Source organism: Syzygium oleosum, unplaced genomic scaffold (genome assembly GCF_021117445.2).
Source record: "Syzygium oleosum isolate NSW1041296 unplaced genomic scaffold, Sole_v2.1 Sole_v2.09, whole genome shotgun sequence".
Classification (NCBI taxonomy): domain Eukaryota; kingdom Viridiplantae; phylum Streptophyta; class Magnoliopsida; order Myrtales; family Myrtaceae; genus Syzygium; species Syzygium oleosum.
In genome coordinates, this window is record NW_026607493.1 from 5,566,969 (window position 1) to 5,679,569 (window position 112,601).

Consider the following 112,601-nt stretch of genomic DNA (forward strand, 5'->3'; position numbering starts at 1 on the left):
ATGCAGATTAATAATTTTTTTTAAAAGTCGGGTCGATCCCTAATTATTTTATTTAATAAATGATTAAATGAGTCATCAAAATTTAAGTGTCAACGGTTGCCGGTAGAGAGGTTGCTAAAGTGTGATTGGCTCTCCTTCGGGTTCCTCAGCACCTTCGTGCACGAGGATTTCACCACCAAAATGCGACCAAAGGATATGTTTGGTCGCTCGGATAAAACACCAAATAGGATTAAAAAAAAATTATCTTATTCGGTTTAGAGACACAATCAATTTTGAAGAAGCCTGGATAAGTTTGAATGAACCTCGGACAACTTATCCCGACACCAAAGGTAAGATAATTTGATGTCACACGAATAGAAATAAAAATAGAAAAATCAAATATAAAGAAGAGGGCGAGAGAGATGCATAATCGAAGAAGGCCTTCTGCCTTAGGCGAAGCCAACAGCGGTGGCGCCACCTGTAGTTGCACCCCTTGGGCGACTCCGTCGCCATCGTCTCAAGCCCAAACGTATGAACTTAAACAATAACACTCAACAAATCTCTGTAATATAATAACCATTGGCCTACATTTAAATTGAGCAATACCAGCGGCTAATGTCAACATGCCTCCTTGGCCCGGGAAAAAGTACCAAAAAAATCTTAAACATATTGCATTAGTACCAATTCGTCATAAACCTTTCAATTGGACCAATTTAGTCATAAACCTTTTCATATTGGTATCAATTCAGTCCATCTAGCCAATTTAGGTGGAAATCGCTCACGTGGATGTTTGCCGTCCTACATGGCATGGCCGGTGCTAACATGTACAATTTTGAATATTTTTTCGTAATTTTTCGAATTTTTTGAATTTTTAATGTTTTGTTTCCTTTTTTTTCCAGGATTTTAGTACGTATTAGATTTAATTATAGCAATACAACGTGTAAGAACAAGTTACGATATATTGCAAAAGCGATGTTCTCGAATAAACAAAATTAAGTACTTCGTGTTAGAATAAAAGTATTTCAAAAAACTGGTTTCCCACGCCTTTCCGACCTTGTTTGGAAAGCTCCCTTTTGTTTTACTCTATTAAATAGTTTATTTTCCTAGTTTGGTAAAATAAAGACAATGCTGTGTGGTTGTAAACTTATTTGTTTGGCACTTTACAATTCTCTTTTCACAATTCAGCACTTTGAGCTAACGAATGGACAGACTAGGATGCAATTTACGTGGACCCTATGAAAAAATTAATAATTTTTGTTTATAGATTCCACAGTCGATCCCTAATTTTTTTACTTAATAAATGACTACATGCGTCGCCAAAATTTACGTAATAAATTGGGTGAATGGATTGAATTGATACCAATGTGAAAAGGTTTAGGACTAAATTGATCCAATTGAAAGGTTTATGACTGATTTAGTACCAATGCAATAGGTTGATGACTTTTTTGGTACTTTTCCCTCTTGGCCTCACTCTCATCTGTCTCTCTCTCTATTAATAAAATATAAGATGAAATATAAGATACAAATAGATATCGTTATTTTCTCTAGAATTTTATGAATTTTGATATTAATATAATAGAATATAAAAATGATGTTATTATTAGTTTACTTTAATTGTATCATAAATGAAAAACTTGCCTTTAAAAATAAAACTATTTTAAGTACAATATCTTAAAAACGTTATATCCAATAATAGAATTTGGCTAGTTTTCCATACTGTCCAACAATAAATCAAGATAATGTTTTAGTCACTTGTGATTCGATATAATCATATCTTCAATGTAATGGTTGACTAATGGAAAAATATAAAGTACACTGAAAATCGATGTTGTTTTAGACGAGTATAATATGACGCATGTTTTATACGAGTGTAACTAGTTTTACACCAAAAGAATGAGTAATTTATTGTAAGTTCAGCAAATATATGGAAGATGGGTGATTTTATTGAAGATCATATTCGTACGTGTATTTCATGCAAAAATACGAGTATTTTACGAATAGATGTGTGTTTGTTCAACAGTCACTCTGAGCTCCGTCTATCTTTTGCGGGATGGGAGGGAGGATGGTGGATGGCGGTGGTGGTGGCGGCGGCAATGGCAACGGCAACGGCGGCACGGTTGCAACCACAACAAGGAGAGAGAAATCGGCAAAATTACGTCTATGGCACGATATTGCACTGTGGCTGCAAAAAAGTGCTTCTTGAAAAGTTTTCACATTCTTTATCTATGTGCAAATGAGTTACATTACAATTATTTGGAAATCATGAATCCCAAATTGCTGGGAAAAAAAAATAAACGCAATCCATACATTCATTTCTCTACCAGACCAAGACACCATCTTTCTCTACCAGCTTCTGATGAACTCCTTTGAATTTATACGGCATCCAACGATGGCATACCGATGGATATGACTTCATGACTGAACCACTTGTTTCATATCGGTCGCCACGCCAAACCGAGGCAAGCCGTTTGGGAACGCATTCGGAGGAGCCACCCCCACAGCGCGGCGGGCAGCAAAGTTCCGCGTGGCTGTGCAGGGTGCCCCGCCACCCCCCGTGTAGGAGCAGCCGTTTCCAGGGGGACGGACGGGGCCCTTCTGCAGAGCCTGCAGAAGGAGGAGGCCTTGCCGGGCCCACGATTCTTCGCCGAGCAGCCGGCAAGCCTCGTTTTGTTGCACCATCATCGACCCCATGAGGAGGAGCATGATCACAGCCATGGAACTTGACCTTGAGAACCTCATCTCTCTCTCTCTCTCTCTCTCTCTCTCTCTCTCTCTCTCTCTCTCTCTCTCTCTCTCTTCTTGTCGGTGGTGGACAACGTTAATGAGCACAAAAATGATGATGAGAAGATATATGAGACTGTCTTCTGGGGTTGTCGTGCTATTTATAAATCAAAAGACAGGGAGTGTTTGAATGATATCGAATATGTTAGACTGGGTTTTGGTTTTTGACTGGACGGTAGTAAGAGATTACATGTTGAATTGTTGATTGACTTTGAATAAAGATAAAAAGGCGAAAATAAAAGTATTATAAGAACGCAGAATGTGAATGGGTCAAACACGTATGAAGCTAAAGTTTAGGCTCTGAAAGCGAACACCAAATGTGTGCCATGCACGAAGGAGCATGTCATTGGGGCTGGCGAAAAGAGTGTTCACGTTGTCAATTTGATGTGATATATTGTCTCTGGTCATATACGTTATACGATCAGATTTTCTTTGAGTAAAATAAATTTTATCTAAGTAGTAATCTGAATTTATCTCTGAGCAATCCAAATCAGAGTACACTTTTATGAGTTTTACGTACATGATCACCGATTTACTTATTGATTATCAAGATGGGTGAGGCTTATCGTTCTTCCAATTTTTTCGGTGCTGGCTGAAAGCATAAAAGTGAAGCGGTATTATGAATAAAAGAGAAAATAAAGCTGAATAATTACCAATCTAATTGAAGAAATTAAGTACTATCACCTAAAACTATGGGGAAAACTATGCTTAGTATTAATTCAGAGTTCAGGTACTTATTAATCATAGTTTGTGCCTGATCCAATTTAGTACGTCCGGTCTCGAGTCGAGTTTAGCCACCCGTCAAGTTAGAGCATTCCTTTTGAGGTAATATATATGTTACGCTATCGACTATTAGCTCTCGGACTCATGAGAATGTCCCTATGCATATGTTACTATTCCTTAATACGAGCTTCTCAACGTGTACAAGGATTAGAGTACCTGCATGAAGAGGGCGCCATAGTTTCTTTAAGCCCAAGAAGCTGTCTAAAGACACGGTTTAGCTCATCAGGCTCTTTGACCGCAAAGATTTCTCTTAATTTTTTATTTCTTTTTGTCGTCCCCAATTCAGCACAAGATGGTCCGCGTATTGATTATTATAATTATCATCATCAATTGGGACCGTTTCAATCCCAAATATGAACCCCCGACAAGACTTTTCTACTTTTCTCCTTTCCTAGGTTATTGTAATGTCTGCCAGAGAAGAACGAGGAACAACGGAGGCCACGTTGGTTGAAAGTGTCGCTTTGAAACGAAACAAAGCTTGCCCGCTGAAAATACATTCTACAGGGGACGGTTGCAGACAACGTACAAATTGTTCCGTTGTTGTTCTTGCTGAGGTTGATTTGACTCTCCTGCGTGCTGAAAGCATGCCAATGGTAGAGAGAGAGAGAGAGATCGCCAAGAGTTTACCATGAGCATACAGCACCAATTTTCTACAGAAATACTTCATTGATTACGGCAAACAACTTCGACCGTTCCTTGGTTATGTTGAATAGGCTTCTGGGTCAAAGTGGACCTCTACAGAGAGATTGAATAGGGAAGTCACGAACTTGCAAGACAAGCAACACGAGAGAATTCTCTTCCAACATATAAAACTTGGGAAGTCACGATCACAACTCATCACTAGCCCCATCTTTCTGAATGGTTATAGACCGTCTTTATCATAAGGCTACACGAATATAATGGAATATATCGAATCGGAACCAAACACGGAAGTACAAAGTTAGTCGGGTCACATACGGAAAACTCTCTTTCTCATACTTGAAAATGATCAAAGTATAAGAAAAGCTACAAAAACATTGCGCTCTCTTAAGTTTTTTAATAATACAATTATCCTTGGGTTTATCAAGTTCCTTGAGAGCATGAGTTACATACACAAAAATGAAAAAGTAAGTTCTTTCCATTGATATGTGGAACTCAGCTCCTTCGTTCTTAAGAATAGAGTGCTTTAGTACTCAGTTACCTCCAGTAATTTCCACAGATCCTCGCCGAATGCATGATCCCAACTTGACTCAAGTAAGCTTAAAGCGGAACAATCTTCCTGTGCTCTTCCTCAAGGATGGTGTTCTCATGTGTATGCATGTGGAAAATGTTAAGATAACTGATGTCTTTCTGCAGAAAACTCACTCATATACTATAAGAGGCCAAGTGGTCGACAAATCATGGCTTCATTTCGTCCAACTCTTTCTTGACTTCATCAAATGAAGACAGCATAGATAATCGCATGTTTGCTATCTGTACAAGTGTCTCCAATGCTGCAACAAATTATAAATTTTAGAAACATGCAGTCTATAAATTAGAGTCATACACACACATATTTGCAGTATAAAATGTTGATATCTGCAGTTTTTCATAGCTGGGGAAAAAAAGAAACTGTGATCTAATGAAGCAGGGCCAGTACTTCTTCTTCTTTTTTGTTCTTTTTGCTAAGTGAAGCTGAACTGGAACAAGTAAGAAGGGTGAATGAGCAGTAATGTAGAGAGCAAGAGAGATTCAGCACCTGTTTCAAATGAAAATTGAGCAGCTCGAAGCTTCGGGGATACTAGAGTTCCAAACACAGAGAGTGATTTGGCTCGCTCCTTCTGGACCTACAGTGTGTAACCAAATTTAAAACTTCTTCCAAAACAATTATGTGAGAATGTAATGTTAGGTTCCAATGGAGCCTTCCATTCACTGACAAGAAGTCATATTGCAGCTATCAGAGCTTTTTTTAATCAAGGGTACAGCCAAACCTCATCGATAGGATACCAAGGGGGTACCGCCCATGTAGAAATCTAGATATAAGACACAGTACATCACATCTAACAAAGAAAAGGTGTGGATCAATGATTTTGTGTGAACCAAGAAGTCAATGACGATATCCATTATCATTTACTCAATAGTAGACTCTCCCAGTTCTCAAAGCCCTGACATTTCTCCCTCCATCCACAAATAGCCGTAAAGGATAGCTAATCTAAGAGCATTTACAAGACTACATGCATTAACAAATATATAAAAGAGGAACCCTGGGAAGCCAAGTGTACCGAAAAAACAAGTATCTGCCTGCATCTCAAGTGCAGTGAGTGGAATGCCGTAAGACAAGCAATAGGGCAGAAGAAAAATGCGAATAACCTCAGTAAACTCACATTGAGTCAGCCCATTAGTTTTCCGAAATGAATAAGTCTTGTACTTACCATGTTGTTAACTACCGGTTGAGAAACCCCATCTTTCGACACTTTTTCCTGCAATTCTTCACATAGTAGGAAGGTAAATAACAATACAACACCATCAGTACCATCCTTGATGTTTAACCAGCACAAGCTTCCTATGCTAACATATTCTGATTGCTAAGTTCAACATATATTTCATAGACAAAAATCATATCACTACCAGAAGATGCAGTAGTGCCACGTCGTCGTATCTGTGTACCATCAGATTTCTCCTGCATTTTTTCCTTGCCAATTTTATCTTCACTAGAGCAACATTCTTGGGTATCAACAGATGAGGCCCACTTACACAAGTGAAAGAGAGGCTCTTTCGGAGTGGATTCAACTGCAGAAATCCATTCAAGAAACTTCAGTTGTATACAAAAACCAGTACACATAGTACTGACCAATCACTAGTTAAAAACGTGTGTTCTAAAATGCCCCAAAAGCTATACAATTATCTAACGATTCCCTAGATTTGATATTGAACCTATCTCCCAACAAGTAGCTCACTAGATTTCTGTTAAAGGCCATTACCATTCACACTTAAATTGCAACTCTTATGGAGAAGATATGTGAAGAAAAGCAAGTATAAACACACACGTTATGAATATGACAGAGAGAGAGAGATAGCTTACAGTCATGATGGTTCACTTGCAAGTGCGTAGCAGCAGAATGGTTCTTCAGGTCCAATAAAGCACTATTGATCCGTGATGCACCCATTGAATGTCGAGCACCAGCCAATTCAAACCACCCCTAGATATGCACAAACACAAAGGGTCAGAAACTGAAGAATGCATAATGACAAACATAAAGATTACGGATAGAGATACTTGTAGATGGAAAGAAATTCCACATCCAGAAATCTGTAAAATCAAACTTCAATATATTTGCAAATCTTTGCATGAAAAGCCAAAAGCTACATAAAAGTCAATATTACAAATGTAAACTTTGAGAATACTGTACATACCAAGTAGGAAGTCTAGGATATACATATACAGATACGGGTATCAATATATACGTAGATGCATGTGGTTGATGAGAGAGAGAGAAATAATAGTTTACCTGGCGAAGTGTCGTGGATAAAGAATCCATAAGGATCAGGTAGCTGTCCAGTGAATCCAGGAATTCCAAAATGTTAAGGTTCTGATCCTTTGCTGCAGATCCAACTTCTCCTCCTTCATCCTTATGCTGATTCTGACCAGCAATTTCAACGCTTAATGTTGCCTCCCCTTCTCCCATGGAGCTTCTGAGACTGTGAGTCGAAGCCTGTTGCTGGGACTTAGATAAAAATGACAAATATTTAGGCAAGGGTCACTAACAGCACCTTCTGCGAGCCAACTTTTAGTATGTAATAGCCTGCTTTAGCTTTACCAACGGGAAATTAGGTTGATAGCTAATAGGTAGGTATGTTAGCTGGAGTGTTGCTATCAAGTGAACGGGAAGCAGCACATTCCAGCAGAGAATAGATGAAAAATTTTCCTCTTTTTTCAATCAAGCTGAACACAACAATCTTAAGGACTCATCATCCTATTATATGGTTTCCATTCACTTCTTCCCCGATGAGCCACGAACCCCATCCCATAGGTATCGTACGTATGAATATGCGATGACCTTGTGATAATTCAAAAGGATCCATTTGGAGGATGGAGGACTAACAAAATCGAAACTTTTGTTACAAATACTCTGCTTTCTGGAGCCATTCGAGACGGGAGGCAACTAAAAAGAACCGGAATAATACGACATACTCCGAGCAACCCTTTTCTAAACAGACTTTTGAGCATTGTAGCTTCTATTCAAGACAGGCACAGGTACAAAATACAATGAATATGCTGCTCCGGCATTCGGATCCCCCACACTGTAACAATTCAATTGATCCCCATGTCGTAACAATCAGCAATCTTTCAGGAAAACAAGACTAATCATCGAGCAAACTGCAATGAAAATCCTAAAAATCCGGCCAAATTCAACTCGGTTCAAGTTCTCCGGTACCTGAGTTCCTGGCAAGAGCCATCACGGACGTATTTTCAATATCCTTCCATCAATCCCCCTAGAAACTCAACACTATCGAAATTGAAGATGCATTGACCAAGAGAAACCGACGACATCGAGCGCGTCGGATGCGAGCGAGTCCCGCGAGCTAACCGGTCACTTGGCCGCTGCGACTGAGCCGCCGTGTGATCGCTAGTCGGAGAGAGAGAGAGAGAGAGTACCTGATACACGAGTTGAAAGACGGATCGGGGCGGACCAGCGGGAGGACGACGGTGGAAGCGCCGGCGAACGGCGGTGTTCGGCGGAGGAGGGAGCGATGGCGGACGCGATGGGAGGTGGCGCTCCGATTTGAGGATTCCAGAGGAATCTCTTTCTCAGCTCAGTCGAAACGGGGCCGTCCGCATCGAAATTACGAAATTCGTGAAAATTAATTTTCCGCGACTTTTTTTTGTATAAACAAAATGACCACGAAAATGAAAAATTACTGCTTCATAAGGTAAAAATACTACTTTCTTTACATAGTCAAGAATAATTGTTATCTTTCGACCAAAAAAATAATTTTATTTTGAAAGAAAATTGCTCCACTCAAGAAAATTTACTATACTCATGTTTATTCGTCATGCATTGCAATGATAATTGGACATTTGAATTTGCTCGTGGCAAAAAAATTATGCAGATCGATACGGAGTATTTATGATGGTATTAATAGAATTACGAGCTATTTAAGAAAATTCACAACAAACATCAAGAATCGTGACCACACGATTATCATTGTGAAAGAAATTAATATGATTTTCGTAATACATAACATCATTGTATATCATGCGATCATATAATCACATCAAAAAATTTACTTCTTACTTGTAGTGTTGTTTTTTTATATATATATTTTGGACTATGGTGATCGATTTTAGAGTGGAACGTCGATTCTAGGGTGAGTTGATTCTCACCTTAGAACCGAAAACCAAACGAGAAAAGTTGATTCCTAATTTGTGAAATCGAGAACCGGCTCACCTGGTCCTGGAACCGGTTTGGTTTGGTTCCCGAATGAGTTTAGGAATCGGTAGTAATATATTCTTCTTTTTCATTCCCTGCAAGACTGCAAATATTGTTGCATAATCTAAACTATCATTCTTTATTATTTTGGATATTTAACCAATAAAAATCTCAGTGAAAAGAAGTTAAGAGTGTGATCAAATACGATCAAGCATCATTAACTTGCTATAAAAAAAAAGCATCAACCTCCTTGCAACTGGGAACCGGACCCACAATCACTGGTTCCAAACTTAGAATCTGGGAATCGCCCAAAATCGACTGATTTAATCTGGTTTTGGTGCTCACCTCTACTTGCATCTCCTACTAAAATAAGGGAAAATTCTAATTAAGGACCCCAAGTGGGGTTCTTTTCTCAAAAGAGGACCCAAAGTGAACATTGTGTCAAATAAGGACCTGAAGTGCCCAATCAGTCTCAAATAGGGGTCCGAAGTACTCAATTTGTCTCAGGTAAGGGCCTGGGTTCGCCAGCCGGTCAAATCTCGCCAGCCGCCGACAACCGGAACAGTACATTTCATCTCTGTTTTTTTTTTTCTTCCTCCGCCGGCCATAGTCGGAGGGCCGGGCCTGTGGAAGATCGCCGGCCGTCAGCGAGGGTCGCCCGACTGGGCCAGAGTTTGCGGAGCGGCGCTCGCGAGGGCGACCTCGCCGGCGGAGGGCGAGGGCTCGAGCTCGCCGGCCATCTGGGCGAGCTCAGCCGGCGAGCTCTACCCAGATCTGGGCGAGCTCGAGCTCGCCGTCCATCCGGGCGCCGGCGAGCTCGCCGAGATCCGGGCGAGCTCGAGCTCATGCCGACCCCGCCATGGGCGTGCGGGCTGGCGAGGGCGGAGCTCGCCCAGATGGCCGGCGAGCTCGAGCTCCCGCCGGTCTTAGCGAGCTCGAGCTCGCCGGCCATGGCACCCTCCCCCTCTCCTTCCCGCTGCAAGTTCTCCCCACGGAAGCCCCCGCCGGAGTCCCCGGGCTCCGCCGCCAGCCCCGCCCCGCCCGATACGGCCCTCGACAACCCGGATCTCGGGCCCTTCCTCCTCAAGCTCGCGCGCCACACCATCACCTCCGGCGACGGCCCCGCCAAGGCCCTCGACTACGCGATCCGGGCGAGGCCGACCTCCTCCAACTCGCCCGGATACGGGCGGAGCTCGCGCATGGCCGGCGAGCTCGAGGCTCGCCCAGATGCGGGGCGGCTCGCAAGGCCGAGCCTCGCCCGGATGAGGCCGCGAGCTCGAGCTCTCGCCGGCCTCAGCTCTGGCCCGGTCGCCGGTTGCCGGACCGGCGACCGGGGAAGAAGAAAAGAAAAGAAAAAAAAATTGGACAAAATTGCCCCTATTCCGGTGCCGGAAATGTCGGCCGGTCGCCGGCCGGAGAACATTTGGCCGGCTGGCGAGCTCAAGTCCTTAATTTGACACTAGTTTAGCACTTTGGGTCCTTAATTGATACCTTATCTACTTGAGGTCCTCTTTTGAAAAAAAAGCACCCATTTTGGGTCCTTATTTGATAATTTCCCACTAAAATAATGCGAAGGGAGAAAAAGAGTAATTTACCGCAGGGAGACACAAGAAATGGAAAAGGGGGAAAAAGCAGGTACTCTGAAGTGGATGACCAACCGCGTGATGACACTTGGCACCAGTTCAAGAAAGAGGCACGAAAAAGGAGGAAGCACAGTCCAACCACTATATGACACGTGGAAAAGGTGAAAAGCCTTTAACCATCCCTGTTCCCGACACTTGGCATCATTGGTCTGACACGTGGCACAAGGTGAAAGAGTTTGACCAGCCCTGCTTCAATTCATGCCCATAACTAATAAGATAAGACACAAAGAAACTTGCGTTGTGCATGAATGCGTAGGGAAATGGTGACATAGCGCCGCTTAAGTTCTTCCCATACGCGCTCTCCATCTTTCTTTCACCTAAACGTGCAATTTGGTCATGGTACTTTCACCTGCCTGCCACCCCTCTCTCTTATTCCTTGGAAAATTCTTGCACCGAACCGGGCTAGTACAGGTACAGTCATTGATCGTATGGATTCCACACGCTAGGGGATCATACGAGACCCATAGAGAACTCGCCTGATCGACGATCGAGATGAGCCCGATCCAGTATTTCTTATCATCCATCCGTCATTGCGTCTAGAATCTCTTTTTCTCCGAGACAAAGGCATTGTCGGTCCCAGTTGCAATTTCTGAAATGTCGCACCTGAACTTCCTTTTAATTCAATCTGGTCACTAGATTATGTTCTTTCTTATTCGTCTTGCTCCTTCGGTTAAAGATTTAAACGAGAATGATGGCATGGCTTCCATGTCAACAACTCCTCAGCACCATACTTACACCTTCGCCACGTAAGGGCCACGGTGGAAAGAAGCAAGGCGAAGAGAAAACACACAAACCCTAGGAGAGAGGGAGACGGCACTCAGCTGGTTGAAAGGGGTTGAGCTAGTTGGCGGAACGGCCGCATCGTGCAAACACCGGCATCGACGAGGCCTAGCGACCCTCACCCGCCTCAAGAATACCTATCGATCCATGCACTCTTCACGAACACGAAGGCTTAATCGCACCGTCTGCTTCAAACAATTTTGTGTAGTGGAGAAATTCTTGGGAAAACGTGAAAAGCAAAACCCATCTTCATGTGCAAATAAGCACAGACTCGAGAATTTGGTATTCTTGGACGATATAGTTCTGAGATCTTTGCTTCTGTTCTGGAGGGCATTGATGGGGTAATAAATTTTCAAGAATAAACCCTAGTTTTTTCACTGTCACACCGGATATACCGTGTACTTCGATTAAGCGTACCACATGCTCATCGAAGCGAGGAAGGGGAAGGATCATCCAGCGTGAGCTCTCCATCAAGGTCATAATCCGCGACGGCGACCGTCTCGACCCTCACCCAGATCTAGGTCAAACGATCAATGACCTAATCTCATGCAAGGTCGAGGAGCAGCGGCAAGGGTCATAATCAGTCATGACCCTCGCCGTTACTTATAGCGAGGGTTGCCCTCGCAAGTGGCCACAGTTGCCACCCTCTTCGGCGAGGTTGGTGTCCTCACCGGAGATAAGGATACACCACTACGCTGACCAGATCTTTGCTTCTTCTTGCTTTTTTCCTTTTCTCCGGCACAAAATCGGGGTCAATCCACTGCTCATACGGGGGAATGTACACCGGTTCTTCTTCTGGCTCAGCAGGCTCCTCCTCGGGTTCCGCCTCGGGTTCCTCCTCTTCTGGTCCCTCCTCTGGGATCGGCTCGAGATCCACATCCATCGGATCGTATCCCGCTTGCGATCCTTCGGGCTCTGGTTCCTGCTCGGCCGTCGAAGACTCCGGCGCTGCTGACGCAGGATGAAGTCCTGACTGCGCTAGACTAGTTTCCAAGCTAGTCAACTCGCCATCCGGAGGAGGTATAGCAGACGGGTCCCAATCCCCAACTCAATCAAAGGGGACATCAAAACCGCGGACGGGTCCAAACTCGTCTATCCCGTCCCTAAAGAACCAGGCGGTATATGTATGGGCCTCCCATAGGGGTAATCCTACATCTACAAATACTACGGTGGTGTGCTTAATCCAGGTCATATGGTCATCTATAGGAAACTCTACCACATTGTGTTCGGTGTGCATCGGTACTCCAAAACGCTCGGGTGGCGGTGGCGGCGGAGGATTCATTGATCAGGCCGGGGTTCTGAAAAATATTGGTTGAAACAACCATGAGATTACATCTTAGTAAGTACACACCTAAACCCCACCTAGGCTATCACGTACCTCCAGACCATCACAAAACACAATCACACACCCAACCATTACATAGCAGGCACATCATTTATTCTTACCTGGGCTTATCCTGCGTGCAACCTGCACATTAGTAACAACCACACCAAATCCAATCACATGCACGTTCAAATCTCATTTTACGCATTCGTTCCGATTTCATCACATCTTTTCCACACCACTCGCCAGTGACCTGCGTAATGAAACCGCCTCAGGTACACTGCGACCATCTCACACTTATCTCGCCAGTGGCCCGCGTAGTGGTACCGCCTCAGGCTCACTGCGACCATCTCATCAAAACACTTCAGGGCCCGCGTAATGGTACCGCCTCAGGCCATGTATCTTGCCCGCGTAGTGGTACCGCCTCAAGCTCAACACCTACCACCTAACATCACAACACTCCAGAGCCCGCGTAATGGTACTGCCTCCGGCCATGTATGTTGCCTGCGTAGTGGTACCGCCTCAGGCTTAACACCTACCACCTACGACATAACCCGCGTAATAGTACCGCCTCAGGTTGGCCGTCCTCCGGTAATACCGGGCATCGTCCCGCGTAGTCGTACCGCCTCAGGACGGATCAATTCCCCGCTCTTGCACATGCTCAATACCCACTTGCCAATAAATTGGCCAATCACACGTGGCCCGTGCACGCACCAATTCACACACATTCTCATGCTCATTAAGCATTCAACGCGGCCGATTGACAATTAATTCAATTCAGCCCGGCGTGCACATAATCAAGCATATTTCAATCAAATCAATTGCACACCAATGCACCCAATTTCATCACCACAATTCAGTCACATCACAAACACATCATCGACATACAAATTCTCATTTTTCCACCTCCAAACCACAGCGAATCAATTCTGGCCCTTCACGACATTTTCTCACAATTAATCGGTGGATCTAAATATCCAATTTGTGTACCGAACAAGACATCACAACACTCGTATCAGCCACCCACAGCCCGCCTTTGGCCTATAATTTTTCACCAAAATCTCCCAAATTCATTCCTAAGGCCCGCTAATCAATTCCGCCCCCAAAACCGTGCTAATCCGTGTCTATTAAAACCCGAATCCACCCTAATTTATCCGTCGATACCCGACGTCCTAAATAAGGTTTAGGACGCGACTTACCAAACTCTAGACTAACGCGGCTAGAGTGGAAAGCCGCGGTGATCGGCGGGGACGGCGGCGAGCGTCCGCCCCGTTAGCGACACCTATACTAAAGATATTACAAAACACCAAATCGGATTTTTGGCATGCCACGTCAGCAAATTTGGCCGTTGGAAGCACCCGATCACAAACATTTAGGACGTGACGGCACAAATTCAAACATTTAGAATTTGATTGCATGTGCAGCCAAATCGTTTGGGACAAAATTCTCGTCGTGTTCTAACTTAGATGGGCAGAGACTTGGTGTTCTGAGACCAAACGTGAAAACCTATCCCCCCTCTCTCTCTCTCTCTCTCTTTCTCTCTCGCCGTCTGCCGCGGCCAATGAGAGGAGGACACGCCATGGCCAGCTCTCTTTTCCCTTGGGTTTGCGGCTGACCCAAGCTCCGTGATCTTTCTCGATGAGGAAAGAGCATCATGCAAAAGAGCCTGACATGACAACCACACGCATGTGGGGAACATGCGGGGGAGGATCAGACGTGGGGAATTGATTCATCATCTCCTCCACAGATCCAGTTCCTCTGCTGCAAAATTTCATTATCAATGGCCACTGTCTGGGGATAGGAATTGTCTGGTGCAAGACAATGATACGAAGAGGGTCGAGTTGAATATCCCTCCCGACAAGATGGAAAGGACCTCGTGTATTTTCAAAGTTCGCACCTTTTCAGAAGTGAACTTGGCAGATCCAGTGCCGCAAAATTTCATTATCAATGGCCATTGGGGATAGGAATTGCAGTGCAAGACAATGATACAAGAGAGGGTCGAGTTGAATATCCTCCGACAAGATGGAAAGGCAGACCTCGTGTATTTTCAAAGTTCGCACCTTTCGAAGTGAACTTGCACTGGATCCAGTTCACGCAAAATTTCATTATCAATGGCCACTGTCGGGATAGGAATTGTCGGGTGCAAGACAATGATACAGTAGAGGGTCGAGTTGAATATCCCTCCTGACAAGATGGAAAGGCAGACCTCGTGTATTTTCAAAGTTCGCACCTTTTCAGTAAGTGAACTTGGCACTGGAGAGAGAGAGAGAGAACAGAAGGCTCAACGTGATCTTGCCTCTTGGTATCTTGATTAGCTTCATTTTCTTGCTTCTGCCTTGTTTTCGCGGATAAATGCTTCTTCAGTTGGAAGTCAAGAAACTCGAACTTTATCCCCCTGTAAACCTCAACATTTCGATGCATTCCAAATTCTTAGATATCGAGTTTCTCTGAGGTATGTTGGTTGTTTGTTTGTAAAACAAACAAAATAGTGCATTTTCCTTTGTCCCACATAGGAAAGTTTTGAGAAAGTGGGTCACTTTATAACTGTGAATATCTTCTTGCTCTTTAGAGTGAAGACAATGGGGTATGTGCTAGTCCACACAATACCCGCGTGCGGGTGCGCGCGCGATTTTGGCGCGATTATTAGGCGCACTTAGCACTTCCCTTTATATTTTTATTTTATTTCGTAAGGTTATCTTATTAATTTTTATTATTTGAAAGGTTGTTTTTTTGTTTATTAAGTAATTTTCGAAATTATGAAAATTCGGAATTATATATTTATTTATTTATTTATTTTATTCCGAATTTTACATGTGTCTTTCCAAGACAACTTTTGGAGATTATACTTGTTCAGTTTTCAATCTTTTCCGAAGGGTTGCATCTATTCAGTTTGCAACTTCTTCCGAAGGAATATCTTTGTTAGCTTTGCAACCGTTCGTGAAGAGTTGCCAATGTTCTTTAAGACCGATTTCTATATATGTCAGTTTTTGGCAAGAAAGAAAAGAGAGATCAATTTCTTCAAGTCTTCTTTCCAAAACTACAGTCATCATTTCTTTTGTTTCCTAGAGAGACCCTAGAGAAATACTAGAATTGCTATCTAGTATTCTCATTTTGAGACTTTGTTGTATCCTGAAGGATTTTTGCCGGTGACCATTAGCAACAATTGTGGGGCAAATAAATCCTTAAGGAAAGTGATATCACGCCTCAAAGTCCGACTTGATTGCTCTTTGATTTGAAGCCATTCAAATTTACAACAATCTTAAGGATTTATCTTGTTCAACAATGGAGTCGGAGACAATCAAAATCATGAACCAAGACATGGTCAAACTGGATCGGTTCGATGGGAACAACTATACTCACTGGAGGGACAAGATGATGTTCCTACTCACTACCCTGAAGATATCCTATATTCTGGATCCAAAATTGGCGCCTATTGAAGATCCGAAGCCTACTGTTGAGGGAGAACAACCAAGTGCGGAAGCCGTTGAAAGGGTTAACAAGGATAAGAGGAAACGTGAGGAGGACGAATTGCTGTGTCGTGGACACATTCTGAATACACTGTCTGCTAGATTGTATGACTTATTCACTGAGATGAAGTCGGCCAGAGAAATTTTGAACGCACTGGAATTCAAGTACAAAGCGGAGGAGCAAGGTACCAATAAGTATTTAATCGCAAAGTATTTCGATTTCAAGTTTATTGATACTAAGCCCTTGTTGGAACAAGTCCACGAATTACAAGTGCTCGTCAACAAAATTTGTGCCCTCAAAATTGAAATTCCAGAAACCTTTCAAGTTTGAGCAATTATTGCAAAATTGCCTTCAACTTGGAAAGACTACGGAAAAAGACTGATGCATAAGTCGGAGGACTTCACCTTGGAGCAAATACAGAAACATCTTCGTATTGAGGAAGAGTCACGTACACGTGATAATTCTGTTTTGCATAATTCCAAGGTAAATGCTGTGGAGAGAAAAAGAAAATTCGGCCAGAACTTTAAAGTAAAGAATGGGCATACATTTAAGAAGACACACAAGAAGAAGAAGGGTTGTTGTTTTGTTTGTGGCAAACAGGGACACTATGCCAAGGACTGCATTCATCGCAAGAGCATATCAAAGGACAAGAACATTCCAACGGTGAAGGCAGATGCAAATTTGGTTGAAGAGAACTATGTGGCCATGATTTCAACCAAGTTTTCAAATATGAACATTGCTGAAATCAATGGTTCGATGGCTATGATTTCTGAGATCAATTCTGCCACTGTCCAATCCGGTTGATGGTTAGATTCTGGAGCGACAGTTCATGTGTGCAAGGACAAATATTTGTTCAAGCAATTTAAAGAGACTGTCGACACAAATGCTCAAGAGGTCCTGATGGCGAATAATGCTCTTGCAAAGGTTGATAGCAAAGGCACGGTGGAGATAGATTTCACTTCTGGAAAGAAGATAACTCTTCTTAATGTGTTGTTTGTACCTGAAATTAGGAAAAACCTAGTTTCTATTGATTTACTTTGTAAAAGGGGGTTTCGGGTTTTGTTTGAATCCGACAAGGTTATCCTGTCAAAGAATGAGCTATTTGTTGGAAAGGGCTATGCCAATGATGGCATGTATCAATTGAGCATCAATAATAATATCGCTACTTCTATTTATATCTTTGAGTCTCTATCTTTATGGCATAGTAGGTTGGCACATATCAATATTTGTTATTTAAAGAATACGAAAAGGTTAGGCTTGATAAATTTCAATGGCGAATTTGATAAATGTGAAATATGTGCTAAGTCTAAATTAATTAAGAAACCATTTCCAAGTGTGAAAAGAAATTCGAGTTTATTGGATTTAGTACATACTGATATATGTGAATTCAATGGAATGATAACTCGTGGCGGTAGAAGGTATGTCATTACCTTTGTGGATGATTGCAGTAAGTATTTATATGTTTATCTCATGAGATCGAAGGATGAACCATTCACCATGTTCAAGAAATATAAAGCTGAAGTAGAAAATCAATTGGAAAGGAAAATCAAAGTTCTACGTTCAGACAGAGGTGGAGAATATTTCTTAAATGAATTTTCTTCATTTTGTGAAGAACATGGTATTATTCATCAAGTTTCTGCACCATACACTCCACAACAAAATGGTATGGCTGAAAGGAAAAATCGATCTCTCAGAGAAATGGTTAATTGTATGCTTTCGAATTCAAAGCTACCAATTAATATTTGGGGAGAAGCATTGCTTATTGCATGTTATATTCATAATAGAATACCATCTAAGAGAAATAACGTGAGCTTTTATGAATTATGGAAAGGTAGAAAACCAAACATGTCATAACTTAAAGTGTGAGGGTGTTTGGCATACTATCGAGTACCGGACCCTAAAAGAACTAAACTTGGTCCTAGAGCTATCAAAAGTGTCTTTATTGGATATGCTGAAAACAGTAAAGCTTATAGGCTTCTTGACTTAGAATCCAATGTCATTGTAGAATCGAGAGATGTTGAATTCTTTAAGAACAAATGTTCTACAGGTTCTGAAATTATTGAAAATAATTCGAGACCTATAGAAACTCATGTAGATTCTCAAGAGAAAGGAACAAATGATTCTAGAGACATGACTGAATTGAGGAGAAGCTCTAGAGCAAGAAAATCTAAGGATTTAGGTCCAGATTATATTACTCACGTTTTCCTTGTTGAAGGAGACAGAGATAATAACGTGGTAAATAAATACCCTTTAGTATTAAATTTAGAAGACGATCCTAAAAGCTTTGTTGATGCTATGTCTTCTAAAGATGCTTCTTTTTGGAAAGAAGCTGTAAATGATGAAATGGACTCAATTATGTCCAATAATACTTGGGTATTAGTAGATTTACCTAAAGGATCCAAGCCTATTGGTTGCAAATGGGTTTTTAGAAGAAAATATCATTCTGATGGTTCTATCCAAGCTTTTAAGGCTAGACTAGTGGCAAAGGGATATAGACAAAAGGAAGGAATATATTATTTTGATACGTATGCTCCTGTTGCACGTATAACTTCTATTCGAATTCTTTTTGCTATAGCTTCCATTTATGATCTTTGTGTTCATCAAATGGATGTGAAGACTGCTTTCTTGAATGGAGACTTAAATGAGGAAATTTACATGGAATAACCAGAAGGTTTCGTTCTTCCTGGAAATGAAAGGAAAGTATGTAAATTGACGAAGTCTCTTTATGGGCTTAAGCAAGCTCCTAAGCAGTGGCATGAAAAATTTGATTCGGTCATATTGTCTAATGGTTTCATCCACAATAGTGTTGATAAGTGTATATACTCTAAATTCACTAAAGACTATGGTGTCTTAGTATGCTTGTATGTTGATGATATGCTTATCTTTGGAAAAAATATGACTGGAATAGTTGAGACTAAGAAGTATCTAACCTCAATGTTTAAAATGAAGGATTTAGGTGAAGTAGATACTATCTTAGGTATTAAAGTTAAAAAGTATGGTGGGGGTTATTCTTTGAGCCAATGTGATTATGTTGAAAAAATGCTAAATAAATTTCAGCATCTTGGTTTCAAGGAAATAAGTACTCCATTTGATTCCAGTATTAAGTTAAATTATAATACTGGTAGAGCGGTAGCACAACTTGAATATGCGAGTGCTATAGGGTCTTTAATGTATGCGATGCATTGTACTAGACCTGATATTGCTCATTCTGTGTGCAAGTTGAGTAGGTATACTAGTAATCCAAGTATAAAACATTGGAGGGCTATTACCAGAATTTTTGGTTATCTTAAGAGAACTAAAAATTTAGGTCTGTTCTTTAATAATTATCCAGCTGTATTAGAAGGATACACCGATGCTAGTTGGATTACAAGTGTGGGTGATAAACATTCCACTTCTGGATGGATTTTCACACTTGGCGGAGGTGCTGTTTCTTGGGCGAGCAAGAAACAAACATGTATAACTCACTCAACGATGGAATCCGAATTCGTTGCGTTAGCGGCAACTGGGAAAGAGGCTGAATGGATTAGGAATTTATTGTTGGATATCAAATTATGACCTAGTCCTATGCCTCCTATCTCTATTCATTGTGATAGTCAAGCTACTTTGGCAAGAGCTTATAATAGCACCTATAATGGGAAGTCTAGACATATTAGCCTAAGGCATGAGTTTGTGAGACAATTGATTAAAGATGGTACCATAACAATTGTCTACGTGAGGTCAAGTAATAATTTGGCTGATCCTTTGACAAAGGCATTACCAAAAGATATGGTAAAAATGACCTCATAAGAAATGGGGCTGAAACCCTTTAATTAAAATCATCAGTAATGGTAATCCGACCTTTTTCTAGAACATCACTAGTTATAAGGTTTAATGGGTAAAAACAAGTTACTGAAAAGTGATTGTTTGATACCGACGCTAGCCCTGATATGAGAAGTCGGTATCGTCTGTTACGGTTTCAAGGGTGAATTGAATTCTTAATGAAGTATTGTACAAATATGTAATGTGTTAATAGTAACAGAAACACATGGTAGATACTTCACCTATATGAGCTTAGAAGTGGTGCCGCTTCTTACGAAAGTTAGGGTTGCTTTCTAGAGAGCTCATGAAACAGGATCAAGCACAAGGCCATAATAGTGCCGAGTAATATAGAACTTCTCGCTGAAACAAGAGGTTAGTATATGTGCGGTATGTGCGATTCTATTATTTAAAAGTACGAGTTTAAAGCCGAACTACTTGTCACTTTGATAGAGTCTTGAGGTACTTGTACTAAGTAAAGGTTTAACTCGAAAGAGACCTTTATGTATGTATATTAATCTCATGAAAATTATGGCTGTATTTTTTTATTTTTTTTTAATCTTAGTTGGTATTTTGTTTTACAAACAAAGTGGGGGATTGTTGGTTGTTTGTTTGTAAAACAAACAAAATAGTGCATTTTCCTTTGTCCCACATAGGAAAGTTTTGAGAAAGTGGGCCACTTTATAACTGTGAATATCTTCTTGCTATTTAGAGTGAAGACAATGGGGTGTGTGCTAGTCCACACAATACCCGCGTGCGGGTGCGCGAATAATTGCGCGATTTTGGCGCGATTATTAGGCGCACTTAGCACTTCCCTTTATATTTTTATTTTATTTCGTAAGGTTATCTTATTAATTTTTATTATTTGAAAGGTTGTTTTTTTGTTTATTAAGTAATTTTCGAAATTATGAAAATTCGGAATTATATATTTATTTATTTATTTATTTTATTCCGAATTTTACATGTGTCTTTCCAAGACAACTTTTGGAGATTATACTTATTCAGTTTTCAATCTTTTCCGAAGGGTTGCATCTATTCAGTTTGCAACTTCTTCCGAAGGAATATCTTTGTTAGCTTTGCAACCTTTCGTGAAGAGTTGCCAATGTTCTTTAAGACTGATTTCTATATATGTCAGTTTTTGGCAAGAAAGAAAAGAGAGATCAATTTCTTCAAGTCTTCTTTCCAAAACTACAGTAATCATTTCTTTTGTTTCCTAGAGAGACCCTGGAGAAATACTAGAATTGCTATCTAGTATTCTCATTTTGAGACTTTGTTGTATCCTGGAGGATTTTTGCTGGTGACCATTAGCAACAATTGTGGGGCAAATAAATCTTTAAGGAAAGTGATATCACGCCTCAAAGTCCGACTTGATTGCTCTTTGATTCGAAGCCATTCAAATTTACAACAAGGTATATTAGTCATCTCTCTTCATTGCAAAACCAAAGCTATGCGCTCAAAATTATAGTGAAGACCTCATCGGCCCATGCCATCCGAACACTCGAATGCATTTATTTTTCAGGCGCGCTTGGAGAAAATACGAATGTTACTATACGCCACCCACGCAGGTAGCTTAAACTAGCCAAGCTCCCAGTTCACTGAAACTTCCAAACGAAATAAATAATTGCATTCCTATTTATTGTAACTTCCAAATGTCAATGGGACATTGTTCCTAATTGGTTGAACCACATGAATATGTTGTATTCCCATTTACTGTTTCCTGATTGTTCAGTCATCTAACATTTCTTTTCTTCTTATTACAATCCCTAATCTTTCGACCCGATTAATCCTCGTGGATGCACGCAAACCGCTCCTCCCACGTGCATCGTGAGGGCCTCCACCTAAGCAGTGACAGGTGTAAGCACAAAGTTACTGTGAATAGAAGACATTGTGATCTAAACATGTTACTGATCCCTTCGCAGCTCCCATGGCTGCATGTATCATTGCTGAATAACTGCAATTACGATAGAAGTAGCAATGTGATTGTGATGCATCTTAGTCGCAATTCGTGAGCATGCGGCATGTATTGACAAGACACAAATAGTATGATGAGAAAAGAAGGTTTTTTAGGAAAATTCTTGTCTTGTTTCTCTAGCTGCATTGGAAACCTTCTTCTTAGGTGTTGCGGGTGGTGTATATCATTTGGAAATTTGAATTCAATTCTGCATAATCTGTCTAAGCAGTACTTCTTATGGTAGTAATTCGGAGTATGCTGCTATCTACATGTCATAATAAATTTATTTGACAAATGAAATAGTTCTACGTTGAACCTCTCTTTGAGGAAGAAGATCAGGCAAAACGAATAAAATGGTTCGACTAAACTTCAAACTAAATCCTTCAATATTTCACGATAGTACAAGCAATTGGATCATCACTTATTCACCAAATATCACGATGGCTATCAAAAGAAACACTTGTCTGAGAATTTTTTTGACGAGTTAGAAAACAAGATTATATATATTTTTTTGTCCCAGTTGCAATCTTTCATCATAGCACAAATATACCAGAAAATCAAAATAAGTGGCGCTCGGTTTGAATCGATGTTCTCTTCAAGATCATAATCATATAGTGAAAGAAGAGGGTCACCCAATGCATCAAGATATAATACATACATACATACATATATATATATATATATATATGTATATGTATATATAAGTCAATAAACTCACATCCTGTTGACTCCATGAAAATGGATAGTTCTAAGGACTCTACCTGGCATTTGCTAATCACCACTCAACTTTTAGACAGAAAGGAGACACCAAAAATCTTGTAATTATCAAATTTGTTAAAAAGATGCATATACATGAAAATATACAGGGGATCATATGGAAGTATGGGAGACATTACATTAAATCAAATTGCGATTTTGAGGAATTTGCGAATAATAATCGTCGTTGTTGTTGCCAAAAGGATTTGGGAGATTACAGCACTAAGATCCCGAGTCGGAGCTCCAAATCGAGACTGCAGCTAGGATCCTTGATCAGCCCGATCTCCAGCTTCAATCTGCTAAGATCTCCATGCACTTCTACGAGCTTATCCTTCTCTAGTTGTCCCTTTGCTTCTTCTTCCACTCCAGCGACACCTGCTGATCTCCTGCTTCGCTTCTTCCCCTCATCATCACTTGCTCGTCTCGGAAAACCACTAGGAGGGCCATCATCGGCTGCGATGACAACCAACTTCTTGCGCTCCCCATGATCAAGATCTGAGGACAACGAAGGAGGGCAAGCACATAAGAAGGGCTTGTTCACCGAAGGAGATGATGGTGGTAAAGGTGGCAAGAGGGTAGGGTTGAGCTGAGACTGCGAGTGAGAGCTCTGAGAAGAGCTAGTCACGACAATGTTAGGGTTCGGGTTAGGAGGAGGAGGATGACACTCAACGACCCATGAGGACAACTGCTTCAGCCTGGCTCGCTCCCTTCTGTGGACGATCATGTGACCGCCAAGAGCTTGAGCAGATCTAAATCTCCTCTTGCAGAAGCTGCATGTTTAGCTCTTGGGAGGCCATGAGAGGCCATTTGACGGCTCCTCACAAACCAAGCCCTCTCTCTTGATCTTCTTTCCCTCTTCATCAAGGCTCGCATGGGTCCTATCCATTCGGCACTCTCTCTCGATGCAAGCTTCACCTGAGGAAATATTAATTATGAAATTGTTAGAAAACAGTAAATTACATCCAATGCAAGAGAATGTGCATTAAGACCAGGCCACGTTAGGTCAAAGTTTAGTTCAGACGAAACGAGAGGGTATAGAGAAGAGCGGGTTAATAAAGAGGATGGGGTTGGATCTGCACTGAAGACCTAATAAAGAGGAAATTCCAACCTTTGTACTGAGCTGTGTGTGTCTGCTTCTATATTTGGGGTGTTGCTTAGCAAAGGCATCATGGCACCAAAGTGATCGCGTACACAAGTTATGGCTATTGTGATGTACCTTTGCCCATCATAGAGACTTAAAGTTCCAAAATTTCCTCTTTCCCGTATTTTGGGACAAAAACATTCGTAATTAATTGCAAAACACACAAAAAATAGAGGGTAAAGAAATGAAATTTGAAGGGAGTAAAACAAATCTTTACATGCGAGTAGATGTTCTGCATTTTCATTAGGAAAAATATGAAAAATCATATCAGAAGTGACAAATTTCATCCATTTATATGTAATTTATGTGTATTATAGGGTCTTTTTGTAATTATGTTTCTATCTGTACCCTAACTGTAATTAATCATTTTTATAAATACGTATCATACAACCCTAATTATGGTTAAGGCAACCATGAACACTTTGTCGTTATACTTTTTCTAACTCTAAAAATTTATATAGTATAAGAGTAGGAAACAAATCAAATTCTTCAATATCTCTATCTCGAATCAATACTTCATTTGCTCATATTTCTATCTTAACAATGTCTTAAGCCTGTCTAGTTTTTTTTTCCTCTCTACCATCTATTTACCCATCATCTTCTATTTCCGTTAATCACAATTTCTCGTCACCTCTCAACAACATTGCGCACACTTTCGCCTCTTCTGCTTCTCCGATTTTTGCTGCTGCTCAAATTTCAAACGTACACTCAACCTTGCCATCTCTTGTTCTTCTCATCACAAGTCTAGTCTCCATCAAGCTTGATGCAGACAATTATCAAGTTTCAATCCGTCTTGACCCAGATGGAATAAGAGGGATTGACCACTAACCATGTCACTTTGATTAGTGACAAACTTCCGCGGACATAGAAAAGACCCATCTACAAAAGAAAAAACTTGACCAATCCATGTTTGATCAATGGCAAACTTTCTCATCGCAATCAATTGCTTCGTCGTCAACAAGGATTTGTAATTCGAGCCCTCAATGGGCTCTAATTTAAGTAAGATCCCTTTGCTACTATAGTCACCAACGGCCTTACAATTCTTTCCTTTAATGATTTGCGATCACGCAGATCACACCTCCTCATTCAAGAAGAACGTTTTCTTCGAAAATCGAATGCCTCATTTTCATCCAGTATTCATCATGCTTTAATCTGCCATGCCACTTCACTCGCTCCCCCATTCCGATGGTCTCGGGGTGGACATAATTTTAGAGGCTAAAAATCTAGTCATTAACATGGTAGACAGATCTCGAGTGATCATCCAGTCTTGCAATCCTCCTATGATCGGCTCAGTTCATAGTCATTATCGGCCACGTATGCTGATCATCTCCACCTCCTCTAGTCGTCCACATGGTGGTTCGAGGACCTATGTACTCCTATTCACCTAGGGAGTCATTCTCCAACTTCGGCCTCATTATTTTGTCAAATTCGTAACGAGGTAGGACACACCGCGTTTCAATGCGACAACGATTCAACCATGTCTTCACCACCAACGATCTCCCAGATTCCTTCTTAGCTCTCTCCATTGGTAAGACTTCTTCTAATCCAACGCGGTATCTTGACAAAAAAGCATCAGCACACATGACTAGTGACATTGGTAAAATCTTAAACCCTCGACCTTTCTACAATTTGACAAAAGTCTCAATTGGTTTGGTCATTTATTACCTTTTAAGCAAATTGGTAAAGACTTTTTACATACTAGTTCTTGATCTTTATTATTATCTCTCATTTATCATGTCCTTAATCTTGCTTGCAATCTCTTCTCAGTTACTCAACTTTGCCATAAAAATTCTTGTGCTATTAATTTTAGTAATTCATCCGTTTTCATTAGAGGACTAGTGAATAGGGAAATTTTTCCTTCAAGCTAACTCCTCTCATGGTCTTTATTTGATTTCCAACTCATTGGTATCATCTCACGTGCATTTTATCATGGCGTCCGCTACTTCACTCACTCGCTGGCATGCTCGTCTTGGCCATCCTAATAACAAGTTTTTTGTCATGTTGTGATTATATTTCTAAGTGAGAATCTTACGAGTCTTGTCTTGTGGGCAAATCTCATTGATTGCCTTTTGAGCCTGTTAGTCCCCATGCATATTTTCATTTAATTGTAATTCATTTTGATGTCTAGATGAGACCAATTTTATCTATTTCTGGTTTTCAAATATTTTGTGTTATTTATTAATGACTACTCTCGGTTCACTAGGATATTTCTCATGAAAAATAAATCTAAAGTGCTTACACGCTTTTGTTGCTTCCATTGTTTTATTGAAAATATGTGCAATGCCAAAATTAATTTTTTATAGACCGATGACGAAGGTGAATATTCCAACAATTCGTCCCAAACATACTTATGTGAAAATGGTATTATTCATCATTTTTCTTGTCCAGATCATATCCTCATCTCAAAATAGCTTGTCGAAACGAAAAATTAGACACTTAGTCGAATTGTCTTTAACCTTATTAATACATGCTCATTTGCCTTCTTCATATTGGGTTGATACTCTTTTAAAAAAAGTTCTCCTTTCCACTTTTTATTTGGGTTTCCATTTAACTAGTTTTTTTTTTCTTTTGGTTTTTAGGTGTGCTTGTTATCCTTTATTTTATTTTTTTCCATCTCATGTCTCCAATAAGTTGGCACCTCATTTCATACCCTGTGTATTTCTCAGGCACGTGTCGAATCACAAAAGCTATCAATGTTTTTGATCGATCAAGTGATTGTACTTTTATTAGTCGTAATGTTCGGTTTAGCGAAGAGAACTTTTCCATTTCACAAAGTCCTTCAACCTTTAGTCCCGTCCTCCACTGTTCCATATCAGCTCCTTCGCTTTTTGTTTTCTCTAATCAACCCATTCTTCCTTCTTCCTCCTCATGCCATCTCTCCTCCTATCTAACTCAAACTCCTCATTCGCCTCTCACCTCTTCTCTAGCCCCACCTCCTAACCTACCACTCTCATCCTCTCAGCCCACCTACCATGCTCCCATTTCTTTTTCCCCTTCATCGCGCCTCCCTTCGACGCGACTCATCGTGTGTCAACCTGACTCCTCTCTCTATTAAATTCACTCTAAGGCCATTCTTGACTCACGTTGGAAAGCAGCCATGATAGATGAATTCAATGACTTGGTCACCAATCACAAGTGGAATCTTGTACACCTGATTTTTCTAAGAACTTAATCGCTTTTAAACAGGTTTTTAAGGTCAAGGAAAAATCCGATGGAACTATTGGACACTTCATAGCTCGCTTCGTTACACAGGGATTTAAGCAGCAGCCGAATTGGACTATGACGAGACCATTAACAGAGATTTTGCTTGCTCTATAGATAGATTTCTTACATTTATATGAGCAGAGATTTCGACATTTTGCTCTCATGAGGTTACGATTCTAATGTGTTCAGTGAGATAAGTCTCGTGCTGTATGTTTAATTGCGACATATCTCGTGTGGAGAGACTTTTTAACTGTTAGCATATAGATGGGCTCCAGTGATCGGGCTTGCCAATCTTGGACTTCCGGGTTATGGGCAAGTGGTGCAAAGGAGTCGTATAGTGGGTAGGACTCTTATGATAACATCGAATGGTGCCGCTACCCTCGATCGCCCCTCCTTAATTTCCACATTTTTACTTAACAGGTAAAAAGCCCAAATACATCCGAATCCGATCCTACGCGTGCCTTCGTGGGGTTAACGTCTCTCCGTGTCTTTGCTCGCTCGCGGAAGAGCAAAGCGGAAGATTTCTCATGGGTGAGTTCGGCGACGGCAGGGGCTTCACGGCATCGCCGGACGTGGAGAGATTCCTCTGCGACCGCTTGCTCGACTCGAGCCAGCCGATCTCGGAGCGATTCAGGGCCCTCTTCTCTCTCCGCAACCTCAAAGGCCCTGCCCCTCGCACTGCCCTCATCCAAGGTTCCCCCCCTTCTTCTTTTTTTTTTTTTTAAACTTCGACGCACGTTAAGATGGTTACCTGCTTTGGGAATTTATGAAGGGGAACGCCCAATTCGCGATGCCCCATTCGTTGATTAGGGCAGTCTTGCTCGTAGGCTGTCTGCTGCTGAATGGCTTTGGACAACCGTTTGTCTTTCTGGTGCTGAATTACGAGTCTCGGCGTCTTGTAGAAATCAGGGTTTGTTGTGGTTGACTTTGGAGGTGTCTGGGAAATGATCATGTCCCTGTGATAGCGTTTCGAGCATATGGTGCTGTTCGCTTTGACGGGCGAAGCTCGTATCGCGAAGTGGTGTGGGTGGAAAATGGTTTAATGAGATCATAGGTGGCGACGCGATGGGTTTGGCAGTGGCCGGGTTGCTGGCTTTTTCTTCTTTTATTGCAGTGTCCTCGGGCCTTCCCTAGAACTTATGCTTCTATCTGTACGGTTGCAGAGTAGTCATACAACTATCTGTAGTATGAAATTCTCAGATTGGATTAGTCATGAGGATTTGATATTAACATTGAGTGGTTCTGGTCCCTTTGGTTCATAAAAAGGTGGGGGAAATTACACGAGTTTGGATGAATATGTAATGAAAGGTGCAGTAGGTAATTTCTGTGATTGGTGAGGTGCTGCCTAATCTCGAGGGAAACCTGATAAGTTCTAATGAGGTCAAGTGTGTGGGAGTGAAGGTTTTTGGGCAATTAAACATCAACTCATGCATAAAGCAAGTGAACTTGGGAGATGAGGTATTAGATGGTAGAAACTAGTTATGGTGTGTTAAACACTTGAAACGATGTCTCAAAGATGCTTCCATTTTGGAAGGTGTTTTTAAACATAGGCAACCTGTATATTTATAATGAATTTGAAAATTTGAACAGTTTCTTTTAGTGAAATTCTTGTTGTTACTAAATAAATGTAAGTGGACAATGTGTTTTTATAACAAACATTCATGTGAAAAGTAGTGAATAAGACTTACAAGTATGAGAAATTATGTGCAAAGATTATGCACCTTACTGAAATATTATGATTCTATTGGAACTTGGAAGATGTGGTATCAAATATACGTGTAGTTAGCTCCACTCTTCAAAGGAAGAGGAGGCGTGTTAATGTGTTGAGGCCATTTATCATCCGAAGGAATGACATTGATATACTATCAGAGTTCTCATGAGATTTTCCCTCTCGTGCTATTAACAGCAACTAGGGATCCGTCAAATTTGTTGGCACATGAAGCTGCATTTGCATTGGGACAGATGCAAGATGTGGATGCAATCCCTGCTTTAGAGGCTGTTCTCAATGATCTTTCTTTGCATCCTATCGTCCGCCACGAGGTTGGGTTTGTTGTATATTTTCAATGAAACGCGTTGTCTTATAGGGTTTTTAAACCTCTTTGGAATTAAGAAGATTACTCATGTTTCCACACACTCTTTTAATGGTGCAGGCAGCAGAAGCTCTTGGTGCAATCGGCTTGGAGAGTAATGTTCCTATCCTGGAACATAGTTTGGCTCATGATCCAGCTCAAGAGGTTCGAGAAACATGTGAATTGGCTCTTAGCCGAATCAAACAACTGAAAGCTGCCAATGATTCTTCTTCTATGACTGAGAGATCACCATTTATGTCGGTTGACCCTGCTCCACCTGCTTCATCTTGTTCATCTGTTGGTCATCTCAGGTTCATACAGTTACTATCATCAAGATGGGCATCTTTCCATTTTTATTCATTTGTTTGCTGGTTGACTATGCTGCTTTCTTTTTATAGGGAAGTTCTTCTGGATGAAGAAAGAGGCATGTATGACCGTTATGCAGCCCTTTTTGCTCTTAGGAATCATGGTGGAGATGAAGCCATTAAGGCTATAATTGATTCTTTGGGTGCAAATAGTGCTCTTCTCCGTCACGAGGTTAGTAAATAGTCCGATTGTGTCACTTGCCATGAAAACCTTTTGAGGAGGTTTAATTATCTCACTTTGCTTTCTCTTGTACTCTTCTTTCGCTATTAAAAACCGTGTATTGTGGGGTTTCTTTAAATTCACCATGAACATCCTTCACTTGCTTAAATTAAAATTTTTATTTCCAATTGATTGCTATTGTCCTTGTAAAGTTATCGCTAACTTTGGATTCTTTGTTGTTGATGGTAATCTTTAAATAGGTAATTATTTAAGGTGAAGATGAGGGGCGCATAAGTTTTTTGATGAGGCTTTGCTTCGTCACCTCGTTCAACATTTTCTAAATTTGGGTAACTTGTTTTGTCATATACAGGTTGCTTACGTTTTGGGCCAGTTGCAAGATAAAGCTGCATCAGCTGAACTCTCAAACATTCTTAGAAAAACAAATGAGCATCCGATGGTTAGACATGAAGCTGCTGAGGCCCTTGGATCAATTGCAGGTCTGATTTACTTTCCTGACTTTCTAGTAAGGTTTTTTGATAATAGGAACAGGAAGGAAAATTTTCTATTTGGTTTCACCCAATTCACTATCTGGTAGTGGAGTCTCGAGAGGATCCCGCAGTTGTGAAGAACCTTATTTTGCTAGTAAAATGTATTTGTGATCATGTTCCTTGTGCTTTTGTAGGATGAGTTAAATGGGGTTAAGTTGGTGAGGGTTTTCAGGATGACTGTGTCTTGGCTTCCTCTCTCTGTTGGACGTATCACGTTGCCATAGCTCTTGTTTAGGGATTTTTACTTAATTCTCATAATAAATGAAGCTCCAATCTTACTTCTAGTTTTTCTAGTATCCCTTGTGAGCCCCTAGATAAATCTTACAGCCTGGCAGATCTTTTTTTCCACTATTGATATTACAGCATGTTATCTTTCCTGACATATCTAATGAAGTTTGTCTTGATAGATGACCAAAGCATGGCACTCCTTGAGGAATTTTCCGAGGACCCCGAGCCTATAGTTTCTCAAAGTTGTGAAGTTGCTCTCAGCATGCTTGAATATGAAAGATCAGGAAAATCCTTTGAGGTATTATATTTACAAACCCAACACAGACCTCTCCTTCTTAGTTGGAAGGGTGCTAAACTATCGTGCGTTCTGCAGTATCTGTATATGCAAGCTCCTCAGGTGCAGTGAAGCATGCGCTGGGCTGAATTATCATCGGTGTGGACTCCATAATCTCATAGTTAGTATGATACCTGGGTGAAGGTAATTTATTCAATATGACCAAGCATAGAGTTGAGGGAGGATTGCACGGTATAGTACATCTGAGAATTTTGAGTTTTGAACTGAATCTGACGGATTTATAAAATACGTAACCATGTCATAACTGTTTGAGGAAAATATTAAAGCAAATTTACTTGAGCAGATGTATTGAGTTGCAGCAATTGTAATCAATTGACACTCACAATGAGATTGTGGTGACTTGGAATTGGTGTTTCTCTTGTTTATACAGGTGCTCTGTAATAGATCTTGAGTATGTACAGAATTATAAATCTTCTGTATCTGTAGGGTTTGCTCTGGTATTTTTTCAAGCGACATAGCTCAGTTCTGTTCATTAGAGTTTGAATGAGCTTTGCTCATGTGAGCTGCAATGGGTTGGATGTTGGATGATTGCAAAACATGGTCTCAGTCTAGAATACTGGAAGAAGGTAGATATTAGCCTCTGAGTATTATGACTCAAGGACTAATTGTTGCGGCTGCTGGGCATGCTTCGTGCTCGTTATAGTTAACAGTCGCTTTCTTCTGCATTTTGACGAGGATAAATTCACTTGACGGACTTGCATGAAACATTTACTTAGGAAGCGCGACATATTCCTGTCGGGTCCGAGTCAGGCTCGTCCAAGCCAAAAAACAATACTATAGGTGTCATAACCTTCGCACTTTAGCGACAAAACTCTTCGAGCAACCAACGGTGAAAAAACAATCACGTACGTGCTTCCGGCGACATATTTCGGTGAAAAGTTCTACATGGCCTTTGTAATGAAATTTTCAGTCTGACGTGACTTTTTTTATAAAAAAAAATTAAGTCTGGAGTCGATAATGAATGAAATGACGTGGCAATTCGAGAGTGCGAAATGACGACGCTCGAGGAAATCAATTCTCTCTCTATCTTCACAAAATTTTCTTGCATTTTTTTTTTCTAGTTCTTCTTCTACCTTTTGTTTTCTTCACGGTAGCCACTGCTAAAACTAGGACACCCACGAGCTCCAACAGACGAATTTGGCCACCGACAAAGAAACGGCTTCTTGAGAGAGAGGAGCTCCATAGTCGCCACATCCCCTGGATCGATAACGGTCATTATCTCTGAAAGATGTATTGAACATTTTTGTTCAATCTTTCTTGTCTCACCACGACGATTCAGTGAGTACCCTTGGTATTGTCGCTTCTTCCTCATCTTCCAAATTTTTGCCACAATAGCTCTCGATAGTAGGCAAGAGGGGTGAAGAAGACCGATTCGTGCCATCCAAAACACAGAATAACGAAGGTAATTTTGCCCTAATTCGTTAATTTGGAGCAAACAAATAGCCAAATGCACAGCTTGCGCTCTTGTAAGGGCCTACGTGGTCTGTCCACTTCAACGAGAGGTGGCAGGCTTCATGGATATACATTCTATTTTAACTTGTCGGGATACATCCGCCTCACATCCCAAATTCCTCTTATATCTTCATCTTCCCAGAAAAGAAGGAATACCTTCTACCTTGGGGCACTCTGAGGTTCGAATGAGGTCCAAGATAAAAAAAATTTAAGGTCATGCTTAGGATACCTTCTCTACCGGGGCACTGCAAGGTCCGATCGAGATTTAGGATGAAACTTTTTTAAGGCCATATTTAGGACCGAAAGTCTTGTTAATTAGAATGCTAGCGAAAATTCGAATGCAGGGCCGGATCATTCAACCGGGCCGCGTTGGCATTGGCAGGGGAAGGGAGCGCTCGACCCGGCCATGTCCCGAAGCTTCCATTGCAAGCCTCAGCTGATCCACAGTATCCAGTGGCGAGTGGAGCAGCGACGAGTGGAGCGATCGTGAGCGAAGGGATTAACCCAAAAAGTGCTTGTTCCCTTCGCGAGCTGACGCTGATCACCTTCCTTCCTTCCTTCACACTGTCTTCCCAATCGGGTTCTTGGCGAGGGTTGGAGAGCAATGGCGACCGTACCCACCAAGCCCTGGAGGGTGGAGTACGCGAAGTCGGCGCGATCGTCGTGCAAGTCCTGCAAGAGCACCATCGACAAGGAGAAGCTCCGGCTCGGCAAGATGGTCCAGTCCTCCCAGTTCGACGGCTTCATCCCTGTAATCTCTCTCTCCCCACCCCCCTCTCTTTTTGACTCGTAATGGCCCAGTCTTTAGGTTCTTGTGTTGTTACGGTGAGTTACGGGGGCTTAAAGCTGTCATTTTGATTTTCGCTGTAGATTCTTGATCGTGTTTTCTGCTTGCCCATTTCTTGGTTTTGGATGGAACGTCTTGTTTCGTGTCGGTTTTTCTCTCGCATTAGTTGAGGTGCTCGTGGTTCCTGTTCGCTGTCCTTAGCGGTTCGGCTTGGTTTCGACTCGAGCTTTCGATTATTATGCTAAGGAATGGTGTGGCTCTACGTTAAGTTGTCGGGTTTTTGGACCTTTTGTTGCTTGTAAGGCCCTGTAATGTGTTCACCGAGAGGTAATGTGGGATGCCTGTGTAGCATTTTCATAGAATTAACTCGTTGAGTTTTGTTTCGATGGTCTTCAAATCACCCTGTTTCCCAAATGAGCGAAGTTGTCTGGTACGATCATGTTCATCATCTTGCTTTCAGCAGGACTTTTCTACTGGGATTTGGGATTAAGCTGAGAGGGATGCAGGAGGGACCCATGTCAAAATAAAAACAAATCCTACTTCATGCGATTCACTTGTTGGTAGAGCACACTCCACTTTATTGTCTAGTAGACATCACGTTAGTGGAGATTATGTTGAGAATGAAGGCACATTGTTAAGTTTGCTTACTTATGAATATGCGGCAATCAGCCCTGCGAGCATGTTTGCAATCTATGTTCATTTGGAGGGTTAAGGGGACCTACAAAATGGGTGACATGCATTAAGTAACTTTTACCACAATACAATTTATGTGAGCACCAGCACCCTCATATTTTGCCAAAATAGAGATTGTTTCAAGATCAATTTTTAATCTTCGGTCAATTTCCTTAAAAGAGAGGAATAGAATGCTCTTCGCTCTTGATACAGTGAGGAAATTCAATTTTATACCTATAGCTTGTTGCAAATGACAGCTTTCTCTTGGAAATTATTTATGGTTGGCTTCCCCTCCGAAGTTGTTTTGGATAAGGGTGTATCCCCTTGGTATCTTTCTTGATATGATTTGGTTTATCCTTAGAAAAGTAATAGAGAAAAGCTCAAGCAAGATTTTCTTGGGGTTTGTGGAGCATTTTTATACTGATTACAATCAATATGATATAATTTTAAGGTGCTTACCCCTTTTCAAACTTTGGGATAGGTTTAATTTAAGTCTCATCTATGGAATGATGATAGTTGATGGTTGCTGATGCCTTCAAAGTAAAATATGATGTTAAAAGATCCACTTGTCTCTTTCTTAAGCAAGTTAGTTCTAAGTTTTTAAGTGACTAAAGTTACTTCCCATTTTGCTCAGACTTACCATACCATGAAAAACCAAATAGGTCACTATACGATGAGTTTTAGAGGATGGCAATGAAATTAATTACTGAAAGCCATGTGCTAGATGTGTATATGAATTATGTGACAAGCTGATTTTGGGTCACACAGTGTGAGCCTTGTGTGATATGTAGATACTACTTATATGGTCTACTCGAAAACAACCCTAATAAGCTGTTTTTCTTTATGTTTAATTATGAATAGTTTCACTGTGATTATAAATTTTCCTCTTCGCCGATTATGTTCTTGATGTACAAGCTTCGTTTTGAATCTGATTTGAAGCCTTCTTATGTTATTTCACGATCTGGAGATGTGTTCACTGTGGAGATCTGACTTGTGTTTGTTTTTGGATCAGATGTGGAATCATGCTGATTGCATTATGAGGAAAGCAAATCAAATAAAATTGTAGGTTCTCTAGCAGTTATGCCTATGTAGGATTTCATTTATTAATCAAGAGCTGTTTACTAAGTAATCTTGAGCATTTATTTTCCAATAGGATTGATGATGTTGAAGGCTTAGAGTTGCTTCGATGGGAAGATCAACAAAAGATCAGAAAATATGTGGAGAGTCGTGGTCCTCCAACCAAAAATGATGTACCTTCAACCAAAAATTCCTCCACTGACTCAGAGTGCAGCATTGAAGTATCTGCAACTTCTCGTGCATCCTGCAGGCAGTGTGGTCAAAAGATTATGAAAGGGGAAGTATGACCTCGTTCTTTTTGTTTAGTTCTTTTTACCAAAATTGTATTTATTCATCATGGTTGCATCGTAGCATAACCCATATAAATAAAACTGGAAACAAGTGTTATTGTTGCTTAGAGGAAATCATAAGTCAACTAGCTTTTGTGTACAATACAGTATTTTTGTGGTTACTCTTTTTGTTAAATGCAGTGGAAAAATTTTACTAGGTTGTAGAAGACCTTTTGCTAGGACTTTATCATACCAAATGTCTTGTGGAGGTATAGTGTGTTAGGGGTTTATTTGCAGGAACTATTTTATTATTGGCTTTTGGTGACTTGGATTTATAACCTGGGAACTTTGGGTTGTTTGGTAAATGACTCCTTGTAATGTGAAGTTCAAATAAGTACCTAACCATGAAGTTACCCATTCTCTTCACTTTTTTTAAAAGATATTGACTAGACCGTTATACGTGGGTGCTACCCAGAGCTTAAGCTTAGAAACAAATATACATTGATCACAACTCATTGTTAAGTAGAATCTTCTTGTCGGCAAGAAAGAGTTTTAGACTACAAACGAATGCATCTTTCTAAGTGGAAAGGAATCAAAGGCATCTATCACCAGAACAAAAAACAGAGAACAGAAAGAAAAGAAAAATTTTGCATCCAGTCAGCATAGTTTCTTGTTCTGATGCCAATACAGAGACTACTACAACTTTTCCTGATATTTGCGCTCTTCATTTTCAGACACGGATATCTAAGAAGCCTGATGGTCAAGGAGTCAGGGGCTTGGCATGGCATCATGCGCATTGTTTCATGAACATGTCTCCATCTATCCAACTGGACAAGATAAGTGGATGGGACAGCCTTTCTGTTTCTGATCAGGCACCACTAATAGACTTGGTTAAAATCGTTCCCTTGGCAGCAAAGAATGGTATAAAATCAATTGTTTCTTCTATGTTTGAGAAACCAGAGAGAGCACCTAGTTGTGATTCCCATTACTGTCTTGTGTTGTGGTTGTCTTCTTAGGGAAAAAGCACGAACCACAAAAGAATGAAGAAATTGTGCAAGAGCCAACCTCCAGAGCTGGAATGAAGCGTAAGAAAGATGATACTGGCGAGCAGAAGTCAAAAGCAATCAAAACTGAAGGAGATGTGTGCACAAGTAGGGTCGCCTCTTCAAAGAATGTTGATCATGAAGACATAAAAGTGTCTGAATTAGAAAGTATACTCAAGGCCCAGACCAAAGAGTTATGGGCATTGAAAGATGACCTAAAGAAGTATGTCACAACTTCTGAGATGCGTGAAATGCTCGAAGCAAATGATCAAGATTCAACAGGATCTGAACTTGATTTGCGTGACAAATGGTAAATATTTTTCCACATTCACCTGTGCTGTAGATTTCTGCTTTAGCTTTTATGCCATATTTTGATCTTTTTGATGGGTGCCTCAAGCAGTGATCTGTCATGTTGTTCACAACCAGTATATAAACTGTTTTCAAGACAGGCAATGCGCTTTAGCCAATACTATATTGTAAACTATAGTATGTATTAAAAGTTGCACAGCTCTTATTGGCATCTTTTTTGTTTAGTGCTGATGGGATGTTGTTTGGAGCACTAGCTAGCTGCCCAGTTTGTGCTGGTTCCCTTCGATACTCTGGTGGCATGTATAGATGTCAGGGGTATCTGTCAGCATGGAGCAAGTGTTCTTATTCTACTCGAGAACCAGAACGTGTCCAAGGGAAATGGAAAATCCCAGAAGGAACGGACAATCAATATCTGAAAAAGGTGAATATGCTCATGTATTACATTTGCAAAGTTATCCCTTAGTGAACTCTCTTTTTTCTTGATACAGTGGTTTAAATCACAAAAAGGGAAGAAGCCCATTCGAATTCTTCCACCACCCTCGGCTGCCAGTCCCTTAGGAGGTCAGCTTGCTGGTCAGTCTCAATCAGCAAGAATTGAAAGCTTGGGAGATCTAAAAGTTGCTATTGTTGGATCAATGAAGGAATCTCTTGTATGATTCTTGCTCTCCATGCTTTTCAAAGAACAACTATGGAAATATACACAAGCATTTTGAACCAACTTATAACTGCGTTGGACGTAAAATTTATTGCAGTAGTGTTTGTGCAGACTGAGTGGAAATCAAAAATTGAGGAAGCAGGCGGGCAAGTTCATGCCAAGATTAGGAAAGGTATTATTCTATGAACTGAAGTGTGGATGCTTGCTCCATTCTTGCTTCATCCCTTACGGTAAGTTCAAGGCCGTTGAAGTGATAAATGTACATTGCATTGACAAATGACAGACGCTAATTGCCTAGTTGTTGGTGGAGAGCTGGATGATCAAGAGGCTGAGATGAGAAAGGCTAGGTAGGCTACTGTAATGGCTGGCCTTCAACATGAGATTTCTTGAGCTAATGTGGCAGTTTGTTTTGGCAGGAGGATGAAAATACCAATTGTTAGAGAGGATTATCTGGTTGACTGTTTTAAGAGACAGAAGAAGCTTTCATTTGATCTATATAAAGTTGAAGCCCTTGGCAAAGCTTCAGGTGTAGTTACTGTCAAAGTGAAAGGGCGAAGTGCTGTGCATGAATCGTCTGGGATGCAAGACTCTGGTCACATCCTGGAGGATGGAAAAAGCATCTATAATACTACTTTGAACATGTCTGACTTATCAACCGGTGTAAACAGGTAGCTTCTTGTGTCCATATTGTTCATCTCACCCTCATTTTTGTTTCTCATTGTTGCTTTTGTGTGTGCGCTCGGGCATGTGGCTTAGATGTCCAAGTATTGATTTTCCTTAGGAAGAAAGAGAAGTTTCTGGATTTACTTAAGAGACCTTGTAGGAATAAACTACATTTTGGTGTGATGTTGGTTGTCTGTACCTGGTTTCAGTACGAACTTGTTAATATAGCCTTATTGGTATTTCTATGCTTCTTAGGTAGTCAGTTGATTATTCTTCTTACATGTCCGACAACTCTTCTCTTCAACGGGAGGCTGTAGAAGCTCTGAGGATGAACCTTTGGCGTGTCTTTTTCCTTTATAAAAGCAATAGCGTGATGTTTCCACTGATTTTTTGCAATCTGATTGAAACCTTGTTTGGAATCATGGTGCTACTCTGATCAGTAACTTCCCATTAAGCCAAGATCTATTGATATACCCCAGAAGAGGACCTATTAGCTGGTTTGACCTGGTTGTTTGATCTGCCGATTTTATCTTTTCTCTAGATGTTAAGATGAAACTATTTATCAAATTTAAAAGAAATTACACAAATCCCTTTACTTTGAGTACATATCTGTCTCATTTACAAAGAATACATGGTTGGCCCTGTTAACCGATAAACAAATGGCAAATTTCCTTTACTCTTCAAGTTCTGCTCAAAATAGATGAGGAGAAATCTGCAAAGTACCTTCCGAAGAAATTACATGTTGAATCGACAAACAGTTAGCTTTGGCCATAAATGGGCCTAATTGCAACTGTTTTAAAAGCTTTGAGGGTGTAACAAGCTATAAAAGAGTTTAAACTATGTGACATATAAGGATGGAGTTGATTATTCCAATAAAATCTGACATTAGGTCATTTGTAATGCATTTTGGAACATCAAATGTATTTTAAAAGAAACTGCAAATCAGTGGTTCAAGTTCATAACTGACATTTTAAGGGAAACTGGAAGAAATTGAGGGAAAGAGATGGCAGATTTGTCTTAGTTCACCCCAGATCTCCGTCTTCTTCTACTGGCATATTTATGCTTGTGTACCTATGAATTACTTCTGTTTAATTGACTACCATGGCTTGGATGGGGGTCTAGTTGCAATTTGCTACTGTCAAAATAAGTTTCCTTTCTCCTTTCAATTGTGTCGCCGAGTTGGAGCTTCTTGCACAGAGATTCATACATAGAAGACGATACAAACCTGCTTCTTGAAAATGGTTAGTTCTTAATGGCAGCATCTAAAATGTAACTGTTGCACTGGAACGGGCTTTACAGGTTAGGGAGCAAAAGGACTTTGACTTTGTGGACTTTGGATGTATGTGCATGTGTACATAGACACGTGTATTCAATATACGTGCACATATATCGTCTTGTTTGACAGCGCTATGCTTGTAGTCAACAACGTGGAAACTAAGAATGGAAAATGAAAGTAATCTGCTCGAATACATTGAGTAAAAGGTTACAAAAATCGACAATTTTGTGATAAGATTGTAAATTGCTTGGACCAAATTGCGATTGATCTATCATCCACAAATAATTTTCACAAATCTTTCACTTATACAATCTTCCTAAAGTCTAGGATCAAATTACTGATGATCTCATAGATTGTTTGTATATTATTCGAATATTAAACTACGCCTTAATTTAATAGCTTAAGCCTTGAGAACTGTCGACAGTGGTTCCACAATTTTAAAATTGTCATGAAATGTGTTAATTTAACTATGTATTAAATGGTTGGGGATAATTGGCCAATTTGAAATGTTATGAGCTGATTGTAAGCTTTTTAGTTTGGAGCTACATTGCATAACTGATAAGGAAATTCTTTTTTTTTTCAACTTTTTCAATTTACGTGTGCCTGGCTGATTTTCAGTTTCTGAACTCTGATCAAAGTCTTCGACCGAAAAAAAAAACAAAACTCTGATCAAAGTCTACTACATGACTGCTTGATTTCCATATAATTTTTTTTTTTTGTTAAACCTTACTCTTGCTGATGGATGACTGTCTCTGGTTGCTCTGTGAAGTTACTACATCCTCCAAATAATCCAAGAAGATAGAGGGTCAGACTGTTACGTTTTTCGCAAATGGGGTCGAGTGGGGAATGAAAAAATTGGAGGAAGCAAATTAGAGGAGCTTTCAAAATCAGATGCAATCGATCAATTCAAACGGTTGTTTCTTGAAAAGACGGGGAATCCATGGGAGGCATGGGAGTCAAAAGAGAATTTTCAAAAGCAACCGGGCAGATTCTACCCTCTGGATATAGTACTTCTCATCTATATTGCCTTGTCCAATGAAAATATACTTGATTAAGTGTGAAATTCTATTTCTCTCTAACTTTCCAAATGATTGATTTGTAGGACTACGGAGTCAGCAAACAGGTCACAAAGAAAACTCCAGATGATGCAGATAGCCAACTTGCCCCTCCATTAAAAGAACTGATGAGGATGCTTTTTAACGTGGAGACATATAGGTCATATGATAACCCATATTAGAATTTCATGGCCTATGGTGCTTTGTATTCTATCTAAGTCCAATACTGACTGCAGAGCTGCTATGATGGAATTTGAAATCAATATGTCCGAAATGCCGCTTGGAAAACTGAGCAAAATTAACATAAGGAAAGGTACTGGATTTGAGTATCGATCTTTTGTGATTTGTATAGCCAGCTGAAATGCCATATTTTTCTTTTTGTAATCAGATTATATTCAGGAATGATGGGTTTGGTTATGTTATACTTCTTTGATCTCAGGTTTTGAAGCATTAACAGACATACAGAATCTATTGAATAGTGGAACTCACGATCCATCCGTCAAAGAAAGTTTGCTTATTGATGCTAGCAACCGATTTTTCACAGTGATCCCCTCTATTCATCCGCATGTTATCAAGGATGAAGATGATTTTCAGTCCAAGGTACCGAATGCACTGCAAAATGCATTGCATGTTTCATCACCTAATGTTATGTATTTCTTGTGAAGCCAATGAGATTGTCGTTGATTGATTACTATCTAGACACTCATCCGTGTCCTTACATACTTTTGCATGTGAGGTAAGGCTGAAAGAAGTTTTCTCTCACGACTCAAGAAATGTGCAGAACCCATTCTCGGGTAGAAAATGTCTACTTGTGACTTGCTGGCTCCTTGCATGAGCCCACATAAATTTTCCTTGATGCAGCCAAAATCGATGTGCCGTTTTGTTTTCTGTTTTGGTTGTGCAACATGAACTCAAACTGCAAAAGAATGAGATATTTGGCCAGTATCTGGCAATAGATGCAATATTGGCTATGATGGTGAATACTAGGGAACATTTGGAATGAGAATGAGATTGAAATTCTTGTTTGCTGTGAGTGCCATCGGACTACAGGAAGCAATAGTTGCAGAGCATGTCATATTTTTCATACTTATATTCCCTGGTTTTATCCTATTGCTTTTAGTGTTTTTTAAAATTTTAAAGGCAGAAACATTTACCATATGGAATATTTTAAAGGCAGTCCACAACCAAATGAATTGAGGATTTTATTGGTGAAGTTGTTTCAAGTTTCATCATGTACTTAACTATGTTATTCTTGATACGTGATATTCTGTCCAGGGTTTGACGCATTGATATTTTCAAATTTGTGGATACTAACGAATGAATATATCTTTTCCCTGCATGGCTTATAACCAATTTGATACCTTGGTGAATTAGCTGCTTTCCACAGTGGCTCATTAAAATTATCATGTCAAATATGTTCTTGCCTTTATGGCAGGTGAAAATGTTAGAAGCTCTTCAGGACATTGAAATTGCTTCTAGACTGGTTGGCTTTGATGTTGATAATGACGATTCACTTGATGAGAAGTACAAAAAGCTCAGATGTAACATTGATCCCCTTCCTCATGATGGTGAAGAGTATCAGCTGATTGAGAAGTATCTCCATAAGACCCATGCACCTACTCACACGGTTGGTGTGCTCTGTGATTGTTGATCATAGACTTTAGCTTTGCTGGGTTTTCTCTACTCTCTATCTCTCTCTCACCCATTCTAGTAGAATATTTATTCTGTTTCTTTTATCTTTCAGGATTGGACTCTAGAATTGGAGGACGTCTTCTCACTTGAACGTGAAGGGGAATTTGATAAATTTGCTCCCTTCCGGCAAAACCTAAGGAATAGAATGCTTTTATGGCATGGTTAGTGACAGCTTTAATTCATTAAAGGATTGACATGATCTTTCGTTTGAGTGGCTATTCCAAAGCAAATTGATAAGTAGCGACTAAAAGTTTCCGCTCCACAGGTTCTCGCTTGACAAACTTTGTAGGTATACTCAGTCAAGGACTGAGAATTGCTCCTCCTGAAGCTCCAGCAACTGGCTACATGGTTCTCCTCCTCCTCCTCATCCTCCTCCTCTCTCTCTCTCTCTCTCTCTCTCTCTCTCTCTCTCTCTGATGCATGTGGTTTTTCTTGTTTACGTTGAAACTTTATCTGCAAATGTAATTTCACTTGTTATGCAGTTTGGGAAAGGAGTATATTTTGCTGACATGGTCAGTAAAAGTGCCCAGTATTGCTTCACTGATAAGAAAAATCCTGTTGGACTAATGCTCTTGAGTGAAGTTGCTTTGGGAGAGGTCTATGAGCTTAAGAAGGCAAAGGTATGTGTGCATATTAGGTCTTTTAGGTCTGAAGGGATGACTGATCTCCTTTATTCCTACATGTTGTTGACGAACTGCTTTGTAGGAAAAGTTTCTGATAACTTAGAATCCTGCTTCATTTTTCTAACTCAATATCTATTAAATTTGCATGTTTTACTTTTTATTTGCAAGAGGGGCTTATTACCCTTTCTTTCATTTGTCATTCAGTATATGGATAAACCCCCAGAAGGCAAACACTCTACTAAAGGTCTAGGCAAGAAGATACCCCTGGAGTCGGAGTACTTGAAATGGAAGGATGATGTTATTGTTCCCTGTGGCAAACCAGTATCTTCTAATGTGAAAGCCTCTGAGCTTATGTACAATGAGTACATTGTTTATAATACAGCTCAAGTAAGTTTGCCTATTAAATTTTGATCTTAATTATCATAATACAGCTCGCTAGCGCTTGCATTTTCATAGCACGATGCTTTGTTGTGTCTGGATAGACTTTTAGTTTTTATTTAATCTAAACCTTGCGGCGTACATACGTTGACTTTTTCATAGGCCAAAATACCTGAAACTTATACAAATTTCGACTCGTGATTCACATATAATTTTCTCGTAATTATTTGAAATTTGGAAAGTATTTTAAATTTTGGTGGGAGAGCAAACAGTTGCTTTTTGCCTTTCATAAAGCAAAAAAAAAATTGGCCCTCCAAATCTTTTTCTACTGTATAACAATCTAGAGCTTTGCGTCAAGAGGATTTAGTTATTTAAGTCACAATGGGAGAAAAACAGAATAGCCATATATAGGTGTTTAAGATGAAGAAAGCGAAGGGTTTTCTTGCCCCTATCTGGTAAAAAAGCCATTTATTCTTGCCACAAACGGAGTGATGTAGGCTTTTCAGTGCCAACAGGCATTAGATTTCACTTGCATACACACTATCACTTGTCTGGCCACCTCAAGCATCCTGTCATAATTTATGTTGGGCAGTTGGAGTTTCGAAGTATTTCTTTGTTTTCTTTGAACAATGAAGTGTGATATTGGTATTCTTTCGTTGTTACTATTGCAAGCTGGATCCTGCTTGGTCACTACTACCCTCCAACTGTGTTTCTTCAGAACTCAGCACAGATTATAACTATCTATTACCCTGACTACTGATCTGGTGGTTGGATGTGGTGTCTTTAACAGGTTAAGATGCAATTTTTGTTGAAGGTGAGGTTTCACCACGGGAGGTGAAGAAGCAGCTAAAAGTGTTGGTTGCTTGCTTTTTGAATTTTTATGTAGGGTGGATGTATATAGCACCTAGTGGTCTATGTGGTTGGAGGCTCAGTTTCCGGTTTGTTTGACACTTATACCTGTTAACCACTATTTTCATCACTGTCAAGATCTCATTTTGGGGTTTGGTGGAGATCTTCAACCTTCCTCTCTTAGCTACGAGTATGTCAAGTTTCGGTCTTAGCTCTGTAACTGACATTTGCAAGTGAAAAAGTGTCGTGCCTTTATATTATGAGTTCAGTTTCCAAAAAATTACGAGTTCAGTTGCGTCCTCTATGGTTTGATTGAATTGTCCCAAGGGGTGGCACACGATGCGTAAGACTGCTATGTCATTAGTTCAGGGACCGAGGCATATCGTCTTGCCAAGAAACGCGACTATTCTTGAAAGTTCGCGATGCTGCCTCTTCTAGGTGGTGATAAATTGTTAATTTTGAATGTTTCATAATTTCTTGCGCCTTTCATGGGAGTATGGTGCAAAGTGAGAACAGTAGAGAACTGATACATCCTCTTAACTACTGTGAATTATGTGCGTGGTGACTTGGCACGTCGCTTGCACGTTCGTAGATATTTCCTGCACGGTCCATCAGACATCGGTGTTGGCGAAGGCGGACTCATATAGTGAGATTTTATCAAGTACTGGGTAAGCAAGGCATCATGAAGGCCATCGTCCTCTTAGATATTACCAAGATCCCTCATGTTAGCTGATGATCCTGACTGTTTGTCGTGAGTTAAGATCTTGTTGTTGAGCGCTTTGCAGCTCAATGTGGATCCAAAGAAGATTGCTAGAGTGAAAATCCAGACACTAAGTCGTGTCGGGGCATGTGGAACGGAGAATCTACCCGTAATTCAGTAAGAGGGTCTTGTCGGTTGAAGTAGATGATCTTGAAGCGCAATCCAACTGGACGGCTCGGTGAGAGTGCGGTATGCGGCGAGGAGGATCACCTCATCGTGACGGACGTGATAGGTGGGGGCCCGACGAGAGAAAAAAGGGATCGCGACGGTTCGACCACTTATGTGTTTAGGGGGCCCGACGGTTGGCGGGATGGTTGTGAGTGCAAACAGCCATTTTCCTTAGTCACGGTTACGATATCACTCTGGTGTTGCTGTTGTAACATGGTGCGCAGCTTGGCTTTTTTATATTCACAAGAGAGCGTGCTATCGATGTGTGTACGCGTGATGATTGACTTTGTAGGTTTGAGTTCGAGATCACCCACGTTGTTTCATAGTCCCGAGCACTGTAACCTGATCTTCCTCTTGTCCCAACCGGTCATTGCCTCTCTAAATCCACTCCTCCTTTCGGTCGAAACATACGGGCTTCGGCCTCATCGTCGGTGTCTGTTTGATTAGCTACTCCTTTTTTCCCCCTATATAGTAACAGCATCATTCAATTTTAGACCTAAGCATGCCCTCAAATTATTTCATCTAGGATCTCGTCTAGATTTCGGAATTATCAGGATGTAAAGAATTATAGAGGGTCTATGAGAAGAATTGGGGGTGCAGGGCGTGTGGGCACGGATACGTTAAAATAAGGAACGCATACATGGAGCCCGTCATCCCTGTATATCAAATGGACATGCCGCGGTGTCCTCTGGGAAGCTTCAGTTCCTCTTTTGTAATGAGGTAACTATTAACCGAATAACTAATGATCCACCCTGTATATCAAACGGACATGCCGCGGTGTCCTCTGGGAAGCTTCAGTTCCTCTTTTGTAATGAGGTAACTATTAACCGAATAACTAATGATCCACGGGAGACCCTGATTGGTGTCTGTTTGGTTAGCGACTCCTCCTTTGCCCCAATATTATTATAACGGCGTCATTGTACGAGACACTACAAAGTTCGGGGAAGCAGCCTATGCATTCTTCTTAACCCCTTTTGTCAAAAGTTGATGAAAACCCAAGGCTAAAATCACATGGTGGGGACGTCATTATTTGCATTCTTTTTTCCCTCTCGCTTTTCAAACATGATAAGAAGGGTCGGATTGGACTTTAATCATGCATGAAATGATAGTGGTTACTTGGAATATTCAATGTTTTTTTCTTTTGCAACCAAATGAAAAATTTGATACTTTGGAAAATTACCATACTGATCCTGGACTCATTGTTCGAATGCCGATTTAGTCCTAAAACCTTTCGACTTCGCCAATACAGTCCTAAACGGTTTTAGAAAATCTTCGAATTTTTCATCTTACCCACCAGAATATTTCCGCCGTTGTCGAAGAGTTTATCGAGATCTAATTGGGAATTTTTTTTCTTTTTCGAAAAATTTCATAAATAAACGTCTCTCTTTTTGGTACCCTTCTCCATTTTAGGTAACAGGGGCCTACCTTAGATCCTTGGTGAGAGTTACCTTGTGTACCTACCAAAGTAGGGGAAACCGAGGGAAAAGTGTTGAAAAAGTCTTAAACCTTTGTATTTGTGGTAATTTAGTCATAAACCATTTGTTGGTGCCAATTTAATTCTAAACATTTTGTCTTTGTGCCAATTCAGTCTATTCGGCTAATTTTGGCCGAATTTTGGTGACGTGGACGCCAGCCGGCCTACGTGGCACCGCCGGCACTGACGTGGATAAATTTTAATAATATTTTAATATTTTTTCGATTTTTTAAATATTTTTTTCTGATTTCTTTCTTTTTTTCTTTTTTTCCTTCTTTCCTTTTTTTTTTCTTTTTCTTCTTCTTCTACCTTTGGCCAGTGATTAGTTCGGTCACTGGCCCTAGCCGGCGGCCTGGCTTGGCCTAGCCTGGGCAAGGCCGTGCCCCACCAAGGGCTCCCCTCGCCGGGGCTCGCCCTTGCCCAGGTGAGGGTCGGCCGAGCCTCGCTTGTGGGGGGCGACGGCAGCCTCATCCGGGCAATGGCGGCCTTGCCCTCGCCCAGGCGGCCAGCCAAAGGTAGAAGAAGGAAAAAAAGAAAAAAGAAAGAAATCAGAAAAAAAAAATTAAAAAATCAAAAAATTATTAAAATATTATTAAAAATTGTCCACGTCAACGCCAGCAGCGTCACGTAGGCCGGCTAGCGTCCACGCTACCAAAATCCGGCTAAAATTAGCCGGAAAGACTGAATTGGCACAAAGACAAAAGATTTATGACTGAATTAGTATAAAAAAAAAGGTTTAGGACTAAATTATCATCAATGCAAAAGATTTAGGAAATTTTCAACACTTTTCTCGGAAAACCGAAGTTTCTGATTGGGGCCGCCCCGCCTATCCAGGTATATATACTAGACAGGCTGACAAGACTGCATTCTTTGTTTAACGTGCCGCTGCCTGCACGCCCAATCCCCCTCGTTGATGGATAAGTTTTTCTTCCCTCCCTTCCAGTGTTTTGTCCCAGAGTTCAGACGAAGGAGTTTGACATTCTCAAGTCCGTTTCTTTTCATTTGTGTCCAATGCGATGAATTGAGCATCCTAAACGAGGCATACACGGACTACTCATGCCTGTCAGTTGCTGCCTCGTTGATTAATAAACAAAGAGATCTTTCTGATGAACCATCCCCGTCTCTTCTCGAACCGATTTTCGAGCCAACCTTCCTAGTTTTTCTTCGCCCCTAGGCTTCCAAAAGTCAAGCCCTACATATCGTTTGACAAATTTGGCGCCTCTCGTGTTTAGCAGGAGTCATCGCCCCCCCCACTTTTAACATTGGGTTTTTCAAATATTCGCAAGCAAGTGAAAATCACTGTCTGTTTTCTCCAAAGAACTATTAGATTACACTTTTAACATTGGATTTTTCAAATATTCGTTACCATGCTCTGCGATCGCGATCGTCGCCTCCGTAACGGGTTTTAATCATTCGGCCGCCGGATTTCCAAAACAATTTCGATGGCATCCCGTCGTTTATGCTTCCGATCGATCTGTAGACCGCAACACGACCTATACACACACACACACGAATCGACATGGCAGTCCATCGATGTACGAATTGGTATCGAACATATTGATTCAAGTTATTCATCTACAAACATGGCCAAAACTAGTGAAGAGGTGGTGACCGACAGGTGCCGGTTCCATTTCCATCCCCCTCCCCTTCCTCCCAGTTTTGGTCAGCGTCAAAAAAAGGCGACAAAAGGCAGCAGTCCCCAGGTGCGGCGTTCGGCGGAGAAAAGGACTGAAAAATAATAAACAACGAGCCCCCTCCCCCACCACCACAAGTCGCCAAAAATTACAATTTTGGCCCCAAATTTTTTTTGTTTTTTCTATCAAGGACCAAACCGTCTGACAATAAAGAAGGAGCTCCTTCTCTCCAAATAATGCAAATTTGGGGGGGGGGGCCCTCCCAACCCCCTAAATTAAACTCAAATTGCGGTGAAGCCCATTAATTGATGTGCCCTTTGAACCCAACACGCAGACCTTCCCTGTCCCCCCCTCCCTGCCAATTCAGTCCCATTCCCCCCTTCTCTATTGCAAGCAAAAGTAATCATCTAGATCCACATCTAATTACTAGAAAAGACAACACGTTAACGAACATATTTGGAGGGGCGAGGCGAAGCGATGCGATGCACGGAATCGATCACGATAAAGAGGCGTGTCGTTGATCGGATTTCTTTGCTGTTTTTGGGAGGTTAAATTGGACGAGCGGAGCGAAACAGAATTGGTATTGTACGCATTACACGTTTCGAGCGTCGTTGTCAGAGCTAGACATAATAATCTTCCAATGACGCGAAAATCAACCTTCAATGGGTCAGCTAGGAGCCCATAAAATCTCGCATCTATCTCATGGACCGGATTCGATCTTTTTCCTTAAGTAATTATCACGGGTGACTTTTGATTCACCCCATTGATAATAGAACCTCAAAGAGGCATACCAAAATCAATATTACCACATCAATCACCATTGATTTAGACAATTGGTCAGTACCTTGAGCTATAATCATTCAAAATCGATAGTGATGGAAGTGGGTTGTGTAATAAGTAAACTGCACATGTTTTATGAATAATTGTTTGTGTATCTTATTTAGAAGTAATTTCTTCTTTTTTTCGGAACAGAACGAGTCGAGACAATAATGTTACTTAAAAAATATGTATGTACTTGCTCCTTCTCGTTATATTTATAGACCAACATCTAAGTGCCCCACACGCTCCCTGCCTCTCCCCTCCATCAAAGCAGTTTGGCTTAAAACGTACGTGCAAATCTGCGAGCTCCGCGATCTGTCTTATTCCTTCGCTCATTCCCACTGCACTCGTGCGCATCACCTTCTCTGTCTCACTCCTTGTCTCTCTTCGTCGTCGCTGCCGCCGTCGTCAATGGGATCGAGCGGGGCGGGGAACGGGGTGGGGTCGCCATGCGGGGCGTGCAAGTTCCTGCGGAGGAAGTGCGCGGCGGACTGCATATTCGCGCCCTACTTCAGGACGGAGCAAGGGCCGGCGCGGTTCGCGGCGATCCACAAGGTGTTCGGGGCAAGCAACGTGTCGAAGCTGCTGCTCCATGTCCCCGTTGCCGACCGATGCGAGGCGGTCGTCACCATTGCCTACGAGGCCCAGGCCCGACTCCGCGACCCCGTCTACGGCTGCGTCTCCCAGATCTTCGCCCTCCAGCAGCAGGTCTCTATCCCACTTGCTCACCATGACCGTGATCATTCATTGAATTCATGATTCGATATGTTATGTCCTGATCATCATCTTTTCTCCTTTCTTTCTTTTCTTAATCTAAACTTTTGTTTCCTTTTCCATTGGAAGGGTCGATAAACAAATGAAGTTTGAGCAAGAAACTCGGGAGAAAGATTTGAAACTGAAGTTCTTTAAAATCTTCTCTCAAGGAAAATCAAGATTTTTTTGGTCATGGCATGTGAATTTTCTCACCTTTCTGAGATTTCCGCTTCTTAAGTTTTTCCTTCTCGTTCAAAATTCATTGCTGAAAATGCCTGCTATTCTTTCCCAAATGAAGCTTTCCTCTTGAGGAAATTTAAGGAGAAACTCATGAGTTCTAATCCATCTTGACCTTTCGACCTATTTTTGTAAAGTGTAATGCAAGAAGATCAACCCATAATGCATGAGTGTTTAATTTCTTGATCGATTGCCACTCTCCTTCGCATTGGTACAGTACACAACATTAAATTTCTAACCCTAATTCGCAATCTCTCTCTCTGTTTTCTTCATAGGTCGCGTGTCTACAAGCACAGCTGATGCAAGTGAAGGCCCAAGTGGCCCAGAATCTGATGATGGACTCCAGGAACAACAACGTCGTAACGCAAAACCCTCAGCAACAATGGGGAGGATATAATAGTAATTATAATACAAGTGGAGTCCAAGCTTTCACGACCAATCACATGATGATGATGAGCAACAGTTCGGCCTCTCCCACGAGCTCGCTCGAGTCCATTGATCACAGCAACAACAGCAACAACAGCAATGGAGCGATGATGATGGTTCATCGTGAGACAGGGAGTAATAGAGATGGTTGTTACAATTATCAAGAGCTTTGTTTCATGCAGCCATCTTCATCGTGCACCACCAAGAAGAGACCCCCCAGCTGCGACTTGAGCGAGCTTCACGCACTTGCCCATACAATGATGAGGAACGGATCGTGATGGCAATGATCTTCAATCTTGGTCTGATCCTTCATGCCTTTATCATGATGATCATGGTGATGATGTATGGCCAAACACGGTGTAAATAGTAGAGACCCATCAAAGGGAAAAAAAGGAAAGGAGGAAAGAAAAACTTTAGCCTGAATTGACATAGGCCTGCGGGTGTAGGGGAAGTTTCTGGCAATCAGAGTTTCTATTCAATCTCTCTCTCTCTCTCTCTCTCTCTCTCTCTCTCTCTCTCTCGTATGCTTTTGTTGACCTCAAAATGTGATTGATTTATATTCATTTAAATTCACCTAGAGAGAAAGGAGGCTTTGTGCAGTTCCATCATTTATGCAACTTCATAAATGCCGTCAAAGTTCGTCAACCATCTCATTTTCTTTTCAGAATCGAGAGAGCCCAGAGACCTGATTACTTGAAAATCTATAAATTACTTCACAAATTTTCATGAATAGGTTAAGTGCAAACTTTCGACTTGCACAGATAATCGTGATCTAAAGCAATTTGCATGTAATCGCCTTATTTGTTCCTACTTAGGTAACTTAATGCACTATGAGAACTTCAAATTAACTAGATGTTGGAGAGATGGCCAACCTGGTGTTTCTGTTTTCTTTCTTTTAAATAAAATTAGGTATTCTCTACTTTCATGTTGGGTCATATTATTTTACCCTTTGTCAAGGTTATACACAAACTTGCTCAACAGAAAATCTCATGGTCATACAAATGGGGCATGAGCTGATTTTGGTTTTATAGTTATGATTTTGCTATGTAAGTAATCATGTGACTGTGACTAAAGTAAAATGACTTGTTGTAAAGAAGAAAACTTAGGGCGCATTGGACTACTCGGATTTGAGGCTGGATATGATATAAATTAGTCTATTCGGCGTTTGGTAACGTCATTTGAGAGGAAAAAACTCAGATAAATTATTAGAAAAAGCTTGATAGGTTGTTCAGACCTGAGGATGAGATAGACCAAAATTTGATAAGAAAAAAGTTTTCAAATTAGACAAAAGAAGGAACTAATTCGTCCTTTTGTGTCACCACTGACGTCGCTGGAAATCCTCGCAAGACGCTATTTTTGACGTTTCCATACTTGCACCAAATGCAGCTTTACTGTGAGACTTAACTAAAAAAAAACTAGTTGCGGCCATACATAAGCTCGAAACCCTAATCAACTTCACGAATCGTCATGTAACACGCTAGTCAAAAATCGAGTACACAGCTTGTTTGGCGCTTGTGGGATCAATAGTCATCCTCAATTATAATATATGATGACCCACTGTCATCATATAAGAAACTATAGAATGGAGTCGCGCACGTACGCCCCCCTATATTATCATTTGAGTTGGGGATTAGAGCACACTAGTAGTAGGTCATATGATTGTAGATGATTATTAAGGCTACCCCAAATCCTTCAGGTGAAGTACTAGAGGGGGGCCATCCTTTGCCCTGGACCTCATGCCCTAATGAGCAGGTTCACCTAACGTTAGTCCCAATTTTTTCAATTTAAATCCACTACTCTATGCCCCCTTTGTATTCATATTAAAAGACCAAATGTCCCCTTGATTGAATGCATGTGGATACATCATAAGCATGTGTTTGGGCTTGGCAAAGACTTTGTCAAACCAATAAGCGCCCCAAAACCCTAAACAAATGTTAAACATGTGGGAAGACAACCTTATACTTACGGTCGAGAACTTAATTATCTCATGGTTTAAGTTAAAAACGCACGTAAGGTTGGAGCCCGAATACTATAATGCTTTCCCACTAGAAGACATATCAACAAGTCTTAATCCGAGTCAATAATTCAACACATTTTATCATCATCTTCCAATTTTATCGAGCCCCTGGCACACTGGCGTATATTATAGGAATAATCTGACCTTCAATTCCAGTCACGCCGCAAGCGACCCACTTTCGGACTCATTAGGCATTTAAAAAGGTAAGATAATATGCAGAAAGGAGTACAATTAATGGCTCAAACATATTCCTTATACGTGTCATTTGTTAGACTTGGAAAGCAACCGTGTCTAAACAATGCTTAATTATAGTTTAATGGGCTGATTACTGTAAGTTAATTCAGCGTGAGTTCCAGAGACAAAAGACTGTCAGGAAAAAGTTGGCATGAGGACAGAGAAAAGGAAGAGAAAGACGAAGAGATTTAAAACTTAGTAGGCGACACGATTAGATAATTAAATAGAAAGCAAAAGGGTTCACGAGTAGTGAAAGCACCGTTGCGACGACGGATTGTAGAAAAAAATTTCTCATTAATAATGGCTTTGATTTGATTAGATTAATCATGTCGAGCGGTTGCTCTTTCGACGCGTGTCACCGGGCCTTTGTCTACTCCGTTGCTCTCCAAGGGCACACATTAGTGTTCATACAAGCACGAGTCGAAGAAACGAAGGCGGGTTCCGAAGGAGAGGAGAAAGGAAAGATTCAATCGTATGTGGATGGGTACATGGAACGATTTCATTGAATTTTTAGTCCTAGGCAATCGTCAATCAGCAAATTAAAGCACGAAAACGATAACGAAAAGGTCCGACCATACGCATAATGATAAGCAGAAAGTAGAAAATTGATTTGAAACCCATGAATATGCAAGAACTTTGGTGCTAAGTATACTACTTCGAATGAGTTTTCTGTAGCCAATACGCAATTTGGCTCTGTTGGCAGGGTGGGGAGGGTTTGGGAATGAGAGCACAAGCGCAAAAAAGAAAGAAAAAGAATGACCATTTTGTATTAGTTTACATTATGAGCCCCTTAGCTGCTCATAGAGTTGAAAAGTTACAGCTTATTACAAAATGTTTTGCGAACCCATCTATTGGCTTTGTATTTATGAAGCTCTACAAAGCTTTCCAGCAGTTGCTCCCGCATCGGGCTACTGATAATAATGATCCACATAAAAGAGCTGCACCATTCCTCGGCTTGAGCTTAAATTTTAGGGTGTTTTCAGAGCAGAAGAAAGAAAGCAAAGCGAGTCCTCTCTTGAGGCAATTGCTTTACTTGAGAATCGCTTATTTCCATTTCCGTTCAATTAAGTTCTCACGCCAAACATACTATAAGATTGCTGTAAAGCAGAGCTGGCGGACCTCGCCTTTGTGTGGAGGCAACATTCAATTTAGAATCGAGAGAACATCATGCACGACGTTATCACTTGATATAGATTGTCATACATACCTGTAATAGGTTCGATAGTCAAAATCACGAAAAAAAAAAAACAGAAAAAGTGGGGTTTGCCGTTACATTTATATGAATGACAACTGTGATTAGCTAGTTTTCCATATTTCGTAAATTGATGAATTGGTAGATGGCACTCGTGCAATATAATCTCTATCTAAGCAACAAATCTTGATCTATTGCGGATGCATCAAATTAATTTGGCGGGTGTTAGGTCAACTTTGTCCCACATTGGCCTTTAATCTTCGTAGTCCTCGAAAAGCAGGCCCGTTTTCCCGGGTCTTTCATGGACCCACGGTCAACACTCTCGGGTCGTCATTTTGGAACATGCTAATTCTTTTTTAATTAGCTTTGAGTTTGTGCATTACCCTACTTTTGTCTAATTTGATGCCAATTACAATACAAAAAAAAACCCCATGTGCCTCTACATATCTTTTACATATTTTATAGAAAATGGGAATTCGAGGTTTGCCTCTCTTTCCTTTCTTCCAAATTTGCCCTCGTATTAAATAAAACGACTTTCTTCCAAATTTGCCCTCGTATTAAATAAAACGAATGTGGGTTCACCGCCCCACTAGAAATTTTCCCCGGCCCTGCCGTACTCTAACTTGATTGTTTAGTCACCGACAGGTAGGGTCTCTCGCTTTTTAAAAGAAACTTCTTCGTTTACTTTTCGGAAACTGGCTTTTTGCACCACCTGAATAACTCAATTCTTCGATTCACCATATAACTACTGGTTTCGTCCCGTAAATGATCGAAAGTATGGATCTCTTTGCCGGTAAACCATTAGGCACATGTTATGCCATACTAAATATGCTTTGGAAGTTTAAAGTTTATTATTTGAAGGAAGCGAGTTTATAAATATGTGTAGTGCTTCCACATTTAAAGTGTCTTGAAAAACGTTATATCTACTTTTAGTTAAATTGTTTTCCGCGGACGAAATGACATGGGCGCGCACGTAGGTGTTTGAATAAGGAAAGAAGCTGCAAGTTTTTGCGTTTTGTCTCTTAAAAGTTAGCCTCAAAAGGGAAAATGACAGCGACAATGGTTGCTTTAAAGAAACCACGTCAAGCAGCCGACCAGATCACACATGGGGCTCTATTCGAACGTGTCACCATGATCACCGATTCACCATCGACCAAAACCTCAAAAGCTTTCTTTTGTGTCTGTTCTTCCCAATCTAGAAGAAACCCTCGTCTGCCATATTCTTGTGTCTGTTCAACATTTATTCTTGGAAGAAGGTGTGAAACAGACCGGCTTAAGCTAATTATATGGTCATTAGAATTTGATACTTTGTTTTCTTTATTAACGTTAGGCATTCGCATTCCAATGCTGCCAGCCGACTATTGTTGAAAGTCATACCGCGCTTTTAGAATTGGCCTGTTGGCCTCGTGAGCTTGTTGTCCCGCTTGATCGAACTCGTCCCGGTTCCTCCTCGTAAACTCAGCAAAAGAGAGAATAATACTATCAACCTCATTCGGTGTTCATGCGCCAACCAACTAGCTGAAGAATTAATGATTTACTGACATTTTTGTTTTGGATACTCCAGAACGTTAAGTTGGTTTTGAAGCTTTAGTTCATTGACAATCAAATGCTTCTTACAAGGGTCACTCTCTCTTCACAGATTTTCTTCTACCACAGCAAAAACTAGTGCTGTAAAGGCAAATTTTGCTCGAGGGCACTTAGGTTTTCCTTCCTTGGTTGTCCAGTTATTGTAACAAGGACACTCCTCCTTGTGGCCATAAGTTCCTGATGGAACACACAAACACTTTGTACAGCACTTGTGGCAAAAGAACAGGCATGGCTTCTGGTGAGACGTCCCCGAGCACCAGTAGTCGCAAGCTTTTGAGCATTCTACGGAAAAAGAAAGCGCAGAGTTAATCAGAAAACCATAGAATTTAAAGGGTTGATTTCTATTTTTGGTGGAATTTCAATTGGTAAACTTGAACTAAAGTAGAATGATGGAATGGCCAAACCACATACCTTCTGGACGAAGAGACCCTTCCCCACCAGCCTAAAACTGGTATTGTCACAGGTTAATATGCATGTGAGAAAATCTTTACCGCAGGTGAGTAAATAAAAAAGGGAAGCCCTTTGCAATTTTCCTGAAATGGGGAAAATGTTGACATGTTCTTACCATTGAGACTGCAAAAAAGCACATTGAGGCAATGAGCAAGAAGAGGAAAGAAGATTGAAGCCTTGAAAAGCAAGCCATATTATTATTTTTCTGGTTTTTTGGAAATTATTTAAGGGAGAAATACACACATTCGGGCTTTTGGAATATGGGGCTTCACTTAAATAGAGGGGAAATTACCAAAAAATGTGTTAAACCTATTGTATACGTGTCAATTCGGTCAAAAACCTTTCAATTTGGCTAATTTAATCCTAAATCTTTTGACGATTTGCCAATTTATTCTTAAATCTTTCAATTATGTCAATTTAGTCCTAAATTTTTTGATGATTTGCTAATTTAGTCCTAAACCTTTTAATGATTTAGGGCCAATTTGGTTTGGTTTTGGGGGAATGTTTTTAACAAAATGCAAAGGCCTTTAAGCTAAAGGAGTTTTTCGAAATGCAAGTAAAGTTTGATAAAGTGTATTTTAAAATCACGTTTGAAAGCAACTTTGACCTAAAAAAAACTATATTTTGTAAATGACTGTTACTAATATTTTTTTTAGAAAAAGCTTGAGGTGGAGCTCAGCCATCGGCGGGCCAAAATAGCCGCCAGCCAGCCTCGCCTGGGGTCGAGCGACATCACACGATGCCGCTTGTGGTCCTGCGAGCCAATCGATGCTGCTTGAGGTCGAGCCCAAGCAATGGTTGCCTGAGATCACGTGACCTAGGGGACACCTGAGGTCGCGCGGCCTAACGCAGTGGTCGCCGACAGTAGTTTGACTTTTATTTAGCAGTAGCAAATGTGCACAAGCATAATACAGACAGTTTTGCTATTTTAAGTGTTTTTTTGTTATTTTGTTTAAATCGGCCTAATTCCATTAATAACCCCAAACTATGGGTATTATCCCAATTCTACCCCAAACTATTCTTTGTCTCATAAAAAATCACAAACTTCCACTTTCTTCCCAAATCTGCCCTTTGTTATTTTTCGTCCAATTATACCCTTAGAATTTGACTAGTTAGATCCACGTCCATTTAATCTTCCAAATTAAGTTTTTTTTTTCATTTTTTTTTCCTTTCTTCTTATCCCTTCACTTCTACCATAACAAACCACCATCAACCTAGCCATGAGATCAACCGGTTGCCTTCAGGATACTACGTCAGACGGGGATGTTGCGGAGGGCACTGCCGGCGGTCCCGTAGCCACAGCAGCTGTTGCAAAAGTGGGGCGACTAAGGGCGCGCATGGAATCCATTCTGGAGTAGAAATTCTGCTCCAGAATGCATTCCGGAACAGAAATGTGTTTGTTAAAAAATTTCCGGAATGCATTTTGGAGCAATTTTTGCATTCTGGAATAAAAATGTGTTTCTTAAAAATACTTGATTCCAGAATGCATTCTTGATTTCAGAATGCATTTTTGATTCCAGAATGAGTTTTGGGCAAGAAAAAAAGAAGCTACTTTTTGTAGTTTCTCTCTTCCAAAATGCATTCTCCCTATTTTCTCTCTTTTTCTTACTAATTTTTTTTTTTCAGAAAATGCATAAAAATTGAAAAATTCCAGAAAAATTCATAAAAATTCATAAAAATTTCCAGAAAATAAAAAAAAGTCAGATTTCGAGAAAATAGGAAATTTGGTGAATTTTTTTCAAAAAATATAAAAAAATCAAAAATTTCAAAACTTCACAGAATGGCTTAGAATACCTTTGGGCACCCACTTTTGAGTGAAATTTAATTTTTTTGATATGCCCAAAAAAATCAAAAAATCAAAAATTTCAAAACTTCACAAAATAGCTTAGAATACCGTTGGGCATCCACTTTGAGTGAAATTTAATTTTTTTGAGATGCCCAAAAAAATCAAAAATTTCAAAACTTCACAAAATGGCTCAGAATACCTTTGGGCACCCACTTTGAGTGAAATTTAATTTTTTTGAGGTGCCCCAAAAAATCAAAAATTTCAAAACTTCACAAAATGGCTTAGAATACCTTTGGGCATCCACTTTGAATGAAATTTATTTTTTTTGAGGTGCCCAAAAAAATCAAAAAAATAAAAATAGATTTCTGTTCCAGAAATCAATTTCTGGAGCAGAATTAGTCATGTTTTATCAAACAGGTTTCTTCTCCAAAAATCAATTTCTTGCAAGAATTCCGGAAATCAATTTCTGGCAAGAATTTGATTTCTGGAGCAGAATGGTTACCATTCGCGCCCTAAAAGAGGTTGGAGTTGTTGTAGTAGCAAAACTTGGTACATGTGGAATCACAGGGAGGGCATATTAGCTGTTCTTGCTCTGGGAATTGAGGACTCGTTGTGCATTGAAACGGTGATGATGGGTCTTGGTGCATTTTGGTGAGACTTACCAAAAATAAGTTCAAGTTCTTAGAGTTTTAAGGACTGAAAATGGTCGAAATCAGGGGTTTTGAGGCCAAAATGATTCGATTTTGAAGTGAATATGTGAGTTAGAGCTCAAAGGCATGTGCGGAACTAAGTATTGGTTCCGTTTTGTTCAGCTCAAGAGGAGAGATTAACTCAAATGTGAGGTCGTGTGCCTCAATTGCGAGTGGCAACCTCCATTAATGGAGATCGACCATAGAGCATAGAGTGAGAGAGAGAAGAGCTTGGGCTCGTTCTGTCGTCGCCCGAGCACGAAATGGATCTACAAAACTTCAAGGATGACTAAGTGAAGGTAATGGCCAATAAAAATGACTTCTTGAAGCTTGAAAAATTGAAACCAGAAATAGGGGTTTCAATTTTTACTGCGGGAGATGATTCCGACGACTGCCCACAGTCGCGAAGGGGTTGTCAGAAGTCGTGGTGCAACGTCGGAGTTCTGGGTGGCGATTGGTGAGCGCCGGTGAATTGTGGCCGAGCATGTTTGTGCGAAGAAGACGATGAACAGTGTTGTTCACACAGGTTGTCCATGGCGGCAGTAAAAGGAAGAAGGAGAAAGAAAAGAAATTCAACTAAGCTGACGTGTGAAAAAGGACAAATAGATGACACATCAGATTATAAGGGTATAATTGGATGGTAAAATAATAAAGGATAGACTGGGTATAAAATAAAAGTTGATGACTTTTTATGTAATAGAAAAAAGTTTGGGATAAATTTGGGACATAACACAAAGTTTGGGAGTTTTAATGAAATTCGGCGTTTAAATCTTGTGACTTAGTCACTTTAACTTTTATTTAACACTAGCAAATGTGCACACGAGTTTTTTTTTTTTGGGACATAACATAAAGTTTGGGATTTTTAATGAAATTCGGCCATTTAAATCTTGTGACTTAGTCACTTTAACTTTTATTTAACACTAGCAAATGTGCACACGAGTTTTTTTTTTTTGTGACATAAAATTTGGGATTTTTAATGAAATTCGGCCGCTTAAATCTTGTGACTTAGTCACTTTAACTTTTATTTAACACTAGCAAATGTGCACACGAGTTTTGTCTGCGTGTTTGCGAAAAACTGAACTTCGAAATATTTAAGGAAAACTACTTTTTGCGAAATGTTTGAATCATTTACTAATGAACAAAAATTATTCATAAAAATATACAATGCAAGACATTGTATAAATATAATGAACAGATAAATATACTTAAATATTTGAATTTTATGGAAAGTAGTTTAAGAATAAAAAAATTAAAATTAAAATTAAATATATAAATGCTTAAATAAAATTATTTGCTTACAAATTTACTCTTGGATTCAATATGTATAAAATAAGTAATAGAGAAGATTTAAAGAATAAAAAAAATCAAAATTCTCTCTTCGCTTTATATAATAATAGAGATAAAATACCAAAAACCATTGACACAATATCAAATCTTGATATATAAATAAGTTATAAATTGACATACTATTTTTTCATGATTTTTTAGAACTTAAAATAACTTTGTTCTTCGTCCAAAACATGAAAAAGAAAAGTTCGAATTTTCTATAAAATAAGAAAGCAACTCAAAAGGTGCCGGTTCTTTTAGTTATGGCGATGGCCCTGGTTTTTTTATTTTGGCATAGTGAAGAAATTACCCCAAAGTACGTTCTCAACTTTGACTGGATCTGGACATATCCTCTTTTGCAAAGGCAAAAAGTTTAATTACTGCACAAACATATCAATATATTTTGAAAGTAAATTACCTAAATCTCATTGCTCTATCTCCATTCCTTTTTGGGCCAGACTGGTTTCTCTCTCTCTCTCTCTCTCTCTCTTCAATCACTTACTCAAATGTCTGTAATTAAAGGCAATCAGTACATCAAAGAACATACATTCAAAAGAAGAAAAACCCACAGAGAGAGAGAGAGAGAGTACTGTATGACTATACATCAAAGAACTGGCTAAAGGATTGTGGACAAGATGAACAAAAATTCGATTTCACCTACAAGCATACGCGCCAAGAGCATGACTTTTCACGATTAGTTGATAACTTGACAATCAAAAATGTCAAAAAGCTCGAGTAAAGTGTTCATCAGCTGCTCTATTCCCGGAAGACTCGGAGATCAACTTCCACTCGAATAGGACTGATCTGTGTGTAAATATGTTCAGTAGGTCAAATCATTCGGAACCAACATCGACCCCTCTTTGCTTCAAGAAATGCTTGGCCTCAACAACGTCCTGCAAAAGATTCAACTCTCTTGCCTCAACACAAAGTTTAACTATATGTTCCAGTTAAAAAAAAAAACAAACTATAACTGAACTAAAACGTGCGCAAAAAATGGGCAGGTACAGAATACATTGCTAAGTTCCAGCAAATAGTCCAACAATGGTGCAATCATTCCAGCAAATTGTCCAACAATGGAGCAATCATTCTGAAAGACCAAATTCATATGATTCATTGCAGCTGTGTGCCATCCTATTATCACATCATAGATATTTCACTACGGTCTTCCACCACTCCTTCCAGAGACACCAAGCACGAGCTAGCTACTCAGAGAGAACCTCAGAGAGCAAGAAACTGTGCTAGGTGTAAAGTCAGGTTCAGGTTACCGCATACTCCTGTGGTAGACCCACGAGTCAGCGTTAACACAGGCGGGCAGATTAATAAACTAAATTGAGTAACAAGTCCTCTTGCCGTAGAATGCGTTTTGACGGGTCTACTCTTAGAGGACCATATTCCCCCCAAGACCACCCACCACACCCCAAACCACACACATAGAGCGGTCACTGACAAGCCACTGAGTAAATACCATGGGTATTGTTTTGAATCTCAGACCACCTGCATCTCGAGGTCAAGACAAAGTCGAACTTACAGAAATACAATGATATATGACACTGGAGCCAAATTGTTTTACCACTTCCATATGGTCCCAGGGTTAACAAGTTAAATGCAAGGCTCCAAGAAACCTGATAAAACAAGCACCAAAGTCCCAACCTAAAAGATTGGACAAGATTTCATAGACTGCCTGAACACGAAACCAAGTGATGTCTTGAGAAATACTATTTGAGTATCAAATTTGAAAACATATACAGACTTTCTTCAAGAAATGTTGGAAGAGACTAAATATGTTAGAAGGTCATGATCTCAATGATGTTCTTCATTCGAGATAAGAAAAAAAAATATATATATATATATATATATAGGCAACAGAACTAGCTCCCATGAGAAATTTTCCTTTTAGGCATTCACTCAAGCACTTTGCATGCAGCACACTACCAGTAACATTTCCAAAGAGGAGCCTCAGTATAATCCTTACAAAAATATACACGCTAGCACCATTAAAACAACCAGAAGGTAAAGAAACAAATACAGAGAGAAATGGAACCCACTGAGAGTCGAAAATAGATTTATCGACGTATGAGCCTTGTCTGGTAACAAAATTAAGAAAATTCGAAAAACGAAATACCTGCTGCAACAACAATGCCTCTTGAGGACAAGTTGGAAAGTGCATTAGGCCGATGCCAACCATTAGCAATCCATAGCATCCCAGTGAAACAATGAAATATATTGGTAGCTGAAGAACAATTAGCAACACAAAACATCAAGCTACCGACGAAAGTAAGGATCTTACAAGGGAAAAGGAGATCAGAGAAGGGAGAGGCAACTAAAAAGATTCTCACCAACCAAGTCTGACTTCGCGGAACTACGGACATCTCCAGGAGACCAATCCACATGGCAGAGATAGCCACCAACAAGGTAATTATCTTCACAATATGCTTCATTATGCCCAAGCAATCCTACCCTTCGCCACACGTAAGTAAAAAAATCAGACCAGCAAGAGCAAATCTCCCACCAGAACAGCAACAACATCTTTGATGCTCTTTGTTGCTATTGCAGGATATTCCATACAGAAATTTCTCACATAAAACATTTGCCCCTTTTTCACTTTCAAGCCAGTGTAGCAAACATTTGTGCACACCACACGTAAGTCAATACCAGTCGTCCCTAACTAATTAGGAAATTCTAAGACATGGACATCGAATGAATACCTGATTCGACTTAAAGAATATATCTAAAATGGAGGGATGAAGGAGAAATTCAGTAAGCCGATCCGATTTGGCCGTGATCGCAACCTCGAACCCAGCGAAAACTTTTCAACAATTAGCCAGAGTTTCAAGAGATGCAAACCTTTCTGATCGGAGGGAAGGAAGGAAGGAAAAAATCAAACCTTGAAAGATCGCACGGATTGGTGAAGCTTTTAGAGTCAAACCCAACAAAGTAACCAATGAAAGCTCGGACCTTTGCGATGACGGAGAGAACCCAGGTCGACGATCGAGGCTTCGGAGGAGGGAAAGCGAAGATTTGAGCGCTGATTACTGCTGGTGGCTTCTCTGTTATGTTCGGTTCAGCAAATGCGATGGAGAAAAAGAGCAGAGGAAGAACATCGCAGGTAGCAACTGACGAAGGAAATGGAGGTGGAGGATTGACCGATCGGGTTTGGTCCAACTGGGCCTGTGTCGGGCTTTTGGCGGGCCGGACTTAGTACCGTCAGTTGAAAGGCAGGAAGGAGAACAAATATCGTCAGGATTTCCGGCCTCAACACAATTGCTCAGATCCACCAAATCAACCAGAAGGGAGCAACCATTTTGAATTGAAAGGCCAAATTCATGCGATTCAGTGCAGCCGTTGGCATCACACCATAGCTAAACTGTCAATTCTTTAGATGAGAAAGTTTCACGCTCCCCTGGGCAAAAGATGGAAGCAACATAACTGCACCGAGGTCAAATATCACAACGGATCGGTTAACTCAACATGACAATGGATCTGATTCTTTGTTAAGGATGAAGAGCATGTACGCCCTTCCCTTGAGATGTCGCTATACCTCGGGGTTATGTAACCAACATGTATATATGCAGGTAAATCGAGTCACGAGTCCATATCCAGACGATGTCTCCCAAATGTTCCGGAGTCGAAAGGTAATGTCATTATCAATTACTGCCAAGTGCCATCCACGAGGCCTAAATCACATAAGACTTTTCCACCACGGTTTCCCATTAGTTCTTCCTTATCCACCAAGCGCTAGCTACACTGCCAGCAAGAACTTCAGAGAGCAAGAAATTGCGGGAGATGTTCAGCTCACCCAATCCTCCTGTATGATGATCCAAGAGTTGGCCTGAACATGCCATGAGAAGCCCAGGTGAGAATCCACGGTAGCTCTTATGGCATTTACAGTCCCCTGAGACCACCCTCAGCTTTCCAACCAACCAACACACACAGAGAGTGGCCACTGCCAAGGCGCGTAACAAATGCCATGGGTATCGTCTCAAATCTCAGACCACCTGCTTCTCGAGGTCGAGACGAACTCGAACTCGCGAAAGTACAATTACATATGACAAGGGTGCCATATGGTTCTACAGCCTCAACATGTTCCCAGAGGTGATTAGTCAAGCAAAATGTTCCCAGAAGCCCGATGAAACTGCAGAGTGCAGGACCCAAAAGAATGAGCAAGATTTCCTAGACCGCCTGAACAAGAGACTAAGCACGTCTTGAGAAATAATACTCTTCGAAGTGTCAGATGTGAAAACATATGTAGACTTTCTTCGAGAAATATTGTTAGATGGTCGTGATCTCAACATGTTCTTAGAAAAATTTCTCAAAATAGACCCTCCCTAAACTACTAATGAAATTAGACTTTTATCTTTGTCCCGTCACTCTTAAAAGTTGTCTAATCATTGTCCTCGTAATCCATGGAAACACTTTCACAACATTTATCCTTTTAAAAATAGCACCAATGTATCATCAACGCTTACAGCTGGAGCAGCAACTGCACACATTATTCTATTTTTATGTCTTGATTTTTTTTATTTTACAAGTTTTATATTCAATTTAGTTAAAATTCAAGAACGGATAATAGAAAGACATAACGTAGTGTATTTGAAATAAAATAGTCTATATTGAATATAAACAAGAAAGAAAAAATGAGAACAATCTCATTCAATTTAAAATAAAAAGTAAAACTAGAAAAAAAAAACAAAAAATATATATGTTTAGTAATTAATAATCGAAAATGTAAAATTATCTCATGAAAGTAAAATATATCTGAAGCACATAAACTTTACCAACAAGCAAATGACGTCCAAAAAATGGACTCGAATTCGAGAACCAGGAATCATAGAATTACACCAATCTCATGTATATGCTACCACCAAAGCGATCGCTGATCGCCCTAATGGTAGAGAAGTCACAAGTCTTTCCAGAGATCATGAGTTTGATTCGCGCGATGGGCGGGATTGCGATTCCTCACCCTTTTTAACTTATCGAAGAAAAAGAAATATAGAAAAAAAAAAAAAGAATTCCAAGGTTTGTTTTTGTTTTTATTTTTATTTTTTGGGGGTCCCGCCATTTTAATTGGCTTGTGCTAAAAGTCCGGCCCGCCAAAGGTTCGGACACAGGCCCATTAGGACCAAACCCTAGTCTGTCGCACGGACAACGCCCCGATTGCTCATCATACGGGAGAAAACCGAAACCCTAGACATATATAAACCCATCGCCGTCTCTCTCCCCGAGTCCTCCCACCTCCATTTTCCTTCGCCAGTCGCCGCTGCTGCTCCTTCTCCCTCCCCTCCCTCTCTCGAAGCCATCGAAGGTAACCTCTTCCTGCGATTGCTCGTCGTTCTCGACGTTCTGGTTTTGCTTTCGTGTCTTTTAGCTCGGTGTGCCGAGGCATTTGTTTTGGTAGTTCTTGGTTTCGCTTGTTGTGGGTTTTGGTGATGGTTGGATTTGAAAGGTGCGGTTCCTTGTGGTTTGCGAGTGGTGTGGGATCCCTGGTTGGGTTGCGTCGGCGTTTCTGATATTAGCCTGCGATGAGCGGGCCGTTATGCTGCGCTGCGGCTGGTGCTTGCATGGCCGAGCTTTTTTTTCTTTTTTCCCGTAGCTTCCTGTTTAGTGCTCGCGCGCTGCGCTTGGGCAATTTTAAGGTGAGGGTGAAAACGAGGGAAGAAGAAGGAAGAGGGGCGAAATTGCACTTATTGAGCTAGTTAATGGGCTAAAAGGGTACTTTTTTTCACACTTTTGAAGAGATCTGAAGGTCGGAGACGAAAAGACGGGAAGTTTCTGCTCATTTGTCTCCTAAGTTGGGAGGAAGCGATTTGTGGGCTTAGGGGAATTGTTTCCTTTATATTAGCATTAGTTTGCTTCCCACTTGTTACCCAAATGGAGGGAATTATTTCTCGTAGATTGTTTCTGTTCACTTCGGTCAAATTCTATCTATTCAATGTTTGGTTGGGTGGAGTTGGGGGAAAGGAAGGGAAGTAAAACTGTTTAAGTTTATGTTATTGCCTCAATGTAATGTAACTTCATTTTGATTTGTAGGGTTAAGTTACCAAAAGGAGCGAAGATGGCTTATGCTATGAAGCCGACGAAGCCGGGTTTGGAGGAACCCCAGGAGCAGATTCACAAAATCAGGATTACTCTGTCCTCCAAGAATGTTAAGAATCTTGAGAAAGGTCTCTTTAAACTTTTTTGCTTCTACATTTTATTTTCTTATGAATTGTTCTCTGCTCGGTAACTCGGCAAAAATAATGCTGATTGATACTAGTTTGATGTTGGTACTGATGTTCGACAATCTGTTCATTCTAGACTAAACAATGTGGAACAGAAATTTATCTTTTAATGTTTTTGTTTACACAGCGAACCCCTGCTTTGAATGCCGTGATAGTCTTAACTCTCCTGCTTTTGTTGTGTTGACTGTTGAGTATACCCAGATTTCAACGTGGTCCTAAAAATTTGGATGGAAATGCATGAAACTCTTGCAAATCATGCAGACTGCTTATAAAATATCAACTCAAGCTACTTTACCTTATCGAACAACATGTATATTCAAATTCAATGAAAATTTCATTTGCTCATTACATTTTAGCACCCGTGGGATTTGTTGACTTTTCACTAAATGGCAGTAGGCTTGGGCTGCCACTTCTTTTCCTTGGAGTTACCTTAAATTTTCAGATTTTCAATGCTATATTCAGTATTCCAGTATAGAAAAGGCAAATAGTGTTTTTCTGTTTGAAGTTATGATGCATCTAAAAGTGATGCTTTTGTTTATCAGTGTGCTCTGATCTGGTGCGTGGGGCAAAAGACAAGCGTCTTCGCGTCAAGGGACCGGTGAGGATGCCCACCAAGGTTCTTCACATCACAACTAGGAAGTCACCTTGTGGAGAAGGTATTTGATTGAACACTCTTGTCCGATGCCTTGTCAGTTTCATGTGATGTGTGAGTGAATATGTGTGATTTCTGATACATAGCCCACCGAAATATGTTCTCTGTAGATCTGCTTTGCTCTGATTTATTTGTATGAATAGTTATCATGCGGTTGTCACTCGGCAATATAGGTGCTGATACTGTACTTCTTTTGCAAATTCATATCTGGAGTTCGGAAAAGTACTTGTTTTCTAATTTCCTTTTGGATTTTGGGGCTGTCCACATGTTTGCCATATTTGATTCATGTGGCCTTGAAAGTTGTTTATTCATAGCTGATGAGTATATATCTGAGCGGATAACTGAATAAATGCTGATCATGGTCAATGTCTCAACAGTGTTATAGTCCGTTAAATCTCCACAAACTGCATTGTGGTTTCGGTTGAGTTTTTGTTATGTGCTCTAAATGGACTCGAATGTCCTCTTGCATTGATCAGGAACCAACACCTGGGATAGATTCGAGCTCCGTGTCCACAAGCGGGTCATTGACCTCTTCAGCTCCCCGGAAGTTGTCAAGCAAATTACCTCCATCACTATTGAGCCAGGTGTGGAGGTCGAGGTCACCATCGCAGACTCTTAAGTCACTTGCTACGACGAGTTGTCCGTGAGAGATTTATTGTGGTTGAGATATGTAGGGATTATATAGCTTTGTTATCCCAGTTATGTCTTGACGATTTTGAAGTCTTTTTGATATGCAGAAGGATTCTTGTTTACTGTTTCTTTTTTCAATTTCGACTGGATAAGCTTTTCTTAGAGTTCTCCTTCATTACCTAGCTCGAGAATGGATGATGATTAAATTGACTCTTCTTGACGCCCCAACTCAAAATCAGGAATTTTGAACTTTTCTTCGATAGCCCGACCTTGTGATAGGGCATTTCGCATCTCTCGTCTTAATTGGAATGATCAACTCGATGTTCCTGGCCATGTTTCTTATCCAATTTCTGCATCAATGGGTTGTGTCGTTGCTGATCTTGACTTTGCTAAGTGATTTTGACCGATTTAAATTCTGCGGGACAATTAGGCCAGAAGCAAAATATTTAAATCTGTACAAAAAGTCCTAAATATATTGTTTGGATGTTAATTCAATTATAAGCTTTATAATTTGGTCAATTTAGTCATTAACTTGTTGGTGATTGGCCAATGTAATTTTTCCGATCGATTTTGGCCTGAAATTGTAGATGTAGATGCTGGTCAAAATTAGTTAAATTTCAAGAGTTTAGGATGCTAGCTGAGCAAATGGGTACAGATTTATGATGTGTTTGTAGCTTAATTGGAAACTTGAAAGATCCTATAATTATGGTCTCTTTATCAATGTTATAACGGTTACAAAACAAAGAATCGAAGAAATGTTTCGTGGTTTCAACGTGGAGAATTATTTCAATGGCGCTCGGACGTGAGTACCTAAGTCCGAGTTCGATAACTGAGCTAATTGGAACTTTCATCGGGCCACAATTCCCTATCGTTCTGCACCAATCAACATGTCATTAGTACACCCAAGTAGGCCCAATTGGAAGCACGTAATGAAAACCGATTCCACTCTTTCTAAATTTCTCAATCGTACGTAAAAAGGACACCATTGGGTGACTTTCACATTGAATTTGCTCTAAGAAATGCGTAATTTAAAAATAATATACATCATTTTGGATATATTTCATGAAAGTAAATTAAAATTCATCTAAAGGTTTTGGGCTATTTCCACACCTTTTTTGCTAAAACGCACTGTTTAAGTTGACTGGCTAAACTGGCTTTCAACTGCGGTTAAGCGTGTATTGATGTTTAATAACACAATTTTTAGACAATTAGTCATGAATTACTGCTTTTTTTCTTTTGAAGAGAATGATTTACTTCTTCTTTCGGAAAGGCAAAAAATAAAAATAAAAACACACGTTCCTCAACTTAGAATTTATTTTGTTTGCTCCTTCCAATCTTAATTTTATGACAACTAAAAAAGATAAAACAACAAAATGCAAAACGAAAAATAGAGACTAAGCTTTTTCATAGTTCTACCATGAAGAAAGTCACTAATATTGTTCACGATCCCATAATTCAATGCACTACATATCCATAGATAATAATTTTTTTCTTTTTTATGATGAAATGTGAGTTTGAATATAAAGAATTGTAACTAGGTTTCACCTCCCATCAAAATCGCGTATGGCTTCGATAAAAACACAAATTAACGGTGTCTTAACAAGTCAAACGAACATCATTATACCATCAATAAATCGTGATAGAAGAAAGGTATTTTTTTTATTACTACTAAGTCACATTTCTAGTTCGTGAAACGATTATTGTAAATTTTCTATTACCATTGTATTTCAAAAGGGAAATGGAGATATACTATTTATCTTTTTCTTTGGAAACTTGGATAAATGTGGCACGCAAAGGAGAGATAATAGAAAGTATGTTAGCAAATATTGCACTAAATATTGTGATTGAGGGTTAATTTGATCAGTTCATTCAAAAGTTGTGCTTTAGCCAAAAAAATGTGTGAAAATAGCCCCACCAAAATGTAAAATGGAAAAACCAAACAAATTAATACTATGGGGAGATTCGCACTTAAATATACTTAAGAAATAGTTTGTTTAAAGCGCGGCCTATTGTGCTTCCCTCTTTTAATACACAATATACTTAAAATTATAAGAAATTAATAAATCCGATAAATTTAAGATTTAAATAGAAAAGTTTGAAAAAATAAAAGATATCAGTTTGTATTAGGTTTTTGCCTCTTTTACCACAAAAAGAAGAAGAAGATTTTATTCAAGTGATTTCGTTCTGTTCAATATAAGAGATTGACTGAATAAATAGATATTATTACTTTGGAATCAAAATAAAATTACAAACCAAAAGAATGAAAAGAAATCATATTGCAGTGCAGCTTGTTCTACCTTCCCACAAAGAAAAGGCGACAGAAAGAATTTAATTGTGACCCAACTTTTTTAACCCTTTTACGGTTCCTTTGCAAATACACTAATCTTAAATTTACTATATAAAATTGAGAACAAGTGAATACCATAGTTTATCTATTAAATGACTCGCTCACATTTTACTTAGTTAATGTCCTTACTTTTGAAAATCCAACCAACTTAAAAGGAGCCTATTTCATCTTGGCAAATTGCGAACCAAATTAAGCAAGAATAAAATGCCGATAATTGCATTTGAAAATACACTTAATCGTTTATTAGTTTTTTTTTTTTGCCACCACTTAATTTTAAATTGAAGAGAGCGTTTTGGAAATCTGAAGCAGATAAAGTGTGCGGTTACGAAAGATGTGCCATCGGATAAGAGATTTGTATCCTTAATTAAATTCGGGCGTGGCATAACTTCCAAGTTAGTCCAAGAGAAAATCATTTAAAATTAGAATAAAATAGGAACTCTACAAGACCCGTTTAGCTCGCACTCCGCAAGCCGCAACCCTAGACATGCATGTAAGCTCGAAGAACAAAACCTGAAAAGTATATAAACTCCTCTTTTCTCTGTCAAATTTTACAAGATCTTCTTCTTCAGCACCAGTTGCCGCTTCTCTTCCCATCTCTCCGACGAAGGTACTCCTCTCTCTCTCTCTCTCTCTCTAAAACGTGCACTGTCTTTCGCTTAGAAGGGTTTTACGTGATGGTGATTTGTGAATTTGATGTCGAGGCCTTGATCGGTGAATCCACGTTAAAGTAGAGTTCGTCCTGATGATCTTGAAATATAGACCAAGTAACGTAATTGCATTCTCAATTCCCGAGCTAACTCACCAGTTTCGTCGCAATCACATACGCACCTTGATCATAAACAGTGTTGTCATATTAGGGTTCTTACTGTAGAGAAGGGAGAAGGTTATCTGAATTGTCCAAGCCCTTTGATTACATTTCATCAGTTTCTTTGTTTTTGCTGATGCAATCTGACTTCGTTTACATAGCTCAGCAACGATGGATTACCCCATGAAGCCGACGAAGCCTGGCTTGGAGGAATCCGCGGAAGAGATTCTTAGGGTCCGGATTACTCTAACTTCGAAGAATGTTAAGAATCTCGAGAAAGGTCTTTTTTCCGGCCCCTCTCTCTCATATCTCATGTTTCATTGTGAATCTTGTTGAAGAGTTCCATTAGTGCCTTGATATCCTCTGAGAGTTTTGTTTAAACTTTAACATGCTAAAGATAATCTGATTTCAATTCTGAATGGATTTCAATATCAAGTGAAAAATGTTCTATTCTTTTTAGGGTCCTTATCAAGCTTTCGTAGGGTACTTGTTAACGAGGTCAATTTGTTATTGTTACTATTTTATTTTACTTAGAAGCTGTATAATTTGAGTAGTTTGTATAACTATTTCTCCAGAATCCTTTCATTGTAGACTTATATAATGCGAGGAGACTTATTTAATGTGAGGAACAAAAACTAATATTTACAAATACTTGTGCTTATATAGTACATGAATGATTTACTATGTTCTGATGTGTCTTTGACTAGATTGTGTATATGACTTTAAATGCCTATAAGTTATTGCAATTAAAGTGGAGTGCATGTGTAAATGCTACCATATCTCGAATGGCGTTCTATTGTCACATTCAGTTAAGGTTTTAGAGGCATGAACGTATCCAAACCATTGAAGATGGCACATCTCAGACGAGTCTTGCTAATTTCAACAATCAACATGATACGTGCTAGGTTCAAGAAATATATTAAACATTACAATTGGCATGTACGTGATGTGGTTAACTTTTTCACCATATGTTGCTACTGCTTGCTCTTTTGAGATATCCATATACTTGAGTTCATGTAATATTAAGCTTTTAGTTGCTGCTATACTTCATTTTCTTTGGATAGAAATGCTCCTCAGTGGAAATCGTATTAGCAAAGGCTTAAATTCTTGATTTTCTTCCAAGTCGCGTTTTTATTTTGGATTCTGACATGGACATCGATCTTTCAACAGTTTGCTCTGATTTGATTCGCGGTGCAAAGGAGAAGCATCTCCGGGTCAAGGGGCCGGTGAGGATCCCCACCAAGGTCCTTCGCATCAACACCAGGAAGTCGCCTTGTGGAGAAGGTACTGAAATGATCGAACATTTTAGCCTGATCCCATATAGGTTCGTTCGAATATCGCAATTCGGAAAGATTATCCTGTATAATGAACTTTTGTCTGCCCAATTGCATTCGTATCAGGAACCAACACGTGGGATCGATTCGAGCTTCGCATTCACAAACGGGTCATCGACCTCTTCAGCTCTCAGCAGGTGGTTAAGCAGATCACGTCAATTACTATCGAGCCAGGCGTGGAGGTTGAGGTCACCATTGCTGACACCTGAAGTTAGAGGCTTGTCGTTTGTTTCTGTTTAATAAGGCATTTCTTGGGTTGGCGTATGTGGGGATTGCATAGCTATGTGCATCGGAGTTGCTGATTTCAATCTTTCTTAAAACTTAGGCTTTGAGAAGCCCACTTTTAGAATAAGATCTGCAACGAAACAGGACCCTCCTTGAGGTTTAGATTTCAATGATCGATTACTTTTTTTTTCCAGTTTAAGCGTGTAAATTGTCACGGGGTAATAATCGAAAATATTCTGGTATACAATTTTGTTGTTTAAGGTTGCGCATGGATGATTGAAGATCTCAGGGATGGGTGACGCTTGTCATGATAGCAGCGTGGACGCCGTCCATTGAGGCTAGGCCGAAAGCCCTAGTGCCCGTGCTCGATGTCGCGACACCCAAGCCCGGGTTCGTAAATGTCATGCTTGGGTCCGTGATGCTCGAACTCTAGTCTCAGCACATAAGCCCGGACTCACAAAAGTCGAGCACGGGTCCTCGGTGCTCAAGCTCGAGTCCTTAATTAGTTCATGAAACATTTGTTCTTATAAACATATAGTTAAAAAAAAAAAATCAAATTTTTAATTATTTTTTATTTTAAAAATAAAATATTTAAATATTTATTTATTTTTTATGTTTTTCTTTTCTTTCTTTTTCTTTTTCCATCTTCCTTGACTGATGGCCGGCCGGCCACAGCGACTGCCGATGACCGACCACAAGCAAGGGAAGAGCCTCGCCCAAAGCTCGCCGATTTGGTGAGGCTCGTCCTTCACCTGTGGTTGGCGATCAGCTGAAAAAGAAGGAAAAGAAAAAAAGAAGAGAAAAAGAAAAGGAAAAATGAAATAATTAAAAATTTGATTTAAAAAAATAAAAAATGTATAAAAAATAAAAATAAAAAAATAAAAATGAAAAGTGTTAAAAAGAGTGTAGAGGAAAATCAATTACATACCAAATGGTGGAAAATTCTTTTAGTTTATTTTCAAATTTTAGCCAAATACTGGAAAACATAGTCATTTTCATGGAAATATTTTTCAGAAATGTCACTTTTACAGCGAAACAAACAAAGTCTAAGATTAATAACAATTTACTTTTCTACATCCCCGACAATTAATTATGTATTTGATATATTAAAATTGATCATGAGTTTGTGAACACGTGATCTTGTATCCCTTCTTTTGTCAAATTTTCTGTTTGGTACAATTTCTCCAAAGTAGCTATAGATGTGAAAACGGTGTTGTAACTTTTACAAGGAACTTGGTAGATCTCTTGTAGCTGCATCACTTTTAAAGCTACAACTACTTATAGCGGCTTTTAAGGAGTTGTCTCGCACAACTTTGAGGTGCTCCATCTCCGAGGCATATATAACCAAACACGCACTTTACAATAAACTTCACGGTACAGCCACAACACATCACAATTACAAATTATCGCAATTATACCAAACAACCGATAAGAACATTGGCAAGCTTATGCAGCACATACATATTGGTTGTTTGAGTGAAAGGAGGAAGCTCATGTACATTTTTCAAAATGAAGAAAAGAAAAGAGAAAGGTGGGGAATCCGAGATGTGCCCATGCATGCAAACAACAGCACATTGAAAAGCGGTTCCCTCGTGGCAAAGTCTATTGTGGACAGGGACATTGCCTTGCTCTCTACAAAAGGAGTTTCAGGAAAAGGGCTTCGAAAGTGGGGGACTCTAGGAATAGTTCCTCTTCTTTTTTGGGTTTCTCTTTGTCCTCTTGCCTTTTGCAGTCCTCCTTATTATACCTTGGATGGTGGAAACCCTAAAAGGAGCATGAGAGCAGAGAGAGAATCCAATTCGATGGCGCAGAAGTAAACTTATTTTTTAATCTGCTGGCCTGAAAAGGAACAGCTGGGTAATCTCGATCTATGTTAGTTTTTCAAGGGAATCGTTAAAATGGGCTAATATATATTTAAACACCTAATAATCTTTCGTAAAGATGGTTTTAGACAAAGATTACAATGCCCCAGATCTCTATAAACCCATGAAAAGCATCAAACTGTAAGATAACATAACCATCCAACAAAACTTCTTTTAGGGTGATGTCGGTTCTTACTTGTCTTTTATTTTTTTGTTAACCCAAGAAAGAGAGAGAAGCTAATTTAGGGCCATTTTTTTTTCTGACTCTACATTGGTGGACTCCAACTAGGTGCATTCTGTTCTTCAAGGTCTTGTTTGCTGCTTCGAATGGCTCCTCTCTCAAGATGAATCCTACGTTACCAACTTAGCTAAAACATAACCTTGGAAAACTTCACAAATGTTTTTAATTAAAAACGGTTTTGTTTACCTTAGTGGATAGGCAGAGAAATTAACAAAATCATGGAAAAAGAAAACAAGAGAAAAGAGAGTTGCTACTTGCTAGTGGAGAGGGAGAGAAGTCCACATCCTCCTTCAGTTGCATGCATAGAAAAGACAAGAACATTACAAGGTGTTTTCATGGTCAAGACGTGGATGAAATTTGCTTGAGAAGCAATTCTGCTGCTCGTGATCTTCCTTCTGACCTGAACCCATCATTTGCTTTTTAACTCCATTACCATTTTCTTCTTGTCCTCTTCTTCACCAACTGGTTCTTTTGTTCTTTTGTGCTTTTGAGGATGAAGGAACATGAAACCTTAATTTCATGGCGTCGTTTAGTTATGAAACTTAAGCAGAGCTCTGATGAGAAAAATCTCAGTAGTCAATACAACTCCAATCTCTCTTCCCCGTTTTCTAGACGTTCTTTTGACGTCAAATTATGGTTCAATTATTTAATAATAGATCGATTATCCGATTCCTTGGGCGGGAGAGATGAGAATAATTTTTATCAGTAAACAATTGTAGTGTGGTCCTTGTTTTATTTGGATTTTTGTGTGATTGCTCGAGCCGTGCGAGGTCCCCAACCTCGATGCAGAAATTTGGAGTAAAATCGAAGGAAAATATTGAACGCTAACCTTTTTACGAGAAAGTTAATACCATTTAAAATTTTCAATCTGGTATGTCTCTAGTACATTTATCCCAAACTGATTTTCGTCTCATAAAAAAACTCAAACTAATACTATTGACTTAAATGTACGTATCATTCAATAACATTCCGTCCAATATCCCGTTAAAATGTCTTTAAGACGGATTTGACTCAGAGAATGACAGATTCAATGTAGAAAATCCACGTATGCATTTTAACGAAGAGTAAATTTACGTTAAAGGTACAAACTTGTGAGTAACCGCGAGACAAAAATTAGTTTGAGGTAAATACGTAACAAAATGCATTAAATTTCAAATTTTTTGTAAGACGAAAATTAATTTGAGATAAACATATCATGCGGTACCAAATTGAAATTTTTAATGGTATCAACTCAAAACAAAATGCTAACTTCTCTAATTCTGAAAACTCGACTACATAAGATTCAAGGATACGATGGGAAACAAGTAGCATTTGATATAATAAAATTAGAATACACAGGATATAAATAAATGTGTATGGTAAGATTTAAACCACACAAATCCATAATACTATTGCATCATCAAAGATACGTTCATGTCAAGTAAACAAAACGAGAGGAGTTGGACATTCATCGACAGCCCTAATATGTGTGAAGCTATAATCGATCGGAGAGATGCAAATAATGGAAACACTATTATGATTTATAAAGATTTAAGCAAATTTAAGTTCAACAAGCATGCATAATCAAAATGATATACGATTTAACATGATTTTTTTTTTAATTGTTACGAGAAAAAATCGACCTACAACAAAATTAGTTATCCTTATTCCTTTTTTTTTTTGGTCAGATATTCTTGATTTAAGTAGTCAATTTGCATTATCTGATTTCCCACCATTTTCGATTGTTTGAAAATGCCTTGAGAATGGAGATGGCGAGGGAATCTCCGGTGGCCATAATTAACACGCGCCTGACCCGGTTGCGGTGAGTGGCCACTCACACGCAGCCACGTGGCAACCAGTACAAGCGCCTTTTTGTCAGCTTGTCAGTGGACAGTTCTTTATTTTCTTCAGGGTTTTTCCAAACCATTTTCGACTTTATTCTTTTGCCCTCTTCCATCCGGACAAATAGTATTCTAAGAGCATATTTAGTAACGTTTCTATTTTTTTATTTTTTTATTTTAAGAAATAAAAAAATATTTTTATTAAAAATATTTTTTTTGGCCATAGCTTTTTTCGGGCCGTAAACAGTCATTTTTTTATTAATAATTTTTATTAATAAAATATATTTTTATTAAAAATATTTTTTATGGCCTCAGTACTAATTTTTATTTTTATTAAAAATATATATTTTTATTTTTTAATATGGCTCGCCATCGGCCATGGCCTGGTAAAATATTTTTTTATTAATAATTTTTTTATTAAAATTTTTTATTAAAAATATACATTTTTATTTTTTTACCGTCAATGACATACGTGGCCGGGCTAAGCAGAAAAATTATAATTTTTATTATGAAAATATATTTTTTCTTTTTTTGGCTATGGCCTGGTTCTACTCACTATGAAAATATCTACATTTTACTTAAAATATTTTTTTTATTAAAAAATAATTTTTTTATAAATATAAAATATTTTTTATTAATAATATATTTTATTGAGAAAATATTTAAATATTTTGCGTTCTCCAAAACAGAAAAGTGATCAGGGAATAGATTTGGAACAAAATAAAAAATAAGAATATCTACTTTTTTAGTTTCTAGAACAAAAAGAAAAACAATAGAAAAACAATAGAGAAACAAAATCAGCTTTCTCTCTTTCACAAGATATTCTCATACTAAACCCTAAACCCCAAATCTCAAATCCTAAACCCTAAACCTTAATCCTCAAACCCTAAACCTTAACCCTCAAACCCCAAAATCTTAAACCTCAATACCCAAATCCTAAAATCAAAAACCCAAAATCTTAAACCTCAATACCCAAATCCTAAAATCAAAAACCCAAAATCCTTAATGCTAAAACTCGAAACCCAAAATCATAAATCCAAACCCTAAAATCCCAAACCCAAAACCCAAAACACTAAACCCTAAACCCCAAAACTCCAAACCCGAAACCCTAAAACCTAAACTTTAAAATCGTAATTCCAAACCCTAAATCCTAAAATGCTAAACCGTAAAACCTCGAACCTAAACCCCAAACCCTATACTGTACACCTTAAACCCTAAATCCCAAACCCTATACCCAAAACCTGAATCCCTAAACCCTAAACCTCAAACCTTAAACCCAAACCCAAACCCTTAAACCTGAAACTCTAAAACCTAAACCCCAAACCCTAAAATCCAAAACCCTAAACCTCAAAATCGAAATCCTAAAACCCTTACTCCTAACCCTAAAATCCTACATCTTAAATTGCAATTTCCTCGACCATCACCTAGTATTTACTTTGTTTATAAGGAGTAAGTTTCTTTATGATTGTATTAAGGTCATCCAATTCTATATCATAATATATTATTATTCTATTTCTAGTCCAATTTGATCCAAACATGAATTGTTAAGTCCCTTAAACTGTAATTTCCTCGATCACCACCAGATATTTGCTTTGTCTATAAGAAGTAATTTTCTTTATGATCGTATTAAGGTAATCCTATTCTATATCATAATGTATTTTTATTCTATTTTTAGTTCAATTTTATCCAAACATGAATTGTTAAGTCTCCACCAACAATTTTATAATTGAATGAAAAAATCGGGAGTAAAAATTTTTGGCGTCCTACCAAACACATTTATGTTCTTTTTTTACTCCGAGAATAGAAATTTCGTGTAGTTATTAAATGGGTTTTTTGGCTCAGAAACTTGTCTAGGGAATAGAAATAGAAAAAACTATTTTTAAACATAAATTATTTCTGAGAACATAAACATTACTAAACAGACCCTAATTTTACTTTCCTTCCAAAATTAATGAAATAGGAAATAATATTCAAATTTTGAAATAGCCATGAAACACTCGAAATGGGTGTACATGTCAAATGCAAATAAAATTTTCCAAGGTGTTGAATTTTCGACGTCGAGTAAATTCGAATTTCTAGTGTTACCGAGAGTATTTCATTGTTAGAAGTTATGGACTGGGGGACGGGTTGCTTGGCCTGCCTAGACCCGAGAGGCTACAATGTCAAATTGATGGCTTAAGCAACGTTCTTGTTTGAGAAAACTCAACCCGCCCCACTTTGGCACCCATCCATGCCAAGCCAAATCTGCCTTGAATGCTTAACAAATTTTTTTATGAATAGGTTTGGACGATACAATAAACCAGATTTTAGAATTTGGACCAACCGAATGATTTATCTCTATTTTAAATCCTTGGTTTGTTCAGTGTTTGCTAATAGTTGCCTAATCTCCTACCGATTGCACCGGGATCAACATTTCTATCAAATCAAGTTATTATCATATTGTCCCAAATTACCATCATTCGGAGTTAGGAGTGATTTCGAGGAACTGACGACATGGAAGTTCAAACTAAGAATCGAATGTTAAATCAAATGCAAAACACGGGGCTAGTTTCCTCGGAGGTCGAAAAAAAAAACCCCTCTTGATCCCGGGGCCACTTATTCATTTCCATTCGACCATAGCGGAGCGCTAAAAGTGAAAGATCACAAGCCAAAAATAAAGGATGATTGTAAGTTAACTTTTACCATTGTCCATAGAGAGAGAGAGAGATATGCACAAACATTGCGAATGTCGACTCCATTTTAGGCCTACCACTGACTGGATTTCGCTTTCGACCATTAAAAAGGGGGGGAATAAACACACTGGTCTTGTACAGCTTGCTCATGAATCATGATCCCACCTTCCAAAGTCCTCTCACCAGGGATCATTTACTCCCCCGGCAAAGCCATGGTGACCAACCAGCCCGAGCAAAATCAAAATGCCCCAAAAACAATTACCACGTACAATCAATAATGTCCCAAGTCAAATCGGCCTTAATAATAGCCACTCCATGCTTATGTTTCTTGCCTTGTCCCAGGTGAGGAATCCTATGCCCTTTTCAATGATCAGGAAGGCAGGCCACCGTGATTTGAAACCAGACAACAACGGAGCTAAGGTTCCAATCAGATCTGCTGGAAAAAAAAAAAAACATAATCCTGAGCACCCTTTTTGAATGGCCAAGATATCAGTAGGATTTGTAATGATCAGGCTCTCAAACTCATCGGTTGGTTTACTTTTAGACGATCAAAATCGATAAAGTTGCTAACTTTCGAATTGGTAGCTGTTGGATCGAATAAATGTTCGAAAAACTTTTCTAAGGCGATACGTTAAAGACGCTAGTAACTGAATTTTTGTTTTGTATTCGGTCTAACACAAGTTACTGAAATTTAAGACGAGAACATTATCATCTGTCTTGTGGAGGAGGAAACGCATCGACAGAACGAACCTGCATGAAGCCTGCGAGCCTACGGACTCCCATTTGAAAAAGAAAAGTCAACCGATCTAATAACATCCATCCCCCCTAGTCCCAAGTTCCAAAGCAATTCTTTCCATTTCTTTGCTCGAATTTTTGATATTTCTTGTTTCTTCACGGCAAGACGAGCAAAACAGAAAAAGCAAGTAAGGATTTAAGAAACGAAACCTGAAAAAACATCACTCAGTCACGGTCCATACCAGTCACCCACCACCACCTTCTTGTTCTTTTTGTCCGAGAGAGAGAGAGAGAGAGAGAGAGAGGGAGGGAGGGAGAGAGAGATGGGTCTCGCTTCCTCGCAGTGTCTCTTCTTCTTCTTCTTCCTCTGGGTGTTCAGCTTCCTCGCGAGCCAAAGCAACGTGCTTGTCTCCGCAACGAGCGCGGAGCTGAGAGCTCTCATGGACATGAAAGCGAGCCTAGACCCAGAAAGCAAGTACCTTTCCTCGTGGACCGTCAATGGCGATCCTTGCGATGGGTCCTTCCAAGGCGTCGGTTGCGACGACAAGGGCCTCGTCGCCAACATTTCGCTGCAGGGGAGAGGGCTCACTGGGAGGCTCTCTCCGGCCATTGCTGGGCTCACCCACTTGACTGGCCTTTACATTCACTACAACTCCCTGTGCGGAGAGATTCCGCGAGAGATAGGCAACTTGAGCGAGCTCAGCGACTTGTATCTGAACATGAACAATCTCTCTGGCCAGATTCCTCCTGAGATGGCTGACATGGGAAGCTTGCAAGGTTAGTCCTTTTCTTGGTTTTGTTTGAAATGCATGTTGAAAATTTTGAAACTTTCTAGTTTCTTTTGGAGATTATTTTGCTTTGATGTTCATACATTTTATTCATTTCTAAGTTTTCAGTGTGTAAAGAAACTTGTCTCCAGTGTTTTTTGGTTTGCCAAGAAAATTTGATTGAAAAATCCGTTCTTTCTGACTAAATCCATCTGGGTCAAGTCCGGAGAATAAAAAAGGTTGAAACAAAAACTTAAAGCTACAACCTTTGTGCTTTAAACAACCAGATGGTGACTAGCGGTTAGGGAAGTTGCTTCCTCTGTTCTTTGATTCAACTTCACAGGGTTTGATGTAGGCTAAATGGACATAAAGTTGCAGAATTTTACTTTTGGAAATTATGGTTCATTGAGTTGAAAGTTTTCATTTACGATGTCAAATATTTTGGTCCTAAAGTTTGTTCCTTGCGTTGTAGTTATGCAGCTCTCTTACAACCAGTTGACTGGAAGTGTACCTACACAGCTGGGAGCTCTGAAGAAGCTCAGTGTTCTTGCTCTGCAATCTAATCAGCTCACTGGTGCAATACCGGCAAGTTTAGGTGACCTGGGGACGTTGATGAGGTTATATTTGAGCTCCAATCGCCTCTTCGGCTCGATTCCCACGAGGATAGCCGATCTGCCTCTTCTAGAAGTCTTGGATGTCCAAAACAACACTCTATCTGGCAATGTACCTCCTGGTAACTATTCTTCTGTGATCTCTCTTCAATCTCTTGCTTTTAGGAATAAGTATCATCCACACCTGATTGTTGTTTCTTTTTCGAATATTAAAGCGCTGAAGAGACTGAACGAAGGGTTTCTGTACGAAAACAACGTCGACTTGTGTGGGACTGGGTTCCTCTCTTTAAGGACTTGTAATGCTTTGGAGAGTCGACCCCAACCATTTGGGGCTGCGACAAGAGTACCCTCCACAGGTATACCCGAGACAGCCAATGTGGTGTTACCATGTAACCTGACTGAATGTTCTGGTTTGCCAAAATCAGCACATTACTCTGCGCTTATTGGATCAATCTTGGCAACTGTTGCATTGTCAGCCATAGGGATTCTTACGTTCACACACTACCGTCGGAGGAAACAGAAACTTGGCTTTTCGGCCGAGGCTTCTGATGGCCATGTAAGTACTGATCAGCCCAAGAGTGCTTATAAAAAAAATGGCTCTCCTTTAGCCAGCCTGGAGTATTCAATTGGATGGGATCCGCTTGCTGATGCTCGGATCGTTAATGAGTTTTCTGAAGAAGCTTTCCAGAGCTTCAGATTCAATCTGGAAGAGGTGGAATCCGCCAGTCAGTATTTCTCGGAGTTGAATGTGTTGGGTAAGAGTAACTTCTCTACCACATACAGAGGAATACTGAGAGACGGTTCTGTAGTCGCCATCAAATGCATCAATAAGACTAGCTGCAAGGCTGACGAATCTGAGTTCTTGAAGGGTTTGAATATGTTGACCTCGCTGAGACATGAAAATCTGGTGAGGCTGAGAGGATTCTGCTGCTCAAGGGGCCGTGGCGAGTGCTTCCTGATATATGATTATGTTCCGAATGGGACTCTGCTAAGCTTTTTGGATTTGAAGGAGGGCGACAGTGGCACCCTTGAGTGGTCCGCTAGAGTTTCGATTGTGAAGGGAATCGCTAAAGGTCAGTGCTACTGACTGATAATTTCCTTCTTGTTTCATCTGAATGGCTATCTAATAAATTTAAATCCTTGTCCCATAATCTTTCCAAGGCTCAAGTTTGATAACTCTTGTTGCTGCTAGCTATTGCCTTCTAAGTTGCCCTTTCTGCATAATCCTTTTGTTGGATTTTGGAACTTGAATTGAGTTATGGATTTTATCAGATACTAGAGAGCTATCTGTAACCTTGGTAGGCTATTGTTGATGGGTGCTTGAAGACACATTTTAAGCACCGCTTATAAAGAATGCTTGTAGTTCCAAGATCTTGAAATTGAGTAAAGTGTACTGGTTACACGTGTGGCAAGAAATTTGAACATTCAAAAAGATCACTTGTTTAAATTTCCTAAAGGACATTTATTGTAGCTCAATAAGCGCTTTAAATGCACTCGTCAGCATTTTAAGTGCAAGTAAGAACCTTCAAAATAATAACTCTAGTTCTAATTTCTTCTGATGCATCAGTGACAGTGCTTTGGACCGCTAGTGAGCAGTAACCACCTAGAAGGCCATGCAATTAATAATAGCATACCAAGTCATTATGGAGGAACAAATTTAGGTGGTCCAGGACATCCATCATTTTGAGAAAACCTGCTACTGTTGAATTTGCTGCATTATAAATTCTGCCTGGTCGCTGCTCTGTCATGTACTAATATGGGTAATGATTGCGGTGCTCAAATAGCATAACGTGGCATCTGATTATATTGTTTATCTTTCTTTGAATCGGGGATCAAATGATCTTCATGGTCTTCCGCTTGCAAGGTGTAACCTCTGATTTTGTTGATTTTCGAATGATCTTATGAAACAGGTATTGCCTATTTGCATTCTCACAAACCAAAGAAGGCCCCCCTCCTTCACCAAAACATCTCGGCAGACAAGGTGCTCATTGACCAGCGATACAATCCGTTGCTCTGCCACTCTGGTCTCCACAGGCTTCTCACGAACGATGTCGTGTTCTCGTTGCTCAAAGCTAGCGCTGCCATGGGCTACCTAGCGCCTGAGTACATGTCCACGGGCCGGTTCACGGAGAAGAGCGATGTCTACGCGTTTGGAATGATTGTGTTCCAGATTTTGTCGGGGAAGCAGGAAGTTGATCACTCCATGCGTCTGGCTGCTGAATCGTGCAGATTCCAGGAATTCATCGATGCGAATATCCACGGAAGGTTCTTCGAGTACGAGGCGGTTAAACTTGCGAGAATCGCCTCGCTTTGCACTAACGAGTCTCCTTACGACAGGCCATCCATGGAGGCCGTGATTCACGAGCTGAGCAACTGTAGCAGCTGTCTCTGATTGTGAGGCCTTATTGGATAAATGTGCCAAGAGCTGTTTCAAAAGTCATTGGTATAAGTAGGTCCGAAGAAGCTACCTGCGCTGCCACTAATGTTGTGACCTACCGGCTTCAACCTTCTTTTTGGTTTTGGTCCTTTGCGTTAGGGCTACGCTCTCTCGTGTATGTTCGAGCCCGGTAGGGATGAATTTCTTTAATCTGCGCATGTATAATTGCTTTGCGAAATATTTTCTTTAGGAGTAGGTTCATTTCGGAATTAGATTTTCGATATTTCTCGTCACGTGCCGCAATTGTTTAGGTGAAAGTCGCTTTTTGTTAGGCCCCTCCATCGATCTTAGCGATTTGTTCTTACATTACTGATACAAAGTCAATGCACGTGATAAATGCTCGAGAGCAAAATAACACTCCCCTTACATTATTGCCTAGGCCATGGTCATCAGCATTTGCGCAAGTTGGATGCTTCAATTGACTAGAGACTCAAATCCAGACGCTTGATCACTATATGGCGATAAGGTTCCCTTTGGATCTGACGCGATGGGACGCCGACTCGGGACCTACTACCTCTCCTTGTATCTGCAGAACAGAAATGGTCATATAGCCTCACGAAAAGGGAACAATTCAATCGCCTTAACGAGCTTCAAAGCTTCTCCTTACAAAGATGCAAACCTTGCCCAGTCCTGGTGAATCCGTCACCTATAGCGGACCGCACTATGACAGAGCGAAAGAAGCAAAGGAATTCGACGAGACCAAAGCCGGCGTCAAAGGCCTCATTGACTCGGGCGTGGCCAAGGTCCCTAGGCTCTTCATCCACCCACCCCAGAACCTGCGCGACTTGTCCTCCGACACGGATGGGGCCGCCACTGGCCTCAAGGTCCCTATCGTCGACATGATGGGCTATCGAGATTCCCGGCGGCGAGATGTGGTCGACCACCTCCGTAGAGCATCGGAGACGTGGGGGTTCTTCCAGGTAATCAACCACGGGATCCCGGTCCACGTGATGGACGGCGTGTTGGAAGCTGTCAAGCAGTTCCACGAGCAGCCTGAGGGTGTGAAGAGAGAGTGGTACTCCAGAGACGATGCGAAGAAATTTAGGTACTACAGCAATGGAGACTTGTTTTTGTCCAAAGCAGCAACTTGGAAGGACAGTCTCTTCTTTGATTTCCCGTCTGGAGAGCTAGACCCAGAGGCAGTTCCTCTTCTATGCAGGTCATAATCATCATTGATACTCTATTCCTTCACCTAAGACTACGACAATTTGTGCAAAAATATGTACCGTGTTTCTATTTTACTTTAAAAGGGATAGAAAACAGTTTTCCGAATAAGTTCAATATGGTATCAGGGCGAGAAATCTCAAGTTCGATGCTTCACACCTCTTTTATCTGTTCATTACTTTCCCTTCTCTATGCGCATAGGCTACAAATATTCTTTCCACATGATGCTTTCTTTCACTCCTTTGCAGAGAGCCGGTCTTCGAGTACGAAAAACACACTGAAAAGTTGAAGAGATCTCTGTCTGAACTACTATCAGAGGCATTAGGGCTTGATTCAGGCTATCTTGGTGACATTGGATGCATGGAATCCAACAGAATCGTAAACCATTACTACCCAACTTGCCCTGAGCCAGAGCTGACTCTGGGCACAATCAATCACTCAGATGCCACATTTCTCACTCTTCTCCTGCAAAACCACCATGGAGGCCTCCAAGTCCGCCACCAAGACCGGTGGGTTGATGTGTCCCCAGTGCCTGGAGCAATCCTGGCCAACATTGGAGACCTCATGCGGGTACAAAGATCATTCACATTTGTCACTTGTGTTTCCGGGTCGATTAAGGTTGAGTCATCGTCGAGACAAAGAATGATTTTCTTTTTGCCTGATCTGTTGATTGCAGCTTGTTAGCAACGACAAGTTCAAGAGTGCGGAGCACCGGGTCCTCGTCAGGAGGACCGGACCCCGGGTCTCGGTCGCGTGCTTCCTCTTCCCGGGGGGGAAGCAGAAGTCGAAGCGGTACGGGCCGATAGAGGAGCTTCTCGACGAGGACAATCCACCCATGTACAGAGAGACCTCTTTCACAGAGTATTATGGGTATTACATGTCCAGTGGCAATGGTATGAATGGTGAACCTGTACTTCCTTATTTCAAGGTAAGCGAGTCCAACTAGAGACTTCAACTTGTGTAGAAAGCTGTAATTAAGGCGTTGGCCTTCACATGATTTATGATCTCTATCCTTTAATTTGGAGTCTGCATTGATTGCCTAATACTGAAACAAGGAATAGCCAAAATTTGATTGCATGCCCCTTCAGGCTATGAAAACATTCGAATCTCTTTCACCTCACTATGATAGTAATTGCTACTTTAAGGTAAATTCTAAATGTATAACGAGTTTCATCGTCTCTTTACATCTCATTCGTTGGAGCTCAGCAAGTTGATGTGGCGATCTCTTTAATGGCAAATTTAAGGACTGTTATTCGTACCGTGACACCATATTCGGAATAAAAACCCTACAAGTGTCATAATTTTCAATTGATTACTTTTTTTTATTGAATTTAATTAATTACTTGAGTGCCATAACTTTTTAAAAGCATTCATCCAAGTGCCGGAAATCCGACACGGCATGGTACTTATGGTGAAGGTTTTTAAAAAGATTACGGAATTCAAGTGAGTAATTGAAATGTTATATGGCAAATTATGATATTCAAGTGAGCGCTGTACCTAAGTTATGATACTTAGGTGATTGAAAAAAAGTTATGGACTCAAGTGAGCGCCTACGAAAGTTATGATATTTGTAGTATCCTTTTCCCAATCATATTCGACCGTTCGTCTCATGCATCTTGCTGCTGTCCAGACTATTTGATGATAATGAAAATAGTTTATGGTAAAAAATTGGATCGAAATTTATCAAGTCATGTTGGTTTTGAGTTTATCTTGTTGTTTTTTCAGTAAGCCCGTATTAGGTTTGGCTTGAATATGATCCACTCATACAAAGTCCACTTGGGATACTGACACGTTATGTTTCATACCAACTATGAAGTTCAACCTTTGTCTACCCGGGACTAACTCTCTTGATAAAATGCCCTAATTGAGTGTTTCATTCGACTAGAAAGCTCCCCTGCTAGTGTCTAGGCAATTTGGTCACTAACCCCAGCTTCTACAGTATAGGGAAATAACACGGCTGTCCTCCTACTGGAAAGATGAAAGATGCAACCTCAAATATAAACCAACATAAACCTACTATCAAAATATATATAAGCAACAAGTTGATTACATTACATGGCTAAAGAATATATACAACTCAGAACTCAGCTAAACCCACCAACTATCATTAGAAATGTTCACAACTATCACAGACCATACCTAAAATCCAATTACTAAAAATTTCTCATGGATAGTGCTCTCTTTCGATTTGCCGCCAATTGAGGTCTTGAAAAATGTAAGATGTATGGTATGAGCAAGCACAAACCATTGAGTAGTACAAAATATATTCTAAGCAGATCGAGTATCTACTATCCGTATATATATAATCAATACTAGAACACAACATCCCAAATCCAATATATAATACACGCACAACATCAAAAACGAGTTATATCATCTCAATAAAAGTTTATTTGTATAAGATCCATCAACAATATCAATACAAAATCAATGAGTAATTCCATCGACCAATCTCTATCAAATCACACACGAATGGTCCATTCTTGATCGCTCATAACCATGGTCAAGCTTAACGCCTTGTGACAAACGTGACCACGAAAGTTATTTCAAGTCGACGAACTTGAAATCCTATCATCTAAATGAGAAGCGATACCAAAACTCAAGTAAATATACATCTTAACTAAGACTCAACTAGGCAAACATTATTTTGGAGTCAAAACACTCCTATGGGTCGAAAAAAGACTTCAAGATTGGCCAAACACGATGAAGAACTACGAACATGAAGAACAACCACTCGAGCGAAGAACGGCCTCTCGCCATACTTTCTCATGCCATATCTCTCTACTGAACTCCAATTTTAGTGGGCTTACTATAAAAAAAAAAAAAGCTCTTTCGATATACTGAAAGATCCTAAGTTTCACTGATTCAAAAGGTGACTGAACCCGAGCGAAAATAATTGAAAAAAATAGAAATTCGAGACTGGACATCAATGCGCCCAAAACTGGACAAATTCGTTTCGATCAAACCGTAACTTGAAATCTACTTATGTAAATTTCACGGCCCGACAATATCCTAAATTATCATTTTCACATAATTTCACAGCTTAATAATTCATAAATTTGAATCCAGAAATTCAGGATTCACATGGATCCGAATTTATGACGCAACTTTGAAAATTCCTCCTATTAGATGAAAAAAGAGTACGACCCTCACCGGGTACTACGAAACGACATTAATAAGTGATCGAGGTCTGCAAAGCGTATATACTCGACAACCCCTTTTTTGTTTTTTTTTTTTCCCTTTCTTATCTCTTTCTTTTTATACGTTCCCTCATTTATATCTTTCTTTTCTTTTTATTAAGCCCATCTTTTTGACCAGTCAACTTTCATTTTTTTTTCTTTTTTTATTGTTAAACACCAACTGTTACACGCTGTCCCTGTCCCGTATTATAAATGTTACAGCCTCGTGGTTGGTGAATCTTAGGCACTCTCGACGATATCATTCACATGGTCACAGCCTCCCATTGATCATGGCTCAAATTCATTTAATCTCAATTGAGACTTCAAACTTTGTTTCTACAAGATGATGCAGACCTTGCCCAGTCATGGACAACTTGTCACTTCTTGCGACCCGGATTACGACAGTAGGGTGAAAGAAATGCAGGAATTCGACGAGACCAAGGCTGGAGTCAAAGGCCTCGTGGATTCTGGCGTGACCAAGATCCCCAGGATCTTCATCCACCCGCACGAGAACTTGCGCCGCCTGTCATCCAACGCGGACGGCACCAGCCTCCGGGTCCCGATCGTCGATCTAAGAGGCTATCGGGATTCTCGGCGGCAAGATGTCATCGACGGTATTCGCGAAGCATCGGAAGCGTGGGGTTTCTTTCAGATTATCAATCACGGGGTTCCGCTCGACGTGGCGGACAACATGTTGGAGGGTGTGAAGAAGTTCCACGAGCAACGAGTGGAAGTTAAGAAAGAGTTGTACTCTAGAGACGGTTCGAAGAGAGTGAGGTACTTTTCCAATGGAGACTTGTTCATGTTTAAAGCAGCGACTTGGAAGGACACTGTCCTATTCGATTTCCAGGATGGTGATTTAGACCCAGAGGCTGTTCCTCCTATTTGCAGGTATATGCATCACTTATGAAAGCTAAAGTTGGAGTTGCTACGTGAGATGTGAACAGTTTTGACCATTTTCACTTTACTAAGGGGACAGGTTTAGGTTCAATTTAACATACTCTGTATTTTCAAAAACCCCAAACCGTGTAAAGCGGATCATTCAGTGTAATGCATTTCTATACGGTTCAAAGCCTGGTTTTTGAGTACCCTTTAACAAACTTGGTAATAATCGAGGGAGTGCAAAGGCGTTCCACAAGTCGAATATGCATTTCTTTCGATGAGAAAGGAACGTACTCTTTGCTACAAACCTTGATTCTGAAAACTCACCCACAGTGCTTTCATGTACTCGTTTGCAGAGAGGCAGTTTTCGAGTACGAGAAACATATGGCGGAACTGAAGACATCATTAGCTGAACTATTATCGGAGGCATTGGGCCTTGCTTCTGATTATCTCAGTGGCACTGAGCGTATGAAATCGGAGATGGTAATAGGCCATTACTACCCAGCTTGTCCTGAACCAGAATTGACTCTCGGCACGGTTAATCACACGGACATGACGTATCTCACTCTTCTCCTTCAAGACCACCATGGTGGCCTCCAAGTCCTACATGAAAACCACTGGGTTGATGTGGTTCCCGTGCATGGAGCACTACAAGCCAACATTGGAGACTACATGCAGGTAAATAAAGTTCCAACTTTTTTCGGACCTTATGTTTTCTGACCTATATTGCAAATACAAAATTGACCCCGAGATATGTCTAGCCGGAGTCGATTGATCGCCCTTCATCAGATCAACTATATAATGAGTCTAGACAAAATGTCTGAGCGTCCAATGGAATGTAGTACGAACTTTGCATGATACCCTGAACGCTTTGAGAAGAATCTCAAGTGAAAAAAACGTAACCATGTTGCGAGGAACGACTTCATTTCAACTCTTGATCTTAAACAGTCGTGCCATGCACTAATTAGAGGAGGAAATGAAAACACACTGCCTTCTATGCCTGGCTCGTGGCATTCATCTTTACCCCATCTTTTGAAGTCATAACTTCCTTTTCTTGCCTAATACGGTGGTTGCAGCTTGTTACCAACAACAAGTTCAAAAGCGTGGAGCACCGAGTACTTGCCGGGCGGGTCGGACCCCGTGTTTCAGTCGCGTGCTTTCTCTCCCCAAGCAGGACGGAAAAAACCAAACCCCTTGGGCCAATAAAGGAGCTTCTCTCTGAAAATAATCCACCCATATACAAAGAAACCTCTCTTTCAGAATACGTCACCTGTTTCAGATCCCATGGCCAAAGGGCCAATTCAACACTTCCTCATTTCAGGATAAGCGACTCCAAATAGAGCAGAGTTGTGGAAAATCCTGAATGAGAGTGTCATGAGTGGTTATATCATGTATATGAGTTTGTGGTAGGACTTTGTAACTATCTGTTTTGCTTTGTGCAATAAAATCTTACTCGTCCAAAACAAATCAGTGTCAAAGTTAATTCTTCTGATGCAAAGTGGAGTGTCACTATGTTCTTCAATTGATTAGCATTAGGTTTTGGCGCTTATTAGCGTCCCTCAAACTGTAGTTACATCTTCAAGCACCTCGAGTTTCAGATGCGAAGGAAGATTCGTCGTAATTAATATTAAATATTGCAAAAAAAGTGTACATCTTGTCATTGTAATTTTATTTAGTGATTCTAAAATTGTAATGTAGTCCTTGTACTTAATAATTTTTTTACCCATCAAGTCTCTTTATTACCAACTCCTCCAACTCGAAACTAGGGTGTCAATCTATTCCAGAGTGAAGTTTGATGTCGAAATAAATGATGGAACCGTAGAATGAAAAGCTACTGAACATTTGCTTGGTTGTTCTGCTACTTGATCTGCACAAATTTATTGTCAACAATTTATGTCAATTCATCCGAGTCAGGAAAGTTTGACTCAATTGGACAAATTCTACAAGTTCAAGAACTTAATTGCATGACAAATTTGGTAATGACGTTGGAAAAAGAGTGCAAATTCATGAACCAAATGTGTGCTTTTTCCTTGAAAGTTTCACCATCCACTCTTCATTGGAAAATGACCATATGTTTATCTGAGGTATTGCCCATGATTTTCTGATTGCCTACAAAATGCGAGGTCGTCATTTCCCTTCATACCATCCACAGACTATTTTCACCCCAAAAATTCTTCTCCTGGGGTGAGAACAGAACACAGAGTAAATATATAATCGTGTTCAGGAGACAAATCACGGGCAAGTCATCCTTGGACACCATTCAATGCACCGTTATGTGCACATCATCCACAAATGTGCCCAATGTACCATGAACAGAAAAGAGAGTGAACTTATTTCCGGCATAACTATAAAATGCGTGTATTTTAAGTTCTTGCCATTTGGTACTTGTTGGAGAAGGTACCGAGGAGCAAATGCACGAATCTTGCTAATCCACCCTCAGTGCAACGGCATATAGCAGCAAACAGCGGAGTGAAGCAAGAAAACTTGAAACTTAAACCCCATTCACGTTAGCTCATTGTTGTAACAGGGTCAACACTCATCTTCACAAATGAACTCACCAGGAAAACAAGGATTCCTCCCCAATGCCAAGGAGAAACAAAACACAAAGGTCAAACTAGAATTGGACCAATCCATGTCACGGATGACTTACATGCACATATTACAGAGTATCTACTGGATTAAGGCCAAGGGCTGCAAGTTGTGTTTCAAGCTGAAGTCTTGGTTTGCAATATTTGCAAGTGACCCCAAGACATCCATTCTGTGGATGCTTATTGTTATTTTGCCCCTGCAATTATCCAAACAATAATTGATGAGTGTGACCAGAAATAACAGAATGCAACCAATATTAATGGATTTCATTCTTGAGCAAACATATCATTCAGATATCAAGATCAACCACGAAGCATATCCATATCTTCTCACCTTATGCTTAGGCAACACCTCTTAAGATTGTCAGACCCAAGCTTCTAATTGTTTCTGCTATCTCAAGATAATGACTGCACTCTTCACACGACATCTGCACACATCAACCACATTTGGATGGTACTGATCAGTTAATTCAAAAATTGTATTTGCTGACTAAAAGAAAGTACAAAGGATTATGTTAAAAATGGAAGCTCCCTCCCACCTCTACCCACTTCATTGTTGGAGATGCATGGCAAAAGCAGTTATTATCAAACCCTTTTTTTCTGGCAATAATCATTGACTTCCTTCCCCTAATCACAAAATGGTATTAAACAAGATCTCTACATGATAACATGTCCATACCTCTAAAAGCAGATGGCTTCTTTCAAAGATTCTCGACCATGATTGAGTAAACCTTGAGATCGATGCCCACCTCCACAGTCCTGCTCGATCCTGGTTCATTATTGGAGGTTCCCCGTACATCTGGTTCATTGTGATGGAGCTGCAAAACTCAGAATATGGAGCATAGTTTAGATTAATTCTCATTTCAAATATGTAGCATACATGCAATGTGCCCTGGACGTCTAATTGAACTCTGAAGATCAGGAAAGAAATATTGCACTAATGTGAAATATGATAGGAAGACCTAGTCCAGATATCTCTGAAGATGAATATGTGGAAAGTAAAATGAGCTGACAGAAAAAAGCATGTTAAGAAGATGCCGATAAACTACAGGCTGTTAGTTTCATCTACAGTTTTAAGGAGAACAGTCTTCTCACCATCAATTCGGCGCACTTGTCTAGCTTGTCAGCGTCCTTAGTGATGCTCTGTACAAAAAGCATATGCTTGATTATGTGCTCCAACAGTGCATCGATACTACACTGCAATTGTTTGAAATTTTGTTAGTGCAGAAAGAAACATATAACCCTGATAAGAAGAAAAACCGTCAAAAGCAAGAAGACAGCAATTACATTTGAACTTGCCTTTGACCCACTGGGCACCAACTCTCTTAGTTCCTTTAGAAAATCTTGAATCAGTTGTCTGTCCCTAGGCCTGGGCGTAAGATTTTCCCCAGGTCTAGCCCTCTTTTGCTGTTTTTCGCAAGCTCCGATGACCTGTCTAAGAGCTTGCCACGTGAAGTTTGACAAGAAGAGGAAATACTTGTGGAAGACTTAGCAAGACTTCTGTCTGATTAACTTAAGCCTGGTCCTTCCCTATGATAGGGCTGATCAATTGAATAACCCACTGATTGAGCAGTGAACTTAGAAGGGCTAGAGCTGGAAGCTACTGAAACTCTTCCTGAAACCATTGGAGACCATAACGATTTGGAAAATGATCCCTCATTTTTTTCGTCATGACCACTCTGTCAAACTTTAGCCGCTACAGCTTCCAGAAGATGCTCTGAGTCTGATCCATTCGTTGAACTGTTACTGCTGATCCCTTCTAAGATCTGCAATGCTATTTCAGCTTCTTTTCTGTCTTCTTCCCAAACAGGTATTGCCTATTTGCATGCTAAAAAATAAGGTACATTTTGAAATTCGATATGAGATATTTCCTATCACGTTCCGCCGTTGTGATCAGTGTCAGAATTTCAAAGCCTGAAACTAGCCTTTGTTGCCTTGATCCAATTTCGGGCCCTCCATCGATATATTGGCATTTTATGTGAAATATGATATGATAATTGCTAGTCAATCGAAGCAATTTGTTTTTCATTGCTGATATAAAGTCAGTGCACCTGATAAATGCTTGAGAGAATAATAAAACAGTCCCCTTATTTATTATTCAGGCCATGGTCATCAGCATGTGGCCAGATTGGATGTTTCATTTGACTAAAACTCTCATCCAGGCACTATCCGGTGATAAGAGAACCTTTTGATCTCTGTCGATGCCACTGGCACCTACGGGCTCTCCTTGTTTCTGCAGAAAATATATGGAAAATGGCCTCACAGAAAGGATGCAATTCAATCACCTTACTAGGCTTCAAAATTTCCCCTTACAAAGATGCAAACCTTGCCCAATCATCGAGAATCCATCACCTGTAGCGCACCACATTACGACAGAGTGAAAGAATTGCAGGAATTCGACGAGACCAAGGCTGGAGTCAAAGGCCTCGTGGACTCTGGGGTGACCAAGATCCCTAAAATCTTCATCCACCCGCCCGAGAACTTGCACGATTTGTCATCCGATGTGAACCGGACAGGCCTCCAGGTCCCTATAGTCGATCTAAGAGGCTACCAGTATTCTCGCCGGCAAGATATCATAGATGGTATTCGCGAAGCATCGGAGGCTTGGGGGTTCTTTCAGATAATCAATCACGGGATTCCACTTGATGTGATGGACAACATGTTGGAGGGTGTGAAGAAGTTCCATGAGCAACAAGTGGAAGTGAAGAAAGAGCTGTACTCTAGAGATCGGACGAAGAGAGTGAGGTACTTTTGCTGTGGAAACTTGTTCCTGTTAAAAGCAGCGACTTGGAGGGACAGTGTCTTATTTGATTTCCAGGATGGTGTCCTAGACCCAGAGGCTGTTCCGCCTATTTGCAGGTATGTGTATGACTTGAGAAAGATAATAATCGGAGTTGCTACTTGAGATGCGAACAGTTTTGGCCATTTCTTTTACTGAGGACAGGTTGGGATTCGATTTAACATACTTTGTATTTTCAAAAAAGGGGAACTGTGTAAACAGGATCATTCAGTGTAATGCATTTCGATACTGTTCCGAGCTTGGTTTTAGAGTACACTTTAACAACCTTAGTAATAGTTAAGGGAGTGCGAAGGTGTTTCACAAATTGAACATGCACTTTTTTTGGATAAGAAAAGAGCGTGTTCTTTGCTACAAACCTTGATATTGGAAACTCACACACAGTGCTTTCATTTACTTGTTTGCAGAGAGGCAGTTTTCGAGTACGAGAAACATATGGCGAAACTGAAGACTTCTTTATCCGAATTATTATCTGAGGCATTGGGCCTTGGTCCTGATTATCTCAGTGGCACTGAGTGTATGAATTCGGAGAAGATTCTAGGCCATTACTACCCAGCTTGTCCAGAACCGGAATTGACTTTGGGCACGATTAATCACTCTGACATGTCGTTTCTGACTCTTCTCCTTCAAGACCACCACGGTGGTCTCCAAGTCCTCCATGAAAACCACTGGGTTGATGTGATTCCAGTGCATGGAGCACTTCTAGCCAACATTGGAGACTTCATGCAGGTAAAGAAAGTTTCAAATTTTATCTGACCTTATTTTTTTCTGGCCTACATGGCTAATACGAAATTAAACTCGTGATATGTTTATCTGGAGTCGATTTTGATCGCCTTTCATGACATCAACTATATAATGAGTGCAGACAATACTTTCTGAGTGACCAATAGAATTTAGGATGAACTTCCCATGATATTCTGAACACTTGAGAAGAATCACAAGTGAAATGACAGGGCAACGTAGCTAGGAGCGACCGCATTTTAACTGATCTTAAACAAACTGCATTCTATCCTGGCTCTTGGCATTCATCTTTAACACATCTTTTGAAGTCATTACTCCTTTTCTGGCCTGATACGATGGGTGCAGCTTGTTACCAACGATAAGTTCAAAAGCGTGGAGCACCGAGTACTTGCTGGGCGGGTCGGACCCAGGGTTTCGGTCGCGTGCTTTCTCTCCCCTTGCAGGATGGAAAACACCAAACCCTTTGGGCCAATAAAGGAGCTTCTCTCTGAAAACAATCCAGCCATATACAAAGAAATCTCTCCTTTGGAATACGTTGCCTATTTCAAATCCCATGGCCAGAGGGACAATTCAGCACTTCCTTATTTCAGGATAAGCGATTCCAAATAGAGCATAGTCGTGGAAAAGCCTGAAAGAGTGTGTCTTGACTGGTTATATCGTAATCTGAGTTTGTGGCAGTACTTTGTTACTACCTGTTTCGATTTGGGCTTTAAATCTTACTCATCTAAGACAAGACTGTGTCAAAATTAATTCTTCTGATGCATAGTGGAATGTGACTATGTTCTTCAAATGATTAGTTTAAGGTTTTGGCGTTTATGAATTTCCCTCAATCTGTAGCATCTTCGAGCACCTTGAGTTTTAGATGCGAAGGAAGATTCATCGTTAGTGATATTGACTATTGGAAAAAAAGCAGATTTAATCATTAAAACTTGCACAAGTGATTTTCAATCAAATCCTTGCAATCAACTATTTTCGCTACTTGTTCAAAGCCCAAGCTCCTTCAACCGAGCAACCTAGTTTTCCAGCCTCCTTCAAACGGAGGGAGGCTGGCAAGAACAGTACCAATTTGAACTACGGAGTCCAACAGGTTCACCGGCAGTTCGCAAGCCCGACACAGATGTTTTGGCCTTGTGTGTCCATAACTCATGAGACATAGCAACGGTAGTTGTAGGACTAACAGCGAATATATTAAACAAATATGCCCCTAAACTTTTGGAGAGATTTGTTTCCCGTCATGTCATCGAAATACTTGGCTTGGGAGACCAGAAAAGGCGCCATGAAATTCATGATTTTGTTGTCAAAGAATAATAGGGATATTTGTACGAGAAGTTTTAAATCTTGTGATAAGATTTGTGTAATTCCTCTATGAGATTGAAAGATTATTTCGCGAGAAATTGTGGGGCTAAATACTACGAGAGTTATTAAATGTAATTTGAGACTGGAAAACACTGAGAGTGTTTGAGTGACTTGAGTGTGATTGTAATCTCCATTATATCGCTTGATCTATAGTGAAATTATTTACTGCTCTCCCCGTGAACGTAGCCGAACCACGTAAATCTGATATCCGATCTATTTCCTCGTTGTATCTATCTTATTGTTCGATCGCTTACTTCCACAACATAAAGCATGGTTAGTGACTTCTCATTTCCCAAGACTCATAGGAAAATTATAATTATGGAGACAATTACGAAGCATGGCTACTAAACTACTTACGACAATTTGAGTTATTTTATTAGTGTATGTTCCAGCCCGGAAGGGATGAATTTCTTTTATTTGCGCAAGTATAATTGCTTGCAGAATCACTGTTGAGTTTCAGTGCCCGAAAACAACCTTGCTGCGTCAGTCGCATTTTAGGCCCTCCATCAATATGTTGGCATTTGAATGTGAAATATCGTATGACAATTGCTAGTTAATCGAAGCGATTCGTTTTCGATTGCCGATACATTGTCAACGTTCATGTTGAATTCCGCGTGGTTTTGATACCGCCGTTAGCTTGTGGTTTGATGTACAAGTGTGTATGCGTGTAGGATATGGATGGTAGAGAATAGCAATGGGACGAGGTATACATATTCAGGGTTTCATGGGACAAGGATAGCATGATTAGTTTAACAGAATAGTTGTACAAGTGATGGAGGAGCATTACAAGAGATGTGGTTTCTGTATGTTTAGCTCCCCTCACGGTGGACTTGACCCCACACGTCTAGATGAATGAGCCAAGCCTTTTTATAGGCAATCTCCACCGATAAAGTTGAAGAGATATGACGGAGAAAAAGGATACTACAAGTGATATCATATTCGTACGGCGCTCACTTGAATGTCATAACTTTTCTTAAGAAATCATGGCACTTAAGTGGTCGAAAAAAAGGTTATGACACATTAGCTAGCACCGTACGAAAGTTCTGACACTTGCAGCTTCCTTATGCCGATATTTTGGGGTTCTTCTCACACCGGCTCTTCTATTTTTTTTGGGCAAAAGGACACTACAAGTGCCATAAGTTGTGTACGGAGGACACTTTGGTGCCATAACTTTTTTTCGGAACACTTTAATGCCAAGTAAAAGGAAAATAGATCACTTAAGTGCCAATTTGGCCGGAAATCCAACGTGGCATTTTTTATTAATTTTTGACGCCGACGTGGCTCGCTGGAGGATGAGTCAGCGTGTACAGTTAGCATTTTTTATTTTAAATAATTTTTTTCCTTTTTTTTTCCTCTTCTTTCCTTTCTTTTCTTTTTTTTCTTTTCTCCCCTCATTGGCCGGTTTCCGTGGCCGGGCCGGCCACCGGCGATGCCCGGGAAGGGCTAGGCGAGGGCGGCTTTGCCCATGGCCGGCGAGGGCGGCCTCGCCGATCCGGGCGAGGTGACCCTCGCCGGCGACATGCGAGGCCGCCCGCGCCGGGCCGCCGGTGAGGGTCGCCTCGCCCGGATCCGGCGAGGCCGCCCCTCGCCGCGGTCGCCGGCGGGTCGCCTCACCCGGATCCGGCGAGGCGGCCCTCGCCCTTGGCCGGCGAGGGGCGGCCTCGCCTGTCGCCGGCGAGAGTCGCCTCGCCCGGACTCGGGCGAGGCCGCCCTCGCCGTGCGCCAGCGAGGGTCGCCTTGCCCAGATCTGGCGAGGCCGCCCCTCGCCGGCCATGGGCAAGGCCGCCCTTGCCCAGTCCTTCCCGGGCTTCGCCGGTGGCTGGGTCGGCCACCGGCAACCGGCCGGCGGCTGGGCCAACTACCGGCAACCGGCCGGCGAGGGGAGAAAAGAAAAAAAAGAAAAGAAAGGAAAAAGGAAAGAAGAGGAAAAAAAATATTTAAAATAAAAAATGCTGACTGTACACGCTGGAAAAAATTATTTAAAAAAAAAATGCTGACTGTACACGCTGACTCATCCTCCGGCGAGCCACGTCGGCGTAAAAAATTAATAAAAAATGCCACGTCGGATTTCCGGCTAAATTAGCACTTAAGTGATCTTTTTTCCTTCGACTTGGCACTAAAGTGTTCCGAAAAAAAGTTATGACACCAAAGTATCCTCCGTACACAACTTATGACACTTGTAGTGTCCTTTTGCCATTTTTTTTTATCACAAAATCCAACTACTCCTTGAGAGTTGGATTCTTATACACACACTCTTGTGGACAGCAGTAGGTTCAACTACCCACTATTAGACTTTCGTAGTTCTAGGCATTTCTTTCAAAAATGGATCACGTTCCAACACAATGAATGCGACAAATGCTTGAAAGAAAAGCAACACTCTCCTGTTTTTTTATTATTATCAAGGCCACGTTCGTCAGCATGTGGCCACAATGACAAGAAACTCCAATCCGGGCACTATCCGGTGATAAGATTATCTTTCGATCTGAGTCGATGTGATTGGCACCTACTCCTTTTTTTTTTGTTTGGTCGATAATTGGCGCCTACCGGCTCCTCCATGTTTTCTGCAGAATATAAATGGTCATATAGCCTCACCAGAAAGGACATGACTCAATCACCTGAATAGGCTTCAAAGTTTCCACTTACAAAGATGCAAACCTTGCCCAGTCATGGAGAACCCATCACCGATAGCGAACCACACTACGACAAGGCGAAAGAAGCAAAGGAATTCGACGAGAGCAAAGCCGGAGTCAAAGGACTCGTAGACTCGGGCGTGGCCAAGGTCCCCAGGCTCTTCATCCACCCACCCGAGAACCTGCGCGACTTGTCCCCCGACACTGATGGGGCTGCCACCGGCCTCGAGGTCCCAATCATTGACATGATGGGCTATTGGGATTCCCGGCGGCGAGATGTGGTCAACGACCTCTGTAGAGCATCCGAGATGTGGGGGTTCTTCCAGATAATCAACCATGGTGTTCCGGTCCACGCGATGGACGGCATGTTGGAAGCTGTCAAGCAGTTCCACGAGCAGCCTGAGGGAATGAAGAGAGAGTGGTACTCAAGAGATGATGCAAAGAAATTTAGGTCCTGCAGCAATGGAGACTTGTTTAGGTCCAAAGCAGCAACTTGGAAGGACACTATCTGGTTTGATTTCTCGCGTGGAGTGCTAGACCCAGAGGCGGTCCCTCTTCTCTGCAGGTCTGAATCATGATTGATCTACTATTTATATCGTGTTTCTATGTTATTTTTGATGTAGCTAGCAAGGATCACCTAGAGGGGGGTGAATAGGTGATCTTAAACAATTTTTGATAATTTATACGGAAACAAAATAAATCACAGAAGAGTCTGAATAAAATTCAGATTCAAGACAGATTATATAGACGATGCTCTTGATGTGCAGAATGTAAAGGAAGAGATAAGGGATAGAGAATCTGCACACAAGTTTATAGTGGTTCGGCTTATAGCAAGCCTACGTTCACTCTCCCACGCTTACATGACCTCTTGGCCGGATTTCACTATGTAATCAAGAGGAATTACAACTTCGAGTGTGAACACTCTTGTGTATGATAAGACTCTCTATTTCACACAATCACTCTTACAAAGTATCCCTCAAGATCTTAATGTTTGGCTAAAAAAGACAAGACAAATGATCGGAGTATGCTCAGACTTTGGACTTGATGATTCTTGATTCTGTACTTCCTTCTGCTGCTCGTTGATCTCCTTAAATACTCCTCTACTTCCAAACTAGCCGTTGGACAGCATTCAGAGGATCATCTTCCAATCTTCACCTTGGACAGATTTGTATAGAAATGATTGAGTAGCCGTTGGATGACAGATTCTGAATCCCGCTGATTCTGGTCGCCCATACAATCAAAATCTTGGTTTCCATAAGTAGAGCTTTGTCCGTTGTAATGCATGCTTGTCGTAGTGTTTGATTGTCAATCAATTATAGCCTTAGATTGAAACAATCAAAACTTTCTTTCTGTGAAATCCATACCAGATCACTAGCTGTTATGTCTCGTTCTGAATTCTGCGTCCGAAGAAATTGTGCGTCTGCATCTGAATAATTTCTTCGTCTGCATTTGAATAATTTCTTCGTCTGCATCTGAATAATTTCTGCGTCTGAATAATTTCAGCGTCTGAGTCTTCAGAACTAAGATTATGTGGGTCTTCAATAAGGTATTTACCGCCTTGTAAAATCCGAATAACTTCTTCCGAGCTTCCGTAATATACATACCGGAATAAATTAGTTCGAATAAGTATCGATTTACAATAATATGGAAGGTTTTGTCAACTTCAAAATCAATAGGAGTTTTCCTCAACAATCTCCCCCTTTTGATGGTGACAAAACTTTCCCTGCAGATTGAATTATTTTGGAATTGATTTGAAAATAAATAAACATATTAAGCTCATGAAGCAAGATTGAAAGAGGAAACTCTGTTGATATCTGTGTCTTTCTTCCTTTGAATATAACCTGCATATGATCCTGCGAATTAGTATGGCAAATCTGCATATAATTTCTCCCCCTTTTTGTCATCAGCAAAAATAATGATAGAATAAATCATTGATATGAATCAATCAAAAGGTCTAACAAAAATGGTAGAAATATTACAGACCAAATGAAAAATAGATGTTTTGGAGAGAATGGTAAAAAGATCAAGCTATTTTTTTAGAAGGAGTACGAATCAGTTGAAAATTTTCCAATATTAAGACAGCCTCCTCAATCTTCGAACTGCATTGACCTATGGCCTTATCCATGTTGGATGAGCACATAGTAATGGCTTCCTCTAATGCTGCTTTATCTGCTGCTGCCTGAAGTTGTTGAGCCTTGTTGTTTTCCTCAACAATTCTGTGTATATTCTTCATATCTTGTTCTAGAGCAGCTTGCTTGTCTTTAATCTCGAGCAGAATAAAAAGGATGTTCTGATTTTCAGATGGCTGGTCTTGGACATTAGCTTCCTCAGACTGATTGTACCCTGTGGCTGATTCTGGTGGAATCTCCCCCTGAACAGGTGCTTGATCTTCAGAAACATGTTCTTCATGAATTGGTTCTGACATCTTGGAAGCTGGTTCAGGAACATGTTCTGGGCCTCCTTTTAAGATAGCCCAAATGAGCTTGATTTCTAATTTTGATAGGTCAGTTTTTGAGGCAGCCTTGGGCTTCAAACAGTTGATTATGATCTTATGCAAGATCACAGATCGTCTGGACAAGTCTGAGTAGGAAAGATGGCACTTGGTTCCTTGAGCAAAGTTTGGATTTTCAGAAGCCACCTGTGAAGCTTCTTCAAGATTCACTGCCAATGGAGTAAAATTGGAGTGCGTGGCTCCAATTATCCTTGCCAACTCATGCGCTTTTAAATCAATCTTCTTGTCACCAACAGTGAACTGAAGCCAATTGGGTGACAGAATTGAAAGATTGGAATAGAAGTAGGCAGTTAATTCCAAGCATAAACATTGGCAGATTGAAGGCAGAATTCATAAATCCCTAATTTCTCAAACAGGTGCTTTACTGAAATGCCAGTCTTTTCTAGGTAGTCGAAATCCACAGTCCTATTGTTCATGACCCCTCGAGCAAGTAACAACTCATAGCAGACATTATGCTCAGTGCTTCTGAACAAACCTCCTGTTCCAGGCACACCAGATGCTATTCCCACCTTCATTTCAAAATTATCATAAAAGCGAGCGTCATCATCAGGAACAACAAATTTTGAGGCACTTGTGGACTTAGGGCTTATAGGAACATATTTCTTTGCAGAAGGAGTGGAAGATTCACCAACTTTCTCCTTGCCCTTCCTGGAAGAAGGTCTTTTGGTGTAGAACTGGTTGGAACTTGTTCAGATTTAGTGCAGTAAATAGAATAGTTTTGCACAAATTGCTCTTCAGAGCGAAAACCGTTGTCTTTCAGACATTCATGAAGGATTGACGCAGAAGCATTATTCCTTTTCAACATTTGGTAAACTTCCCACACACGTTTGATGCTTCGGAAACGAAAATCAGTTTTACCGGACGATTTGAGCGGCGATGATCGCTGAGGTGGTGTCGCTTCAGAAGGGTCTTCATGATGGTCGGATTCTGAGTCTGAGATGTCCATATACTTAGCCGGAGATGAAGATTTGGAGTCTTGGATGAGAATACGTGAAGATCTTCGACGGGCCACCATCTTGAACGGCATTATGATCACTTTTGGAGTGGAAAGTTTCGATCTTTGGAAGAAGAGGAGAGTCTCTGAATATCGGAAAGGTTTGGAGAGTAAAAGATCGTACTGATAAGGTTTTGACAAGTGACGGACAGGTTTATAAAGGAGGAGGACAGGTTTTGGAAGGAAAACTTATTTTTAGAATAAAAAGAGATTCCAAAAAAAATAGGAAGGAAATATACTTATTGAAGCACACCGATGATAATATATTAAGCACAATTAATCAGATAAATTAAAATACGTACCTGATTTGCTTCCTAAAGTAACGATTATGAAAATATCCTGCCAAATATTCCAAAAATATACCCGCCAAAATTTGAATAAAGGACGTACCTTTCTTTGTGAGTCTGAAAAATGTTCAGACTGAGAATATTTGAGTCTGAAAAATTCCTGTCTATCAAACACTTCAAGAAAATGGATAAGAGATGCCCAGTTGATTTCTAATATACTCAAATGAAGACTTATCAAGAGGTTTTGTGAATATATCAGCTAATTGATTCTTAGAATCAATGAATTGAATATTCACATCACCGTTTTGAACATGATCTCTAATGAAGTGATGCTTGATTCAATATGCTTAGCACGTGAATGAAGAATAGGATTCTTGGTCAAATTGATAGCACTTGTATTGTCACATTTGATTGCAACACTTGAATCTTCAATGGTATAGTCTCGCAACTGTTGCTTCATCCACAGAATCTGTGCACAGCAACTTCCCAAGGCTACATATTTTGCTTCTGCTGTAGAAAGTGCAACTGTATTTTGCTTTTTTGAGTACCGGGATACCAACATATTCCCAAGCGGTTGACATGTACCGTAGTACTTTTCCGTCCACTTTACATCCACTAGATCAAGATCGAATAACCAAGAAGAGAGAAAATCTGAATCTTTGGAATACCAAAGACCTAACATTGGATAAGTTCCAATGTATTTGATTATCCTCTTTACTGCAGAAAAATGTGATTCCTTTGGGTCTGATTGAAATCTTGCACACATACATACACTGAATAATATATCAGGTCTGGAGGCAGTAAGATATAATAATGATCCTATCATGCTTCTATATACCTTCTGATCAACTTTTTTACCATTTTCATCTTTGTCCAGTTTGGATGATTGAGACATGGGAATGTCTGTCTTCTTGCAATTTTGCAAACCAAACTTTTTGACGATCTCCTTTGCATACTTCTCTTGGCAAATGAAAGTACCACATTTTGTTTGTTTCACTTGTAGGCCAAGAAAGAATGTTAATTCGCCCATCATGCTCATCTCGAACTCATTCTGCATATTCTTAGAAAATTCTTTGCAAAGCAGTTCATTAGAGATCCAAAGATGATATCATCAACATAAATTTGAACCAGTAGAAAATCTTTACCTTTTCTCTTAATAAATAAAGTTGTATCAACCTTACCTTTGGTGAAATCATTTTGCAGAAGGAAGTTACTTAACTTCTCATACCAAGCACGGAGTGCTTGTTTCAGACATAGAGGGCCTTTTTGAGTTTATAGACATAATCAATCTTCCTTGGTTCTTCAAAGCCAGGTGGTTGTTCAACGTATACTTCTTCTTTGATATATCCAGTCAGGAAGGCACTTTTTACGTCCATCTGAAACAATTTAAAGTTATGGAAACAAGCATAAGCTAATAATAGCCTAATGGCTTCTAACCTTGCAACTGGTGCATATGTTTCATCATAATCGAAGCCTTCTTCTTGAGAATAGCCTTTTGCTACCAGTCTTGCTTTGTTTCTTGTGACTTTCCCTTTGTCATCCAGTTTGTTTCTGAATACCCATTCTGTTCCAATTACTGGATGATTTTTGGGTCTTGGCACAAGCTCCCATACTTTATTGATTTTGAACTGCTGAAGTTCCTCCTGCATAGCTTCGATCCAACTTTCATCTGATAATGCTTCACCAACTTCTTTTGGTTTTATTTCTGATATCACCGCCAAGTTGCTGATGTTTTCTTTGTGTTTGGATCTTGTCTTGATGCCATCTTCTATTTCTCTAATGATGAGGTTCTTCGGATGACTAGATTTATGTTTCCAGTTTTTATCAAATCTTTCCTTCTGAAAATCTGCAGACTCTGAAGGTTCTGGTTGAGTCTGTATTGTATCTTCTTTTCCTTCTTCTACAGATTCTACGATCTTTGGAGATTCTTGTTGAGCTTCTGATAACTCTTGAATATTGGGAGATGGTTCAGATTCATCTTTGTGAGTCTGAATATTTTCATCAAACCTTACATTCATTGTTTCTTCCATAGTCTGAGAATTCTTGTTGAAGACTCTGTATGCTTTACTTGTAGTTGAATATCCAAGGAAAAATCCTTCATCTGCTTTCTCATCAAACTTACCAAGGCGATCATTTGGATTTTTAAGAATAAAGCATTTACAACCAAACACACGAAAATATGAGATATTGGGCTGTCCACCTTTGTAAAGCTCATAGGGGGTTTTCTTAAAAATGGGTCTGAGAAAAGCTCTGTTAATGATATAACATGCTGTAAAAACTGCATCTGCCCAGAAATGAAAAGGAATCTTGCTTTCAATCAACAAAGTTCTTGCCATTTCTTGCAAAGAACGATTTTTCCTTTCCACAACACCATTTTGTTCGTGTATAAGGAGTAGAAAAATTGTGTTGAAAACCATTTTCCTCACTGCACTCGAAAAACTTTGATTTTCAAATTCTCCCCATGATCGAGTTTTAATGCGGGAAATGGAATAGCCCTTTTCATTCGAACTCTTTTTGCAAATTTTGAAAAATATGAAAATGCTTCATTTTTATGAGCAAGAAAGAACACACAAGTAAATCTTGTGAAGTCATCAACAATAACTAAATAATATTTCTTACCACCAATACTTTGTGTTCTGGTTGGTCCAAATAGATCCATATGAAGAAGCTGCAAAGCACGATTAGTGGAAACATGATGTATAGATTTAAAAGAGCTTCTTACTTGTTTTCCTAGAGTGCATGCATTGCATAACTCTGTTTTCTTGTATTTCAAATCTGGCAGACCTCGAACCAGTTTCTTGTTTGAGATCTTTGAGATTTGTTTCATACTGATATGCCCCAATCTTCTGTGCCATAGATCTTCATCTTCTTTGATTGATATCAAGCAATGAGTGGAATTTGGATTTACATCTAGAAGATAAATATTGCCATGTCTTCTTCCTGTGAAGGTTTGAGAAGCATCTTTGCTTATTCCTGAGCATGTATCTTCTTGAAAGTTGATTCTGAAACCTGTATCACATAGTTGGCTTATGTTTATCAAGTTATAGTTGAGTCCTTTCATCAAAGAGACATCATTGATTGTAAGTCCTCCAATTTCAACTGTTCCTTTGCCAACGATTTTTCCTTTGGAATTTCCTCCAAAAGAAACTTTTCCACCATTCAGACTGTGTAGATCAACGAATATGCTTGGATCTCCTGTCATATGTCTAGAGCATCCACTGTCTAAGTACCACTTCCTTTTTCTCTTAGTGGTAACCTGCAAAAATCACAACATCTCAAGTTTTCTTTGGTACCCAAATTTGTTTGGGTCCTTGAGCATCAGTATAGGCTGTCTTAACAAAATCTCTTCGTACAGGTCTCCAGACCTTAGGACATTCATTCTCAAAATGTTGTGGATCTCCACATTTTGAGCACCTGAGTGCACTTCGGCCAACATGTTTTACAAAATTCCTTTTGAAATGGTTTTTATAAGCTTGTCGAAGAGGTCTTTGTCTTAATCTCTCCTTGACCTTTGGAAAATCAATTAAGCTATCACTTTCCTTCACAAATCCGAGACCAGATTTGTTGTAGTAAGGAATTTGGATACAAAGGATATGCTTCAAGGTTTCTGAACCCTTTGAAAACTTGGAAGTAATTACTGAAACTTGCTCTTTCAAAACAGTATTTTCTTTGGAAAGAAAATCTCGACTTTCCTTGATTTGATGAAATTCTTTTTGAAGGAAATCGATTTTTTCTTTTTGTGAAACATCCTGTTGCCTCAGTGATGAATTTTCCTTTTTCAAAGAAAAGATGCATTTAAGAGCAGTCTTAAATTCAAAGCATAATTCATCAATGTAATTTGATACTTCAATAGGCATGTCAGAATGTTTTACCTCAATCTCCACTTCAGGATCAGAATCTAAATCTGAATCTGAGTCTGAGTCTGACTTAACCATTAGACAGAAATTTGAGATATTTTCATCACTGTCTTCGCACTCTGTATCACTCCAGGTTTCTGCTTTTAAGGCCTTCTTTGCTTTCTCAAACTTTGTCTTCTTTTTCAGAAGTGGACAATTTGGCTTGATATGTCCACATTTCTTACAGTGAAAGCATATAACATCCTTTGATCTCTCTGTTTCATCGAAAGACTTCTTCTTCTCAAAAAGCTTCTTACCTTTGAGGTTTCTTCCTTTGATCTTCATTTTCTTATACTTCTTTATAAAGAGAGCTAGTTCTTCATCGTCAACATCTTCATCTTCAGAATCTGCATCAGAATCAATGTTAGTCTTCTAAGCAATTGACTTATTACCTCTGGATTCATTCTTCTCATTTCGTTTCTCAGTCTCATATGATTGAAGAGTTCCAATTAACTCATTCACTGATAGAGGCTTGATCCTTTGTGTCTCTCGAAGAGATGTTTTGATGTTATCCCACTGATTTGTCAGTCCTCTCAGAAGTTTGTTGACTTTCATTGCATCTGGAACTGGTTGTCCTTGATAAGCAAGACCGTTTACTATATCAGTAAACCTGTCATACAAATCAGCAATTGATTCTCCAGGCTTCATTTTGAAGGATTCATATTGATCAAGCAAAAGATTGATTTGAGTTTCCTTGGCTCGATCTGTTCCTTCATAAGTAATAAGAAGAGTATCCCAGATTTCTTTAGCTAATTCACAAGCAGCAATTTTTTTATATTCAATAGGTGATAAAGCACAATAGAGAGAATAAATTGCTTTGGAATCTAAGGTTTCTCTTTTGGATATCTCAGTTTGAGATAATGGAGGATTTGCTGCTTTGCTTGCATCTGCCTTTTCTTTTGAATCAGAAGATTTTGGATTGACTCCTCTGATGATGATATCCCATTGTATGTGATCAATTGACTTTATGAATGCTTTCATCTTATTCTTCCAGACACTATATTCCTTGCCATCGAAATATGGTGGTCTGTTGTTGCTCTGTCCTTCAATGAGCCCTGGAGCACCATAGCTAGCCATGTAGATCGTTAGCTCAGAAGTAAGACACTTCAATAAATGAGCAACTTCCTCTGATACCAATTGATGTAGCTAGCAAGAATCACCTAGAGGGGGGTGAATATGTGATCTTAAACAATTTTTGATAATTTATGCGGAAACAAAATAAATCACAGAAGAGTCTGAATAAAATTTAGATTCAAGATAGATTATATAGACGGTGCTCTTGATGTGCAGAATGTAAAGTAAGAGATAAGGGATAGAGAATCTGCACACAAGTTTATAGTGGTTCGGCTTATAGCAAGCCTACGTCCACTCTCCCATGCTTACAGCCTACCGGCTGGATTTCACTACGTAATCAAGAGGAATTACAACTTCTGAGTGTTAACACTCTTGTGTATTATAGGACTCTCTATCTCACATAATCACTCTTACAAAGTATCCCTCAAGATCTTAATGTTTGGCTAAAAAAGACAAGACAAATGATCGGAGTATGCTCATACTTTGGACTTGATGATTCTTGATTCTGTACTTCCTTCTGCTGCTCGTTGATCTCCTTAAATACTCCTCTACTTCCAAACTAGCCGTTGGACAGCATTCAGAGGATCATCTTCCAATCTTCACCTTAGACAAATTTGTATAGAAATGATTGAGTAGCCGTTGAATGACAGATTCTGAATCCCGCTGATTCTGGTCGCCCATACAATCAGAATCTTGGTTTCCATAAGTAGAGCTTTGTCCGTTGTAATGCATGCTTGTCGTAGTGTTTGATTGTCAATCAATTATAGCCTTAGATTGAAACAATCAAAACTTTCCTTCTGTGAAATCCATACCAGATCACTAGCTGTTATGTCTCGTTCTGAATTCTGCGTCCGAAGAAATTGTGCGTCTGCATCTGAATAATTTCTTCGTCCGCATCTGAATAATTTCTTCGTCTGAATAATTTCAGCGTCTGAGTCTTCAGAACTAAGATTATGTGGGTCTTCAATAAGGTATTTGCCAGCTTGTAAAATCTGAATAACTTCCTTATGAGCTTCCAGAATATACATACCTGGAATAAATTAGTTCAGAATAAGTATCAGATTTACAATAATATGGAAGGTTTTGTCAACTTCAAAATCAATAGGAGTTTTTCTCAACAATTTTGAAAGTGAAAGAGAACAGTTTTCCTTATAAATTCAATACAATTACAGTATCAGGGCGAGATATCTCGTATTCGATGCTTCACTTTTGTTTTATCCATTTATGATTTTCCCTTCTTTATACATGTGGATTCGTTATTTCCATATGTATTTGGACTCGTGCATGTTAAGCTTTCATCATCTTACTGCAGGACTGTTCAGATAAAAACGCGCGAATTGCGTCATACCCTTTCATTGTAAACTTTTAGGACATTTGACTGTTCATTCACACTCTAACACAGTACCAGCCCTCGATCAAATTTCTTCCCACTTCCTTCATTTACTCCTTCGCATGTGGCTACTTGCCAACCTAACTCTCTTATCTGCATAAGGTGTTTTCGATTCCCAGAACACATATTCAGTGGGTCAAGAAAGCAATTATTATTGTGAAATCTTGACTAATCCAAAACCAGAACTGTAACCGTGTATTATGCTAAAATGAGAGGAAATGGAAGAAAACGTTCACGATGCTTTCTTTCCCTCCTCTGCAGAGAGCCGGTTTTCGAGTACGAAAGACACATTGAAAAATTGAAGATATCTCTGTCTGAACTACTATCAGAGTCATTAGGGCTTGATTCAGACTATCTTGGTGACATTGGATGCATGAAATCCAAGAGAATGGCAGCCCATTACTACCCAATTTGCCCAGAGCCAGAGCTGACTATAGGCACAATCAATCACTCCGATGCCTCATTTCTCACTCTTCTCCTGCAAAACCACCATGGAGGCCTCCAAGTCCGACACCAAAACCGGTGGATTGATGTGTCCCCAGTGCCTGGAGCAATCCTAGCAAACATTGGAAACTTCATGCAGGTACAGAGATCATTCACATTTGTCATTTACCACGTATGTTTCCGATTCGATTAACGTCGAGTTATCTTCGAGTCAAAGAATGATTTTCCTTTTGCCTGATTTGTGGATGCAGCTTGTTAGCAACGACAAGTTCAAGAGCGTGGAGCACCGGGTCCTCGCCAGGCAGGCCGGGCCCCGGGTCTCGGTCGCATGCTTCCTCTTTCCAGGAGAGATGCAGAAGTCGAAGCCGTATGGGCCAATAAAGGAGCTTCTCGATGAGAACAATCCACCCATGTACAGAGAGATCTCTTTCACAGATTATTTCGGGTATTATCTCTCCAGTGGCAATGGCCTGAATGGTGAATCTGTACTTCCTCATTTCAGAGTTAGCGAGTCCAAGTAGAGAGTACAAAAATGTGTAAAAGCTTTATTGAAGGTGTTGGTGTTGGCGTTCGCATGAAATATGACGGCTCAATCTTTTCATTAGATATAGTAACAGGACTACAAGTGAACAGAATATTCAGAGTCCACATTGGTTACATAAGACTGAAACAAGAAATAGCCAAAATATGACTGCGTGCCCCTTCAAGCTGTGAAAACATTTGAATATCTTTGACCTCACTATGGTAATAACTGCTACTTCAATATAAGTTCTAAATGTGTAACGAGTTTCGCCATCTCTTTAAATCTCATCCGTTAGAGCTCTCAAAGTCGATGCGGCAATCTCTCTAATGGCAAATTTAGGACCGTAAATTTGCGTCATGGCATCATATTCGATTTTTGTCTCGTCTGTCTCGCTTCTTTCCAAATTCATTATGATGAAAATTTGTTTTTGGTAAAAAGAAGGCAACCAAAACTTATCAAGTCATGTATATTTTGAGTTTGTCGGATTAAATTTAAATTTCTCTCGATAAGTCTGTGTCAAGTTCAACTCAAATATGATCCACTCACATCAAGTCCGCTTGTGATACGACACGTTACTTATCATACAAACTTTGAGGATCGGTCTTAGTATACCCCGGCACCAACCCTTGTGATAAAATGCCCAAATTCAGTGTTTCATTTAAGCAGAGAGCTCTCCTTCTAGTGTCTAGGAATTTGTTGACTAACAGTCTCATATTTGTCACACCCCAACTCTACAGGTATAGGAAAAATGACACGGCAGTTCTCCTTCTGAGGATGCAGCCCCATCAACAAAAGCAACATTAAATTGTTATCAAAATATACATCCATCTACATATATGATAAAACAGCAAGTTGGTTATAGGAACAGAGTTCTAAAATCCTCCACTGACCAACAAACTAATTCCAACAAATACTATTTCAATGTAAGTACAACCATCTCAACTTATACCGAAATCCAACTCCCATATTCCCCGTTGATACCACTCTTGTCCTATTTGCCGGCAGCTGTAGAACTTGAAAAAGAATTGAGATGAATGATATAAGCAAACCACTATTCAATAAGAAGTAAAAATCTCTTCTAAGCAAATCAAGTATCTATTATGCATATTTATAAACGGTACAAGAAACATATTTATCAAAATCTGGTATAATATATACATATATAGGGATTTCAAAAAGAACCACAGGAGCCAAAACCCAAACCAAACTGACCCAAATAAATAATTTCGAGTCTTTTCTAGTTGAGTTTCCTTTCTATTCGGCTAGTGAATAAAACAATGGGCTTCTGATGGTTCCGTTCGGTTCAGTTTCGAGTTTTAAACCTGAACCAGCCCAAAACACATTATTGAACATGTTTCGAAACCAAAATAATCACGGTTATTACTAAACACATTCATGAACATAGAAAAGGAAGCTCTCTGTCTTTTGCTGGCTCGTCCAATTGTCAACCATTCCTTGCCTTCATCTCTATCGTCGCGGGCATCTCCGTCATCGCTTTTGATTCTGTCAAAAATGTTCTCAATTGACAACCTGTTCCCGGTGTCATCGTTGTTGTTCCTGTTCAAAGCTTGGTTTATGAGTACCCCTTAACAACCTTAGCAATAGTTGAGGGAGCGTAAAGGTGTTCCATAGATCGAACTTGCATTTTTTTGTCAATTCAGTTATTAACATTTTTTTTTTGGTCAATTCAATCCTAAATCTTTTATATTTGTGCTAATTTAATCCATTCGGCCACTTTTGGCCAACCAGACGGCAATTTTTTAATTTTTTTATTCATTTTCGTTTTATTTATTTATTTTCTATTCTCTTTCCTTCTTCCCCTGGCCGATCCAGCAACCGGCTAAAGACTAGGGCTGGCAAGGTCGAAACCTCGCCATGGCCGACCTCACCCACAGCCATGGCGAGACTAGCCATCGGGCGAGGTTGAGCCTCAGCATGGCTGACCTCGCCCACAGCCATAGCAAGGCTCGACCTCTCTCGCAATGGCGAGTTTGAGGCTCACCCTCACCGGCCCTAGCCTCTGGCCAGTCCACCGATCGGCCAGGGGAAGAAGGAAAGAAAAAACAAAAAAAGAAAGAGAAAGGAAAAAAAATAAAAAACTCGAAAAAAAATGTTAAAAAATTACCATGTCAGCGTCGGCCGGCAGTCCACATTAGCGCTGATCGGTGTCTACATCAGCGCCGGCTGACCAAAAGTGGCCGGATGAACTAAATTGACACAAATACAAAAGGTTTAGGACTGAATTGACCAAAAAAGGAGGTTTAGGACTAAATTGGCACAATTGTAATAGATTTAGGACTGTTGTGGTAATTTTCCCTAAAAACCTTAGTAATAGTTGAGGGAGTGCAAAGGTGTTCCACAGATCGAACATGCATTTTTTTCGATAAGAAAAGAACGTATTCTATGCTGCAAACTTTGATAATGAAAACTCATCCTGTGCTTTCATTTACTCGAATGCAGAGAGGCAGTTTCTGAGTATCACAACCATATGGCAAAACTGAAGACGTCTTTATCCAAAATATTATCCGAGGCATTGGGGCTTGGTTCTTATTATCTCAGTTGTACTGAGTGTATGAAAGCGGAGATAATAATAGGCCAATACTACTCAGCTTGTCCTGAATCAAAATCGACTCTTGACACGATTAGTGACTTCAATGTATCGTTTCTGACTCTCCTCCTTCAAGATCACCATGGCGGCCTCCAAGTCCTCCATGAAAACCACTTGGTCGATGTGGTTCCTTTGCATGGAGTGCTTCTAGCCAACATCGGAGACTTCATGCAGGTAAAGAAAGTTCCAACTCTTTTCTGACATTATGTTTTCTGGCCTACATAGCAAATACGAAATTGACTTCAAGATATGTCTCTCTGGAGTCGACTTCGATCGCCCTTCATTACATTAAGTATGTAAGAGTCTAGACAGTATTTTCGGAGTGGCCTATGGAATGTAGTACGAACTTCCCACGATACCATGAACAACCATGTTACACACTAATAAGAGGACGACATGAAAGCGCACTGCATTTGTGCCTGGCTCTTGGCATTCATCTTTACCACATTTTTTGTAGTCGTAACTGTTGATGTATCAAGGCTGCACTATCTATTTTCTGTTAAGTCAGTTTGTTGATGTCCTATTTTCTAGGAGTTAATTAGTCGTTGTTTTTACGTGGTCAGTCCTATTTTGTAGGAGTGTTTAGCTCCATGTTCTTTGACTGTTCTGTCGGTTTGTTGCTGGTTTTGTGGACCAAGCAAGCTGTTAGTTAGTGGGCAACGTGTGTTTATGGAAAAGCTTTAGTCTGTATTTAAGCAATTTCAGTTTTCTGAATAAAGAAGATAAGTTCCCTTCCAATACATTCTGTCTTGTTGCATAATACAGTTTTGCTGTAAAAAATACAGCTTTTGCTGTCAATTCTCCTTCTGTTCTTTGAAAAAAAACAACAATAACTCGTTTTCTGGCATGATATGATGGTTGCAGCTTGAACCAACGACAAGTTCAAAAGTGTGGAGCACTGAGTGCTTGCCTGGCTGGTCGGACCTAGGGTGTCGGTCGCATGCTTTCTCACCCCAAGCGGGATGCAAAAAACCAGACGCTTTGGGCCAATGAAGGAGCTTCTCTCTGAAAACAATCCACCCATATTCAAAGAAATCTCTCTTTTGGAATATGGCACCTATTACAAATCCCATGACCTGAGTGGCAACTCAGCACTTCCTAATTCCAG

The 112,601-nt window shown here is 40.1% G+C and overlaps 13 protein-coding genes and 1 long non-coding RNA gene across 22 annotated transcripts; 10 read left to right on the forward strand and 4 right to left on the reverse strand.

The window, feature by feature from the left end:
- Window positions 1-4,440: 4,440 nt before the first annotated feature.
- Window positions 4,441-8,338, reverse strand: LOC115666551 (uncharacterized). 3 transcript variants are annotated; one of them, XM_056314975.1, is made up of 7 exons: window positions 8,159-8,338; window positions 7,011-7,200; window positions 6,584-6,701; window positions 6,130-6,291; window positions 5,934-5,989; window positions 5,261-5,348; window positions 4,441-5,015 (listed from the first exon to the last, which is right to left on the reverse strand). In XM_056314975.1, exons 2-7 carry the CDS (start codon window positions 7,185-7,187, stop codon window positions 4,921-4,923), a joined length of 696 nt encoding a protein of 231 aa, XP_056170950.1. In that variant the 5' UTR covers window positions 7,188-7,200; window positions 8,159-8,338; the 3' UTR covers window positions 4,441-4,920. The 3 variants fall into 3 exon arrangements, with proteins under 3 accessions (XP_056170950.1, XP_030444124.1, XP_030444123.1); XM_030588264.2 differs by having other exon boundaries at window positions 7,011-7,220; window positions 8,159-8,337; XM_030588263.2 differs by having other exon boundaries at window positions 7,011-7,226; window positions 8,159-8,336.
- Window positions 8,339-22,864: 14,526 nt separating this feature from the next.
- Window positions 22,865-23,374, reverse strand: LOC115694118 (zinc finger protein 11-like). Its single transcript, XM_030621241.2, has one exon. It carries the CDS (start codon window positions 23,372-23,374, stop codon window positions 22,865-22,867), a length of 510 nt encoding a protein of 169 aa, XP_030477101.2.
- A 4,110-nt stretch (window positions 23,375-27,484) lies between these two features.
- LOC115694130 (deoxyhypusine hydroxylase) lies at window positions 27,485-30,978 on the forward strand. 2 transcript variants are annotated; one of them, XM_030621257.2, is made up of 7 exons: window positions 27,488-27,688; window positions 28,902-29,035; window positions 29,146-29,375; window positions 29,463-29,601; window positions 29,960-30,086; window positions 30,545-30,663; window positions 30,739-30,978. In XM_030621257.2, the coding sequence occupies exons 1-7, from the start codon at window positions 27,523-27,525 to the stop codon at window positions 30,769-30,771; spliced, it is 948 nt and encodes a 315-aa protein (XP_030477117.1). In that variant the 5' UTR covers window positions 27,488-27,522; the 3' UTR covers window positions 30,772-30,978. The 2 variants fall into 2 exon arrangements, with proteins under 2 accessions (XP_056170208.1, XP_030477117.1); XM_056314233.1 differs by lacking the exon at window positions 30,739-30,978 and having other exon boundaries at window positions 27,485-27,688; window positions 30,532-30,654.
- A 1,681-nt stretch (window positions 30,979-32,659) lies between these two features.
- LOC115694120 (poly [ADP-ribose] polymerase 1) lies at window positions 32,660-43,780 on the forward strand. Its single transcript, XM_030621243.2, has 20 exons — window positions 32,660-32,923; window positions 34,644-34,693; window positions 34,785-34,989; window positions 35,712-35,898; window positions 35,994-36,330; window positions 36,555-36,750; window positions 36,818-36,979; window positions 37,096-37,156; window positions 37,268-37,331; window positions 37,401-37,652; window positions 39,693-39,930; window positions 40,026-40,138; window positions 40,215-40,291; window positions 40,418-40,578; window positions 41,414-41,605; window positions 41,723-41,831; window positions 41,936-42,018; window positions 42,153-42,290; window positions 42,498-42,680; window positions 43,462-43,780. Exons 1-20 carry the CDS (start codon window positions 32,777-32,779, stop codon window positions 43,507-43,509), a joined length of 3,003 nt encoding a protein of 1,000 aa, XP_030477103.2. The 5' UTR covers window positions 32,660-32,776; the 3' UTR covers window positions 43,510-43,780.
- Window positions 43,781-48,638: 4,858 nt separating this feature from the next.
- On the forward strand, window positions 48,639-50,175 carry LOC115694132 (LOB domain-containing protein 16-like). Its single transcript, XM_030621258.2, has 2 exons — window positions 48,639-49,083; window positions 49,641-50,175. Exons 1-2 carry the CDS (start codon window positions 48,787-48,789, stop codon window positions 50,067-50,069), a joined length of 726 nt encoding a protein of 241 aa, XP_030477118.1. The 5' UTR covers window positions 48,639-48,786; the 3' UTR covers window positions 50,070-50,175.
- A 9,473-nt stretch (window positions 50,176-59,648) lies between these two features.
- Window positions 59,649-62,240, reverse strand: LOC115694129 (dolichol-phosphate mannose synthase subunit 3-like). 5 transcript variants are annotated; one of them, XM_030621254.2, is made up of 5 exons: window positions 61,957-62,240; window positions 61,778-61,861; window positions 61,409-61,525; window positions 61,195-61,302; window positions 59,649-59,965 (listed from the first exon to the last, which is right to left on the reverse strand). In XM_030621254.2, the coding sequence occupies exons 3-5, from the start codon at window positions 61,508-61,510 to the stop codon at window positions 59,906-59,908; spliced, it is 270 nt and encodes an 89-aa protein (XP_030477114.1). In that variant the 5' UTR covers window positions 61,511-61,525; window positions 61,778-61,861; window positions 61,957-62,240; the 3' UTR covers window positions 59,649-59,905. The 5 variants fall into 5 exon arrangements, with proteins under 5 accessions (XP_030477114.1, XP_056170212.1, XP_030477112.1 ...); XM_056314237.1 differs by having other exon boundaries at window positions 61,409-61,530; window positions 61,778-61,800; window positions 61,917-62,240; XM_030621252.2 differs by having other exon boundaries at window positions 61,409-61,530; window positions 61,957-62,239.
- Window positions 62,241-64,215: 1,975 nt separating this feature from the next.
- On the forward strand, window positions 64,216-66,694 carry LOC115694127 (40S ribosomal protein S20-2). Its single transcript, XM_030621250.2, has 4 exons — window positions 64,216-64,374; window positions 65,100-65,233; window positions 65,833-65,946; window positions 66,419-66,694. The coding sequence occupies exons 2-4, from the start codon at window positions 65,125-65,127 to the stop codon at window positions 66,559-66,561; spliced, it is 366 nt and encodes a 121-aa protein (XP_030477110.1). The 5' UTR covers window positions 64,216-64,374; window positions 65,100-65,124; the 3' UTR covers window positions 66,562-66,694.
- A 2,674-nt stretch (window positions 66,695-69,368) lies between these two features.
- On the forward strand, window positions 69,369-71,530 carry LOC115694128 (40S ribosomal protein S20-2-like). The gene is made up of 4 exons (XM_030621251.2): window positions 69,369-69,526; window positions 69,886-70,004; window positions 70,895-71,008; window positions 71,125-71,530. Exons 2-4 carry the CDS (start codon window positions 69,896-69,898, stop codon window positions 71,265-71,267), a joined length of 366 nt encoding a protein of 121 aa, XP_030477111.1. The 5' UTR covers window positions 69,369-69,526; window positions 69,886-69,895; the 3' UTR covers window positions 71,268-71,530.
- Window positions 71,531-78,615: 7,085 nt separating this feature from the next.
- LOC115694124 (LRR receptor-like serine/threonine-protein kinase RGI5) lies at window positions 78,616-82,640 on the forward strand. The gene is made up of 4 exons (XM_030621247.2): window positions 78,616-79,390; window positions 79,853-80,113; window positions 80,207-81,064; window positions 81,902-82,640. Exons 1-4 carry the CDS (start codon window positions 78,937-78,939, stop codon window positions 82,381-82,383), a joined length of 2,055 nt encoding a protein of 684 aa, XP_030477107.2. The 5' UTR covers window positions 78,616-78,936; the 3' UTR covers window positions 82,384-82,640.
- A 320-nt stretch (window positions 82,641-82,960) lies between these two features.
- Window positions 82,961-84,770, forward strand: LOC130138897 (1-aminocyclopropane-1-carboxylate oxidase homolog 1-like). The gene is made up of 3 exons (XM_056314425.1): window positions 82,961-83,587; window positions 83,841-84,162; window positions 84,269-84,770. Exons 1-3 carry the CDS (start codon window positions 83,040-83,042, stop codon window positions 84,536-84,538), a joined length of 1,140 nt encoding a protein of 379 aa, XP_056170400.1. The 5' UTR covers window positions 82,961-83,039; the 3' UTR covers window positions 84,539-84,770.
- Window positions 84,771-87,043: 2,273 nt separating this feature from the next.
- Window positions 87,044-89,175, forward strand: LOC115667155 (1-aminocyclopropane-1-carboxylate oxidase homolog 1-like). The gene is made up of 3 exons (XM_056314429.1): window positions 87,044-87,662; window positions 88,010-88,331; window positions 88,730-89,175. Exons 1-3 carry the CDS (start codon window positions 87,115-87,117, stop codon window positions 88,991-88,993), a joined length of 1,134 nt encoding a protein of 377 aa, XP_056170404.1. The 5' UTR covers window positions 87,044-87,114; the 3' UTR covers window positions 88,994-89,175.
- Window positions 89,176-90,137: 962 nt separating this feature from the next.
- On the reverse strand, window positions 90,138-92,045 carry LOC130138903 (uncharacterized). Its single transcript, XR_008817185.1, has 5 exons — window positions 91,529-92,045; window positions 91,337-91,438; window positions 90,921-91,059; window positions 90,576-90,669; window positions 90,138-90,438 (listed from the first exon to the last, which is right to left on the reverse strand). It is a non-coding gene; the product is annotated as an uncharacterized LOC130138903 (long non-coding RNA).
- Window positions 92,046-92,462: 417 nt separating this feature from the next.
- Window positions 92,463-94,569, forward strand: LOC115667156 (1-aminocyclopropane-1-carboxylate oxidase homolog 1-like). 2 transcript variants are annotated; one of them, XM_056314432.1, is made up of 3 exons: window positions 92,463-93,100; window positions 93,446-93,767; window positions 94,223-94,385. In XM_056314432.1, exons 1-3 carry the CDS (start codon window positions 92,559-92,561, stop codon window positions 94,268-94,270), a joined length of 912 nt encoding a protein of 303 aa, XP_056170407.1. In that variant the 5' UTR covers window positions 92,463-92,558; the 3' UTR covers window positions 94,271-94,385. The 2 variants fall into 2 exon arrangements, with proteins under 2 accessions (XP_056170407.1, XP_056170406.1); XM_056314431.1 differs by having other exon boundaries at window positions 92,465-93,100; window positions 94,125-94,569.
- A 3,119-nt stretch (window positions 94,570-97,688) lies between these two features.
- LOC130138898 (1-aminocyclopropane-1-carboxylate oxidase homolog 1-like) lies at window positions 97,689-108,968 on the forward strand. The gene is made up of 3 exons (XM_056314426.1): window positions 97,689-98,330; window positions 108,180-108,501; window positions 108,614-108,968. Exons 1-3 carry the CDS (start codon window positions 97,783-97,785, stop codon window positions 108,881-108,883), a joined length of 1,140 nt encoding a protein of 379 aa, XP_056170401.1. The 5' UTR covers window positions 97,689-97,782; the 3' UTR covers window positions 108,884-108,968.
- The last annotated feature ends 3,633 nt before the right edge of the window (window positions 108,969-112,601 follow it).

Excerpts from the sequence above, each read along its gene's own strand:
- LOC115667155 (XM_056314429.1), top strand. The coding sequence starts at position 87,115 with ATGATGCAGACCTTGCCCAGTCATGGACAACTTGTCACTTCTTGCGAC. Across the intron at positions 87,663-88,009 it reads GCTGTTCCTCCTATTTGCAG|AGAGGCAGTTTTCGAGTACG; the intron begins GTATATGCATCA and ends ACTCGTTTGCAG. Across the intron at positions 88,332-88,729 it reads ACATTGGAGACTACATGCAG|CTTGTTACCAACAACAAGTT; the intron begins GTAAATAAAGTT and ends CGGTGGTTGCAG.
- LOC130138898 (XM_056314426.1), top strand. The coding sequence starts at position 97,783 with ATGCAAACCTTGCCCAGTCATGGAGAACCCATCACCGATAGCGAACCA. Across the intron at positions 98,331-108,179 it reads GCGGTCCCTCTTCTCTGCAG|AGAGCCGGTTTTCGAGTACG; the intron begins GTCTGAATCATG and ends CCTCCTCTGCAG. Across the intron at positions 108,502-108,613 it reads ACATTGGAAACTTCATGCAG|CTTGTTAGCAACGACAAGTT; the intron begins GTACAGAGATCA and ends TTGTGGATGCAG.
- LOC115694128 (XM_030621251.2), top strand. The coding sequence starts at position 69,896 with ATGGATTACCCCATGAAGCCGACGAAGCCTGGCTTGGAGGAATCCGCG. Across the intron at positions 70,005-70,894 it reads TGTTAAGAATCTCGAGAAAG|TTTGCTCTGATTTGATTCGC; the intron begins GTCTTTTTTCCG and ends ATCTTTCAACAG. Across the intron at positions 71,009-71,124 it reads GAAGTCGCCTTGTGGAGAAG|GAACCAACACGTGGGATCGA; the intron begins GTACTGAAATGA and ends CATTCGTATCAG.
- LOC115666551 (XM_056314975.1), bottom strand. The coding sequence starts at position 7,187 with ATGGGAGAAGGGGAGGCAACATTAAGCGTTGAAATTGCTGGTCAGAAT. Across the intron at positions 6,292-6,583 it reads GCAAGTGAACCATCATGACT|TTGAATCCACTCCGAAAGAG; the intron begins GTAAGCTATCTC and ends GGATTTCTGCAG. Across the intron at positions 5,016-5,260 it reads TCAATTTTCATTTGAAACAG|CATTGGAGACACTTGTACAG; the intron begins GTGCTGAATCTC and ends AATTTGTTGCAG.
- LOC115694118 (XM_030621241.2), bottom strand. The coding sequence starts at position 23,374 with ATGATCGTCCACAGAAGGGAGCGAGCCAGGCTGAAGCAGTTGTCCTCA.
- LOC115694124 (XM_030621247.2), top strand. The coding sequence starts at position 78,937 with ATGGGTCTCGCTTCCTCGCAGTGTCTCTTCTTCTTCTTCTTCCTCTGG. Across the intron at positions 79,391-79,852 it reads TGACATGGGAAGCTTGCAAG|TTATGCAGCTCTCTTACAAC; the intron begins GTTAGTCCTTTT and ends CTTGCGTTGTAG. Across the intron at positions 81,065-81,901 it reads TGTGAAGGGAATCGCTAAAG|GTATTGCCTATTTGCATTCT; the intron begins GTCAGTGCTACT and ends CTTATGAAACAG.
- LOC115694132 (XM_030621258.2), top strand. The coding sequence starts at position 48,787 with ATGGGATCGAGCGGGGCGGGGAACGGGGTGGGGTCGCCATGCGGGGCG. Across the intron at positions 49,084-49,640 it reads TCTTCGCCCTCCAGCAGCAG|GTCGCGTGTCTACAAGCACA; the intron begins GTCTCTATCCCA and ends TTTTCTTCATAG.
- LOC115694120 (XM_030621243.2), top strand. The coding sequence starts at position 32,777 with ATGGCGACCGTACCCACCAAGCCCTGGAGGGTGGAGTACGCGAAGTCG. Across the intron at positions 34,694-34,784 it reads AAAGCAAATCAAATAAAATT|GATTGATGATGTTGAAGGCT; the intron begins GTAGGTTCTCTA and ends ATTTTCCAATAG. Across the intron at positions 37,653-39,692 it reads TTATCAACCGGTGTAAACAG|TTACTACATCCTCCAAATAA; the intron begins GTAGCTTCTTGT and ends TGCTCTGTGAAG.
- LOC115694129 (XM_030621255.2), bottom strand. The coding sequence starts at position 61,510 with ATGAAGCATATTGTGAAGATAATTACCTTGTTGGTGGCTATCTCTGCC. Across the intron at positions 61,303-61,408 it reads CGCGAAGTCAGACTTGGTTG|CTACCAATATATTTCATTGT; the intron begins GTGAGAATCTTT and ends ATTGTTCTTCAG. Across the intron at positions 59,966-61,194 it reads AGGCATTGTTGTTGCAGCAG|GACGTTGTTGAGGCCAAGCA; the intron begins GTATTTCGTTTT and ends AATCTTTTGCAG.
- LOC115694130 (XM_030621257.2), top strand. The coding sequence starts at position 27,523 with ATGGGTGAGTTCGGCGACGGCAGGGGCTTCACGGCATCGCCGGACGTG. Across the intron at positions 29,602-29,959 it reads GTGCTCTTCTCCGTCACGAG|GTTGCTTACGTTTTGGGCCA; the intron begins GTTAGTAAATAG and ends TGTCATATACAG. Across the intron at positions 30,664-30,738 it reads GATCAGGAAAATCCTTTGAG|TATCTGTATATGCAAGCTCC; the intron begins GTATTATATTTA and ends TGCGTTCTGCAG.
- LOC115694127 (XM_030621250.2), top strand. The coding sequence starts at position 65,125 with ATGGCTTATGCTATGAAGCCGACGAAGCCGGGTTTGGAGGAACCCCAG. Across the intron at positions 65,234-65,832 it reads TGTTAAGAATCTTGAGAAAG|TGTGCTCTGATCTGGTGCGT; the intron begins GTCTCTTTAAAC and ends TTTGTTTATCAG. Across the intron at positions 65,947-66,418 it reads GAAGTCACCTTGTGGAGAAG|GAACCAACACCTGGGATAGA; the intron begins GTATTTGATTGA and ends TGCATTGATCAG.
- LOC115667156 (XM_056314431.1), top strand. The coding sequence starts at position 92,559 with ATGCAAACCTTGCCCAATCATCGAGAATCCATCACCTGTAGCGCACCA. Across the intron at positions 93,101-93,445 it reads GCTGTTCCGCCTATTTGCAG|AGAGGCAGTTTTCGAGTACG; the intron begins GTATGTGTATGA and ends ACTTGTTTGCAG. Across the intron at positions 93,768-94,124 it reads ACATTGGAGACTTCATGCAG|CTTGTTACCAACGATAAGTT; the intron begins GTAAAGAAAGTT and ends CGATGGGTGCAG.
- LOC130138897 (XM_056314425.1), top strand. The coding sequence starts at position 83,040 with ATGCAAACCTTGCCCAGTCCTGGTGAATCCGTCACCTATAGCGGACCG. Across the intron at positions 83,588-83,840 it reads GCAGTTCCTCTTCTATGCAG|AGAGCCGGTCTTCGAGTACG; the intron begins GTCATAATCATC and ends ACTCCTTTGCAG. Across the intron at positions 84,163-84,268 it reads ACATTGGAGACCTCATGCGG|CTTGTTAGCAACGACAAGTT; the intron begins GTACAAAGATCA and ends TGTTGATTGCAG.